We start from the raw sequence: 107719 nt of genomic DNA, 5'->3' as shown, positions 1-107719 counted from the left end.
TCTTATTACACCTCCGCACAGTTGATAACTGCTCTGGCCATTGCCGTTGTTTCTATAACATGATTGACATGGCACACTAATGCACCTGTTCTGTATCCTGACCCCAAAACATCCACCCGAAAGGCAGGAACAGACGGTGCGACTTCCTGGTAGCTTGCAAGAGAGTTGGCTAACCTCTCTATTTGGCTTCAAGCAGGCAATAACCAACATTGCTTCACACAACCCCACCACCTAGCCCTGGAAAAACGAGCCAAGGTGTCATGTCAAACCACCAATGTCAATAACAACATGCCACTGTGCGATGTTAAATCCTCTACAGTATGATAACACAAAAATGTTCATATAAACAAATGCAAAAAGAACAGGGAGCCCATGGCAAGAAAAACCAAGCCAGATGTGAGTGATTGCTGGATTACTCACTCACTTTTTTAATATTAGTTGTGTAAATTGTGTACAAAATGGTTGGTTTCTTTAGGTTTATTTTTACTAGTTTTATCAATAAATCTCAGCAACAAGTAAAAAACAAACATGTCGGTGTTGATTTCTCCGAAAGGGAGCAAAGTGAAACACAAGTGTCCTTGAAGTGGCTCACAGGCAGCCAAATGTTTACATAACAAAAGCAACTGTTCACGCTGATTAATGATTTAGCCTAAAGCCTTTCCACCTCTGCGGCCTTCTCCCTGCGGGTTTTATAGGTAGAAAGCCAAATGGCTGCTCTCTGGACGTCTAGTTTTAAGTGGTTAGCTACAATTAATTGTAAACTAGAAATTACCTGCAGATTGGAAATTAATGTAAACTAATAAACGGTTGGCTGATGATGTTTTGTCTCCAACAGGCCTGTAGTTACATTTACAACTTGGTAGCAACCACCTTCTTAACAGAAACTATACAGAAATAAAAAAAACTTACATTCAAAAAACCCCATTGACTCTGGACGATGGAACTCAGAAGTGCTAAAATGGGTTTTTGCCTACAAAGTGACATCATAGTTCCACTACTGTATATGCATTAGGTGATCACTGAAAGAAATGTGAGTGGTTTGGTGAGCAGATGCTCATAGCCTCTCCAGTCTAGTGTTTGTTTAAGTATTGTCAAATTGCACTTTTGCATTTCTTCTCTCATCATCTGTCTTGCCACATGACAAAATTTTATACTTACATGATAATTACTACCTAGTTCCCGCGAGGAACATGACTGTGTGAAAAGATTCAACCTATTAGAATATCACCTCCCTGTTCCCTTTAGGCCTAATAAATATACTTCCTGTTTCTCTCTGTAGTAGGTTGTGGGATTACAGATTTATAAAATGTTAAATCTAGGTTCCAATGTAATAGTATGTACATTGTGTTTTTACATTTTAAGGTTAAGATGATGACATTCTGAGAGATGATCAAGTCAAGCAGCCCAGGTTTCTGAGATATTGACCTTTTGTTTGCTCTTCCTGACCATCTGGCTTCTTAAGATCAAGGCACAGCTGTGCGGCCTGTTTTTCTATGATAATGTGAAGGGATGGGTGATACTGTCAGGCACCTCTGTATTTTAAATGACACTTTAATGCTGATGAGATCAAGGCTTCAAATTCCATTTGCTTGCTTGGTTTAAATTGTCCTCCAACTCCCTAGTATCCCTCTTCCGCCCTATGTACATGTATATACCTCCCAAACTATCACTGCTTTGGTGAGACTTTTGCTGACGGCAGTTCTAAGCAGAGCGTTCTCAATAAAGAAGAAGTCGCTGGAAGATTACCCAAGAGTCTCCTTTTGTTGTCTTTTCGCTTCAGAGTTTCCAACAGTTTTGGTGCCGTGCCCTGGATATAGCTTCGCAACCTGAATCCAGCTATCCCACTGCTTTGCCAGGGAAAGTTAAACAGGTGTTGTTAACAAGTGTCTCCTCTGCGGGCCAGGGAAGTGTTTGAAGTGCTCCTGTGTGTCAGAAAAGGACATTGTAACAAATGTGGATAAGGAATGCTACGCTTATTCCAACACACTAAGAAAGGTTGACTCTAGCTACTTCCTTCCATGGCAGACAGTGAGTTCAAGATCATTTTTAGGACCAGCACATGGACCAATAGTGACAGAGTCAGTCAGAGTGAATTTGATAAAGAAATTTGGGTTGATCCCGAAAAATATGGTCAATTTGAAGAATGGAAACAGGTACTTAGGAATCTGTATTCCGCAAAAACTGGGAAAGGCATTATCTGCTGGGCCACAGAGAATGTTGGTTTAGCTTTAGCCTACGCACCATTCTCATCGGTAACTCAGAGCTAGAGAAACAGAACAAAGAGCTCAAGAGCTACTCGCATATCTGTCCTCTTGACCTAAGGCAATACCACTGCAGCAAAATCTGATGTGGCGTAGAAGTATACAGTTCAGTCACATGAAGTAAGCATCTATTTTCACTGAGCTTAAACAAGCCTTGTCTTTGCAAACATAGTGTTACCATCACATATCAGTACTGTCATCAGCACTGCTAAAATTCAGTCTTGTGAAGTATGTGGAGGCTCTAGGAGACGTTCTCAGGGGAATTGAGGGAACTGAAGGGTTCTCACCAACTCTTCTTGTTGTCCGATCTGTTGCGCAAAGCCGCTAAGACCTACAGATATGAGAGACCTAATCCCATAGTTTACTTGAACGCACCAAATTTTACTGAATTCAGAAGAGCCATTGATCAGCAAAAGGAGGCTCTAATACACCGTCCTTAGCAGAAGTGCCACACAGCTGATTTCACAATTCCTAACTGAATCTGAAGTCATACAGCTTTTGAGTGTGCCTTGTTACGTCTGACCTATAACATGCCGAGGAAAGTATGATATTAAGAGAGGGATTTCTGAGAGAGGTTTACAAGAACATTGTTAGACCAAAAGTGAATTGGTCAAAGGTCACTACTTTTGTTTACAGAAGGAGGCTGAAAGCTGTGATTGAATCACACTGAAAACGCGTTTGAAAGTCACCAGTAACTTACCGTGGAATAGTTGGATGAGCCTGCAAGTGTTGTTTAGATTGGGACCATTAGTCCGCATCTGGTCAGATTTGCCTTGTAGCTGAGTACAGAAAAGCCTTGGCCAGTGCCTAGATCTAGACTTGGTCTAACACAACTCTCAAAAGACATCTAGACAGTTTAGCTACCATGGGAAAAGCGACTCTTGATGTTAAAAGTCAGATTACACATTGCAGCAGCATCCTTTTGCATGTCAACACAGTGAATCCGACACGCAATTGTAGATGTCTATAGTAAGGAAGCGTCAGTTCGTTTCAGTAACGTGGTAAAACCTGGACACTGTCAACTTGAAAAGTTTGGTAGGTAAATAAGCAAAAAGACATTAAGAGAAATGAACCGCCTCTCTTACTCATCTTCCGATTGAGTGTCTACTTACCACTCTAAAGCATCCCCTCCCCACGGTCAGCCTAACTGTTTGAATGCAGCTTTGCTCAGGTGGTAACTGTTTGGTCTGTGAGCTGCTTACGACCTCCCAGTAATGTATATACACAGATGAAAGATTCGCTTGTTGACAACCAGCTAAAACACAACGCGGTCGATGTGATGTGTTTCCTCTCCTTTTCAATCTGTAGAAACCGCGGTAGTCACCCTCTCAGTCCTTCACAAAGCGTAGATGAAACGCTATAGCACACTCCTCACTACTCCTATTTTCCTCCGTTTGGTTCTCGATGTTTTTGTTTGACACAGCGAGGTTGCCATTAGAGCTTGGAAGATGTTGTCTGGCACGGTCCCCAGTGTCGCACCTAGCACTTCTACAAGGACAGTATGAGTGATCACATCCATACCAGATGGGAGATCCGACCAGGAAGAACCAAAGGGCAACGGTGCCTCGGGGCCAACCCTCGTGGGCGTGATAGTACTTCCTCATAGGACTTTCTCTCCCTGACCTATTCCAGTAGTTATTAGCCCCACCTCAACTGGTACCATAGGTGTCAATCTTCTTAAAACTACGGTGGGAACACACTGTTACACGACGTCACCGACTACTTAAACCTCACTTAACGATCACAAGAAGTCCTAAAAAATGTCTATGCATGAAGACTGCGTGGTCTGCTGTTTTCTTTGTTTTCCTGTGTGTGTGTGGGGCAGGTATGATGATGCATGGCCATGTCACAATCATAAGGCGTCACCACATGGTGTAAAGCAGCACCTAAGACATCCATGACCAAGCGTCATGAGGACAAGGCGTCCTCGACTTGGAAAATGACTACAGAAAACAGACTTCCACAGCTATTCAGCTCGCCATGGACGTCAAGCCTTTCCACTCTTATGCTCCAAAATGGTTTTTTTGTCTGCATCATGTAGATTACTTCAATACATATCATGTTACCACATGCCATTAGTTCATGCATGTGTCCACCAGGTATCGGTGTCCGAAAATAACTTATTACACCTATAGCTAACCTAGGACACGACACAGTAATACGATATATGTTGCTCTTTATTCAATTTCCTAGTACTGCCCAGATGGGCGGCGGCTATGTTACCCATAATGTCCATAGAATGGACTTATGACGGTTTAAATTTGTCATTATTGTGAATGGAGTCTCTTAGAACTCGTGCAATGGGTCTGAGCCTGCCTTGTAGGGCATTACGAACAATTTATAGCAATGGTTACGACTCATAGGTTCCAATCGTAATAGATATTGTACCGTTTTGATGTCTTTTTACAGTTTCGAGGTTAAAGTGCTACACTAAACCCCTTACACGGATTCATTCCAACCCAAATCTTCATTCGTAACGTTCTCTTAGCTACCTAGGCTGAGCGTTAGTACTGCACATATCCGGCATATCCTCCAAATAGTCCTTTAGTTTTCTCGATATTTAATAAAAGAAAAATACGCCTTTCGTGCTCCCAGAGTCTCCTCGCTGAAAAAAGTCAGAGCTCCTGGAGGCGTGCCGTTGGGTGGAGCGATAGATTACTCCGATGTGATCGTGTTGTTGTCTCATTAACCAAATACAGTATATTCACTTATGTGCGAATTTTCCTACAAAAGGACAGACATCGCTGCAGTTGTACCTTACAATGCATTGCGTGAAAGAATTCTGATCAAGCCCTGGGTCCGCTCCATTATTGAAGAGCAAACCATGTGAAAATCCAAATCCAGCGGTGCCTAGTCTTTGACTGGGAAAGGACTAGAACACACTGCAACACTCCGTTGCTAGCGCCCGTGAAAAACAAACTGCATCCCTTTTTTCGTGTAACGCTGGGTTTTTTTGGGAACTCTGAACACTGTAACCTGCCTCCCTCACATCCAAAAAACACACACTTATTTAGAGACATTCTTCTTGAACAAAATCCTATGAGAAGGGCTGGCTGGGATTTTGCCGATGAAGATCTTTGATGGGCGCAGGCTTGCCCTCCTCTGTGTCTACGTGTGCAGAGTGCGCTTATTCCGAGAGAATGGCTCATATAAGGAGTGTCCACCACCATTTTTCTTCTATCCTCATTCAATCCACAATCGAAAAAACAAAACAGCATGAACTTGTACCAACCCGGAAATACCTGTCAATTTTTTCAGCAAACAAGATCCCTCATAATTTTCGGCATACAGAATTCTCTCGCCAAAGTGTCACATTATTATTTTTTAGACATTTGGGCCATGTTTAGCATGCTAATATCAGCTCTACTTACCACATGTGAACAACTCATGAATACATGAAACCACCATTGTACCCCGCCCCCTGTAGATTGAATGACCTTCTGAGATGATCAGTCAACAACGCCCAGATTTCTGAGACCGTTGACCTATTGTGTTGCTCCTATGTCCTGACCATCTTGCTTCTTGAGATCAAGACACAAGCTGGTGCCTTTGTTTCCTATGATAATGTGAAGGTATGGGGGATACTGTCCAGGGACCTTGTATTTAAATGACACTGTGGTTAGCTGCTGATGAATCAGGGCTGGAAAATGCCAGTCTGTCTGGCATTTTTCCCTGATCCATTTGCTTGCTTTGTTTAAATTGTCTCCACCTATGTAATCCCTCCCCCCTTGAAATGTATTTCAACTTGCGCAAAAATGAGTCCACGGCTTTTACGTATGATAAAACTTTTCAGACATGACTACGCGCGCCAGCCAGCGCGTTCTCAATAAAGAACTTCTGCCGAAGATGACCAAAGTCTCCTGGTGCTAAAACGTTTTGAGTTCCACACCGGTCGAAGCGCTTTTTTATTTGTGCCATACAAGCTTTCCAAACAACATTTCAAGTGTCTTTTTATTGTTTTTTGACCATTCTGTTCCACTCTTCTAGAGTATATTTACTTCATGAACACTAGGGTCTCACAAACGTGTAGGTTTCAGTTTTAGACTAGCAATTCCAACAGCACCACCCACACGGTATGACATGCACCGTATGCGTGCCAAATTCTGTATAAAACAAGCCTAGTCCCATTCCAATCTGGTTGGCTGTGCTCCCTATGCCAGTAACCAAAGTGTGGGCGAACTCACCTGGAAAACTTAAAGTTGTGTTCATACGAGAGCACATGCGGGCTGATTCACTGGAATTTGACGAAAGTTTGCCAGGTGTAGTGAAATTCAACTCTTTGAAAGACACTCACAGTTGTGTTAGAGACCACGTAGCCGAATAAGTAAGATTACTGAAAAAGCATTGCTAATATGCTTTACTTATGTTCATGAAAATATTCCATAGTTGTCTTTTGTGGCGTAACAGGAAATTATCACAAATTTTCGTGTTCAATCTTCTTTGGTGTTTTCGTGCAAGAAACCAACCCAAGGATTCGTGACCTGATCAGCTTTACTGCTCCATGACATTTTATTACTGGGTGATATTAACTGCTTATGATAAACCTGCAACACCCACTAAGCTGTATAAACATAGGAACAAAACCAACAGATTGGTCGCTTTGTGGTTTTGTCTATCAATCAGACAGACGTTTCCTGTGTAGGTTGGCGGATCTTTCACCAAAGCGCAATCTGCACCACTGTGTGCCATTAGTAAAAGGTACTGGCTTTACTTGCATGTTTTTTTAGCTAATTTTTTTTTAACAATGTTTAAAAATGTTTTAAATAATGCACCTCATAGGGCAGATCACACAATAACAAGCTATTATTGTAAATTATTGTAATCTATCACATCACAATAACAAACAATTATTGTAAATTATAAGAAATTACACTTCATTCCTCCTTAATGAGATGTATAAACGCTTCATTGAACATTTTAATAAAGACAAAAAAATTCACTACCTCAGACATACTAAAAGTTAAAAATGTAAATAGTTTAAATTTTTGTAAAATTCATGAAAATTGCTTGTGGTACACACCTTGTCGTTAGACGTCTAGCTATATGAGGGTCAATTCAAAGGTCTTTGAATCAATCTTATTACTTTATGATGATGACATAAAATCATTCTGTTTTAAAATAGACTTGAAACTGAAAAACAAGTCGAAGTCAAGGAGACAAGTAATAGCAAGATGTCTATTCAGTACAAGCCCATATCTGCATCTAATGTTATGGTGGCTTTATTGGTCTCTGTCTTCTTCAAGGTCTACTTCTATGACACGGAAACCAGTTGGCCAAACACTAAACAAAGGGATCGGTGGAGAACGTTTTCTTTCAGGAACTTTGACCATTAGAATTTATATCACCCACAGTTGCCAGCAGTTCCCTACCAACATGTAAGCACAGCGACAGGGGTGTGGGTTACACATAAGTCTTTTTTGCTATTTTCATTTTTTTCGTCACTTTACTTCTTTTAATTAAATGTGATATTACTAGGTAAACTCACACATACTATGCACACGGACAACACAGCCCATTATACTATGTTGCTAAACAGGAAACATGACTATGAGGAGCTGACAACATTAATATGGTGTAGAGGTGTTGTGTGCCTCAGGGCATCAGCAGAAGAAGTTCAGTCAAACTGGTAGAACACAGTCCCTTATTATGGAAAGGTTTAGTTCAGTTTATAATGAATGCAAAGGGATTTACCTCATTGTAAAAATGAGAGCTTTTGCAAAATAAGCCTAAATAAATAGAAACCGTTGCTTGGGTGTTGACATTGGTCCTTCAAAATTTGTCTTACTCACATCCAGAGGTCCTAGAAAACAGGAAGTGTGTGGGTCATGAGGCGGTCTCACAACTATCAAAGAGGCCATTTTAGTGCACATTACTGAGATCCGTGAGGGTGAATTTTGTAATGAAAATATTAGCCGTGGTCACCAAAAATTTATTAATGAACTGGAATTAATGAAGTGCATCTATTTTGGGGGAATTCCACTTGATAAAGTCCTGGCATAACATGTAGGTTCGAGGCTCGATGGGCTCACTGTTGCAAGGATCATCATTCTATACAAGACCTCAAAACCCAAACCAATTTCGTTCTGGACCAACAAGATAGCACTAAATAATAATCTTTTATATAATATATATCTATTATAAAGATATAGATATATATATAGATCGAGTCTATATATATAAAAATATCCTAATCTATATATAGTCATTGTCTGCATGCTGGTGTAATTGCTAAACGCTAAAATCTAAATGGATTTCAAAAACATTGTATTATTCGATTGGTATCAGTCTGCACAGCTTCCATGATCCGTCATATTTTAAGAAAGTCCACGGGATCTATGTTAATTTTAAAACTTTTCCCAACTTACAGGACTTTAATGTAAAAATGGTGGTAACCTTAAAGAGAAATGTTGGGTCAGTCCACAGGACTTAAATATATTATATTTTATATTTAAATCAATTATCTTACATTTTATATACAACTTGATGTTGACTATTTTTTTTTTTTTTTTTTTTGTCAACGGTAGCATATTTCAAAGAATAATAGAAAACAATACAACAGTCAATGAATATTCTTAGGTTTTTCAAAAAAATAGCAGCTGTTAAAATCTTCTTAAGCTGTTTAGTTCCCACTCTGATCATCGGGAGGTTGTGGTTCTCTGGCGCTCAGTGTTTCTTGGTGTGGCTCATCCCAGCGGCTCCTACACCCGTCCCCGACTTATTGTGTCTGCTGACAATCTCGCATTTCAAATCAGAAAATCTGGGAAATCTGAGAGAGTAAAGGATTTCATTTCCTACCTCTGCCATGAGATTTTTCAAACCAGATCCTGCATCTGTAATTTGTGTGTGATGATTACTTTCTGACCAATGCAGGTATGTTGTTAACGTTGGTTGTCCAACTGTTTGTTTGATTTTTTCGTTTGTATGGCCCCCCCGCTGTGTCTGTTAGTCGTGAATAAGGACCAGAGAAACAAGGGATGTCTACATGAACGTTTTGCATGTTTGTAGTCACATGCATTTTGTTACTGCCTGATGCAGATACTGTAAACCAACAGTGATTGTGATTTTCTGTCTGTTCATCAGATTATTCCAAATCTAATCAAGAGCAAAGGATTGGCAGCGCATCAACAAGACATGTTGAGTGTGCAGGAACAGCGTTACACTTTCACTGCAACAAAGCCGAGTTTGATTTGAAGAAGATGTCACATGGAAAATGAACAACTCTGTTATTTTTTAGTCGCGAGTCTTACAGTAACAGAACAATGAGAAAACTTCCCAGCTCAAACAGAAGTTCACATCGACCCCACAGCGCCAAGAGAATTAACAATACATCAAAATACAAGCATCTGGTGGGAGGAAACTACACCTGTTACCCAGCAGCAATAAGATGGACATTAACAACAACAGGTTATCACATGATTTCATTAACTAAATTTCTTTTTTCAAATAAAAAGTGTATTTATTATAGAGGAAATATAATTGCGTTTTCAGCCAGTGACTAGTATCTAGTTAGTACTGGTGGACTGATGTGTGTTTGACTGCAATGGTATCTGTCAGAAAACCAGATCAGACCAAAGTCACCCCAAGAAATGGCCGGTGCCTATTAGTTATCAGCATCAGTCTCATATTTATTGAGGGCATTCGGTGAATCCTGTCTGATCATCCACCAAAATCAGACATACTGCATTCCACAGGTCAGGAGACTTTAACACACTGCTGGAGCTATTAAGATTGTTTTATTTATTCTAGATTTCATAATGTGAAGTAGGGACGAAAGTGATTCTATTCTTTTTCATAAATGCTAGTACAATATTTTATGACTTAATTTCAATCATAACTTCATATATATTTTCTTCCCCTTGTTTTTATTTCTTTTAGTTTAAGAGATAACAAATATATGAGGAGCAAGTGAGTGCAAAACATCCATCAGTAGTATTTGTTGTTGGCCTTAAACCAAATAAAGACAACAACACATGTGACGTGTGACTATGTGTTTACAGGAGATGGAAAAACAGCCCAGATTCAATTCAAAGATAAGCCAGGACAGGACTTTGTGAGTTTTCTCTTTTCTTTTGCACATAAAAAGCATTTAAGTAGTATAGGATGCGCAGTATGGGTCCTGAAATGTCAGTAAACATCTTATTTAATTTCTCACTTTGCTTCTAAAATCCCAGGCACCAGCCAGAGGAAGGATTCAGACTCACAACAGTCAGTACTTTGAGAGTACAACTCAGTATATGGACAAATGTGATGTAATTTAGTATTAGGCTAATACTTTTCCAATAACAATACATGAATAAGGCATAACTAATAACAATGATAAATGTAACTTTAAAGGGGTCGCTATTTATGGCTATTTCGCTTTTCAACAGTTAGTTAAGTCTGTAATGTGCCTGTCTTTGAGGCATAAAAATATCTCCAAAGTTACAAAGCTCAAAGTCCGACGTTTCAAAAGGAGATATTTTAATTGTAAGAGAAATCACTTTTTCAAAAAACGTACAATGAACTATTTGTTTGGACGACAATGCATATTTTCCAGGAATGTGTGTGATAGCACAAAGATGCGACGAATGGAGAAGAGAGACCTGGTTGAGCCTGCACTAGAACGAAGGCAGCGAGAGTGTTCACTCACTATGTCGCAGAAGCACTAGTCTTCCCAAGGCAGACGAACTTAGGCGGTTGCAATCATCCGGGTTTAAAATCACACTCAAATTGATTTGATTTTGACGCACAATATTTACACTGAAGCTCACAGGTGGCTATGGTAAGGGCATGAAAATTCCCCGACCAGGTGCCGAGTGCTGCCAATCACAACACACACGGGCCCAGCTAACGCAACCACATCACAGACTGGCCCAGCTAACCAATCACAACACAGACTGGCCGCGCTAATCCAATCCACAACACAGACTTGGCCCAGCTAACCATCACAAGCTCATTTAAGTATTTCAAGAAGGCGGGCCTTCATGTGATACATGAAAAAGGGGAACTATCGAGCTGTTTATTACAGACTAGTTTAGAGAGTTAGTTGTAATAATGTAAAAATAATGTGAAAATAATGTGTTTTTTGAACAACCTAGTATGAGACCCTGTTCTAGTACACACCCAAAACACAATCAAGACTTTTTAAAAGAGCAGATAGGGAACGCCCTATATTCATATGAACTACCTAATAGAGGTTAAGGCATGCACGTGTCCCGACCATACTGTAACCTTAACTCTCTGGTATTGTTCAATTGGTAGTAAAAAAAATAAAAAATTTGGATTCCACTTGTGTTGTTCAGGTGTCAAAAGGAACCGAACACCTGGAATTAACTTTTTTTTTTCTCTCAGTATAATCAATGTAATATATTTTTGTTCCATAATATTGGTATTTTTAGTTGATAGAATTTCTTAGTTACTAATTAATATTTATGCGAAATTTTGATAAACTCGTTCCCACTAAATAATAATAAACAAATTATAAATTGTTATATAAAAAACAATATTGTCAATGATGGCAGTATTTAGTTAAAATACAGACAATGTCTGTAATCCAATTTTTAAGGGCAGATCTTGGCCATCGGTGGGAGTAAAGAAGAAAAACATCTGCAATTTTCATGGTTTCGCAACTATAATTCCTATATAGCTTCCATATAAACGGCTGGAAAGTCCTCTACGGTTTTTAGCAAAAGATGAGATTAACATTAGCCTAACATTTATTAAGTTGTGGATTTAGATATATATATTGACATTCTCAAAGAAATTTTTTTTTTTTTAATTCGAGTTTTTGCATTAATTGTACTACAGTCAAACCTGAACACAGGTGTAGCAAATGAGAATCGCTAAAATCAATGCATATACTGTATTTTGAGACAAAGGTCTTCTTTATGATTTTCAGCTTTAAGATAATTAAAGCAACAGAATATGAATAAATAATGAAAGAATATGTAAAAGTATGGTATTTGGGGTAAAAAGTGCTCCTGCTGTGAGGGCTAAAGGCGCACAGTAATTAACATGATAATTAATAGATGGCTGACATTTCCATTTCTTGACAAGACATGGTTAGATTCAGATGGTAAATATCATATATTATGTTGGGTGTCCATAGAGATAATCACCATGTTTAGAATGAACCATCATATTTAAAAACATGATATTAATCATATCAAATAATAAAATATAATTTGTTGTTACTACTGTAAATATGTATTCAATTATAATTGGATCTCCTTCAGTACTTTCAGAATCTTTACTTATTCAAATGATTTTATTTCTGTATTTTAAACTATATTTTTTAATTACCATATTTAATGACAGTATATTTAAAACAAAACAAAAAAATGAATTATTTTATTTTTCAAAATAAGCAGAAAATAGTACAAACTTTGCTAAAGTGATTGTTTTTAACAAGTATTAACTTTGATTTTTTTATTTTTTCAAAATAAGCAGAAAATAGTACAAACTTTGCTAAAGTGATTGTTTTTCACCCATGCTGGTGAGCCTTTTGCCCCCCCTTGCCACCTCATACATTTATAAGATTTTTAAACAAAATAAAGAACTTGAATGATTTTTTCACACAAAATATGTTGCTCCATTAATGTTCAATACAATATATTATTTATTTATTTATTTATTTTCTGCAATTATAGGCCCTACATTTTAGACGCAGTGAATAGCAAATTTTTTAAGGGGAATAGTTAATAGCAGAAGGGGAATATAACATTATTTAGTAAAGTGATTTCCACTTTGATTAAAAAATATATAACAAACATGATTAATGTAACAATTTTAAAGAAAAAAAAGGTTGTTTTATAGCTTTTGAAGCAAGGGCGCCACCATCTTGCAGTACCACCACTGTAACAATCACTGGGTTGGTTCGCTCAGCTGGCCAGTGAAGTAATAGAAGCATTTCTTTACTTTTTGAACACACGCTTGTTTTGAAATGGAGGAAGATGGAGTAATAGACACTGTTAAGTCCATAATAAGTGCAATTGCCTATGCATTTGAGCTGATACGGTGATGGGACAGAGCAGTATTAGGGGTTGAAGAAGTTGTGAACCTGCTGGTTTGGGGTAAAGTGCGGATCGGAAACTACTCGTTTATGTGGATAATCCCCAAGACTGTCATTCCGACGTGCTTTGTGTGCATTTGCTGATGAAGGTGCGAAAGAAAGCTCAATTTGGTAGCCTGCTCATGTGCTATCCGAGCTGTGGCTTTGTGTGTGTGCGGAGCCGCTGGCGCAAACAGAAATGATCACAATGCGTGAGTAACACATTTAAATCTCTTTCAGAAAAGGTCTATCACAGTGTGTAAGTACAGCACTGAAATCTATTCCATGCTGTCTCATGCATGAATGGCTTAAAACACTCTAATATTTAAACTGACAAGGCTTTAAAAACGTGAGAATTATAAACTTTGAGGAAGCAGCACTGGTCAGCTACATACAACTGATGAACCAGTCAGTGTAATGCATGTCTTAATGGTCTGACATAACAATAAAATGCGACATGAATGATATTGTATGAAGCGTTGTTTTTTTTTACATCACGTTGCACCTCACATTATGAAAACAATGTTTGGGATACCATGATCAAAGGCAGTTTGATGTTGAATATTCATCCAAATTATGGTGAAAATCAAAACATTTGTGTTAAAATAACATTTGTGTGTTCAAAATGTAAAGAAATGCTTATAACATTTGTGTGTTCAAAATGTAAAGAAATGCTTATAGTGCAGCCTCCAAGAGGGCATGCTGGTCCGCCTTGTGCAGCACCAGTCATCACTTTTTGGGATCCCCCGGAGGACCAGGCAACCCATTACCTGTATTTTTCCAACTTTATACCCATGAAAATGCACCGGAACGGCAGTCAAACCCATGATTTCCCACCCGTGAACTCGTACTAGATTCAATGTACTCCCAGCTCCGAGCTCTGATGTCACATAGCCCGCAAAACAACAATGGCAGCCCCTACGGATAATATGCAAGTGGTACACGGTGAGAAATAGACTTTAGGACAATATAACGTTGCAATAAATTGTATAATCTAGCTACAATTCCTTGCGCTCCGGAAGTTTGGTGTGACTTGCCTGGAACGCTACAAAGTCATGAGTCGTGGATTGAAGTCGTGATTTACAGGCTCAAAACTCCTGCCTGGAATGCACCCATTAGGCCACGACTTCCCCCCATTGATCATGCTTGTTATATAGTTTTTTTTTTTTATTAAATGGAAGTTATTTTCCCAAAATAATGTAAACTTGACTGACTGCTTCATTTCATCTTTACAGTAGGCCTTTAGCTTACGTTGTAACCCATATTTAAGTCATTCAAAAGGAGAAAACCAAACAATAAATGCAGATATACCTAAAGCGTAAACAAAAAAGCAGCGGCTTGTTTACCATTTCCTTAAATATCCAGTAACATTGATAGCTTTAATCATTTTAAGTGGCTCATGTTGTTATGAAAACATTCATGTATTAGATCATCGAATATTTAAACGGGCGCCTGTCTGTACCGCCTTCATTTGCGTGCTTGTTTTTCATCACTTTTTGCTTAATTTCTCGGGGCAGTGACTTGTTTGCTTAAGCTGAACATCCAATCAGAAAGTTCTCTTTACCCCAAGCAGACTGTCCCGACGCCGGTGCTCGTGATGGCTCTTCAACGGCAACAACATAAACAAAAGCATTACTGCGCGTAAGCACTTTTGTGGCCCTAACTTAACTTCCTCGTGGGCACCAAATAGAATCCAATAACAACAGCTAAAAGTAGTCCACTCTAGAGTTGATTATTTTTGATAACAAACAAAAAATATGTTTGTCGCTGCGAAATAAGACTTCACGAAAAATGCTACTTCATTCTCTGACAGCAGGAGGTGCTTTAAAGTGGGGAGAAACAGAGTTTCTTCTCAGTAACTGCTGTGTACACAAAAAGCGGCACTGAGCTCACAAACACCGCTTTTTATCAGGTGTATAACATGCAAGATGAAATGAAAATGACTATCAAAAATTTAATAGACTAACTAAAGATAGTCTTAATTCAGAAATACAGTGATATAAAAACACCCACACCTCGTTACGTGCTCATGTATATTCAACGAAGCCTTTTGAAAAATCGGTCAGTTTTGATATTGTGAGTGCCACAAATAAATAAATGTATGGGAAACACATCCCACAGCACAAACACCTGAGCCCAACTTCAGTCTATTCATCACCTTAACTTTAACTGCGTTTGTAGACAGCGCTATAGCCAGACAGATAAACAAACACAGACCGGAAGTTAACTTAGGGCCAGGTGCATGCACACGATGAAACCGTCTATAACATGTTTGTGACTAGTGGGGTTGGGGCCGAGAGCCGTGGGAACGGAGCGAGGCCGGTGGAGTGATTGGGAAATGAGCGACACCTGCTCCACTCACCGGTCTCGAGTCCCACGGAGGAGATCGGAAGGATATAAAAGAGGAGCGACGACAGTGAAGGACGAAAGAGGACCAGGCCTGGGCTTTATTTTTTTTATTTTTTTTTAACACTCAAATAAAAGCTTTAATAACAAAATAAACATAAAACAGCGCGACAGCCCCTCACGGGCGACTGCCGCACACAAATAAAAACCAAACCCAAAATAAAGTCCAGGCCTGGTCCTCTCTCGTCCTTCACTGTCGTCGCTCCTCTTTTGTATCCTCCCGATCTCCTCCGTGGGACTCGAGACCGGTGAGTGGAGCAGGTGTCGCTCATTTCCCAATCACTCCACCGGCCTCGCTCCGTTCCCATGGCTCTAGGCCCCGCCCCACTCGTCACATACCCCCATCGCCCCTCGCAGGCCGGGGGGTACGAGACTGTGTGCTGAAAAAAAGTGGGAGCGGCGAAAGTGGAAGAAGTAAGAGCTTGAGATAAAGCAGTTCATGTCACATTTTTACTGGTTGGTCAGTAAACGTGGGTCGTTACTGCAAACACACTGTGCGATGAACATGCTGAATTTCTGACACTGCCAGAAAATTATCATAGGCAGTGGTCGCAAGACTGTGATAATGGCCATCTTTGAACCTCTCTCACTGTATGACATAGGACCACCGATTAGGAGCCACGATCACAGAAATCACCACAATTGATCACGATGCCAATCTTTTGTCTGGCACCAAATTTCCCAGGCAAGTGTGCGGGGTCCCGTACACGACCATACACTTGAGATGCACAGAGATTTCCGGATACAGGATATTTCTGATTGCAAACACTAGACGTGTTCAGAGATTTCCAGTACACCAGCCCTATAGAAGTGTATATACAGTGCCATTTGTATAACGACAGTTTTACTACAAATAGGCTACCACATTAAACTATGGAGTGTACCATGGTTAATTTATGATTACCATGTGAGTACAATAATCATGTTTTTTTGGTTTTATTTGTAGCCTACCATGGTTAATGTCGTAGTTAAGGGAGCAAGTACTGCCATGTTTTTTCGGGGTGTTTCAGTTAAAAATTAATCGTCCAGTCATTTTAAATCTGTAGGCTAGTTTAAAATTGATCCGAACTGAATGAATCTAAAAGAGTCTTTTGAACAGAATCGCAAAATTTGAGACTCGCAATTCTTGATGCCCGTGAATCAAATCTTTTTGGAATCGACTCACTGTCCTTATCCATCCCGCCGCAGCTGTTGTTTGAATTTGCGCTGGCGTGCTGACAGGAGACCTTGTGAGGAGCTACTGGCTGACAGCGTCCGGTAATTTCTGAGAGATTAAACTCAGATGAAGGTAAGTGTGAATATATAAAACCATTTTGAAAAAACATGTTTACATGAACATAACTATAAAAGTTGTTTGATTTTGTAATATTTTTAATCTGTATTTCTAGCATAACTTTGTTTCGAGCCGTTTATTCCCGCTTCAGGTGCTTTGCTGAGATTAACATCTGACGAAGGTTAGTATAAATACATAAAACCTTTTAAATAACATGTTTATCCGAACATAAATATTGCCACAAATTCTACAATGTTGTATAATTTCTTTCAAACTTTAACCCAGATGTTGTTTTGAGCTGTTTTATTTCCCGCTTCAGCGCCCTTCATCAGAAGTAAGTAAGGAAGAATTTACAGAAACATTTTAAGTAAGCTATTTATAAATATCATATAGCTTTTTACCAAAACTTAATGTGTTAAGTGTTATAATGGATATATTGTTGAGTGGGTTTATGTAGTAAAAATTAGTCTAGATATTTTTGGTAAACTGCTACGTTAACTGGTAACTTTCTTAGTTACTGCTACGCACATTTTAAAAAGTTAGCTTTTAGTACAAATATACATGTTTATTAATTAATGTTAGTTTTAGATTAAGCAGTAGATGCTTTTAGTTGTGCTTGTGTTCACATTGGTAAATCTGTAGACACATTCTGCTCATCTGATTTCAGAGTATCCAAACACTTTGTGCTGACTTCTGATTCACTATATATCACCAGCATTTTCTCACACTCCATTCCCAGATCTACAACTGGGCCAGATATGCTTATTCTCTCTATTATATATACACGGACCTTGCGCCATGGTGCTGTATAGTTCAGCTAACAAAATAGCTGCCTGTTTTCATTGTTATTTGTGTTATAATGTTGCGTTTCATCATGTACTAACTTGTGCGTTTAAACAATGAAAAAACTGTAAAATGTATTTAGAGATGTGTATTAATGTAATGTATTAAGTGTTTTATTATATTTTTACAGGATCCTCTGTTCCCAGACCCAACAATTCATCTGAAGGATGAAGGAAAATATAAACCCTTTGAACCACTGGTGACAGTTTCCACATAATAAATAAAAAGGACATGGCAGAGGATGATGGGGTATTGATATTTCAATTGAAATCAAAATATCATTTAATTACATTTAGTCTGCTAGTCAGGAATTATAGCTGATTAAATAAAAAGAAATAGTGGTCTTCATGCTTGTTTCCTTTGGGGATAGTGTTTCTATGAGTCCTTTTGTCTGAACAGTTTGAATGGCCGCTTTTTCTTCGAAGAATCTTCCAGATCCTTCATCCTGGAGGGCCACTACTCCTGCAGAGTTTAGCTTCAGCCCTCATAAAAACTCACCTGCCTGTATCTATCTAGTAATCCCGAAAACACTGATTGCCTTGTTCTGTGTTTAAGAGAAATGAGGGTTGGAGCTAAGCTCTGCAGAACAGTAACCCTCCAGGACTTAATTACTATCCTGATAGAAGACTGGCCCTTAACTTTTATTTAAAACATATTAAATATGGCATGGTCTGATGGTGCCATAAAAATTAGATACTAGAATGTATGTGTGTGACTGTCTGATTGAGAGCAGTAATCACTTTGTCCTGGCTTGAGTGTCATTGCAAGTGTATTCATTATTGTGTTTGTTTTTTTTGGTTAGTATAAATTTTTTTATTGTTTCTTTTCAAATTATATTATTTTAATCAGTTGATTTACAATGATTTACTGTTAGTGTCTGTGTTTGCAAAATGTTTAAAATATTTTCTCAGTCAATGATGTTACAGTCCTTCTGAGTTTGTTTAATAATATTTGCAGTCCTGTTGAATGTTTGAAAAATAAAAATTGGTTTTGTTGATGGCTTGCTGTGTTTGTGGCTTTGTTGACCGTTTTTATAAGCGCAAAATGAAGCTGTTCTTCAGTCTGCTGGTCCTGGCCTGGAGACTCCGCAGTCTCCTCCTCCTGAAGAAGCTGTGTGACAGGTGGGTGGGATCACCTGCAATGCAGAGGGCATTACGGGTGAGACAGGTTCTGGAGGGAGGGGAGGGAGACACCAACGATATTCTCAGCTACTCTCACTATGCATTGAAGTCATTTGCGGCAGGACGCGTTGCGGGAGCGTTGCGGGACAGTGATGCAGCTCCTCAGGATGCTCTCGATGGTGCCTCTGTAGAAGGTGCACATCATGGGGGCCGGGGCTCTGGCTTTTCTCAGTTTGCGGAGTAAAGTAGAAACACTGCTGTGCTTTCTTGGCCAGTGCTGTGTTGTCTTCTGTCCAGAAGGAGGTCCTCTGTGATGTGCACACCCAGGAACTTGATGCTGCTCACTCTCTCCACAGGTGCACTGTTGATGGTCAGAGGAGCATGCTGAGTGTGCATTCTGCTGAAGTCAACAACAATCTCCTTCGTCTTCTCCACATTCAGACAGATTGTTGTCACTGCACCACCCGGCCAGGCAGCTCACCTTGCTCCTGTAGTTTGTCTCATCTCTGTTGCTAATGAGACCCACCAAAGTCGTGTCATCCGCAAACTTATTAAAGAGGTTAGAGTTGTGTGACGGTGTGCAGTCGTGGGTCAGCAGAGTGAAGAGGAGGGGGCTCAGCACACATCCTTGGGGGGTCCCAGTGTTCAATGTGGTGGGTGCTGGATGTGTTGCTGCCGACCTGGTACTGCCTGAGGTCTTCCAGTCAGAAAGTCCAACAGCCAGTTGCACAGCGAAGTGTTGAGTCCCCAGCTGGACCAGTTTGTGTATGAGCTGTTGAGGGATGATTGTGTTGAATGCTGAACTGAAGTCTATGAACAGCTTTCTGACATATGAGTATTTTTTGTCCAGATGTGTGAGTGCTGAGTGAAGGGTAGTGGCGATGGCATCATCGGTCGAGTGGTTGGACCAATATGCAAACTGGAAAGGGTCCAGGGAGGAAGCTGTTCCAAGCACTTCATGAGAATAGGGGTAAGTGCAACTGGACAGTAGTCACTGAAGCAGGATGGAGACAGCTTCTTCGGGACTGGAATGTTGTACACAATATAAATAACCAGTCTTTCCTGGTTTGTGCATGATGTTGAAGTGGATTTTTCTCAAAACTTTGCAAGCTTACAAATGTTTCAGTCTATAGCTGTTGGTGTCTTTAAGAAGTGTGACATGAGAGCAGGTCAAACACAGAAGTCTCAGCTGGGGGTGGGGTGTGTGTGTTTGTGGGAAGTGGGTGGGTGGGTGTGTGTGTGTGTGTGTGTGTATGTGGTTGTGGGAGGAGATAATTTATGAAGAGTTAGATATATTGGGGGGTTGGTGATACTTTGATATTTTTCACACTTTTTACATAAAATATTTATCAGGTGTTTTGTATTTTTTGTTTGTTTTTTTTTTTATAATGAGATTATATGGGGACAAAAGGGGATTTAAGTGACTTTGAACGTGGAATGGTTGTTGGTGCCAGACGGGCTGGTCTGAGTATTTCAAAAACTGCTGATCTACTGAGATTTTCACACACAGCCATCACTAGGGTTTACAGAGAATGGTCCAAAAAAGAGAAAATATCCAGTGAGCAGCAGTTGTGTGGACGAAAATGCCTTGTTGATGTCAGAGGAGAATGGACAGACTGGTTAGAGATGACAGAAAGGCAACAGTAACCCAAATAACCACTCGTTACAACCAAGGTATGCAGAATACCATCTCTCACTACGTCATAGGGATGGGCAACAGCAGCAGAAGACCACACCGGGTGCCGCTCCTGTCAGCTAAGAACAGGAAACAGAGGCTACAATTTGCATGGGCTCATCAAAATTGGACAACAGAAGATTAGAAAAACGTTGCCTGGTCCGATTAGTCTCGATTTCTGCTGCGACATTCATATGGTAGGGTCAGAATTTGGCATAAAGAACATGAAAGCATGGATCCATCCTGCCTTGTCTCAATGGTTCAGGCTGGTGGTGGTGGTGTAGTGGTGTGGGGGATATTTTCTTGGCACACTTTGGGCCCCTTAGTACCAATTGAGCATTATTTAAATGCCACAGCCTACCTGAGTATTGTTTCTGACCATGTCCATCCCTTTATGACTACAGTGTACCCATCTTCTGATGACTACTTCCAGCAGGATAACGCATCATGTCACAGAGCTCAAATCATCTCAGACTGGTTTCTTGGACAGGACAATGAGTTCACTTTACTCAAATGACCTCCACACAGTCACCAGATCTCAATCCAATAGAGCAGCTTTGGGATGTGGTGGAACGGGAGATTTGCATCATGGATGTGCAGCCGACAAATCTGCAGCAACTGCATGATGCTATCATGTCAATATGGACCAAAATCTCTGAGGTATGTTTCTAACACCTTGTTGAATCTATGCCACAAAGAATTAAGGCAGTTATTGAAGGCAAAAGGGGGTCCAGCCCGGTATTAGCAAGGTGTACCTAATAAAGTGGCCAGTGAAAGTATATATACTTTTTGCTAGATTTGACTTAATATAACTATTTGACAGTTCCACTGTTGCCCAGTTCCGAGATGGGCATGGCAACGCGGCACGCACCGGGTCTCGTTTACCCTGTCCTGCCGTCAAACCTTCAGCCCGTGGTCGGACCCTGCTTTTCCCTAGTGCAAGTGTCCAGGCATGTTGTTGTTTCAACACATGCCTCTGCCATCGGCTGGGGTGCCATGTGCAACAGGCATGCAGCTTCAGGCACCTGGACAGGGTCTCATCTGCAGTGGCATATCAATTGCCTAGAGTTGCTGGCAGTATGGCTTGCCCTGCGCTGCTTCAAACCGAGGCTTCGCGACAGGCACGTACTGGTCTGGACTGACAATACTGTGACCATTGTGTACATCAACCACCAGGGCGGTCTACGCCCCCGTTGCATGTCGCAACTCGCCCGCCATCTCCTCCTTTGGAGTCAGAAGCATCTGAGGTCGTTTCGTGCTGTTCACGTCCCAGGCGAGCTCACTCCGTGCAGCCGACGGAGTGAGCTCTGCTCTGTCCTGTCGCACCTTGCGCATTTACGTGGACTGCACGCAGAGCTTCAGGACCTCAGACCAGCTCTTTGTCTGCTTCGGAGGACAGCAGAAGGGAAAGGCTGTCTCCAAACAAAGACTTGCCCACTGGACAGTGGAGGCTATAGTCTTAGCATATCAGGTCGATCGTTAACCGTGCCCCCTTGGAGTGAGAGCACACTCTACAAGAGCTGTGGCTTCCTTCTGGGCTTTGGCACAGGGCGCCTCGATAGCAGACATCTGTAGAGCTGCTGGCTGGGTGACAACTAACACATTTGCGAGATTCTATAATCTCCGTACTGGCCTTAGATGGCTGGTAATGCTGGACCTGCTCGGTGTCAATCACGCTTGCTGCGCCATTCCCCTCGACAGACCAGATATGTGCGCTTAAGTGCTTCTCAGTTCAGTTTCCCTCTTGGCGAACCCTGTTGAAGTCCCTCCCTCACCCTCGCCAGTCAGGCATGGCGGAGCGCCAGACGCCAGGTCCAGCACTCATGTGTATGGCCACCCTTCGGGTGATCACACATGTGTATTCCTCCACGGTATGTCTTCCCTCATGGTAAGCCTGTGTCTTTCCCTGGCAGAGATTTCTCTGCCGTCTCTGTTGCGTAGTGATCTCACCCCAGGCGGGCTCAGTCTACCGCAGGGACTTCCATATGTAGCACTGCCCTATGGCCAGTCCATATGTGTAATTTCCACGTTACCTCCTATGCACACACCGTAAATGCAAACATGGTATTTAATTAAAAATATTATTTTGACCTTAATCAGTTTTTATCAACCTGCTATTAACACTCGCTTTTAGTAAGTTACTTGTACTTTGAGGGTGAAAAATCTTACCAGTTCAGTCTACTTGAGTTGGATTAATTTAGAAAGAGTAAGTTTATGACTTGTGGGCATGCGCAGATCAGTCTACGCTAGACGGCAATATTTTGTTCCCCACTGTGGCCCCGCCCTTCAATAGCTACTATTGGCCAGGCGTCCATGCTTACGCAAGTCAACGTAACCTGATTTGTATAGGTCATATCCATTGACTGTCCTTAACCACTCGAGGTGAAATGCCTAACCCCAACCAATCAAGCTGCTTCGTAGGGCGGGTCTTGGCGTGGCGGGATTCGTAATTTTGCAGACATGTCACATCATGCCCGCAACTGACCAGGTGGATCTGGATCTAAACATCGCTTCAACGGCACTTGTGTTTATCTTCATCATAACAGCGATTCTTGTGCTTGGCACACTCATTTGGTGAGTAAATATTTTACCCTTGTGCAGACCGTTTTGTTTCTGTACGTTAAGTCAGCGCCAGTGTTTTGTGCTTGCTAGTAATGATGTGTGTAGTAATGTCGGCTAACGCTAGCTAACTAACTATATTATGGACATAACGTGGCTATATTTTGAAACTTGGTCAATACTTTATTATTTTTTCAATCCATAACTTCCTCTGTGTTGAAAATAGGTAACTTTAAAGACTTGTCACGTTAAAATTGAGGAAAAACTTTAGTGTAACGGTCGCGCCCACCTACCATGCCAGTAACTTTTGTCGAGTACTGACTAGCATGATGACAGACTGATCCCGGCGGTTTGTGAGTTTCCTGAGCTTTATAACTGTTGTTTATAAACTCAGGCAGAACATCAGAACAAGTCTGGATGTATCATTTTATTTTAAGATAAACTGTAAAGTTAGGATTATGCTAAATTAGCTAACTTTAGCTACCAACAATAACAGTCTGTGTTTATCAAAGACAGGATTACCTGTGTTTCGACATATGATCGGGGATATCACCACAGTCAACTAACTTAATGTTATCTTATTTAACACTCCGCACTTAACACTAGTCGATATTCGTAGCTGTGACGTAATTATAGTATATCATCATTATAGTATATTTCATCATACAGAATATTTTGTGCATATTTTGAATTTCAAATATTTGATGTAATTAAAATATTTGATGTATTTCTGGACTGTCTCTATAGATGCTGTGGGTTCGACTTATAGTCCATCATACCCAGGACTACAGTTCCCTTGATGTCTAACCACATAAGTGAGTCATTTACCATTTACCTTTTGTACTGCTGTGTTCACTTGTCTTGAAGAATTTCAATTATTAAAAGTTTGATAATTATATTTTTGCAAGGATTTAGTTTTTCCTATATCTTTGGTATTTCAAGTCTGATACTGCATGTTAGTGTTTTTGTCTTTTTATGTTGCTAGGCTTGATGCTAAAATGATCTTTTCTTTCTTTTCAGATTTTTCAAAGAGACAAATCGTTTCCTATGCAGTGGACGTGTAAGTACTGCACATTTTGTGCTGAAAAGAGGGGCTACTTACTTAAGCATTACCGCTTAAAACATGGGTGCCACACTCGATTTTCACCACTACCATGCCTTCATAAGGAATGCCTGTGCACATTTAAATCTTTCAATGCACTCAAAGTCCATTTATCAACATGGCACACTCAAAAGGACCTAGGGAACGTGGGTGAAACTGCTTTCCATTGTCAGCTGTGTGACTTCGTGGAGCCTTGCACTGAAGCTGACTTTTTTACCCATTTACGAAGACATTTGAAGCTGAAGCAAAAGGTTTCTTGTCCATATCAAGGCTGTCACTTTCAGAGCAATGTTTATTCAACTTTTAATGCACATAAAAGCAAAGAACATCAAGACCACAATAAGATGGCATTCAAACCTGAAATTGTGTCACATAATGAACTTGAGGAACCTTCACCTCATATAAATATTCAACCCGAGGATAGCGCCCCTGAAACTGATGAGGTTGAGTTTGAGGTTACTGAGCTCAGTGAAGATGTTGAGAACTTGGAGAGTCAGTTGAAACATAATGTAGCTGCTCTTTTTCTGAAAATGTCATCAATTCTTAACATCTCTGAAAATGCCCTGCAAGAAGTTATAGAGCAGATCAACCAAATTTATGTGCTTTCACAGCCATTGTTACATACATCTGTTGGAAAAATACTAAATCAACATTGTGGAGATGTTGAGGATTCTTTAGTGACCCTTACGAAAAAGAAGTTTATTCAAGTGTGCTATTAGTATACTTATTTTAAACTAAAAATAGGGAAAGTATACTTTTAGTTTACTTTTTATGTACTTCTCAGAAATGGGCTTTATGTACTTCTAAGATATATACTTATAATGACAATTAAGTATACTGTCAGGGCTCAGGTTTGATCTGTCTCTTTCTCCTGGAGGAATCCTTTGTTTTTGTTTCTGTTTGCACGTGCTAGCCACGATCAGCTGTTCGCATTTTGCGATCAGCATGGTCGTGCACGTGTTGATTGTTTTGGTTTTCACTTGCGCGTGCCAGCCGCATTCAGCTGATTGCGCTTTGCAATCAGCGCGGTCGTGTATGCATTCACAGCTGTTTGTCATTTCCTCATTTATTTTTTCCTTATTTAAATCTCATGTTTTCTTTTAGTCTTTGCTAGTGTGTTTTGTTGTTAACGCTTTTTATGCGTTTCTTGTTTTGGTTCATCAGTTATAGTTTTGTGTTTTTTTTTTCTTTTTCTTTCAGTTTTTCTTTTTTCTGCCCAGTTATTGCAACTGCTGTCTGGACTGTCAATGCTCCTTGGCCAGTGGTCTGTTCATCGGGACTATTGGATTTTTGCTGGATTATTATCTAGATTTGTGGATCTCTTTGAATCTGCCTGGACTATCATCTTTAATGACCATCGCCTGTTTCTGACTACCGCTCGCCTGGAATGTATCTGTTTGGACTCTGATCTCTTCTGTTGAGTTCTTGGATTGTGGATCTGGAATTCAGCAGTTCGATTTATCACTGAATAAAACTCTTGTTGCATTTCTACTGCATTTGGGTTCTTCATTTCAGTGAAACCTGACATATACTTGACTTATACTTACAAAAACTCAAAATATACTTGAACTTTACTTAATAAAATAAACTTGAAGTATACTACTTTTTGGTAAGGGGAGTGAGATAGCTAAAGTATTTACTGAGAATAATTTATTCCTGAAATTCACTTCTACTGGGGGGTCTTTGTCAACCACTAGCAAGCGAACATCATACATTTCAAAAGAATTCTCAGTGGTAACGCCTGTTGAGTTTGTCCTAAAAAATGACAGGCAGACAGTTGTGTATATCCCCATACTAAAAATGCTGCAGACATTACTAAACAATGGAGACATTTTAGATAAGGCCATGTCACCTGAGTCAAATTTGTCACAAGGATACAGATCTCACAGGGATGGTTCCCGGTTTAAAGACAATTCTATCTTGACAGAGGAAGAATTCAGGATTACTCTTTACTTGTACATAGATGATTTTGAGGTGGCTAACCCCTTGGGAACCTCCAGAAAGAAACACAAGCTATGTGCCATTTACTGGGTACTTGGAAATCTACACCCTAAATATCGCTCCTCTCTTCATACCATCCAGCTTGCTGTACTTTTCAAGGTCAGCAGTCTCAAAGACCATGGTTATGGTGAAATTCTCCGCCCACTCATTCAGGACCTTGTTTTTCTTGAGGGTGTATATGTTGAACAGTTAGGAGCCAGCATAAAAGGCACAGTATTATTTGTTGCAGCAGATAATTTAGCTGCCCATTCTTTGGGAGGGTTCTTTGAAAGCTTCACAGTAAGTAAGATGTACCGATTCTGTATGGCCACACGGGAGGAAATACAACACAAGGAAGTGCGGACAGGCTCATTTCAACCAAGAACAAAAGAAAATCATGATAGACAGGTGCAAGATGTATTGCAGGATCCTACCATGGCTCAACAATATGGCGTGAAAAGAAGCTGCCCACTTAGTGAAAGCTTGGAACATTTTCATGTTGTCAATGGTTATCCTCCAGATCTTTTGCATGATCTTCTGGAGGGTGTTGTTCCGGCTGAACTGGCCTTGTGCTTGAAGGCACTAATATCAAAGGGATACTTCTCACTTGAAATCCGGAATGTGGCTATTAAAAAGTTTCCATATACATTTTCAGACAGAACAAACCAACCCCAGCTCATCGCAAAGAACTTTGCTTCCAAAGCAACAATTGGAGGAAATGGTCATGAAAATTGGACACTCCTTCGCCTTCTGCCACTACTGATAGGTCATCACATTCCTGAGGGGGATGAAACCTGGGAGGTTTTAATGAACTTAAAAGATGTAGTGGAATTGTCAGTGTCTGCAAGCTTCTCAGAGGAGTCATTGTGCTTTCTTGACTGCAAGATTGCAGAACATAGAGATATATTTCAGAAGGTTTTCCCGAACGAGAAGCTACGACCGAAGCACGATTACATTGAGCACTACCCTCAACTAATTCAAACTTTTGGTCCAGTGTGTGATGTGTGGACAATGCGTTTTGAAGGCAAACACAAGTTCTTCAAGAAAGTTGTGCATCACATTCACAACTTCAAGAACATACCCCTTACTTTAGCTGTCAGACACCAGCATATGATAGCCTTCCATTTAGCTGCTAACTCCTTTTTCAAGCCATCTGTTGAAATTAACAAAGTGAAGTCTGTAATTGTTGCTTCATTTCCTGAAAATGTGAAGAACTGTCTCTATCTCATGAATAACTACCAGAACACAGTCCTTGTAGCAGCTTCTGTTTGCATAGATGGCATTAAGTACAGTGCTAATATGGTTATTTCCGTTGGATCGTGCTCAGGGCTCCCAGATTTCAGACAAATAGCAAAGATTGTGGTGATCAATACAGACATAATATATGTCAGCAGACTCATGACATCATGGTACAATGAGCATCTTAGAGCATACGAGCTCTGTAGTAGCCATTTGTTCACGTTCTCTGTCACTCAGTTGTCTGAACTAAATGATGTTTTCCCAATTTCACTTTACAGAGTTGGAGACAAGCAGCTTGTCACACTTAAACGGCACATATTATGCTGAGTGAGTCAACAGTTATCAAAATGGACCAGAGGTTGTTGCTGAGAATCATCATCGCTGAAGATGATATAAGGAAGTTGACTTTAAATAAGAGACCACAGTCCATTGAAGAATTCAAAGTGCAACTGGTGGATAAACTGTCACTGCAGTATGACTTTAAACTGCAGTATGAAGATCAAGACTTCAATAATGCCCTCTGCAATTTGACTGAAATAAGTGATTTACCTGAAAGAGCTACAGTCAAACTCATCCCTCTTGTGAGTCTCCATTTAACAGCATTGTCATCACCCACCACAACATCAGACACTGAGTGCAGCACAGCAGACACTGAGATCCTGTCGACTGTAGGAGCATCACCATCGCTAAGACAAAGGTGGCCAGACTTTTTTGACATACCCAATTTCTCAGTAGATGTTGAGTATAGGCTCAGACAGGCAGATCTTGCATTTATGAAAGATGAAACACGTATGACTCTACCACGAGATATGAAGCATGACATACTAGAAAAGCTTGCTGAGACAATGTACCGTTTCAAGGCTTACCCTGATGATGATAACTTCAGCAGTGTTGCAAAAGCACTGATTAGCAAATACCCCTGCCTCACTGAGCCTGGACCACATGGATGGTATGGCTGGAAAAACAGCCTTAAATTTAAGATGGCCAATTATCGCACAAAGCTTCGAAAAGCTGGATGTGAGGATGTAGCAATCAATGGAGGCAAAAGAAGTAAAGAGGGAGAATCCTCAAGCAAGAATCTCAAACGGCCAAAGAGAGGTGAAGCAAACTACCTGCCTAACTTACCTGAAGGACATGATGAAACAAGGCTTGAAAATGCCAGAATGGTTCTAGTGGAAGAAATGAAGAAAAAACAACCAAATGGCACTCTCATTTCACAAATGATGGACCAATCATTCCCACTACGCAGACAAGAAATTGTAAAAAAGGAGCCTGCTGTACAGACCATGGTTGAACGAGTGCCAGCACTCTTCACAGAGAGACAGGTAAGCTATTTTGATTCTCAACCAATAAAATAATGCAAATCAAAAATAAATTCAAGGTGTGTGGCTAGAAATCCAAACACTTGTTGGACTGTTAATACCTCTGCCACCCCTCTCTCTACTTTTTCAGGTGTTTGCTGAGTTTAATAGAATCGACAGTAAGAATCTTGAGGGAAACTTCTTTGAGGCTCTGGACCAGTACGTCCCACGTTTCATCGAACTTTTCAAAACAAAAAAGGGAACTGTTGGCCAGAAACTCAGGGAGCTGATGCAGCACATGAGCTGGATGGTAAGTAGGTTCATTTTGCTTTTGATCTGTATGATAGTTCATCAATCAAGTTCTAAATGCCAGACCAACCTATTTTATTTCCTGTCTGCTTGTGCCTTGCAAATTACTCTGTTAATTGGTCTTTTCTCTCTCTGTGTATCATTAGACACCAGACGTGACAGTACTTCGCTCTGTTGTCCTCAAAGGCATTCCCATTTTACTCGGTGACGACTCCAGTGAATTCTACAAGACCTGCTCTGTAAGTACTTGCACATAAGAAAAAGTTTGGTCTGCATGAATATAAAACTATACCTGTGTTGACATAGAAGATGTAATTCTATCTGCTCGATATACAATATACATTTTGTACAGTGACTGATGTAGTTTGTATAGCAATACCTCCACAACTAATCTGAGAGATATGTAAACAGCCAGTAAATAAAAATAAAATTTTCCACATAAACGTTATACACATTCATTAATTTCAAATCTAAGGAGTAGGAGTCTAGGTTGAAAAGTCAGTGTCACTGTTCAAGAATGTATAGACCTTGTTGTATCTCCATAGCTTTAGTTTAACCATACCAAATATATTTTGTTTGCTTTATTGTAACAATCCAGTGTGAAAACATATTTAAAGCCATGTTCTCTGATAACATTACAACACTAAAAATAAATGTTTTAGAATAGCATAAATTGCAATGCTGAAGAATGTGTGTCTTTGTAGGATACAGCGAGAGACGAGGCCCTAGAATGCATCACTGTTGGTGTGCTGACAGTTGTCAGTGAAGATAGTCCTCACGAGGGTCAAAGCTCAGTGGACCTCCAGCCCATCTCCACTGCCATCATTCTGGAGGGAGGTATTGTCATGGATCATATTAAAAACTTGCCTCAGGCAGTTTGTCTGTTGTTTGGGCTTACATATGCGTTGCATTTGGATTACCCAAAATGCATGGCAAATACGCTCAACTTCATTCAGACTGTGATGCTTGGACTGAAAGAAAAAACTCCCACCAAAACTGTTAACTCTGAAGAACAGTCTTCTGGGTTAGAACAGTAAAGAGCCGTCAGCTGTCAGATAGCACTTTGTAAGCTTTGCAGCCATTAATTTTCTCCTGTTATCAGAGAAAGTTTGATGCTTTCATGCAACTGTTCTCGCTTATTTACGATCTCAATTAAAAAAAAGAAAAGTTCCATTGAAGTCTGTACCATGTTATGCAGGTATGCTAATGGTGGAAATAGAGTTGTTTGCAAAGAGTTGTTAGTTGTTATTAGATGATAATGTTAGAAAAGAACCTATCAAGGTTGTCCTGTTTACATTTGTGTTTTGGGAAAACTTTTAATAGTTGTAATGTAGTACAAATACAAACCCCAAGGAGTGATGTTTAATCTTTGGACTGTTCAATTTGGGAAACAAAAGCATTTGTTGTACTTTCAGTTTTGATCAGAAATGCACTGATTTTGCATGCACTTAAGTCCTGTAGTTATCAGGTGTTTACCTGTTTAATATTGGGAGACTGTTATTAGCTCACAGAAATGTGGTTTTATTTTTTATATTTTTCCATGTCATTTTCTACAGTTAAATCAAACAAAAACTTTGTTGTTTAGCTGCTGTTTTGTACTTGAATGTGCATTGAATAAATGTTGTAATGGAGCTGAATCAACCCAGTGAGTGTTCTTTTAAAGTATATGTTTGTGGTGTGTTTGCCTTTATTAGATAGTAACAGCAAAAATAGATAAGAAATGGGGGAGAGAAAAGGCCACAGGTTGGACCCAAACCTGGGTAGCTGCAACAAGGACCCATTCAAGGAAATTGGTTTCTTTAATTTAAGTGAACTTGAAAAATGAGTGAGCAGAACTAAAAGTGTTAAGTTGTAGGTATTTAGTAATTCTAAGTGGGGTTAAATTTATATCAAGCAATCCACACAAAATGAAAAAATTAAGTTAACACTAAGCATGTCTATTAAGTTACATGAACATAAAAAAACGTGTTAGTGGTACTACTTGATTTAGTACTGCACACTTAAAATAAACAAGCTTTTCTAACTCACTAATCTTAAGCTTACTTTGCTTAATTTTTTTTGAGGCAACGAGTTTGCATACTTTTTTTAAGTAAGGTCAACTAATTACATTTTACAGTGCAGGATGTGGTTCCGTAGCGTTCCCCTACTTGGGTACGCTTTCCCAGTGTTATCCAATTCCCACAGCAGTGGCGGGTTCCTCTGCCTAAGCCCTGTCCTATCTTCCGCCCCAACTGATGTGGGGGGACTTGCCGGCTTTCGCAGGGCACTGGAGGGGGTCAGCAATAGTGGTGTGCGATGCAAATCTCGCATGCCAACATTCATTGGCTTGTTTTGTTAACACTCGAAGGTGATTCGTCTCTCTACTGAGATACCAATTCGTCAGTCACTGACATAACGTCTCTTTTCCCTTCTTCAGGGAACAAGGGTTACATACGTAACCGAGACGTTTTATGGGAAGAGCATTGCGAGATGATAAAGTTGGTGCAGTTAATAATTTCAGAATAAAATTTGCACTTTTACTTTGGAAATTGCGGTTTAATTTCATTGACGACCTTCTCCAGTTGGCGTTTTTGCATCCGTTAGCTGCTTGTTAATCAGACAACGCTTCTATGTTCGTTCTTGGTGCCAACTGTGGAAAAAATTATGAATATAAAAGGCTTTAACTGCAAGCGCTGCGTTCAACTGTGTGACGCGCGGGCACGCAAAGGGGAGTGCGATTTGTCCGGGGGGGTCAGATTTCAGTTCAACACCGGACGATCGTTTGAGTGTGCGTGCTGCACCTCCGGACACCAGCTGCAGAGTGAAGCAAGTCTCTCATAATGGAGGAAGAGGACAAGGAAAAGACCCTCAGCAATCTCCTGGAACAATTAACCAGAAGCGTCCAGAGTGCCCTTCATATTTCATCTTATGTTCAGGGGAGTTATTTTTGCAGGATTGTCATAACAAAATGGGCCTAAAATTATATTGTTCATTTGATACATTTTCTTTTGAATTTATGCAAGATTGTCATGTCAAAATGTGCCCACGAGTGAATTGTACGTTTTGTAAATTTTCATGCAGGATTGTCATGACAGAATGGGCTTAATAGTTTAATTATTGTGTACATTTTGATTGTTACTTTTAAAATTATGCTGCTGTTTGTTTGTGTGTGTTTTATTGAAATTTTTAGTTCTCATTTAGGAAAATGTATGATGCACATGTTCTTGACTTTGGAGTAAACATTTATTTTGAATCTTGTGATTTAAAATATATTTCATATAAAAAATTTAAACATTATTTTTAATATCACAAACAGGAAATAACTCGCATAATACAATGAAACGAATAACTGAATACAACTAAATTACACAAGATTAATGTTTTTTAAATGCTTAATATATCATTATAAAATGTATACACACAAACATACAGTATGTCGTATTGTATGTAATAAAAGCAAATTACCCCTTAAAACCGGTGAGTGGCGCTACGGTATTAAGAACGTAAGCTCCTCGCTTCAGGTTCTGAAACTGCTGGTGCTGCGGGTCTGCAGCTGGATACTATTGATTGCGTGTGCGTTATATATCAGGTAACTACAGTCAGATAAAGTGGCGACTCCGTCCATCTTCCTTACTGTACGAAAACTCCGGTTTTACACAGTAAAACTACATGTTGGATGGATTAAAAGAAACCCAGCTTGAAGATGAAATAACAGGGTGGAAGATTACGACAAAATCGAATGAACGGTCTTTGTTGTAGTATAGATGGACTGCGTTAGACTTAACGATGCTTCTCTCCGCGGCATGGTCTGATTTTATTTTCCTTATTCTGCGTAAAAATAGCAGGTGAGTAGTCTAGCTTACATGCAAACAGACACCACAGTGTACCCTTGTGTCCATAGCTCTATGATGGCAGCGAATCTACGACATTTTCTCTAGGCTGCTTCAATGACCGCATTTGATAGTCTGTTGTTTGTAACGGTGCTACAGAGCCCTTGATATTGTGAAACCTGCTTTGATTAAATATACTGTAGGCTATATAGAAAAAACGAGGTTGCAAACATTAGTCTTTTATAATTGGGTGCTTTATATGTATAATTCTATTGTGTGTGTGTGTGTGTGTGTGTGTGTGTGTGTGTGTGTGTGTGTGTGTGTGTGCGAGTGAGTGTTTCTGTGGTTAACCTAATTTTACCCTACCTTTAACTTTCTCACACATAGATAAACAAATCATCAAACTCATTACATTAGTACTAATTATTATTTTATAATTTATTGAATAATATACTCTTATTTATCTCAACATTTGTGAGACTTACACCAAAGAGTTACATTTACAGTTACAACCTTAAATGAGGGGTTATTTTTAGATCCAGTGAACATTCAGAATGTCAGTGTTGACTAAAAACAAATCCAGCCAATAGAGAATGGGAATTTATGTCACTGCTCCATGTTTAGAGACACGCTAAGTAGCGTACAATGACGACAAATACAAATCACCAGAGGAAAAAAATGGTTTAATTTGCGTTAATATTTTTAAGAGCTGCTTTAGAATAAATGGACTAATATTTGAATCCATTACGTTCATTCAAGCGATTAGTCATGTGGACAGGACACGACACATAATACACACTTATTGAAGTATAGTTAACTGATTTATGAATAAGACCGGGAAGATAGCGCACCACCTCACATTGACCAATGAAATATGAGCTTAAGATGCACATAATCTGCAGTAACGCAAAGTGAAAATACACTAAATGAAAATAGCTGTTTTACTATGATTAGAGCAGCAGCAAGCATGTGAGGTTGCCATTAGTGATGGGAAGTTCGGATCATTTTACCGACTCGGACCTTTGAGTCTCGTTCAGCAAAATGAACGAATCTTTTTAAGAGTCATTTCGTTCATTTTGGCAAAATGTAATTAAAATGTTACGTGTTACTTCCCCAACACATCTACTACTTACGCAAACGTTGATCATACTACAAACAATACAAAACTATAATGCTATAAGAAACAAAGAAGAGTAATTCATTGTTTACCTGGGTCTTCAGTCTATGATTAACTCACCACCTCTTACACTAAACCTATGCTGTCTGAGCCGGAAAAAGAATCGATTAGTTAATCTCTCGAGTGCTCGGGTTTGAGTCATTCCTTTATCACGTGACAACCCCATACGCTATTTCTGACATTTGGCACTATGTTTTTGTTACTGTTTCTTGGGGATCTGTGGTGTGTTATTTTATAAATAAATAAAATATGGATTAATTTGTCTTTTTGACTGTCTATCAGTAACCAAACACTAGGCTATATAACAATATAATAATCCGAGCCTACAATTACAAAGTACATATAGCCTACTGTAGTTTGTTCATTTTTACTCCAATTTTGAGTTTACTGGTATAATAATTGCTTTTCCAAGGCAGACTTGACATATTGGTCTAATATATGAAGACTGGTCAAAAAGGACATAATGACAAAGTAAAAGCAAATAACATTTTGAATTTAAATGATTAATGTTAGTTTAAAACATTAAGGTTATGACAACTTCAGCTTCAACATTGTAACTCAAACTGAAATAAAACTGGAGAGTTAAAGTGATTTACTTGGAAATATAATGTGCTTGGGTCACAAAACAGTTTAACCAGTGGTTCAGCTGAAGGACAACTGATGCTACGTATGTACAGCCAAGTATGGTGACCCATACTCAGAATTCGTGCTCTGCATTTAACCCATCCAAAGCGCACACACACAGCAGTGAAAACACACACACACACACACACACACGGAGCAGTGGGCAGCCATTTATTACCGGACTTGCATCGTCCCGTTGAATAGCTGAATGAAAGAATCCCGGTCAAATAGAAACATCTGAATTACACCATATAATGCCATATAAATAATATACGGGTGTATACTTTTGAGGCTTCTAATTATTATTTAGAAACTAGTTCCACAAAATTTTTATGTTCTGTCAAATTTCTCTCTTCAAAGTGTTATCTGAATGGTTATTTTTCAGTTGGCTCAACCTTTACTGAACTAGTTTTACAGTCCATTCAGCTAAAATGTTTTAATTGGCCAAAAAATGTAGAAAAGTACAGCAAGTTTAACCATTTACTCCATGTGTTTTATATGTTTATAATTGGGCATCATAAGAAATTGTTGTGGAACTAGTTATTTCATTTTATATATTTTGATAGTTTAACAAGATTAAAATGATTAATTGGTGTCTAGCAATCACTAAAAACACACATTACAACACGTAATAGCCTTTATTTAATAACAATCTGCATTTATAAAATTTTTCATACAGACTAAACATAGAGGTCACCTACATATTGAATGGCCTGAGGGTCAGTAAATTAACAGCACATTATCATTTTTGGGTGAACTATCCCTTTAAAGCTCCAGAAGACAAACATTACATTTGTAATACAACTGCAAAATTCAGTTTAAACTTTAGTTAACTAAACAAGTTAAACAAAGTGTTTGCAAACAAACATTTACAAATATTTCTACTGTTCACAACTGCATCTTTAAAATGAAGCAAAATGTTTAAAAAGATAATTAACCAGGTGTATATAAAACAGTATAAAAAATCAAGTCAAGTGACTTATATAGTGCTTTATACAGTACTGATTGTGTCAAAGCAGCTTTACAGTGTCAACAGGAAAATAGTTTTTCAATAATTCAAGAGAACAATAACAAGTTATTTTTCCAACTAAAGTCCTTTCATTGATGATTCAGTGATGTCATCATCCAGTTCATCTCTCTTCCAATAGTGTCTGTGCAATCAGTCAAACATGCAAGCCAAAGGCGACAGCGGCAAGCAACCAAAACTCCATCTGTTACAGAATGGAGAAAAAACCTTGGGAGAAACCAGGTTTCTCCTCTGGCCAGACGAAACCAGCATTTCGTAGTTTAATTCCAGGCTGCAACCCAGGTCAGATTGAGCAGAGGATGTTGTTTCTCATGAGCCGTGTTTCCACTGTCGGGCCAAAAGCGGGCGTGCTAGTGCGTGCCAGGGCCAGTTGCGTTTCCACTGTCACTTCCGGGGCTTGATCGTGCCTCGTCGGGGCTTCCTCGGGGCCAACGGCCAGGGTTTTCTGGCCCGACGAAAACCTTGGGCCAAAGCGGGCCAGCTGGGGCTAGAGGAGTGGTTATGAAAGAAGGCGGAGTTTCTCTGCGTCTGGAGCGCATCAGCGCCGCGGATCATTTTATAAAGCTACAGATATAACACCTGCATTAAAAACTTTTTAAAATAAGTTGAGCTCAAAACTCATTTTCAGTCAGAAGCGAGTGTTTGAAATAACTTGATCCGATGTGGATTATAATCACCATACAACAGAAATATTTATAAGCGATGCAAAAGAATATGCACGCTAGGTATTAACATTACCATAATAAACATGGTAAATGTGACCGCCTGAAGAAATAAGGAGTTCAGCTTCTTATTCTCTATCAATATTGTGTTGTAATTTTTTTTATGTGTTGTGTGTCTTGTTTTGTTTTTATCTGTGTGTAGTATGTGTTAAAAATATAATAATTTTTTTTGTTCGGGAGCTTTTATAAAAATAGAGAAATTATAATTCTTTAAATGTGATGTATGTGACTACAAATAAACAGAAACAGTCTCGACTGAATAAGCAGGCTATTTTCATAACGCTTCAGCGTTAAAAATAAATAAATAAAATAGAAATACATTTATTTCTGAGACAAATTTTCAAGCTTGATAAATTAATTCATTATGCTCAATGTAGGCTATCACTTATTATAGTAAAACATCGATGCTTTTGAATTTAAATATTTAACAAAGCATGCAAACAAAAGGCTGCTGTTATCGTGTTCGTTTTGTGATCGCGCATGTTCCAGTGATTTATTTCTTATTAGTTTTCTGATAACTTCTCTTTGTTGGTGAAATAATTGGATTGCATGACGTTGTTCCTGAGAGGCGTGTAAAGGGCGGGTTTTAGTGAAGCGCAGCGGAGCTTCAGGCCCGACTGTGGAAACGCAGCGCTATTTTGGCCTCGTCTACTGGCCCGAGGCTATTAGCCCCGCCCGGCCCGTTTTAAGCCCTGGCTCGCACTGGCCCGACAGTGGAAAAGCGGCTATGGTCTTGTCCTGATGACCTTCTAGGTGATGAGATCTTCGCAGGAGATCTGTCTCTGGAGCTCAACTAGTTGACATGGTCTCCGCTGACATTCAGGGCTGTAGAGGTGCTGATCCACCATCTGATCTAGATATGGACTGGATCCAGGTGACTGCAGTGACCTCAGAATAAGAATAAAACAGTCTAATATTAGCGTAGATGCCACTGAAAACAATAAAGCACATTATAATTACAGTAAAAACTCTAAAACTCTAGTTGCAGTGGAGCAGTCAGGTCATGTGCCAGTGTTTGGTGTATTGGAAGAACTCACTGGCCAGCATCTGAAAACTTGCAATGATGACAAAGCACCAATGAAACCTTTGGCTACACCCTGATGGAGAAAGAAAAGTACAATTAATCTAAAACAATGAAACGATGCCTTTTAAATAATTTTAAAGCAACCATATCAGTTAATTAAAATTATGATGAAATAGAAGTTGCAACCATTTTTGGAACACATAAACAATCGCATAATCCATCGCACAGCACAGGGAGCATTGATGTTGACTGTTCATTTGTTGCAAGGATTTAACAGGACATGTACATTTCATATTATAGGGCTACCCTGAAACAGCATAAAAATAAAAACATAATATAACGATCCCGTCTTTTGTTGATAAATACTAATGGTAACGTTTTACAAATTGATTGATCAGTTGTCCCAGTGTTTACTGAGCCAAGGTCTTTCCCAGACCCAGTGCACAAACTCGTGTGCACAACATACTGACTCACTACCTAGGTAACTGACTGAGATGCACCCTGGATTGATAATGGCCTTTTGTGAAAGGATTCAGTTCATTTTCATCAAACAATGAACTCCCCTTTCTGGAGCGCCATTCACGAGACCACGCATACAATTCGCCCTGGCTGGTTGTTAGTCTCCAGTAAACGTTTACACCTTTTTTGATAAATTAAGTCTAACTTACTTAATATGTATTCATGTATTCCCTGATAGCCAGTGTCTGTTTTATGTTTATTTTATTTTTTTAAATAAATCTGAAATGGCTAAAGTAGAAGATGCTCCATTAATTGTCAGTAGTGTTTATGTAATGCATGTTGATATATCGTTTAGCGTTTGATGCAACTATCATTGTTTGTTAAATGAAGCCCAAGTGCCACCAACAGGCTCATTATGTGAACAGTTCAAGTTCAAGAACAAGCAAAGTACATTATTTTTTATAACTATGCTATATATAATTTTACTTTAGTAATTGTTCAAATGGAATTAATATGTACATAAATGGCCCCCCTGCACTGAACCACTATTTCACAATTCTTGATTTATCCATTTATAGACAAGTTGACACATGTATTTGATTTATTAATTGATTATTGACTGATCAGTTGATCTAATGTATAGTGGCAAATTTTACTTTTGGCAGTTAGTGGAGACTTGGTAAGCCATCTGAATTTGTTTATATGGATTGTGATTTGCATGTAAGTGATATATTTGCAGTCATATGTTTGTAATTTTGTGTTTTAAAGATCCACCTAAGCTGGTCTTTATGAAAGCTTTCAAGAATCGCTCTATTGCTGAGGTGTATCAGTGTGAGGCAGATGCCAATCCTGCAGCTACACACTTCAGCTGGCACAGGTACGAAACGTCAATCAATCAATAACCAAATAAATAAATAAAATAAGAAAAGAAAGGAAATGCTACTATTATTCTCATCCTAATGGAAAGCATCACATCTACTATCTAGGCATAATTTGCTTCCTCAAAACAGTGCTGAGAGTGACGTATCAACGGTGCACTGAGGTTCATTTGCATGTATTTGATTTGCAGATGCATTCTTCACAAACTGACAGAATATGTGCATTATGTAAGTCAGCTTGTGAAAAATGCATCTGCAAAAATAAATAAATGACTGTTGTGAAATTAACATTTATGTACAAAGCATTTTGAAAAAAGTTTGCGAAACATATTGGGTTTTGTTTTCTAATTTAGGGCCTAGTATTTCAGTCTTTTGCCAGTCTGAGCTTGTATTCTTTTCTCTTATTTGTGGAGTAGCACGCACCAGACTATCCCTAATGATGCCATAAAAACACAAGGAAATAAACTCTACTTCTTGAAACTGACCCTCTGACCTCAATGGCCTGTATACCTGTGAGGCTTCAAATGAGTACGGAACAGGAATCGGCTCACTCTACTGGAAAAAAGGTGAAAGGTTTTTTTTTTTTTTTTTTTTTGAGTGTGCATGTTTTTGATGAAGGAAGACACAGCGGTTTGTTTAGACTACAGTATTTACCACGTGTTATCTGTTTTCTAGGAGAAAAGACAGAAGACGACCATTCTGAGTTCTTTATGCCTGATGTAATTTCATATTTTCTCAGTTTCATCAAACTCCCTTTAGGCAAACTCAGGAATTAAAGCTGGCAAAAATTATTTTATGCTTCTTAAATTAAAACCGCACTAAAATCTGTATGAAGAGTTTAGATGCAAAAAAGTGCCATTTTAAATTTTTGAAGGTAGCATAGATGTATCCTTCGCTGGGGTACTTGTAACACTAGCCACGTTCACATGTACATGTATTACATTACATGTATTTTTCCAATTGAAAGATTCGGTGGACTGTTTACATGAGACGTTATCTAATCCGATATGGTGTTCACATGTGCCGGTGCTTTGGATTTTGGGACATGCTAAGTAGCCTACAGTGACGTCAAATACAAATCACCAGAGGAAAAAAATTGCCGTATTTGCCTTAATATTTTTGATAACTACTTGCACTTGCTTAGAATAAATGTTTCTAGTGTAACCGGAAATAACCGTAGCCTACGACCCTTTGTAATGCAGCTCTGAAATATTTTGTATTCTGATACTAAAAAGTTTTACTGTACTTAAATAGAACAAATACACAATTTCTCACAAAGTGTTGCTGAACAATGAATCAAAGGAGCATTGCTTTATGAACACGGACAGTGCTCACAACGAGCTATCACACATAACATAACATTTCCAAATGTGTTTTTTATTATGACTCTGTAATAAATAATAAATACAAATGACAAAAGCATTGCTCATTGTTTATTTCCATTAAGCTATTCACTATCATCGTGTTGTTTCTAAGCTGAAAAGCAGTAAATTGTGCTTAATTTCCTTTCCGCTCCGGCCATGAGAGCAGATTTGGCAGTTCATAACACAGCAAGTGTTTTCCATTCTAATGTGTTTTTAACTGTATAATTGAAATTTTAACTTCTACGTCTACTATTACCCAGTCTCTACTGTAGTGTCGGTGTCCACAAATCACAGAATGTACTGCGATGCCGACATCACGTTCCCATTCTGACGACCAGGACCTCTTGATGTGATGATGTAGATGCAAAGTATTCGGTTTAATGTGCTTACATGGCAGGATTTTAATTTTGTTCGGTTTATAGAAAGGTTTATCCCACCCCTCTCAAACTGATTACAATTTCATTCTGTTTACGCATTTTTATTCCGAATGAGGAGTTTATATGGAGCATTTTTATTCAGATTGGATTTTTAAACCGATTATAACGTTCCTTGTAAACGCATCTACTGATTCCAGCTATCCTCAAACTCTCATTAAGTTACAATTTTCATCTGCTCAAGCAGAACGTAAATGTCATCTTCTGCTTCAGCAAGGTATCTCTGGCTAAAACTAGCTAACGTTAAAGTAACTGAGTCAATGCTAACGTATAAAGCTAAATAACAAATTGTTCTCATGTCATGTACAGTGTAGGACAAAACACATAAATGAATGTCTGTATTTCACTGTCTCTTCATATTAGTTAAATGTACATTCATTTAAACTTACCCTGTGAACAGTGTTGGTCCGAGATTTTTTCATCTGCAATCATGATCTGTAAACTCTTGCTTCCAAATTAATACCCACAATATTTATTTTAAAATGTTTTATATATCCCTCTGTGGCATATTTAAGTTCCACTTGAATGGTTGTCCTTCTGTGTCCAAAATTTATCAAAAACATATTGTGACAAGGTTTTCACACTGAACAGCTGTTATTGTAAGACAGTTATCAACTCAGTTTGTCCGAGTTCGCAACAGTAACTAAGGGGGGCGGGGCTTACCGATAGGTCAGTTGCAATGATAATACAACAGGCACTTCAGGCTGATGAAAACTTGGAAGCTTTAGGGTGAACTATTTCAATCTCACACAAGTAAGTTTCACTATCCAACTCACTTAAATCCACTGCAATTTTACACCAGGGACCAGCAGGCAAAGGGTTAGTGATTAGGACACTAGTGCCAACTACCAAACTGACGTCTTTGCCCTCTGACTACCTTGGGAAGACCCAGATGCCCTTTATGAATTTGGCTTAACACATTCCCTCTTATTGACATTGAATAACAATTGTATCCACATACATGTTTTTTCAGAGGAAGTGTGTCTGTCACGCAATCCTTTTTTTAAATTTTGGAGTAACTGCACTGTTTCAGTCAAAGTTCTGGAAAAGAATATGGCTGCATCCCCATGGACTTGAAGCAAAGCAGCTCCTAACCCGAAACTGCTTGTGTCTGCACTAACCATAGTGGGTTTCTCAGGACTGTAATATGCAAGAGCTGTGCCCTTTGCTCAGTGCCTGCTCATGGACCTCCATTCAAATCCAGACTGCATCCTTCTTGTGACTCTTCAACACATAGTGAGAGCAGCTGAGAAGATCACTGGTGTCTCTCTCCCCTCCAGGACATTTACGGAACCCGTCTCACTCGCAAAGCCCTCTGTATTGCAGGTGATCCCACTCACCAGTCACACAGCTTCTTCAGTCTGCTAACTGAACTGATGAGGGGGTGGGTGAGATAACAAAAGGGGGCAATGACGTGGCAAAAAGTACCTTTTGTGGCCCATTCACGTATTTGTCAGACTGTAAACAAGCCTGCCCGCTACTACTACAACGATTGGAACACAGGGTTCACACAGATTGCATTTTGGTTGCGAGACAGGTCAGTGGAAGTTTTTTTTTTTTTTTAAACCACAAGGTCTAAAATAACCAACTAACTACGACCATCTAGCCCTCTATTAAACATTAGGGAATTATTTCATCATACCTTTAGCTTACTCAGTAGTGCTGCATTCTTAGCTGAACCGCTTGCACAAAAAGTTTTTGTCAGATGTAACAATTAAAATTCGACTTTGTGAAATGGACTGTCCTAAATTGTTGCTATAGTAGCATCATAACAATGCTAGAAAGCCTATGCATTTGGCAACTGTACAAGCATCAGTGAAACTGCTACCTCAGAGGCACATTCTTCCTTTTTCTTTCAAGTTTTATTTCCTTGTCATTGTTGGACTACAAAATCGGTGGAAAGACTATAGTATATATTTTCTACTAATACTAATGAAGGAGATCCCAGTATTCCCAGACAGAAGTTGTGAAATGGCTCCATTACAACAGACATCAGCTCAGGGGATCAGTGGAAGAGCCTCTTTTTCTCATAATGGAGGAAGAGGACAAGGAAAAGACCCTCAACAATCTCCTGGAACAACCAGAAGCTTCCAGAGTGCCCTTCATATTTCTTCTTGTGTTCAGGAGAGTTATTTTTGCAAGATTGTCATTACAACATGTGCCCAAGAGTGAATTGTACATTTTGTTAATTTTCATGCAGGATTGTCATGACAGAATGGGCTTAATAGTGAATTGTTCATTTTATAAAGTTCAGTTTAATTATTGTGTACATTTTGATTGTTACTTTTAAAATTATGCTACCGTTTGTTTGTGTGTGTTTTATTGAAATGTTTTAGTTCTCATTTAGAAAAATGTATGATGCACATGTTCTTGACTTTGGAGTAAACATTTATTTTGAATCTTGTGATTTAAAGTACATTTCATATAAAAATTTCAAACATTATTTTTAATATCACAAACAGGAAATAACTCGCATAATACAATGAAACGAATAACTGCATACAACTAAATTACACAAGATTAATTTTTTTAAAATGCTTAATATGTCATTATAAAATGTAAACATCATACAGTATGTCGTATTGTGTGTAATAAAAGCAAATTACCCCTTAAAACAGAAAGGTGGAGCTACGGTATTAAGAATGTAAGCTCCTCGCTTATATATACAGTGTATATATGTTATATATCAGATAACTAGTCAGATAAAGTGGCGATCCGTCCATCTTCCTTACTGTACGAAAACTCCGGTTTTACACAGTAAAACTACATGTTGGATGGATTAAAAGAACCCCAGCTTGAAGATGAAATAACAGGGTGAAAGATTACGACAAAATCGAATGAACGGTCTTTGTTGTAGTATGGATGGATGGACTGCGTTAGACTGAACGATATGCTTCTCTCCGTGACACCGCTGCATGGTCTGATTTTATTTTCCTTATTCTGCGTAAAAATAGCAGGTGAGTAGGCTAGCTAACATGCAAACAGACACCACAGTGTACCCTAGTGTCCATAGCTCTATGATGGCAGCGAATCTACGACATTTTCTCTAGGCACCACAGCTTGATAGTCTGTTGTTTGTAAAGGTGTTAAAAGTGCTACAGAGCCCTTGATATTGTGAAACCTGCGTTGATTAAATATACTGTAGGCTATATAGAACAAACGACGTTGCAAACATTATTCTTTTATAACTGGGTGCTTTATATGTATAATTCTATTGTGTGTGTGTGTGTGTGTGTGTGTGTGTGTGCGCGCGCGCGCGCGCAATAACAGTCCTCTGCATGTTTCATACGCTTCTCTTATCACGTCAGACATTTAGTAAACATCACAGGATATTCCACCATGATTCCAGTTCAAAACGGGCAATAAAGGGTGCGAGACGTGAATTTAAATTGTATTTCTGAGATCATTCCGCACGTGCACGAGCCTGAGTGACTGTCGGAGAAACAGCAGCGCCATCTTCTCAAGTTCAAGCATCAGGTAAGGTGCACTAAATAAATGTTCCTTTTTAGACTAAATTTATAGACAAAATCATATAACATATTTAGTGTTTTTGAGTGGATATTTAGAAGTGTTTTGTAAGTTAATTGGATTTTTAAGTGCTACTGAATACATATTTGTAAGTTACTTAGACTGAATTTATTAAAACATTAAAAAGGTGTAAACTTTTACTGGAGACTAACAACCAGCCAGGGCGAATTGTATGTGTGGTCTCGTGAATGGTGCTTTGGAAAGGGGAGTTCATAGCTGGATGAAAATGAACTGAATCCTTTCACATAAGGCCATTATCAAGGCAAGGTGCATCTCAGTCAGTTACCTAGGTAGTGAGTCGGTATGTTGTGCACACGAGTTCGTGCACTGGGTCTGGGAAAGACCTTGGCTCAGTAAACACTGGGACAACTGCTCAATCAATTTGTAAAACGTTACCACTAGTATTTATCAACAAAAGACAGGATCGTTATATTATGTTATTATTTTTATGCTGTTTAAGGTAGCCCTATAATATGAAATGTAGATGTTCTGTTAAATCCTTGCAACAAATGAACAGTCAACATCAATGCTCCCTGTGCTGTGCGATGGATTATGCCATTTTTTTTGTGTTCCAAAAATGGTTGCAACTTATGTTTCATCACAAATTTAATTAACTGATATTGTTACATTGCAAATTATTTATTTTTTTAAAAAATTTTTTCATTTTTTTTTTTTAGATAAATTGTACTTTTCTTTCTCCATCAGGGTGTGGCCAAAAGTTTTATTAGTGCTTTGTCATCATTGCAATTTTTCAGAAGCTGGCCAGCGAGTTCTTCCAATACACCAAACACTGGCACATGACCTGACTGCTCCACTGCAACTAGAGTTTTAGAGTTTTTACTGTAATTATAATGTGCTTTATTGTTCTCAGTGGTATCTACTCTAATATTACTACTCTGTTTTATTCTTATTCTGAGGTCACTGCAGTCACCTGGATCCAGTCCATATCTAGATCACCTAGAAGGTCATCAGGACAAGACCACGAGTACCAGCCTCCTGTGCTCAATCTGACCTGTGTTGCAGCCTGGAATTAAACAAAATGCTGGTTTCGTCTGGCCAGAGGAGAAACCTGGTTTCTTCCAAGGTTTTTTCTCCATTCTGTAACAGATGGAGTTTTGGTTGCTTGCCACTGTCTCCTTTGGCTTGCATGTTTGACTGATTGCACAGATACTATTGGAAGAGAGATGAACTGGATGATGACATCACCAAATCATCAATGAAAGGACTTGGTTGGAAAAATAACTTGTTATTGTTCTCTTGCATTATTGAAAAACTATTTTCCTGTTGACACTGTAAAGCTGCTTTGACACAATCAGTACTGTATAGCACTATATAAATATAATGTGAACAGTAGAAATTTTTGTAAATGTTTGTTTGCAAACACTTTGTTTAACTTGTTTAGTTACTTAAAGTTTAAACTGAATTTTGCAGTTGTATTACAGATGTAATGTTTGTCCCCTGGAGCTTTAAAGGGATAGTTCACCCAAAAATGATAATGTGCTGTTAATTTACTGACCCTCAGGCCATTCAGTATGTAAGTGATATTTTTTTTCTTTGAGCCTCTATGTTTAGTCTGTATGAAAAATGTTATAAATGCAGATTGTTATTAAATAAAGGCTATTAGTTGTTGTAATGTGTGTTTTTAGTGAATGAAAGACACCAATTAATCATTTTAATCTTGTTAAACTATCAAAATATATAAAATGAAATAACTAGTTCCACAGCAATTTCTTATGATGCCCAATTATAAACATATAAAACACATGGAGTAAATGGTTAAACTTGCTGTAGTTTTCTAAATGTTTGACCAATTAAAACATTTTAGCTGAATGGACTGTAAAACTAGTTCAGTAAAGGTTGAGCCAACTGAAAAATAATCATTCAGATAACACTCTGAAGAGAGAAATTGACTGAACGTAAAAATTTTGTGGAACTAGTTTCTAAATAATAATTAGTTGAAGCAGCTTGAATTTTTTTTTTTTTTTTTTTTTTTTTCAGTGTTGGGTAATATACTAATAGTTATCTACAAATTATTTTTGGATATTAAAATGATTTATTTTAAGGGAAGACTTGATTACAAGAATAGATTTTAGAGATTTGTACAGTAATATTTATCCTGACTTTCTCATCATGTTAACAAAATGCTAGTAACATGCTAATCATGCTAGAAACATGCCAGCAAACATTGCAAGCTTTAAAACTACTTCAAACTTTCTGGCTAGGCTTTTTCAAGCCAACTTTGACTTTGTCTTCCAACTTTACTCATCTAGTTCATATTTATGATGGTTCATTCCAACATTTTCCATTTTCATACATATTTATTATACATCACAACCTATGCCAGATAAGTGGAAATATTTAATCAGAATTCATTATATATTGCAATTATGATTTCCCTTCAATGTAAAGTATACACCCGTATATTATATGGCATTATATGGTGTAATTCAGATGTATCTATTTGACCGGGATTCTTTCATTCATCTATTCAACGGGACGATGCAAGTCTGGTCATAAATACCTCCCCACTGCTCCGGGTGTGTGTTCAGGGTGTGTGTGTGTTCACTGCTGTGTGTGTGCACTTTGGATGGGTTAAATTCAGAGCACGAATTCTGAGTACAGGTCACCATACTTGGCTGTATGTCACTTCACTTTGTCACTTCGTCACACTTTGTCACTTTGGCCCCATTTACACTGCATGTTTCAAGTGACCCAATTACGATTTTTTCCTCTCATGTGGCACAGATCGAATATGACCGGTGAACGTGTAAGCAGGAAAAAACTGCATGGATTCTGATTTTCTCAGATCGGATTCAGGCATCATTCATATGTGGTAATAAATCGGATATGAATTGGATACGTGCATTTGCGTGTGCCATGTAAGCAGACAAAACGGATATTCCCCAGTAAATGCGAGTCGTACGTCATTTAAAAAAGTGACGTCAACTCAGGTGGACACCACCAACTGAGATCACATGACTTATCAAGTCAAGTCAAGTAAACATCTGATACATATGGGCGGGCCTTGGCCAATGAATGCTGTCATGGATTCCAGACCTTCAGCCTGCGGCTAGGCGAGACTACCATCGAAGTGCACACCACAGTTGCCAAGCCCGCTTATTATATGCGACTATGGGCTTCTTTTTTTGTAAAGTTCCGTTTCACGGGTTGTGGTTTTTTTTTTTTTAAATATGGTTGCTTGTTAGGAAAATCTGACAAGCAACTTTGTTTCTTTACATTTATGTTCACCGTATTCTCCAATACATTGATTGACACTCTGTCTGCTCACATGTAAAAGCCAATTAGTGCAATAATATAAGTGCTGTAGCGTATTTCATCCAATATTCCGCCCATCATGTTCAAAAAGAAGGAGCGTGACGCTGTAATCCAAGTGATGATAGTAGATGTAATAGAGGAGTGGGATGACTTTCTTTTATAAGGTAATTTTTAATTTTTACAATGTTTTTATGTATTATCACGGGCTGTAATAATAAAACAAAAATACAAGTAGGCTTATAGTAATATATACAGTATATACTTTTGGTTTGAATATATTTTATTAGGCTATTAATATGTGACTATGTTAAAGCTTCCCTTTGAAGCTCTTGTGTTCTTCTCCTTTTCCATCTCTCTAATCCAGGTGATTAGAGATGAGTATTGTTCCCACTTTGATTTTTGTAAAATAACTTTTTACTTTTTAGATAAAAGAGTAGTTTCAGTTTAATATGTTGCAGGCTCATTTATTGGTAATAAATAATTGGTAATAAAAAATATTGATGATAATAAATCAGCAAAAAATATTGGGCTTGTTTTTGAAGCTTTGGTTGCTTATTTGTCTCGCAAGAGTTGGCAACAGTGGTGCACACACATAGCAGTGAACTCTGCACAGGGTACAGTTGGGGGTACAGTGCCTTGCTCAAGGGTCTTACGTAACTAACTGTTTTTATATGTAAACCTTGTGTGTTTTGACAGTATAAGCGCAATCAGATGATAATTAAGATAACTAACTAATCAGGTGCTGTTTGACTGGCCTTTTTACTGTACGCATGTTTCGATCGGGTGTACATGCTCTTAATAAGCACATGTCAGAACAGCACGCAAATTAAATGTTTAACTGGCAAGGCTTTAAAGCACACGCAAATAATGTACTTTTGTGATTGCGAATAAGTCTCGTGAGTGTAACTCTACCGCTAAATTAACATTTGATGTGAATGTGTCTCGCGAGTTTCAGTTGGAGCTGGAGGTGGGAGACATAGTACAGCGCATTGCTTGAGGTAGATGCCGTTTTGTTAGTAAATGTTTCATTTTAATACTAGTGTTGCCTCCTTTGTACACTACTGCATATTGCATCTGACACTGGTGTCACTTAGTTTTGTAATGTGAGCCCACACTTTCAAATGTTTCACTCTTTCCGTGATGACTGATTGCATGCAAACGTCGGCCATATCATTCAGTGAAGGAAAATGAAAAGCAGCAGCTTCTAATTCGCCATTAACATTGAAATATACATAGATAAAACAATGCAAGTATCGATAACAGTATCGTTTGTCCTGAAGCTTATCGGTAGTCCGATATTGTAATTATCGTAATTGACCCAATTACGTACCGGTTCTCGGTACCCATCCCTAGTTACCACATAGTGCTATGTTCCTCTTTGATTATAACATCCTGAATGGAAAGGAGAACTTTGTGATTCACACTGACCTTCTCTGCCTATGCACAGCTTAGAACAGAATTTATGCTTTTCTGATACCCTTGTGCAACTGACAGAAAATTCTCAGCAAACCCAGAAGCCTTTAGGTGCCCTAGACTACAACTGTGGTTTGAAATGATTCCCATCTTCTCTCCGATTTTCCAGTCACAAAGTCCTTCATTTATGAAAATCTCGTTTGTAATTATTTTTTTTTTTTATGGCTAATTGACATACAAATAGCACAGTAGGTGGAATCTTCTGAAACTGAATATCTAAGCCAAGGATATTTCTCCTCCCACTTCATGTTACAGCATAATTGCTTTTCACCAAACTTTGTTTTAGAGTAATTATTGTTATCTTTGAACCACTTGATTTTTAGAAGGCAGTACTTATCTTTATCTGTTAGCTGTTTCTTTTTAAACTTGGCTGGATCAAATTAATTTAGAAATGTGTTTTTCTGATTGCCATCAGCTCTTTTCCCTCTCATCTCTCTCTCTTCTCTCCTCCTGTCACCTCTTTTGTAGCCTGGTCTCTTCTTGTGCGATCTCTCCAAGTCTTTTCCCTTTATATCTCCTTTGCTCTTTCTCTCAGCCTCTTTTTCTGTCTCTCTCTGCTTTCCATAGCCTGCTCCCTCTCTCTCATCTCCCTTTGTCTTGCTGTCTTCAAAATTACATTCTTTCTGTTCATTTCTCTCTCCATCATCTTATACTACTCTTTGTTGTTTTTCTTCCTCTGTATTCATTGTCCCTTCCTCTGTGACTCCTCACTTGTCTCTCCTGTCAGAATGTATTTAAATTTAGTACATTATATATTTAATTTTATATTAATATTGGTGTTTACATCATTTTATATTTAGATGATAGAAATCTCTTAAACAGTACATAAACGTGTTTTAAACAAATAAAAAAGTGTTTTATATGAGCAGTGTCTATAAGCTTCAAAAATCAAACAATTTTAGCAACTTTTTTCCTTTAGTTAGTCAACGTTTTTGTACAATGACAGGTTTAGTTACTCACACATAAAAAGGTCATTTATCGCCAACTACTGGCTTAACTATGGAAGTTACGCTAATTTATTCAATAATAGTAATATGACAAATTACATATAGTGTTTGTGGTGTTGTTAAATTGAGCCTACAGTTTCCACTGCAATTAACAAAGATCATAAATGTCTGTGGTAATTAGGAATAACATGATTGTAATAATGCTAATCCCATCCTGGGCACAGTGGGCAGTAGGCCTACCTGCACTTCTTCTCTCATCACTATCTATCTTTCTCTTTATCGCAGTGTAAAGGAAACAGGTAAATTTAGCTCAAAGGCAATTATTTATGATTTAATAGGGAATTTGGACAGAATCACTGTTTTACGGCTGATCATTGAGTCGGCCAGCGATTCACTGAACAAGCCATATAACATGAACTCTGCAATGGATATTAATATCCAAAATATAGTGAAAATTATTAATTAGCACAGTAACAAGATCAGCAGTTTAAGACATTAACTTGTAATATAAATAAGAATATTTTGGATAAATCTAAGACAATATAAACTAATCTAACACATAGACATACATTCAAACAAGTTGCAGGAAGAGAGAAAGTGAGGAAAGAATGAGTTTAAAGAGAATGAAAATGTGAAACCCCAAGTTTATAGCAATATGTGCAATTGCATAGATCTGAACAACCATCAATCACTGAATTAACCCTAGCATTGAGTTCCTCAATGAGGTTAAAATTTATATTAAATGCACCAGTTCAGCTAGAATCTGGAGGTACTTACGTTGCTTGATTAGGGGATTCCCTTGTTGTCATCAGTGCAGAAAGGGGTTTCCAAAGTTTGTTGATTGGCTGGAAGTGCAGTACTCTTTCAGAGTGACATCTTGGGAAGCCAATGTTTGGACGTTGGCTGAAGATGCAGAGTTGTGGGCTAGTTGAAGTTTTGAGGCACACACAGACACGAGGTCGGACTTGGAGACAAAGCGTTGCGGCAAAACTTGACTCATAACACAAAACTCTCCACGGAAAAGAAAATAAACTGAAGTAAAGAAAGAGAATATGAGTGTGATGAGACTAGATGGATTTTCTCCTCATGATGTACGGAACAGCTGTCATGTAAGCCAGAGCATGCTCAAAGAGCGCTAAAAAGCGGCGGCAAAAGGCAGTGGCAAAACCCCTAAGGCAAACAGCGATGGTGAAAAAAAGCATACTTTGGTATGTTTTAGCTTGGGGTGTTACTATGTTTCTCCTCCTAATTAGTCACATGGTCCGAATTTGCCCGCTCTTGCAGAGCATAATTTGGACATGATTTCTATAACAAGAATATAATACATTTTACAAAGAATTGATTGATAAAAAAATGTTTAAAGCATGAATATAAATTAAAGCATATATACCCAAAATAAATATATACCTGTAAACTATTCAGTAGTTATTCAAAGACATACAAATTGAGTGAATAGGACATGATAGTCAAAGGTGTGGGTTACATACGTCACATGGAGTTATGCGTAGAAATGATTAGTTGCTCATAATTCCTTTTAGCATCATTTTGGTGCATATATACATGTAAAGAAGTCTTTATGCCTTTCTATGAACATGAGGACGTGTTCTTGAGGAACAAAGAGGTTAAAAGGTCTCATAAGGAATCTCAGTCTGGGTCTTGTCTTTTAGGTGGGGGTAGTCAATCCGAGGAAGTTTTTAGCTCATGATTTCTGTCATGGATTTACATGTGATGATCATGCTGTGTGTCTCTTTGACCATTAATCTTGGTCAAGATGGATTTTTTTTTCACTCAGCGCTGTGAACATAAACCCGCCTACTTTGATTTGATTGGCCATCACAAACACTTTGACACTGATGAGCGCTATAAGACCGCTGAGGCATCTCAGATGAGAAAATCTGTTACCTTGGCTTTTAATCCTTGCTGCACCAAAGCAGAATTAATATAAGATTATTATTTTACAACTTTTGTTATTGGAAAAATACAGAGGTCCGGTCCTCGGGGATCCTCAATGGTGCGTACGGCCCTGCATGAGGGGTATGCGAAGTGCAGTTGGTATGTAGATTTCCCCCTCAGGACCTCCTGGCAGAACAGGCTCTGAGCAGGCAGCCTCAGTGTTCTGACTGTCCAACGATCGGTTTGGTGTAGATCTCTCTGGTATGTACTGTAGAAGGGAGAGTGCATCTGCCTTCTGGTTCTTGTGTCTGGGTCAATATGTTAGTGAAAAGTTGAAGAAGAGTGCCCAGTGTTCTTGATGAGGGTTCAGTGTGTGTGCTTCACAGATTTACTCCAGCTTTCAATGGTCAGTTTGACTTGAAATGGATGTTTAGCTCCCTCCAGTTAGTGTCTCCACTCCCCCAGGGCCAGTTTGATGGCTAAAAGCCTCCGGTTGCCAATGCCATAGTTGTGCTCCACCGGGGACAGTTTCTTAGAGAAGTAGGCACATGGATGGATACGAAGAGGCTTACCATGCCACTGTGAGAGGACAGCGGTGCAGAAAACTTCTTTTAGCTGATGGAATACTTTGGTAACAAATGTACTGTAGCAAATTAGCTCAAAAGGGAAATATTTATGATTAATTATAACTAGTTATAATTAATAATGAATATTTAGATTAGATCTTAGAATTAATTGTAGCAGAATTGATATTACAATTATTTGATCTGTTCGTCCACCGAGCAGACAATATATTAATTTATCAAGTCTAGGAAAGATTATCTTCCTGGCCAACGAAGAATAACTTTCCTACTTTATGCAGTACTAGCAGTAGTTTAGCATGTAGCAACAATCAACATTCAGTGACTCCGAATTGTGAGCAGCACACAGAGACAATCAATTGTGATTATAAGGGATTTAATAAATGAAACTATAGCTAACATACAACTAAACTAAGCAAAACACATATATACAGAATTAAGGAAAGTAAGGAATGAGAGAGAGAAGAACAAAAGAATGGCAGTATTTCATATCAGTTAATCACAACCTAATGAGAATCATCAGAGAATCCAAAATCAACTTAAAAATGGGCTCAAACTTAAACACACATCTAAATAGCTGTAAACGGTTACTTGCATTGGCTTTTTTGTTGAACAAGAGTCCCGATGCGGTAGACAACGGAGGTTCTTGATGAGTTCTTTAGGAGTGAGCTGGAGGTTTTCCTCTGGTTCTCCTGAAGATAGGAAAGTCCACAGGGAACTGACAAAGTTACTTGAAGATAAAAACTACTGAAAAATCAAACTCAAGGGGAGAGTTTTGAAGAGTCTTGGAGATTGTCTGTCTCAAGAAGGTTTTTTTGAGCAAAGATTAGTCTGAGTTAGGGACTTTTAAAGGGGTGATTAATTGCGATTTCACTTTTTTAACATTAGTTAGTGTGAAATGTTACTGTAAACTATATCTGCAAAGTTGCAGTGCTGAAAGTTTAATGCAAACGGAGATATTGTCCTTTAAAATTCCGGCAGTTTAACCCTCTGGAGTCTAAGGGTATTTTTGGGGCCTGGAGAAGTTTTGTCATGCCCTGACATTTGTGCTTTTTTCAGTTTCTTATAAATATCTAAATGGCTAAAGTCTAATCTCACTGTAATCAGCACAAACTGGGCTATAATAATATGTAAGCAGCATGTATGTACATGATTGTGTTTTTGAGAAAAAAAAGTTGTGAGTGGTTAGTGAAAAACTAAAAATGTTAAATCACTTGAATAAGGCAATAAAACACATACAGAAAATTGGTTCCCGGGACTTTTGAGAACTGGAGCTTGTAGCCTAGAATTTTTTTTCTAAATGATGTGAAAATATCTTGTTTACTCACTTACAGAAAACAATATATTGATTTAAATTTTCTAAGACACTTTTTGTTGGTAAAAGTCATATGCGAGTAGGCGTCAACTATCATGAATTCACACCTGAGAAGACAAAGGCCTGCATAATGAGCTGCATAATGAGCCATTCAGTCAGCTGTGTGACTGAGAGGCTAAGAGTTACAAGAAAGAATGTGAGGACAAAATAAATGTATATAATTTTATGTTTGTAGTTTATTTAGAATATATTTAATTATCCCACAACATAATTTAATACTCACTTGTGAGTGCAGTTTAAACAGTTTATTAGGAACAATCAAAGCTGACTTTCAAACTGAATTTTTTGCATCATTACTCCAGTCTCACAATCCTTCAGAAATCCTTTTAACAATCTTATTTTCTACAAAAAATTTTTTATTGTTATTATTATCATTATTATTATTATTAATGTTGAAAAGAGCTGAGAATATTTTTTTCAGGTTTTTTAGGGGGGATAAATTGAAAGAACAGCATTGTTTATTACATTTGTTACAGTTACATTTATTGGTACATTTATATTATTTATATCAAGCTTTTGAATGGTATAGTAGTGTATATTGTTATTGAAACTTCATGATTTTTCACTTGATTGTACATTTAGTCAGGAATTATAGTTTGGAAAAAGTCTTTGGAAAAAGTCTAACTAGTGAAATGTCTACACGTTATGTGAAAACTAGTACAAGTATATAAATAAATAAAAAGAGACTTACTCATTTTTATGATCTCTGCTGAATAAAGTGCTTCATTCTTTTTTTCTGAGGAAATCCAAATCTCAAATCCTCAACCACGTCACATCTTTTTGGGGTGAATTATGTCTTATTCCTCTCATCGCGAAGCAAACAGTAAAATAAAAAAAACTTGAAGAACAATCTCGCTACGTTGTCTTCTGTTGTGTGGGCGTATTCAAGCCGCGCGCTTCAGTGAAACATTATAATTTGAATAGCGCGCTCGGCGCGGGGGCGTGGTCGCATTAGAAGATAATGAAGGGAGACGTGAAAAACGGACATCGCGTTGTTTTCATATGGATTACTTTATCACAGAATATTTGTTTTCGGCAGCAATTTATTTAGTTTAAAAGTAGACATGTCAGGCTTTCTATAGATATCTCTCTCATGTCTCTTCGTTGAGTATTCACTGAGTTACAGTTTATTTTAATGACGCGTTTGTAACTGAAGATCAGCGCAGACAAAGGCTGCAGACAGCACTCCTGGTTTGTTATCTTTATTTTATAATTGCACAAAGTTTTGTTGTTATTATGTCTATATACAAAAAAAAGTAGACCCTTTACAGATTCAATTGATGTATTGCTCTTATCTGTTCGATCAAAACTGAAAGTGTAATTTAAGTTCTTTTCGGGGTTATCAGGAGAAAATACCCCAAAACGCGTATACGCGTTAATCGACTTCAAAAGGGTTAATGCCTACAAAAACGGCTCGTAGGGATTAAAACGAGTGACTTCCTGGGTTTGTGACATCACAAACCCAGACAAACCCCGCACACGGGAACACGCAACAAAGGGGGCGAGGCCATGCTGCACTGCTTTAGAGAAGGGGAAGAGAAATAGGGGTGCACATAAAAATCTATTCATATATGAATCATGATTCTTTCTAACGATTCTAATGGATTCACAAGTTTCAAATTCAGTGTTCTAAAGCAGCAGTTCTCAGTCCTGTTCCTCACATCGCCCTGCTCTGCATCTCTCTTTCTCTCTTAATCTCTCATTCAGATCACCAGCTCAGCTCCAACAATGAACTGTTCCAATTATACACTTATTTTCACATAGCTATGAAAAGCGTTATGTATGTACAAGATTGTGTTTTTGAGAAAACAACGTTTATGCATGGTTAGTGAAAAACTAAAATTTTGAAGTCACTGAAATAAGGTCATAAAACAAATACATAACATTTGTTAACAAGACTGTCAAACCTGGAGCTTGTAGCCTAGAATTTTTACTTCAAAATGATGTGAAAATCATCTTGTTTACTCACTCACAGAAAAAAATAGGTTGATTTAAATTTTCTAAGACACTTTTTGTTTGTAAAGGGCATATGCGAGTAGGCGTCAACTATCATGAATATTTGTGTGATTCACACCTGAGAAGACAAAGGCCCGCATAATGAGCTGCATGGGGCATTCGGATCCATTTGCAATGTTTATTAGAATACGTAGTACAACCATGCAGAGGTCTAACAACAGCGTCAAGGATATCACAGATAATCTGAATCGAGGTCAGTTACCAGGCTTGGATCAGGGCAGTCGGCAGGCAAGTAACAGGTCAGAATTAAAGCAGAGGGTCAGAAGGGCAGGCGGCAGAGAATCAATAGAAGAGGGGCACTCCAAGATAATGCACAGGTAAACAATCAGAAGTAAATGCTCAGAAATGCTAGACGGGGCTAAACAAGACTTCGCGTTGAGTGAGAGTCTGGAACCAGCTTATATGGGGAGTGAGATTGAGAACACCTGGTGGTGATTAGTCCGAGGTACATTGGTCTTATAGATGCTTATAAATTGGTCTTATAGATGCCAAGGTCTTCCACGGGGTCTGGGGGCTGGTTGGTCGGGGTGGTCTCTGTGAAACTCGGTGGTGAGATTGGGATCCAAGATGTCCTAAAAATTTGCCAAGGACTGTTCCCCCGGACCATACCCCTCCCAGTCAATGAGATACTGAAGGACCCTGCCTTAGCGTCGGGAGTTTAGGATTGCTCGCACCTGATAGACCTCCTCACCGTCGATGCTCATGGGAGGGGTGCTCTCCTCGGCGGCCTCATCCTGGTCCCTCTCTCCTCCAGGTCCACCGGCAGGCTTGAGCAGGGAGATATGAAAGGTGGCGGGCAATGCTAAACGATATGAGACTGGTGTTATTTATCTGATAATTTTGAAAGGACCCATGTACCTCGGATAGAGTTTTCTGCAAGGACGACAAGGCGGAGATCTGTGGTTGAAAGCCACACCCATTGACCAGGAGCGAAACTTGGACCAGCTCTGCGGCGTCGATCAACCTGTCCCTTCACTCGGCGAGCCACTAGTTGAAGGTGCACATGAGCGGTGTTTAAGTCTCCTCACTCCTTCTTAGCCAATCATCTACGGCAGGGAGGTGCGAATGTTCTCCAGACCAAGGAAACAGGGGTGGCTGGAATCCGAGAACACATTGGAAAGGGGTGAGTCGGGTGGCTGGCTTTTTGAGGGAGTTTTGGGCATATTCTGTCCATGGGCTATAACGACTCCAGTCGGTCTGGTTGTTGTGACAATAGGTGCGAAGGAAACGGGTGAGTTCTTGATTCAGTCGTTCTACCTGGCCGTTGGATTCGGGGTGGTAGCCTGAGGTGAGGTTTTATCAATGCACAAAGTTTTGTTGTTATTATGTGTGAATACAAATAAAAGTAGACCCTTTACAGATTCAATTGATGTATTGCTCTTATCTTTACGATCAAAACTGAAAGTGTAATTTAAGTTCTTTTCGGGGTTATCAGGAGAAAATGCCTCAACACGCATATACACGGGGATCGACTCCAGAGAGTTAATGGGGCACTGAGTTTACTGAAGTTGGCAGTGAAATCGGCAAATCCAAAGGATCTCTGTAACTCACGGACTGCAGATGGTTGTGGCCAGTCCTTAATGGTTTCCACCTTTCTCTGGTCCATTTGTATTCCATCCTTCTTGATGATGTAACATAGGAAATTGAGAACAGTGTAATAACTGCAGGGCTGCAAGATTCCGTACTTCTTAGCCATAAAGAAAAACGTGGACAAGGCAGGGGATGTAGATGGTCTGATAAATTCTTGTCAAAGAGCCTCCTATGGCCCTTTGCTCTGGGATATCTTTCTTTTAGGTAGTAATACCCTAGACATCAGGTTAATGCCACAGTCCCATGGCCAATGTGGTGGTAGCTTGATTGCCAGCTGCTTACTGAAGACATCCTGAAATGCCTGCTATTTAACTAGGATCCCTTGCTATCTGTAGGAGTCTAGGCTTTCAGTTTTTGGTGTGAGTGTGTCGGATGACTGAATCTTGCTGGGTCTTTCCCGTACTGGTTTCTTTAAGGAGGGCTGGAAGCATTCCTCTTCCCATTGTAGGATATTGCCACTGATCCTGGAGATCCTTGGAGAATGTTGGAGTAGCCATGGGTGCCCCAACAGTAGATCTCTCCAGCACCAAAATTGAAATCTTTTCCTCATGAAGGTAGCCGACTCACAGTGTTACAGTGCGTGACGTGAATAATCTGACCTTGACCCAGTGGTTCTCCCAGGATTGAGTGGAGTGTTAGGATCTGTAGGCATTGCTTCCTCCTGAGTTAGAGCTGGAAGAGCAGGTCTGTAGAGATGAAGCTTCCCGGGGAACCAGCACCAAAGCGTGCCGTAGCTGAAACAGGTAGACAGGTAGTAGATACCATTATAGGGATATGGTTCAAATTGGTTATTTCAGGTGAAATATGAATAAAGTGGTCATATGGGACAGGCAGGCAGAAGATGACCCTTTCTACCAGAGTAAAGATGTAGGCGATTCATGTGACACAGGCGATTCTATTGGAAGATGGAAGGACTCAAGCTGTATTGGTTCTGTGGTAGGTTATGGAGGTTCAGCCGGCAAATAGACAGGGGGAGGATGCAGTGGTTATGATGTTAGCTGGCAGGCATTGTGCAACCTGGATTGAGTGCTGAATGGTATTCTCTAGGCCCATTGAATCATCATAAAAAGCTATTCATAGGCATAATTCTGGAGCTTGTCCCTGTCGATAACCAGCAGCAGTCAAGGTTCTAAATTGCAGAGCATAGTCTGTTACAGTAGAGCCTCTTTGGCGTAAGTGGTAGAACTGATCATGTACTGATAGAGAAGTAGCATTTTGACTGAAGAAGTCTTGTAGCATTTGAGAATACCTCTCAGAAGTGGTTGGTGAAAGCATCTAAAGAGCGGGTGAGTGGGCCATTAGCCTCCCAGATGGTTTTGGCCCATTGTAGTGCTCAACCGGTGAGTAGAGAAATAATGTAGGTGATCTTGGCTCTATCTGAAGGAAAGTGTTGAGGCTGCATCTCAAAGTAGAGTATTTTAACAGGAAACCACAGCAGTCCTCGGCCATTCCACTAAAAGTGATGGTGTGGCTTGACGGATGGATTGGAATAATTCAGCAAACGATCTGATGATGGGTTGAAAAAAGCTCCAGAATCCATGTTAGAGCTTTGTCTTGGTCTGGTCATTTGTCAGCAAACAGATAAGGAGACAAGGGAAGTAGCTGTAATGGTTGTAAGCAAAAACTGGACTCCTTACCTCATATCTACCTGTTTCCAGTCTGATGCCTCAAGTCCTTACATAAGTCTGTTCCACTCTGGATTCGTCAACCACCTGCAAGATTTACTTATTAAATCTTATTCAGATTTACTTCCTGGCTGTCTCTATTCTGCAAATGCAAGTTACTCACCTGTGCATCTTGACAACTCTTAATAAACTACCATTACCACTTCTTCCCTTATTTTGTCATCTGTTGGAAACATTCCAAAAATACCTTGAAGATTCCAAAAAAAATTCTGGAAAGTTTCCAAAATTTCTGGAATGTTTCTGAAATTTACAATAAATTTTCCAACTTTTTGCAACCCTAGTTGTGTCATTGTTTTCAATCATATGTAATGCAGATACATATGTAAATTATCTCAAATGTTTTAGGTATTTTTTTTTTTCAGCAGGAACATGAGCTGGAAGTCAAGTGACTGTGACTCAATGAGAGACATGGTTGCATACATGCATTTTATTTTTTGAAAGATTAATGGTTTAGTTCATCAACAAATTAAAATTATGTCATTTACTCACCCTCATGTCATTCCAATCCTATATGACTTTCTTTTTTTGTGGAGCATAGTAGAGAGACAGAGATGTCTCTGTCAAAGCTTCGTTTAATGCTGCTGGTCCAACTGAAAATCTACATGTAAAATGTTTGTTAATTCTTGTATTGTATGCATTTTTCTGTAAAGGTGTAAAAGTTATTGGCCATGACACAGCAGTCATATATGGAGAAAATGCCACATTGTTGTGTCAGCTGACTGAGTTTGCTGAAGATGCTGATGTAACTCGTATCATATGGAAGAAGAAGACACAAGAAACTGCTGAAGAGAAGACCTTCTTTTCCATTCGCCCAGGTCACAAAACTGAACACTCAAATGGATTGGGGGACAGAGTACAATTCATTGGGAACTTTACCGAGAAAAATGGATCAATTCAGCTACTTAGAATGAGGCTTCTGGATGATGGGATCTATACATGCATCTTCAACTTATTTGCTGTTGGGACATTTGAGACTAACATCAATGTCACAGTTTTTGGTATGATGGCTTGTAAATTTTTTCAGTGATTTACAGCAATTACATAATGCCTAAATATATGCATATCGCTGTAATTTAATTCCTAACCAATTATTTAAAAGGGTCATATGATGCATTTTCATGTGTTTCTTATTCTTTTGTGCATGTATAATATCTGCAAAGTTACAAAGCTCATGTGAGTGAGTGCTGTCCGCCATGTTTGTGCGGTTTGGACATAAACAAAACAATGGATTATTTACCAAAAGATATGGATGTATGGACTAATTTCGATAAAACACTTCTGGTAAGCATCGTTGAGCAATTATTTGTAGTATTTTACTAGCGTAGGCCCTTTATGGCTCATAAAAGAACAATAAGGTAAGCTTTTTACAAACACATATACTATTTATCAAATCTTCCCCCTTTTTGGTAAAGTATGTCACTTTTAAACAAACAAAATTAAATCAAAATTTAAATTTCACTGCTGATAACATCACAAATGTAAAACATTATCCAAAATGAATCTTTCCACAAATAAAGTGTTATGCATTAATTAGTGTTTTGAAGTGTGTTTTGAATCTGTATTATGACTAGTAGCGCAATGGCTTTCTTATCACTTGCCCACACCATGTGGTCTTGGGTGACACTACATGTTATGGAGTATGAAGCACAACTGCCGTGGGTTCTAAGGAAGGAACAGACATTCCTTGATTCGCCTCAGGTAATTGCTCACTTGGAACCCCAGGTAGGTGACTTTCCTCAACATCTGTTGTGCAGCTGGGTAGATCTTGTTCATGTTGAATAGCAGTATCCCCTGGAGTGGCTTGGAGATGTTTACGATTCCTGCAAAATTCTCATTGGTCAGTTGACACATAATATGACCTTGGCTGTTCAGCTTGATGACTTACGACCCCTTTCGTCTAGCCTTTCTTCTAGGATCTAGCACCATGCCGTTGATTGAAGAAGTATCTGTAAGAATCCTTGGCTTTGCGATCCTTAATTTCCACTCTTTTCAAGTCAGGCCATTCAGGGACCAAGTTACTTGCCATCACTAGAACTGTAGTCTGGAGGTGCCTTCCCATGAGAAGCTGCGATGGACTACACCCTGTAGCTGCTATTGGAGTTGCTCTATACGCAAGAAGGGCCAAGAAAGGTTCATCTTGCTTTAGTATCTTCTTTGCTGTCTGAACGGCCCTCTCAGATTCTCCGTTCGATTGTGGCAAGTGTGGACTGGATGTCACATGGGCATTTTTTTATTGTTCATGGGTTGTAGCACCAGCGTCTGATGTAAACTGTCGAGCATTGTCAGAGCACAGCCTTTCCGGGACGCCAAAACATGCAAACATGCTCTTTAGTTTGCCAATCACTCTTCTGTTTGTCATGTCCACCAAGTGGACTATTTCAATAAATCTTGAATAATAATCCACTACAACAAAGTATTGAAGGCCACCTGCTTTGCAGAGATCTACCCCAAGGTGCTTCCATGGGCCTGGGGATAACTTTGTCACTAGCAATGACTCCTTGCGTTGAGTGGGCTTATTAATCTGGCACAACTGGCACTGGTTCACTTTACGTTTTAGATCAGAGCTGATGCCTGGCCACCACACTGACAGGCATGCCTGGTCACAACACTTACTAAGTCCTTGGTGGCCTTTATGAATGCGAGCAAGAACTTCATCCCTCATTTTGATTGGGATTACGATTCTTGACCCATGCAGGAGAAGCCCTGCAGACTCACTCAGAAACCCTTGTTGGCTAAAGTAGGCTCACAGATTGACAGGCACCACTTTTATATGTTTAGGCCACCCTTGCTGGACGTTCTTAAGCATGCTTTGCATCTCTTCATCTGCTTTTGTAGCTTCAGCTATCTGATGTAGCTTCTGGGTTGAAGCTGGCAAGTGCTCCTCAACTCCAGCTACATAGGCCTCGACTTCCTCTTCGAGGTCTGACTGTTCTGAGTTGGCCAGGGGGTGTCTGGACAGTGTGTCCGCTATAAGCAGAGACTTTCCTGGGGTATACACTGCCACTGGGTTGAAGCACATCATCCTTATTAGGAGCTGCGAATGGGGACCTTGTCAAGGTTTTTCTGGTTTATCAAAGGGACTAAAGGTTTATGATCTGTGAGTACTTTGAAGGACTCTAAACCGCAGAGATATCGTGACAGCTTTCCGCAAGTCCAAACTGAAGCCAAATACTCTTTTTCAATTTGAGCGTAGCGGTTCTCTGCGGCTGTGAGAGTACAGGAACAGAAGGCCACTAGAAGCATCTTCCCATCATGCTCTTGAAGTAATGCCCCCCCTATTCTGTAACTGCTGGTATCGGCTGTGACGACTGTTGGCTTGTTCACGTCATAATATACCAGCACTGGGGCCGCTACTAACATTTATTTCACTTTTGTGAATGCCTCCTTTTGAGTCTTGTCCCACCTCCATACTGTGTCAGGTCTTAGTAGCTTATTCAATGGCTGTAACAGGGTAGTGCTGTGTGGGAGGTAACGGAAAAGGTAATTTATCATACCCAGCATCTGTTTTAACTCAGTCAGATTTTGGGGTTTGCTGAGGTCCCGGGTAGCACGGACCTTTTCTGGGACGGGTCTAATGCCCTCTTGACTGAGACGGTGTCCCACAAAACCCAATTCCTTCTGACCAAAAATGCATTTTTCCTACTTCAGCTTCAGTCCTGAGGCATGGATAGCCTTCAGTACTTCAAGTCTATTGTCATGTTCTTCATGAGTACGACTATATACTAAGATGTCGTCCATATAGCAGCATACTCCCTTGACTTTCCGAAGTAGCTCACTCATGCGTTTCTGAAATATCTCTGGAGCACTAGTTATGCCTAATGGCAAGTGACGGAAACAGTATCTCTTGAAGGGGGTTATAAAAGTAGTAGTCAACCTCTTGCTAGCGTCATCTATCGGTATCTCCAAGAAACTTCTGGCAGCCTCAAGACTAGAAAATACTGTCGCCCCAGCCAGTTTAGAAGTGATGTCATCCAAGGTTGGCAAAACATACTTTTCACGAATGACGGCTTCGTTTAGTCGTTTGAGGTTGACACATATTCTAATGTCTCTATTCCTTTTGGTGACTGCCATCATTAGGGTACAGCATGGAGTGGCCTCAGAAACCTCTTCAATCATGCCCAGCCACTCCATTCTGTCCAGTTCTTGTCTTACCTTCGTAAACATTGGGATTGGTACTCTACGAGCTACATGAACGCTGTATGGCTCCAAGCATGGCTGCATGGACAGGCGTGTGGAATCTTGCCCAGAACATAACCATACCGCCAACACTAACTGTATGCAATATAATTGTCATAAATATACTTGACGGAAGTGGTTCTGATTGAAATTCAGCATCGCGTTAGTTCAGTCAGGCCACGTTAGTCACGCTTGCATCAGCCGACAGTCAGCTGTTCCTGATGTGTACCAATCCAGTCTTGACACCTATCACATGCGGTCTATTTAAATTCCCATTCTTTAGCGTCTCTTCCGTCGCATCGCTGCTTGCAATTAACTCCCTCCTCCAACCCCAACTCCACCAACTGAACCTGTAATCCAATCTAACTTTGTTCTTTCTTTACAGTCTCTTCATTGGAAGCAGTCTCTATCACATTTCGTTTACAACTCATGTAATTGTGAATTGTAATTATGTATGCATATAATGGTTCTGTTCTGTACCCCAGGGGGGTTTGTCTTGCTGCTCCCCCTGCTCTGTCCAAGCATGGCTGCATGGACAGGTGTGTGGAGTCTTGCCCAGAACATAACCATACCGCCAACACTAACTGTATGCAATATAATTGTCATAAATATACTTGACGGAAGTGGTCCTGATTGAATTATAGTTATCTCTGTCATCGTCATTATCAAATGTGAACGATTTGAATATATTCTCTGCATCCTTCCCCATGTAATAAATGAGAGCACTGATCTGCACATCGCCATCTTCCAGTGATAATTTGGTGGCTCTTCTGTAACGCATAAATCTCTGTTTCCACTCCGGCCATTCGCTCGGCCTTTCAAACGGGAAACTTTCTGGCTGTGAAAATTTGAGCATATTCTCGACTGTGCAGCTCTTCACTTATAAGGGCAATATAGCAACAGTCTGTCAGAATCCATTGAGCTAAAATCCCGCTTCTGACACCATATCAGAAACCACACTAGACTTGCACTCTGTTCTTAGATATGTTTACTGAACACTTCCGTATACTTACATACACATATGCAATAACTAATAAGCTTGTTACAAACGCATACATGTATACTATATATATATATATGTTCTGTTTCAAATTGGATGCTCAAGCAGAGCTGAAGCAGCATGCAACCATTGTGCTTTCAAATTGCCAGCGTAACATGCAGCTTACCACTCTAAAATGTTCTGCTCGAGTTGTGCAAAGTTTGTTCTGATCGATTGGCTTGGTCTTGGTCATCTGCATTTTCAGAATGTAACTCGGGCTCGAACTTATATGGTAAAACTGATGACATTATTAACTGTGTTTAAAATTAGAAGCGCGGGAGCTGATATGCTTTTATCAGCTCAGCTCAAAAGAAAACAGAGCACAGTGTGAGCTAACGCGAATGTATTTACTACACTGACCAGTCTCGATCACGAGACCACTAAACAGCGCTGTGAGATCTGATCATGCTAGAGTTCAGAGCGGAGTTCTCCAGTACAAATCACATAGATAAGGAATTTAAACTAGTTTAAAGCCAAATAAATAAGAGCTGGATCATTCTCAATAACTGATGCGGAAACACCTGTGCAATAACGATCCAGTTAGAAGGTGTTTCAATTTACAAATCACCTACATTTACCATGGTTTTACTGTAGTAACATTGACAGTATCCATGGTATTGTGGCAGAAAAGTAGAATATTCATATTGAATTTTATCATATTAATAATGTTCTAAATATATTAAAGGAGTGATGGAATATAGTCACAGTATTTTTTGTTAAGACATATCAGTTGTTTGTTGTGCATTTGTACTTACAATGCCTTGCGAAAGTATTCATACCCCTTCATTTGTTTCACGATTTGTTATGTTGCTGCCTTATGTTAAACTGCTAAATTACTTTTTCCCCCACATCATTCTACACTCCATACACCATAATGGCAAAGTAAAAAAAAAACAGGTTTTTAACATATTTGCAAATTTATTAAAAGTAAAAAACTTAAATTATTCCATATTGCATAAGTTTTCATACCCTAATCTGGTACAGTTGGAATTTAGCTTAGGAGCATTCATATTGCTTCTAAAACAGACTGAAGCCTCCGCGTGAATTCAGCGAGACTTACATTCAGCTAATAAAAGAAATAAAAAGCTGCAATTTCATTTATTTCATGATTGTTTGGGCAGTCGCAAGCTATCTATGCTCAAAAAAATTAAGTAATTAATTAATTAATGTAATCTTTATCTAATTCTGATTGGGTGGGCAAGACAGTCATTTGGATTGGCTTAGCCCACCCCTGCCTATGCTTGGAGCCGGCCCTGTATCAGAGCAAAAGCCAAGCCCTGAGATCAAAAGAACTACAATTAGAGCTCTGAAGGTTCGTTGAAAATTTACAGAAGCATGTAGTCTCTGTTACTCTTAATAGAAGAAGTTTGAAACAACCAGGACTCTTCCTCGAGCTTGCCTCCTAGCCAAACTATTAATGGAGAAGGGCTTTGGTTTGAGTTGTGACCAAGAACCTGATGGTCACTCTAGTTGAGCTCCATGATCATATGTGGAGATAGGAGAAACCTACAGATGGACAAACATCACTTTAACACTCCACTGATCTGGGCTTTATGCCGGTGTGGCAAGACTTTATCCTCTCTTCAGTGAAGACACATGAAAACACACTTAGAATTTGTAAGAATTTGTAAAGAAAAGCTAAATATGCACTAAAATACAGAGATAGCCTTACCAGTCCAGAGCATTCAGAACATCAGACTGGCCAGAAGGTTCAACTTCTAACAGGACAATGAACCTAAACACACAGTAAGAGTGGCTTATAGACAACTCTGTAAATGTCCTTGAGTGGCCCAGCCACAGCCTGGGATTGAACCCAACCAAATATTTCTGGAAAAACCTGAAAATGTGTGTCTGTGCCCATCCAACCCGACAGAGATTGAGAAGTGAAGAGAAGAGAAGAATGGCAGATAATTGCCAAACCCAGATGAACAAAGCTTGTTGCATCAAACAAAAAAGACATGAGGCTGTAAAGGTGCTTCAGCAAAATATTTACTTAAGGGTATGAATACTTATGCAATATACTTATTTCAGTTTTTTATTTTTAAGAAATTTGAGAAATTCTGTTTTTTCTTTGTCAATATGTTGTTTATGTTGTTTCGGTGCTCTATTACAGTATGTTGTTTGTGTTTATATTGTTATCTGTCCTGAGGTTTTCATGTCGAGCAAAGAACATGTACAGTCGACACAATATTTTGGAAATAGGATCACACAGTGAGCAAGCAATTACAGCCGAGTTTCCCCGCTCTCACGATATCCTGGTGGATATCGCTAGGCGCCCGGGCTCTCCGTGGATTACCATCCCTGTGGGGAGGCGGCGAAGGTGGCGCAGGGTGAGGAGGCAAAAGCGAGACTGCAGAGCCGGTGTGCTAGTGAGACTACGGAAGCGGCCACACAAACTGCTGCCTCCAAGTATTTTCCTTAGTAATGCGAGATCCCTTGCTAACAAGATGGATGAACTGAAACTACTGGTTGCATCGTTCAACATTGTTAAGGATTGCTGCATTCTGCTCTTTGCAGAGACCTGGCTTCATTCATCTATTCCAGATACAGTTATCGAGCTAGCAGGTCACACAGTGCATCGCTATGACAGCACCAGGGACTCTGCAATTATGTGAACAACAATTGGTGCACTAACACCACAAATGTACATAGTCAATGCTCCCCAGACTTGGAGTTTATGACAATTAAATGCAGGCCCATATATCTTCCTCGTGAATTTACTGTTGTTTTGATAACTGCTGTGTATATACGACCAGATGCTAATGCTAGCTTGGCTCTTGGACTTTTACATGATAATATTAGCAGTCAGCAGAGGATGTATCCTGAGGCTATTCACATTGTTGCAGGGGACTTTAATCATGCAGATTTAAAGTTAGTGCTCCCTAAATTCCATTAGTACATTAAATGTGCTACTAGAGGAGCAAATATACTGGATAAGGCCTATTCAAACATTAAGCGAGGCTTCAAGGCTAAGCAATTACCACATCTGGGCCAGTCAGACCACATGTCCCTGCTTTTAATTCCAGCTTACACCCCCCTAAGAAAGAGTGTTTCTATCACATTCAGAACTGTCAGAACTTGGCCTGAAGGTGCCTCTCTTGAGCTGCAGGACTGTTTCGTCAACAAACTGGGATGTTTTAAAACATCAGGATTTGGAGCAGTATACAACAGCTGTCCTGACCTACATTAGGTACTGCATGGATTCTGTTATAGTGGAAAAACGCATCCGGGTTTATCCTAACAAGAAGCCTTGGATGACCAAAGAAGTGCAGTGCCTGCTCAGGGAGAGGAATGCTGCATTCAGGGCTGATAACAAGGAGAAGTATAGTGTGGCCAGAGCCAAACTAAAGAGAGGAATCAGAGTGGCTAAGGCTGCACACAGGAGGAAGATCGAGGATTGCTTCCAGAACAACAACTATAGGGAGGTGTGGAAAGGGGTACAGTATATTACCAACTACAAACCCAGCAACCTCTTGGCTGATGGTGGTGACGCATCGCTGGCAAAGCTGAACCACTTCTTCGCCCGCTTTGAGGTAGTGTCACCGGAGGAAACAACACTACATCCATTAACACACAGCAGCCATATCCTCACAGTGCAGGAGCATGAGGCGAGGCGCACATTGAGGGTAATTTACCTGAGAAAAGCTGCGGGACCTGATGGCATCCCCGGACGAGTGTTGAGGGAATGCGCGGATCAGCTGGCTATGGTCTTTACCATGATTTTCAACCAGTCCCTGTCCCAGGCCGCTGTACCACTCTGCCTGAAGTCTGCTACAATAGTCCCACTTCAAAAGAAGACTGTCATCAGTAACCTGAACAATTATCGCCCGATAGCACTGACACATGTTATAATGAAGTGCTTTGAGAGACTGGTTCAGACTCACATCATCTCACATCTCTCACCCAGGTTTGACCCATACCAGTTTGCCTACAGAGTCAATAGGTACACAGAGGACACCATAGCAACAGCCCTCCACTCTGCTCTGTCCCATCTGGAGCTGCAGGGGAACTATGCTCGGCTGTTATTCATAGATTTTAGCTCAGCGTTTAACACCATCCTTCCCAACATGCTAACATGTCTAAACTGTCAGATCTGGGAATATCTCACTCCGTTTGTCTTTGGATCAAGGACTTCCTTACTGATCACTCACAGAGGGTAAGAGTAGGCTCTCGCATCTCCTCACCTCTCAGACTTAACACCAGCTCTCCTCAGGGCTGTGTGCTGAGCCCCCTACTGTACACCCTCTACACACATGATTGCACACCTGTCCATGCCAGTAACACTATAATTAAGTTTGTTGATGATACCACCGTGGTGGGGCTCATCTCTGGGGGGGATGAGTCCACCTACCGGGATGAAGTGGAGCAGTTGACTGTGTGGTGTACAAAAAACAGCCTGATCTTGAATACCACCAAGTCCAAGGAGCTGATAATGGACTTCAAAATGAAGAAATCAGAAATACAGCCTATTTTCATCAGCAGTGACTGTTTTGAAAGGGTCTCTGACTTCCAGTTTCTGGGCATTCTCATAGAGGACAATCTGACCTGGACTGTCAACACCACTACTGTCATCAAGAAGGCACAGCAGAGACTGCATTTCCTGAGAATACTCAGGAATTACCAGCTCACACAAAACCTCTTGGTGTCCTTTTACCGTTGCTCTGTTGAGAGCATTCTGACATACTGCATTTGTGTGTGGTTTTCTAGCTGCACTACTGCAGAAAGGAAGGCTCTCCAGAGGATCATTACCACAGCCCAGAAGGTAGTCGGCTGTCCGTTCCCCTCTATGGAAGAGCTACACAGTTCCCGTTGCCTCTTGAATGCTCAAAAAATTCTCAAGGATCCATCTCACCCAGGACTTTTTCTTTTTGAACTGCTACCTTCGGGCAGACGGTACAGGGTTCTACAAAGCCGAACAAACAGATTAAGGAATAGTTTTTATGCCAAAGCTATTTCTGTTTTGAATACTGTAAAAATGTATTATGTAACTAAACATACTACATTTGTGCAAGTAACTAAACAACACCATGTGTTGAATGTGACTGTTGAATGTGACACGTCTTCTGTGTGTAATGTTGTGTCACAGATCCAGTCAACTGTGTACTATTTATTAGATTATTGATTTTTATGCACCCAAAGGATTGCACTCAATTTCGTTGTACTTGTACAATGACAATAAAGTCATTCATTCATGTTGTATAGAGTGTAGATTGATGGGGGGGGAAGTAATTTAAAGCAGTTTAACAAAAGGCAGCAACATAACAAAACATGAAAAAAATGGAGTATGAATACTTTTCGCAAGGCACTGTATACTGAATGTTTTCAGGTTACTGTTTTTTTATAGCAAATATTATAGAAACCATAAAGTTAGGCTACTTTTTACCATGTTAGTGAGGTTCTGTACCTGTGGTTATCATGATCTACAAATGTATGAAAGATGAAGCTTGTTATTTTCACAGATACTCACGGAAAAAGGTACTATTTTTGTTAATGAAAATAAATGTAGGCCTACATCTGCATCCCAACTCAAGCTCCTACTACTGTCAACTCAGAAAGCTACTATCAAATGTGCATTTCTAAAACTTGTAATAGTATTAGTATAACATGTGCGCACATATATATATATATATATATATATATATATATATATATATATATATATATATATATATATATATATATATATATATATATATATATATATATGCACAGTACACACACACACAGGTGCATCTCAATAAATTAGAATGTCGTGGAAAAGTTCATTTATTTCAGTAATTCAACTCAAATTGTGAAACTCGTGTATTCAATAAATTCAATGCACACAGACTGAAGTAGTTTAAGTCTTTGGTTATTTTAATTGTGATGATTTTGGCTCACATTTAACAAAAACCCACCAATTCAATCTCAACAAATTAGAATACTTCATAAGACCAATAAAAGAAACATTTTTAGTGAATTGTTGGCCTTCTGGAAAGTATGTTCATTTACTGTACATGTACTCAACACTTGGTAGGGGCTCCTTTTTCTTTAATTACTGCTTCAATTCGGCGTGGCATGGAGGTGATCAGTTTGTGGCACTGCTGAGGTGGTATGGAAGACCAGGTTTCTTTGACAGTGGCCTTCAGCTCATCTGCATTTTTTGGTCTCTTGTTTCTCATTTTCCTCTTGACAATACCCCATAGATTCTCTCTGAGGTTCAGGTCTGGTGAGTTTGCTGGCCAGTCAAGCACACCAACACCATGGTCATTTAACTAACTTTTGGTGATTTTGGCAGTGTGGGCAGGTGCCAAATCCTGCAGGAAAATGAAATCAGCATCTTCAAAAAGCTAGTCTCAAGAAGGAAGCATGAAGTGCTCCTAAATTCCTTGGTAAACGGGTGCAGTGACTTTGGTTTTCAACAAACACAATGGACCAAGACCAGCAGATGACATTGCACCCCAAATCATCACAGACTGTGGAAACTTAACACTGGACTTCAAGCAACTTGGGCTGTGAGCTTCTCCACCCTTCCTCCAGACTCTAGTACCTTGGTTTCCAAATGAAATACAAAACTTGCTCTCATCTGAAAAGAGGACTTTGGACCACTGGGCAACAGTCCAGTTCTTTTTCTCCTTAGCCCAGGTAAGGCGCCTCTGAAGTTGTCTGTGGTTCAGCAAATTCCTTGACACGTCTGTGTGTGGTGGCTCTTGATGCCTTGACCCCAGCCTCAGTCCATTCCTTGTGAAGTTAACTCAAATTCTTGAATCAATTTTGCTTGACAATCCTCATAAGGCTGCGGTTCTCTCGGTTGGTTGTGCATCTTTTTCTTCCACACTTTTTCCTTCCACTCAACTTACTGTTAACATGCTTGGATACAGCACTCTGTGAACAGCCAGCTTCTTTGGCAATGAATGTTTGTGGCTTACCCTCCTTGTGAAGGGTGTCAATGATTGTCTTCTGGACAACTGTCAGATCAGCAGTCTTTCCCATGATTGTGTAGCCTAGTGAACCAAACTGAGAGACCAAAATTTGGGAACCACTGATGTACAGTATGTGAAAAATAATGTGTTTTGAAGATTAAAGCTTGCTTTAATTCTATTACACCCAGTACACAAAATAATGATCGTTGAATAAAGCATCATATGACCCCTTTAAAATTGTGCATGTTTACAAACCAAACTCAAAAAAACTATGAAACATCCTATGAAAATGCTATGTGCTAGCAAAATTTGTAAATGTAATGTCACATGCTTTTAGTAGTCATGAGAAGATAGTGAACTTACTAAGCTATTTTAGTTTTCACAGTCCACATTAATTTTTTTCCATTTCCAATTTAGCTCGTCCTGCAATCAATGTAAGAGGAGAGGTGCCTGTTGCTGGTTTTACAGTGGCCACCTTGGTGTCATGCTTTGCCTCTAATGCGTGGCCTGCAGCAAAAGTGATATGGAGATTAGGAGATCTAGAAAACTCTCTGACGCCTGAAATCAACTCTACAGTGAACTCAGATGGGACTTTTACTGTTGTGTCCTACCTACTTGGTGTCCCATTCAAACATTTAAACAAGAAGAATGTCCAGTGTGTGGTGAAACACAACACCCTGAGAGATGAAATTGTGCTGAACTATGCAATAAACATCCACTGTAAGTACACATGCTCTGTCAACCAACAACTTGCATACAAATAAGGATTATGTGCATATACAGATAAAGAAAGAACATGTTTTTGCTAGAGAGTAGTTCAATAAGTGAGTTATATGGTGATTTAGTCGCCGCTCTGACAGAAACGGTTTATTTAGAAAAGCATTCATCAGACTGATTCAGATAATGTGTACTATTCAACCTTATGTGTAGTGAGTGACAAGTTTCTGTAAATAATTGTCAGACTCTGTTCCTCTCGTGTGTTGTGTTTTCCTTCCCCACATGCTCCAGGTTATCCTTATGCCTTTATTTGGTCCTTCCTGTTCCCATTATGTTCCCTGATTAGTTCTTCATTTGTACCCAGCAGTGTTTAGTTAAAGGAGACATATTATGCCCCTTTTTACAATATGTAATATAAGTCTCTGGTGTCCCCAGAATGTGAAGTTTCAGCTCAAAATACTCCACACATCATTTATAATATAATTTTGAAAATGCCTATTTTGAGTGGAAGCAGAAACACGCTGTTTTTCGGGCCTGTTTCTTTAAATGCAAATGAGCTGCTGCTCTCTGTCCCCTTCTCCAGAATAGAGCCGCGCCATTATAGATCGCACCTGCTAAAAACATCTGTTTTGGTTCTGATTATCATGTTTTTCGCGCTGAAATCATGCATTTTAAACCATAGGAGTTTAAACTTCTGATATAAGTTTTTCTGAGAGCATATATCTGAAGCACACGGACAGAAAATGGCTTAAGTTTTCTAACTAAGTTTTCATACACACTTAAGTTTACGTGAAAAACACACGAGTTACAAAAACAGTAGGTTATGTCTGTGAATGTAAACTGCCGGGACACAGATATGTTTATTTTAGATCTGTGTGGCAGCAGCAATATACAGTAAATAAATCAATAAATCCTCTCCTCTGTTGTCTCCTCTGAGGCTGGGACTCTAAACGGTGTTCTGTGCTCGTCTGTGCAGCCAAAGACAGAACAGTTAGTATGTTTTGCTCAAACATTCACCATGGCATTAGAGCTAGTACACCCTTGTCACTTGTGAAATCAAAATGACGGTACCATGTGTATAAACTTACAGATTAAGGGGCGGTAATATTATAATGAGATCCCTTTACCACGTCACCAAGGGAGCAAAATCTGACACGCTGGTTTTTAGACACTTGCAGAAAAAGGCTTACCAAAACAAAGTTACTGGAATAATGTTTTTCACGTTTTCTTGGTTGGTAGATGCACCGGGGATCTAATTATTGCACTTAAAACCTGGAAAAGTCATGATTTTCATGATATGTCACCTTTAATTATCCTCATTCCCCTGTGTACTTAAGTTCTAGTCATTTCAGTCTGTCTTCGTTTGGTATTTTTGCTGTCTACCTCTCCTGCTACATGTGTTTCTTGGTTCCCTCGATGTCATTAAAAACTTTCTTGTTGATGTACTCCTCGCTCCATGCTCCCTCACTGTAGCGATCGTGACAATAATGTTTGTAAAGTTTTTTTTTCTTCTTTAACCTAGATCCACCAGAATCAGTTGTTATCATTCCTGACAGTCCAACAAACATTAAAGAATTCCAGTGTAAAGTGGATAGTAACCCAGAACCAACCAACTACAATTGGACTAGGTAATGGAAACATGATTTGTAAATGCTTCATATACATCACGTCCTAGTGCACACTTTAAGTGCGAATGCAACCCTTTAAATGGTACTGGGAAACAGTCTGTGCAAAATCGTCCCAGTATTTTAGTACTGTACAGTCGTGGCCAAAAGTTTTGAGAATTACATAAATATTGGAAATTGGAAAAGTTGCTACTTAAGTTTTTATAATAGCAATTTGCATATACTCCAGAATGTTATGAAGAGTGATCAGATGAATTACATAGTCCTTCTTTGCCATGAAAATTAACTTAATCCCAAAAAAACCTTTCCACTGCATTTCATTGCTGTCATTAAAGGACCTGCTGAGATCATTTCAGTAATCATCTTGTTAACTCAGGTGAGAATGTTGAGGAGCACAAGGCTGGAGATCATTATGTCAGGCTGATTGGGTTAGAATGGCAGACTTGACATGTTAAAAGGAGGGTGATGCTTGAAATCATTGTTCTTCCATTGTTAACCATGGTGACCTGCAAAGAAACGCGTGCAGCCATCATTGCGTTGCATAAAAATGGCTTCACAGGCAAGGATATTGTGGCTACTAAGATTGCACCTAAATCAACAATTTATAGGTTCAAGGAAAGAGGTTCAATTCTTGTAAAGAAGGCTTCAGGGCGTCCAAGAAAGTCCAGCAAGCGCCAGGATCGTCTCCTAAAGAGGATTCAGCTGCGGGATCGGAGTGCCACCAGTGCAGAGCTTGCTCAGGAATGGCAGCAGGCAGGTGTGAGCGCATCTGCACGCACAGTGAGGCGAAGACTTTTGGGAGATGGCCTGGTGTCAAGAAGGGCAGCAAAGAAGCCACTTCTCTCCAAAAAAACATCAGGGACAGATTGATCTTCTGCAGAAAGTATAGTGAATGGACTTCTGAGGACTGGGGCAAAGTCACATTCTCCGATGAAGCCCCTTTCCGATTGTTTGGGGCATCTGGAAAAAGGCTTGTCCAGAGAAGAAAAGGTGAGCGCTACCATCAGTCCTGTGTCATGCCAACAGTAAAGCATCCTGACACCATTCATGTGTGGGGTTGCTTCTCATCCAAGGGAGTGGGCTCACTCACAATTCTGCCCAAAAACACAGCCATGAATAAAGAATGGTACCAAAACACCCTCCAACAGCAACTTCTTCCAACAACCCAACAACAGTTTGGTGAAGAACAATGCATTTTCCAGCTCGATGGAGCACCGTGCCATAAGGCAAAAGTGATAACTAAGTGGCTCGGGGACCAGAATGTTGAAATTTTGGGTCCATGGCCTGGAAACTACCCAGATCTTAATCCCATTGAGAACTTGTGGTCAATCCTCAAGAGGCGGGTGGACAAACAAAAACGCACTAATTCTGACAAACTCCAAGAAGTTATTATGAAAGAATGGGTTGCTATCAGTCAGGATTTGGCCCAGAAGTTGATTGAGAGCATTCCCAGTCGAATTGCAGAGGTCCTGAAAAAGAAGGGCCAACACTGCAAATACTGACTCTTTGCATAAATGTCATGTAATTGTCAATAAAAGCCTTTGAAACATATGAAGTGCTTGTAATTATATTTCAGTACATCACAGAAACAACTGAAACAAAGATCTAAAAGCAGTTTAGCAGCAAACTTTTTGAAAACTAATATTTATGTAATTCTCAAAACTTTTGGCCACGACTGTACATTTAGTTCTGGAACTAAAGTGGTGCGAAAGGCACTAATTTAAGATATTTTGGATGAAAACCTGTAGTCTTGAGACTGTCCCATAGACTGCCAAGTAAATAGCAGTGTCAAGGTCCATTAAAGGTATGAAAGTCATTGTCAGAATACTCCATCTGCCATCAGACGTGCAATCTGGGTTATATGAAGTGACGGGAACATATAAACCGAACCGTCGCTTCATAATACCCAGATTGCATGTCTGATGGCAGATGGAGTATTCTGACGACGACTTTCATACCTTTTATGGACCTTGACACTGCTATTTACTTGGCAGTCTATGGGACAGTCTCAATCCTCCTGGTTTCCATCCAAAATATCTTAAATTGTGTTCCGAAGACGAACTGAGCTTTTATGGGTTTGGAACAACATGGGGGTAAGTGATTAAGTGACAAAATTTTCATTTTGGGGTGGAGTATTCCTTTAAAGTCAGCATGAAGTGGCAGTTTCAGTTGAATTTGCTACTGGGTACTGGGTTGTATTTCAACAAGAAACATTTAAAGTGGCCATTGCATTCCAGAATGGAGGCAGATCTGAATGTGATTGACTGCAGCATGGATATGTTACAGATGTCAAGTAAATCATATCACTTTAAGAGCAATTTATGTCATTTTGATCATGAAAAAATAAAATGCACAGTAACATGCTAGGTTGTTGGTGGGAGGTTGCTAAAGGCTTTCTGTGCAGTTGCTAATCTTCCAGATTTTACAGATATCTTACCCTTGTACATCCTGAGTACTGTCACATTCTACCAGCACTCACCAGATCCTGCTTATTAATCCTTTGTATCTCTGTTTCAACAGAGTGAATAAAAGTGATCCGTATTATGAAGGTAAAAAGCTTCCTGTACTAAATCTGACCCCTGACTTTAATGGCTTGTACATCTGTCATGCTTCAAACCAGTACGGAAGTTCAATAGGATCTCTCTATGTGAATGTTCATACAGGTGAGTATATATTTGCTTTTATATGTTTTTTTGTTTGTTTGTTTGTTTGTTTTTAATTATGTTTTATTTTTATTAATCTGTCCTGAAACTTTGAATTTTTCAATCGAGGTAGCAGACAGGACATTTACATTTAAGCATTTAGCAGTAAAATACAAGTATGCATGCAAAACTTTAGCAGATAAAATTAATTCTTAAAAAAAGACGTCTATGTGGAGATTCAAAACTGTGATACTATGATGTGTCAATCCATGAATAATCTAGGATAAATACTGTAAATCTGTAATAACCAGTTTCTGTATTAACTGTTATTGTCAGCCATTTCAAATAACATTTTAGAAGTGTAAACTTGACAACTTTCCTTCTTTCCTAGAATCCAACGCCACCTGTTGGAGTCTGTTGGGTGTTTTCATCTGTGCTTTTCTTGTTGCTGTATTCATATTCATATTCATATGGAAACATAAACAGTGAGTTTGAACAATTGATTCTTCACAGTGTGTTAGAGTTTTTAATATTGCACCTCAAAGTTAAATAATGTGAAAAGCAATGTGTTTGACAGTCGCAGTCAATCAGAATATATTTGATGTTTGATGTGCAGTTAAGAGGAGTGGATTATCTATGCCTGGGTTGTCCAAACATGTCCCTGGAGGGCCACTGTCCTGGAGAGTTTAGCTCCAGCCTTAATTAAACACATATAAACTAAAGTTATCAAGAGCTACATTGAAAATCACTCCCTATACCCTCATTTACTATTCCTTACATTAGTCCACTGTAGAGGTCTGCTACTACCTGACCCGAGTCCGACGGGTCCCGAAAAACTCTCGGGCATCGGGTCGGGTTCATGCAGACCTCTATTCCACTAATATATAGGGCTGTGATGGTGGCAGATTTTTACCACCGCAGTGGGTAATGGACTAACTACCGCCGGTGACGCAGTGTTGATATAAATATATATATATGTATATATATTAGTGGTGTCAAAATTAGTGTGTTAACACAGGCGATTTTTTTCTTTCTTTTCAGTGTAACGTGTTAAAAATTTCTAGTCGTGTCCTCTTTTGGAAGGCCAAACAAAGTAGTTTCGCTTTCACAACGAAACACACAGCGACTCCACGACATGGCAGCAGCGGCAACAGCGAGAATAAAAGTTTACGTCTTCTTTCTTTGCATGAACATTTGGGCGGCGTTATGCAAATCTTCCCACATAGTGACGTAGAGATGTGGGGCGTGTTAGAATGAGCATTTTTTGGGGGGGGGTTGACTCTTAACTTTTATAAAGAATATCTCTTTTGAGACTTTGGATCTTTGCAACTTTACAGGTCTTCTTTATGCACCAAGAGCTTGTAACACTCCAAAGAGAAAGAAAAACTTGAAATCGCATCATATGACCCCTTTAAACTATGTCATGGAAACTAGCATGTATGAATCCTAGGTAAATAATTTAAAGTCTGCATGAAATGGAAGTTGCGAGTATTCTAAAATCCTTTCAACTTTTAAGGGTAGTGTACTCCCCCATGGCTTGCGTCAGCACTGGTCAATGCATTGATTTGGTGACTTTAATACAAAATTTATACCTGTATGACATTATGCTCAACCCACATTGGACCAGCAGTATGGAAAATGGATGGATGGATGATTCAGCAGCAGATGCTGCCATCTCGTGTGATATGGGAATTCATTCAGCATGACCTTCACAGTGCATTATGGGTATCCTCTAACTGTTGAGTGTACATCGATTGTACTTATACTGTACTGTACTCTAATCGTTATTGTGGTGCATTATGGTATTAAATGAGTGCACTCAATAACGTCTACTATGGTTTTGGACACTACTACAAATGGCTGTTCCTTCAAATAGTGCCCTATTTAAGGATATAAAGGGTGATTTCAGACACAGCCAAGGTCTTCAGACTCAACAGGAACTTCTAGGCAGGAGTGTTGGAGTAAAATTCTGCAAAACATTGTGCCCTCCAGGAATGGGATTGGACAACCCTGATCTTTGGTGATGAGCCATACATTACAGCACTAAACAGCAGTCTTGGTGAATCTATTGCCGCCTCTTTATCTTAATTTTAGGGAACGGATTCCAGTAGCACAGGGTCCCGATGATGAAGAAGTACAGGTGCGTCTTGTTTTTGTTCTTGTTTTACAATACTATGTTCAAGTGTTTAAATTGTATTCATTATCATACAGGCTAATTTTGCATAAACCTTTCCTACAGGCTGGTGAAGAACTCCAAACCAGATGATCAGACTAGGGTTTAATTGTGATTTGTCATTACTGCTCACCAGTAAGGTCGAATGCTCCTCACCATCTGTGCCTATGACCAAACAAACAACCGGCTTATTGACACAATGTGTTATTCAGTTGTGTACAAAAAAAAGGGTAGGAAAGTACCTTCATTTAAAAAAAATTATAAAAGTGATGACATATAACATTTCAAGTCCCTACTAGAATCAATGCCTGAGGACTCTCTACCCAAAAACGAAAGTTCTCTCATTATTTACTCAACCTCATGCTGTTCCAGGAAAAAAATATGACCTTCTTTCCTTTGTAGAACACAGACAGAGATTTTTAGAAATATAAGCCATCGCACTGAGTCAAAATGATCAAAGTAATGCACATGATTGCAGTTATGAATCAATGTCTTCGTAGGGGTAAGATTTAAAATTACTTTATTAATTTTATCTGTGTTGTTTTTAATGTCAAGTAGCCTACTTAAATTTAACCAAATACTTAAACCAGTCAGAATACTTTAAACTGTTACCAAAAACAACAAACAGTTTAAAAATATATATAAATTATAAATTAAAAAAAAGGATAGGTCCGCAATATTATGACAAAGTCATTATTGTCCATTATTGCTCTTATATTAATGATGGTTAATAGAATATATATGTAAAAGCATTTTTGTGTTTAGGGAAATGTCACACCATATTCCTGCCACACTGACAAATGTTTTGGTCCATGACATTAATCTAATCTAGCTCAAGTTATACAAAATCTTCCGTTATAATTAGTGAAGCTGCTAAATTAATGTCTTAATTATCATTTCTGCACTTAATTGTTTATGATGGGAGTTTTACAAAACACCGGCATTTTCAGCTAAATGCCTCTGATTGGCTATTGTGTTCATAAACTCAACAGATCGGTGTATGATTGGTTATAGCGCTCAATGCTGCAAAAAAATAACGCTTAAAAATCTGAAGCAAAATGTGCATATATAAATGTAATTTTGTGAATTAACAGTTTCATTATTTTAACATTTCATTTTAATCGCGACAGTCGTAGACCTAGTTTAATTGTCCAGAGACCATTTTGTTGACCCTTTATCTTAAATTTGTTGGGCTTTTTTGTTCATTTTGGTGGCATTTATGCCACAAGCCATCATTAATTTCTGACCCTGATGAATTTGCAGATCTCAATAAATGATTAATAAATAAAATCAAATAAAATCTCAGTTTGTGTTCCACCGAAGCAGTGTTGCCAAGTTTCCCACAAAATTCTGCATTTTTTTTTAGCTAGTTTTGCTGTGATTATGCTAGATTTAAGTAGCAATTAGCCTGGTTTTCCCTTCACAGAAAAAAAAATAAAGTCATATACATCTGGAATGGCATGACGTTGAGTAAATGAGAGAATTCAAAGAAGGGATCTGGCTAAGAATGATACCAAGAATGATATTTTAATGGCAAACACTGTCTGCATTGATCACTCAGTTCACTAAATGAAACATCCAAATGTTTCATTAAAAAAAATTATTTGAATAAAAACACAATTTGCATGACAAGCTAGCATCTAGCAGGCCTGAGTGCTTGGCTGTGGAGGATACAGCAGCTCTTTAAAATGCTGAAAATACACTCCTCAAAATGCTGATAGCGCATGAAAAATACAGGTGCAAACAGTTCAGTGGAGTCAAACCATTCCACACCACAGACAGTCTTGCATCAGCAGCACTACAGCCAGATACACATATCCTTCTGTTTGAGTAAGGAGCATTGACAGGAAGTGGAACTTAACTGTCTTAACTGTTAAACGGTTTAAGGAACAGGTGGGGACTAGCGTAGTAACACACAAAGATTACCCAAAATAGAACAGTGTGTAGGCTACAGTAGTCAAAACAACATCATGTTTTGTACAAAACAGCTTTAATGTGTAACAGGTAAATGCAGGGTTAAACACTCCTCATCTAAAAGTGATGTGTTAGCTGCTGAAATTAGTGTTACTGAGATCAGTCTTCTAAGATAACCAGCCAGAATGTTTCACTATGTATTCACTAGAATGGTTCTACTGTATAAAAACATTTTGTATTTACAGTGCTGTGTAAAGTACAAATTATCAGGAAATACAGAGTGAACAGGTATTTTATCATTGTTTATAGATAAAACCAATAGAATTTAACAAACAACATCTGGAATATGCAGTTTATAATGGTCCTACATACTAAACAAAAATGCCTTGTGTGAAAAAAGTACAACAGGTGCAAATTAGCAGAACATGGTTAAAGAGGAAGATATAACTGTTTACTCATAAGCATTCAAGTAAGTGATAATATTGAGCTGCCTGAGGCCCACAGAAGAAATCTTATTGAAGATCAGTTTGGAAAGGAATTCAAGACTGCTAGCAATCTATCCGTCTCACAAAATTCACCTAGAAAGCAAAGGGTAAGATGCTTCAGTCAGTGTAAATGTGGACTAGTCAACCATTGGAATTGGATGGCAAAAGTCTGATCTACATAGAATAAGGCAGTACTGAAGATTGACATTCTACAGACACATGAAGAACAGTTTGTCTGGCCATTAGGAGCAAAGAAACTTACAGTACTGTGAAGCATTGATGTGAATCATGATGATTGGATTGTTTTACTGGTTCAGAGCCCAACAAAACTTTCATCATGATGTCAACTAATCCAAATTTCACAGAAGAATGCCTGAGGAGAACATGTGAAACAGATGAAGCTGAACTTCAAAAGTCCATAAAGGATTGGCTCAGAAGAAAGATAAGGAGTTTGCAAAAATCAAGTCAAAGTTCAGATTTCAATGTAGTGAGGAACTTCAGTGGGAAATTTTGCATGGAAGAATGGGCAAAATTTTGAAAGAAAGATAATATAGTTAAAATGGTGTAGGATTTACTTTGAAGCAGTTTTTACTAGAAATTGTAAATTTCACAAATAATTACAAAAGACACCGAAAGTAATCCACTGAATTAAAGTACATTTTTGAAGTAGACAGTTTGAAATGTACAAAAAATTCCAATAATCTTTTATTTACAACTTATTTTAAAGGTGCAGTGAGTAATATATGCAATATAATATACACAACTATGTTTTCAGAGGTGTATAAAGACCTTACATAATGAAACATTATGAATTATAACCTCAGAATGAGCTACTGTATGTCTATCTACATACACCGCAGGTCCCCTTACATGGAAGTCGCTATTTTGTGCCGCAATGTTTCTAAAGCAGCCCTAAACAGACAAATTACTCTACAGAGCATGTTTCGTCCCTATGTTGTTCTTGCTATGAAGCACTGACACAATGCAAGACAATTTTTATAACATTTTCATTGTTATTTGTTGTATTATCTTCATCAATCAATACTGTTCAAATCATCAGTGTCAATATAGGTAGACAATGAACACATTTCATTATGGAGAGTACATACCTATTCACAGCACTGTAAGGCAAATGTGTGTCAGTTTGATAAGGTTTGTTATATATATGCCCAGCAAAGGCATCTAACCACCAGCTTTGAATGCAGTCGTATGTGCTTATCCACAAGGCAGGAAGCAACTGCTTATCAACAGCCATGTAAGATAATTCACAGAAAGAGTCACTTTCACTGACTTTTAAATTAAATGTTGCCTCCTGGTGGAATGACCTGCCCATCTCAATCCGAGCAGCTTAGTCCTTAGCCATCTTTAAGAAATGACTAAAAACACATCTTTTCCATCTTTATTTGACCCTCTAACTCTAGCACTCTCTGTTCTAATTCTATTCTTAAAAATAATAATAATGAAAAAAATTGTCCCTTTAGACTTGCTTACTGCTTGTTTTCTTAAATAATAATAATAAAAAATAACTCTAGCTTTTCTAATCTTTTTGTATTCTATTTGTTTTATTGTATATACAATTAACAAAAGCAAAAAAGGCCTGATGTATTCTTTTTCTATTCTGTTTTCTTTTTATTTATGTAAAAAAAGTGTCTGCTAAATGACTAAATGTAAATGTAATGTAATTTTGTGTTTTAAAATAGTGTAACTACCATCTGTTTATTCTTTTACTTTACCAAATATGCTTGACTGTTTGAAGATTTTTTTTTTCTTTGTTGGTTCACTCATTCATGCAAAGCATTAAAACTCACAAAGAGGATTGTGTTGGTGCACATAGTGTGGTTTATGTGGTGTATATATGCACACACACACACACACACACTATACATTTATTTATATATATATATATATATATATATATATATATATATATATATATATATGTATGTATGTATATTAGTGGTGGGCCGTTATCGGCGTTAACGTGAGACTCTTATCGGGCGATAAAAGAAATATCGCCGTTAATCTATTCTCAAAGTTGGGTTTGGAGCTGGGTCTATACTATGATGACTTTCACCGTGATAGTTTAGCGCGGATGTATACCTAGACGAATTGCACTGTAGGAGGCGAGAACGAGTCTTTGAACCTGTGTGTATGCCTACTGTGAAATTACCAAGCTTCCCAAAAAAACCTCGACAAGGCTCACGCCTGTTTCACACATACTCCGTCTGCAGTGCGTATGCAGTTCGTGTGTATGTGGTGCAGAAGCAGCACGGACTCATTGTGCTTTCACACAGGACGCGTTTGCAGTCCGCTACTGATCTGCGGCTGTTTAATCCACAAACACAACATTTGTTCATTATTCTATATTTCAAACCATGTAAAAAAATAAAAATAAATAAATAAAAAATGTGACTCTTATCACAGAACAGTAACAATCTTTCATAATCATAGACATTAGTTTAAACTTAATAAATATAAACAACATATTATTCATGCATTTGTCTTCTAGGTTTGTATAATAAGCTGCTCACGCAAGCGGCAAAACATTTAAACACAACAATTAGCCTACTTTTCTTGTTGGGATATCGCAAATATTTAAAATTAAAGCACCACTGACAGAAACAGTCGACTCTCGTGCCTTTTGGATTTAAATCTTTATTACAAGCAATCGCACGGTTCTTAATGAACTTTGTTTTTCTGCTTCCATAAAAGTGAATAGGCCTATATCATGTTGCCTCGTTTATTTAAAGGTGCTCTTTTTCTTGTTTTAAACCTAGCCAAAAACCCATGTGTTGCGTGTGAAACACAGTAGGCTTTAATTAGTATACATTTATTGTACAATTACTGCATTTCCGTGTCAATCCATGTTAATTATTACCGCGAACAATGCGCTGTCATTTTAATTCAGCGCCTGCAGACCCACCGCTCCTGGAACGCACTGACGGACCACAACCGCGTGAACGCTGGAATCCGTTAACATGGGTGCGTAAAAAAAAAAAAAAAAATGCAACGCATACGCACTGCAGACGGAGTATGTGTGAAACAGGCGGAAGGTTGTTCGCAACTTGTGCAATGCGGAATTAGTTTACTGTAGGAGTTCTTCCAGTCTCAAGTACCACCTAAACGCAAAGCATCCCTTAGCTAATGCGGAAGATGCGGGCCAAGCAATGTAGCGCAGTGGAAGAGTCGTCGTCTAACTACTATGTTTGCGTGCAGCACAGCTCTATCAGTACTAACAAGTACATCTTATTGAACATAATTTGAATGCCTTCAGAAGAATTCAAATGAGCCATTTTAATCTAGATTAATCTAGATTAATTCCAAGATTACAGTGAGATTAATCTAGATTAAAAATATTTAATCTATGCCCACCACTAATATATATATATATATATATATATATATATATATATATATATATATATATATATATATATATATATATATATATATATATATATAAAACGCATCGATTTTTACAAAGCTCATCATTCTGAAAAGCGAGGTGTGTTTTGATTGGCCAGCTATCCAGTGTGTTGTGATTGGCCGAATACCTCAAGCGTGTGACGGAAATGTTATGCTCCTTACTATACTGTGATGGTGTGGGTCCTGGAGCGCAGAGACAAAAACATTAAAACCTATTATAAACGAGCCATTTGTTGCATCCAGTGGGGACATAATTAGGGATTATAATGACAATACCAGCGGTTCTCAATTTCATTCCTCACGCCCCCCAGCTCTGCATATTTTGGACGTCTCTCTTTGTTAACACTCCTAATTCAGAAAATCAGCTTGTTAGAAGTGAGCTCCGTGCATGAACTGTGTTCCCATTGACATGGTCCCTACACAGTGTTCATTGCTCCATACTCCCTGAGCAGGGGAAATCTGTTGAAGTTTACTTCACTTCGGGACATTCATTCAGGTATTTGCACTGTGCAATGTCTTCACACAAAGCCAAGTGTGACATCATATACCTCTATAAATAAATACAATTTAAATTCACATCTCGCACACTTCAGTGCACTTTGAATGGAACATATACGTTCGCTTCGAATGTCCACTTCGCAGGGCACTTACGTTCAAATAGAACAAACGTCTGAAGCGATAATACAACTTAACCACTGATTTTTAGTTGTGTCCTCTTTTGGAAGACCAAACAAAGTACTTTCGCTTTCACAAGGGAAACACACAGTGACTCCGTTATGCAAATCTTCCTACATAGAATTAGCCATTTTAGGGGGGCGTGCTTTACAGATCTTCTTTATGCAACAAGAGCTTGTAACACTCCAAAGAGAAAGGAAAGATTGAAATCGCATCATATGACACCTTTAAATTTCTATTGAAATGTTGTTTTTATATGAATGCGTTATAATATATTTATTTTGATTATTGTTAAAGCTGAATTTTCAGGATCATTACTCCTGTATTATTTGTAAATTTATTTTTTTGATGTTATTTTAATTTGTTGGTTTATTATTTGTGATTGTAATTTTTTTGTTGTTTGGTATTTTTTTTTTTTTTTTTTTTTTTGGAACCTGTGATACTTTTTTTCAGGATTCTTAATAAAAAGTTAAAAAGAAGAGCATTTATTTAAAATAGTTGAATTTTTCCCCATTCAAAACTATACGAGTGACATGTCTTGGGTGTTCTATAGTCTTTGTTATTACTTAATACTGTTTTTATTTTCTTATTTACTGCAGCAGTATTTTAAAGGCACTTTCTTAGTAGAGATAATTCATTATTATTATTTAATATACTTTTTTTTCTCAAACAACATCTTCCTGTTTTTAATAAATTGTTAATGCTTAACTCAGACATGCTTATCAATGCATAAAATACTAATAATGGGCAAATATTCACATTCAAATTATGGCTGGAATGTGAACATAAGGTACCATGGTAGTTTTTGGACACAGTACCTGCACTAATGCACTATGAATACCAGAAGTCACAGTTTCAACGCTAAGATTGTTGTTGTTAGAAAATAATTTATAACACTACAGCATAAAATGAGTACCATCTAGTATCCACAGTGTGTTTGTAAACTCTGTGTGACATACATATTGTCTAGTACAGAGATTGTCTCTAGTACTAAGATTGAGGCACTACAGAACAACAGCATTCAAAACTATGGCAGGATCCTCAGTGTCTGCTGTACTCTGAACCATCTGCAGCTCGAGCTGAGCAGGACTGGGCTTTTGATTCAGACTGGCCACCTCTTGAGATGAGCCAAGGTAAGAGATGAGTTTCATTGTCATCATATAGTACGAAACAAATGACTCTTAATGACATGGTGTGAAAGTGAAAGTGACATGACATACAGCCAAGTATGGTGACCCATACTTAGAATTCATTCTCTGCATTTAACCCATCCAAAGAGCACACACAGTGAAAACACACCCGGAGCAGTGGCAGCCATTTATGCTGCGGCGCCCGGGGAGCAGTTGGGGATTTGGTGCCTTGCTCAAGGGAACCTCAGTCTTGGTATTGCCGGCCTGAGACTCGAACCCACAACCTTAGGGTTAGGAGTCAAACCATTAGGCCACAACTTCCCCTGAATGACTGAAACCATCTTTTCGACTTTCCCTTCAGTGTAAGACTAAAACCATCTTTTCACAGGCTATCTTTTTTTATTCATAAATTACATGTGCTTTTGTTTAGTTGTCTAATGTTTTTTTCTTCAGAATCGTGAGAATACCACAATCTCCATTAAAATAACAACAACAACAACTCAATTTATCCACAATCATGCAGCTCCTTTTTGCACACAAACAGCTCTTAGATTAGTTCAGTTTTTATGTAGCCTGCTGATTTTTGTTCATGGTATTCAGCTGCAACTTAAGTTGCTTTTTTGCATAAAAGAGACACAGAATAAATATGTTTGTTATGTTTTTTTGTTGTTGTTGTTTTTTTAAATCACATTGGAATCGAAAAGAATCAGAATCGGAATTGATAAAATTCAAACAATAATCAACCCTATCCATCAATAACAAAAATTAAACACAAATGTGTCATTTTTACTTACTAGTACGGTTGAACTGGATTATCAAAGGTCAGTAGCAAAGACATGGTTAATAAAAGTGATTAAATACATAAATTATATTTGTCTTATTTAACATACAGTGCCTTGCGAAAGTATTCATACCTCTTTATTTTTATTTTTTCACGTTTTGTCATGTTGTAGCCTTATGTTAAACTGCTTTTAATTACTTTTTTCCCACATCAATTTACACTCCATACACCATAATGACAAAGCAAAAAAAGGATTTGTGACGACTTTGCAAATGTATTCAAAATAAAAAACTGAAATAAGCATATTGCTTAAGTGTTAATACCCTTAACTCAGTACTTAGCCTAACCACCTTAACAGCCTCAAGTCTTTTTGGTGCAACAGGTTTTGCACATCAGCATTTGGCAATTATCAGCCATTATTCTCCTCGCCTCTTCACCTCTCAAGCTCTGTCAGGTTGGATGGGGGCTGACAGACATTTTCAGGTCTCTCCAGAAATATTGGTTTGGGTTCAAGGCCAGGCTGTGGCTGGGCCACTCAAAGACATTCACAGAGTTGTCTATAAGCCACTCTTGTCCTGTGTTTATGGTCATTGTCCTGTTGGAAGATGAACCTTCTGCCCTGTCTGAGGTTCTGAATGCTCTGGACTGGGATTTCATTAAGGTTATCTCTGTATTTTAGAGCTTTTCTTCTACTCTGATGACTCTCTCAGTCCCTGCTGCTGAAAAACACCCCCACAGCATGAGGCTGCTACCAGCACACTTTACTTTTGGGATGGTACTCTGCAGGTGATGAGCAGTGCCTGGTTTCTTTCAAACATGATGCTTAGAATTGAGGTTCATCAGACCAGAGAATCTTGTTTCTGACAGTGTCAGGGTCTTTAGGTGATTTTTTTTTTTTTTTCACATATTCCAAGTGGGTTTTCATGTGTCTTCACTGAGGAAAGGATTGAGTTTGCCTACACCGCCATAAAAAGCCCAGATTGGTGGAGTGTTGCAGTAGTTTTCTCCCATCTGCATATATGATCATGGAGCTCAACTAGAGTGACCATTAGATTCTTGGTCACCAGTATAACCAAGCTCCTTCTCCATCAATTGCTCATTTTGGCCAGGAGGCCAGCTCTAGGAAGAGTCCTAGTTGTTCCAAGCATCTTCCATTAGAGATAATTGAGGCTTCATGATTCTGTGAACCTTCAATGCAGCAGGTTTTTTCTGAACTCTTCCCCAGATGTGTGGCTTGATGCATGCCTGTTTCTGAGCTCTACAGGCAGTTCTTTTGACGTCAGGGCTTGGTTTTTGATCTGATATGCATTATCAGCTGTTAGACCTTTATTAAAATGTGTGTGCCTTTCCAAATCATACTCATTCAAATGAATTTGCAACAGTTTAACACCACTCAAAGTGTAGTAACATCTACATATGAGTGCTCCTGAGCTACATTTCAAGTGTCCCAGAAAAGGGAATGAATACTTATTTCAGGTTTTTATTTCTAATAAATTAGCAAAGATTTTACAAACCTGTTTTTTTTTTTTTTTTTTTTTTTTTTTGCTTTGTAATTATGTTATGTGGAGTGTAGATTGATGTAGAAAAAAAAGTAATTTAAAGCAGTTTAACATAAGGCTGCAACATAACAAAACGTGAAAAAAATGAATACTTTCGCAAGGCACTGTATTTAAAGGAACACTCCGACTTTTTGGGACTTTAGCTTATTCACAGTATCCCCCAGAGTTAGATAAGTCCATACATACCTTTTTCATTTCTGTGCGTTCTGTAAGTGTTATTTGACGCACCCACCGCTAGCCTAGCTTAGCACAAAGACTGGATGTGAATGGATAATGCTAGCATAGTAATCCCAATAAGTGACAAAATAATGCAAACATTTTCCTATTTACATGTTGTGATCTGTATAGTCACAGCGTGTACAAATAACAAGGCTATATGAGACAGAGACCATTTCTACTTGGGCGGAGTGATTAGCGCAGCACACGAGATGCCCTGTTGATGGTTCCGTAAACAAAACAAACGTGACTAACTAGCTAGACGTGACTCGTGATCATGGCTGACTTTGAGGAATTGTCAGACTCAGAGTAATTTTACTGTGTATCAAACCAAGATCCAGAACCATTTAGTTTTGAGCCAGGATACACAGACGAGGAGTTACAAAGTGCTGTAGGAACACTCATCTCATCCTGATTAATAATTATCACAGAAAATGTATAAAGAATTATTACAGGAATTGATATATTTGAAATGCAATTTATTACAGCTGACCAAATACATTCAACAGCATATAATACAGTAATGTTAGATAATTGCATTACAATAGCCAAGACTATGGGGAAAGTAATAGCAAAAGGCAAATATTTTTTTGCACAATGAACCCACAGACAGTAACGTTAGCCTACTATTTCACAAACATTTTCTCAAAAAAGAAAACTGCCCATCCCCCTCCAATTCATTAGCAAGTTGAATGTATTAGTCCTGAGAGTTACATTTAGCGCCGCTCATTTGTTATTGAGCGATACAGTGTGTTCATGACAACACAATAATAACAATAAAGGGGATACACGGATCCCCTATTCACGTAATAGTGTCACTACTAAGGTTATATTACATTAGCATGGCACTGTTACAGTACGGCTAATGTTAGTCATCTCAAAACATAACGGAACACTTACCGCAGCAACAGGTGATCCAATTTGTCCTGTCTTTATTGGGATGGCTGTATCCTTTAGCACACGTTTCATGGTCCGTGTGGCAACTTGCATTTTTTCAAAATAGTCGTCTAACGTTACAGTAAAATGTTCAGAGCAAACGAAATACTTCGTGATGGTGTTTACAGGTGTGTTTGGAACTATACCCAGAACAAGTAGCCATCGATTCATCAGGTCAGCGTTTTTGGTTGGAATTCTATGAAACATCATAGTATTACCTGGTCTCCCCTGTTTATTGTCGCAGCTCTTTACAATACAGCGAACACCCATGACTGTACACTATAAATGTACCATCTAGTAATTGCTGACTCTATTACTCCAACTCTGAGCGAACTCTCTGCTCCTCACCACGGCGCGTCTCGGGTGCTGCGCTAATCACTCCGACCAAGTAGCAATTTATCCCAAGTAACGTTAGCTGTGCTCCTACGCCTAGTGAGAATATAAGTTCCCAGTATTTATACGATTAAAAATAGTCTCTGTCTCATATAGCCTTGTTATTTGTACACGCTGTGACTATACAGATCACAGCATGTAAATAGGAAAATGTTTGCATTATTTTGTCACTTATTGGGATTACTATGCTAGCATTATCCATTCACATCCAGTCTTTGTGCTAAGCTAGGCTAGCGGTGGGTGCGTCAAATAACACTTACAGAACGCACAGAAATTAAAAAGGTATGTATTGACTTATCTAACTCTGGGAGATACTGTGAATAAGCTAAAGTCCCAAAAAGTCGGAGTGTTCCTTTAATTATTGCTGGTTTGTATAATATTTTGAGTTTTCATTTGACTGTTTTTATTCATTTTGAGGAATACTGAATCTGTTTTTGTGCAGTGAGATTTGTAAGTGCATGTTCACAGTTAATGATGTTTTATTATAGGGGTCATCGGATGCCCATTTTCCACAAGCTGATATGATTCTTTAAGGTCTTAATGAAAGTATATAACATACTTTGGTTAAAAATTGTCAATGGTAGTGTAAAAAACACCCTTTTTACCCTGTCAAAATCAGCTCTGTTTTCAGCACGCTGTTCTAGTCCATGTTGCTTTAAATGCTAATGTGCTCTGCTGACCCCGCCCCTCTCTTCCGTGGGTGATGAGCCATTCCACTGAACTTGCTAACTAGCACCTTATTAGGAAAGACGAGATGCAAAGATTCATGAAAAACCCTTATACCCACTTCTTCTGTAGATGAAGCTGGATAACGAATGATTTGTGCGAACATAGACACATTTAGGCAGATTGGGGATCGGCTTCAGCTTCAACATCAATACTGTCAGGAACAAGGTCAAGTGAGTGTTCAGGACAATGTTCTGGAGAACTTTCATCAGAGTGTCGATTCAAAGGTTCATTTGAATAGTATGTATCAACCCTTTGGTCAGCATTAACAGATTCCTCTCTTTCTGTCTGGGAATCAAAGTCCACATCCAAAGGTAACAACATCACCATAGGAAGTCAAATTCTCGATTACCTCAACGAACCACAATCCTACATGCAAATTAAATCCATGAAAATGTGTCGAAATATCCGCTGCGTCAGCCACTCAAATCACACATACAATGCAAATCAACAGTTCAACCGGGAGCGAGCAGCTCTTAAAGGTGCCATGTGTAAAAATTGAGGTAAAAATATCCAAAAAATGACCTACACGCATCAAAAGAATGAGAAGAAACAAGGGCGATGATGTCATTAAAAAAATGTCAAGTTATAGTGCTGCAGAGATATCAACCTAATTAGCATTAGCATTACTAGCCACGGCCCGACAGGTGTCGTAATACCAGTTTCGGCCATGGGAGGCGGTATGCGGGCAACATAACCACCAGCCAACCTGCAATACACGAATAACTCACACGGCTTGTGGGCGTACTTGAACCTGATGTCAATCGTGTGGAAAGTACAGCCTACTACTTCATTTCAGTTCAGGGGGAAGAGAGCGGAAGGATGGCTGAAGCCCTTGGCAAGAGACACCTACCACCACCACCCGCTACAGGGAGACAACCGCGCTCGGAATCACAAATCAAATCCGATAAGAAAAGGAGCCGAAACAGAGTAAACATCGGCACTCCTTTCCATCGCTGGAGACAACTGATGGACTTGAAAGAAATGAGGTTCGACTCCGAACTTGCAACATTTCTTTTGGATTGGTAAGTAAGATGCTGTTAGTATTTCGCTAGAAGTTTGTTTTATATGTTTGCGTATTTTTTTCGGGAAGTTATAACATAGAAATGCATCGAAGGCTGTTTGATAAACGTGCTAATGTTAGCAATGGCTAACCGTAGCTGCGTTTGATAATTAGCTAGCTATAACTTACCCACAGATCCGATCCGGTTTTCACCTGTTATCTACCAAAGCCCGTCTCTACCAAGCTGATGCTAAAATGTAACATTACCTAAGAAGCTTGAAATGTCTTCGATGATAATGAACCCGAGAGAGAGAGAGAGAGAGCGCCCCAGCTGTCTGATGTTGATCAATGATGTTGACAGAATGCTGTCTGTCAAATTAATTTAATTCAAATAATGTGTATATACAACTCAAAATGTAATATGAACAAAACAAATATGAACATATACACTGGTAAAGGTGAAGGGGAGTAGCTTGAAGATGTCATGTTTCAAAATCACTTGACATCATCCAACGTTCCTCTGGAGGCAAAACGTCCTCTTAGGCTTCGGATATGGCACTAGGGTTGTTGTGAAGGTAGGGGCGGAGCATAGAGACTATGCCGTTTCTCGTTTGTTACTCTAGAGTAGACCAATTCACTTTATTGAGGCATACTGCCCCCATCTGGTATGGAATGTGGAGTATGACTTGATTTTTTTGCCAGACATGACACATGGCACCTTTAAAGGGGCCACACCATATTTCTACTCATTACACTGGGGAAGAAAGAGAAGGGTTTTTAGGGATAACACAAAATGCTTCATATAGGAAATAAAGTGTGTGAATTGTGCGAAGGGCGAAGGAGGACATAAACAACACTGTGAGAAAGACCCAGAACAGCAGGAGTATTGTTCTTCTCACAAGCCAAGTAAAATGAAAGTGGTGGATGGAATGGGATGGGAAGTGAACAGCATGAGCCGCAGAGCGAGGACAAACAGCCCTTAGAAACCCATTGGAGCCCTAAGCAACCCGGCCTGAAAGAAGTAGTTAATCAGTGTAATGATTAACCCATTCAATGCAAACACGTTCAAATGTCAACAAGATTCCAGGAACATGAGAATCGACCATGAGCAATACAAAGTTAAGTCCTCTGAAACTAGTCACAGTACATTTATTTGTTGACCACGTTTAACTATTTTAAGCCATCCAACAACCTCTTTCCTGTATTCTCTAAATGAATAATGCTAAAAAAAAAAACAATCCACCATTTCATGTGATGTGTATAAAGCCTGAAAATGCAAATTCTATGCAAAGACTTGGTGCTATAAAAACTTATTTACAGTGTTGTGAATGACATATTAACATGTTAGGACATAAAGATATATAATTTAGAAAATAGCATGTGGAATGTACATTTTGTAATCACTTCTACAGCCTAGACAAAAAAGACTTATAGTTTCTTGTGTGGAAAAGTTAGTACACCCCTACATCTATCACTACATCAAGTGTAGAACAATAAAGAAGAAAAACACAACTTAATGTTTATGAACACCAGCAAACCATAGGGATCAAGGCATCTACAGACAACTCTGGAAAGGAATGGTAGGAGACCTACAACACACACAAAAAAGGTAAAAAAGATGTGTGTGGGTTGGTATATTTTTATGGGGTACAATTTTGTACCGTTTAGTGACGTGAAGTGAAGTGACGTGACATACAGCCAAGTATGGTGACCCATACTCAGAATTCGTGCTCTGCATTTAACCCATCCAAAGTGCACACACACAGCAGTGAAAACACACCCAGAGCAGTGGGCAGCCATTTATGCTGCGGCGACCGGGAAGCAGTTGGGGGTTCGGTGCCTTGCTCAAGGGTCGTGGTATTGCTGGCCAGAGACTCGAACCCACAACCTTAAGGTTAGGAGTCAAACTCTCTAACCACTAGGCCACGACTTCCCCCATGCCTTTTAGGTACTAATATGCACACTTTAGGTAATAATATGTACCTTTAAAGTACCAATAGGGACTCTTTAGGTACAAAAGTGTGCCTTTTGAAAAGGTTCCACCCCGGTGACAACTTTTGAACCTTTTTTTCTGAGAGTGTACAATGAATGTTAAGACAGTGCCGAGGAGTGTCATTCAACTGATATGTGAAGAATGGTTGTTTGGCCACAGTTCCAAACATGTTAGAAAGAAATAACCACACAGCAACTGTGAATCATGATGGTTGGAGCGTTGTAGTTTTGGGGTGTCTTTCTGGCTCGGAGCCCAACAAACTTCCATCATGATGTCAAAAATACCCAAAGACTGCTTGAGGACAACACGAGGCCTTCTGTACAGATGAAGCTGAATTAGAAAAGGAAATCCAAAAATGACGGGCTCAGAAGAAAGACAAGGAGATTGGAACAACCATTTCAAAGATCAGATTTCAATGAACGTAGTGAGGAACATTAATGGGCCCATACAGGAAACCCATCTAATAACACAATTGAAGGAATGAGCTAAAAGACGAACACAGTTATACTGGCTACTAAATGTATGGGTATACCTATTTTTTCCACACAATACAGCTGAATTTCTGTAGATATTTTTATTTAACAAAATATTTCTCTGATAGATTTTCATTGTTATTTGTTATGTCAACATTAATACTGTTCAAATTGAAGTATCAGTGTCCACATATGCTGAAAAAGGACACATTTCATGAGGTACTTATTCACAGCACTGTGAGTCAAATTTGTGTTAGTTTTATAAACTTTTCTTACATGCGGCACCAAGTAAAGGCAGCTACCTACTGCAAGCAAAAACAGTTAAATGGGCTTATTCACAAGGCAGCAACTGCTTATCAGCAGGCGTTGTAAGATAAGACAGAAGCACACGCAGAGAGAAACACTCCTTCATACCAGTAAAAGAATGTGTCCTCACATCAAGGTCATGTTTAAAGGAGTACCAGCAACACTTTTGAAGTCAAAATAATTAGAAAATGGAACTAAAAAGAATAAGGAAGTTTTATTTGCCAACACATCTTGGCACACTACCTTCATCAGGACTAAAAGTTTGCATATAATACAAAAAAACTCAAATACAAAAAAAAAAAAAATGAATTTAAATACAAGTAAAGATATGATTCTTTTCTAGTCAATTCACCTTTATTTTTATAGTGCTTATAACAATACAGATTGTGTCAAAGTAGCTTTACAGTATTACATAGTAAAATAGTGTGTCAATAATGCAGAAGGACAATAGCAAACACTCAATTTTTAGTTAAAGGCAGTTTATCATTGAATTTAGTGATGTCATCATCCAGCTCAGTTCAGTTTAAATAGTATCTGTGCAATCAAGTCGACAATATTGCTGGAAATTAAGTGTCCCCAACTAAGCAAGCCAGAGGCAACAGCAGCAAGGAACCAAAACTCCATTGGTGACAAAATGGAGAAAAAAACCTTGGGATTAACCAGACCCAGTTGGGGGGCCAGTTCTCCTCTGGCCAGACGAACCAGCAGTTTGTGCAGAGGACTCATCTGGTTCCCGTGGTCTTGTCCCGATGGCCGTCTGGGTGATGGGGTCTTCACTGGGGATCTGACTCTGGGGCTCATCTAGTTTTCCTGGTCTCCGCTGACATTTGTTGTGGAGCAAGCAATGGTCTTCTCAAAGTCGTAAAATAAAACTCAAGAAAGGGAGTTCCAGATGTCAAAATAAGACTTTATTGAACACAACAATATGGCCGAGATGACGGCCGCCGCATCTGAATCCTCTGTCTGTCCATGCACTCCTTTTATACCCCTTTCTCTTACCAAAGTTTGTGGTTCCGGTTTATAATTGGCACTGCCTGCCCGGTTTGCCACACTTTATCACTAGTCAACTTAGTCCATTTTTTAATGGTGGAATTTGGCCAAATCAACAATTTTTTCATAAAACTTCTATTTTGCCTGTTCCTATTTTTGGCTGTGGTCACATGAGACATTCATCATATTTGTTTACCACTGCTGTCAGCCTCTGGAAATCACCCAAAGTTCACAGGGGCAATACACACGGGTTATTTTAGTACATAGGTGCAATTCAATGGAAGACTACCGGCACCTCCCAGTGGGAGGTCCTTTATACATCCAACCCTCTTTAAGACATCCAGTATTTGGGAATAACTCAGCATATTGATCAGTATATTGATTACTTTCATAGTCATTTATACTATATATTAAGTAAGATAATACCATATTGAGTAAATAACATAGAATAACACAATATATTCCCCCCTCCGAGACTTTACCAAGTCTCACCACTATGCCCTTTGCCTAGAGTGCAACATCACAAGTCCACCTCTCTTTCTGTCTGTCTATGAACTATTAATGGTCCTTCATTGCCTCTTAACAAATGTTTTCTTTACGTTGCTGCACTCCAGAGGAAGTCAGATCCAAACATCTCTCCCCACAATTGACTAGAAAAGAGTAAAATAATCTGCTTCCCTACCTATACATTCTTGGGGGTCAAATGAGTCAAAACAAATCAACAATGTGTATTAAAGCATGTGCATGAGATGTCTTAGCCTTGCCCATGGTTGTCATGGTTATGCAGAGTATATGAATGATTAGTCAAATGATCAAAAAGAGTAAAAACAAAGTAATGTAATGCAATAAATGATACACTGGTTTATCCCCCGCTGCCAGAGGAACTCCAAGCATTTCCGGTAGCCTGGAGCGCTATCTGATGATGCTGTCCTTCGTTGCCAGAGGAGCTCTCAGGCAACTCTCATTGCCTTTCAGCGCTATCTGGTGTTGGAGTAGATAGTGGGTTTTTAAACCTCCAGTTTGCTAAGCACTGAGGTGCTCATCGATCCTTTCTTCTTTTCATACTTTGATGCCTTTATCAATGTTGAAAAAAGACAAACTATATACTGATAAATGAAGGTTAAATGATGAATTCTTTCAAATAATAAGAAAATATGCAGTCTTTCTTTATCGTCCCCTTTTCTGGTTGCATTGGCTCGTAACATGGACAACGACTTGCTTAAGACCTTTAGCATCCCCTTTCTTTCCAAAAATAATCACATTTTACATTTGATTTAAATGAACTTCATCCAGTTCATCCAGTCCAGGTCTCACTGTATGCATGTTGGTACATCCAATGTCCACTCCAGTTGGCCTCACTGACACATTAATTATCTGTTTGGCTGCAGCACTGGCCATCATTGATCTGATGAAAGGCACAATACAACAGAACAACAAAAGAAACACAAAAATAACAATGCCTATTATGATGCCCACTTTAGTTAACCATTGTCCCCAAGACCCCAAAAAATTAATTCAACCAATCCCAAGTATGTATGTCTGCTCCAGCGTTCTTGGTCACTTCCTCTCTCAGGTTTTTCAGTTTCTCCATAGCTTTGGTGAATGATCCAGCTGGGGCTGTACTATTTGAAATATAAGTATTACAGTCAGTTCCAAACATGACACATACATCTGTTTTGGACAAAAGCTAGTTCAGTGCTTGTCTGTTTTGCCATACCATTTTACTTGTAGGACCCAGTTGTTCTCACAGGGCAATGCAATTAATGAATCTCTGCTGATTGTAGTAAATATAATTTATCCACTCTGTGTTCTTATTTGGGGCTATTCATTCAAATATAGACTCAAATCCAGACTTTTTTTCCTTTCTAGCTTTATATTGCTCTGGTATTTCTCTTGGCTAGCCAATTAAATCTATGTACAGATTTGGATGTATTTCATAGGCTCTTTTAACTCTGTGTCTCTTTGGTGAGGGCTACTCAGTTTCATTTAAGTCCCCTTTAATTATTGTTACCACTTGTAACAATCTTGCTCTGGTGCAAATTCCTTTTGATTCTTTTGGTAGTGTTCCCCTTAATCCTTTCCCCCACATACCTAATAATAATCTGCCATTGCTTCTAATTGATCTTCCATGGTGCAAATTTGGGGAAAACTTATAGTTCTGTGTCTTTGACCTTTACGATTGTCATGTTCATCTTTACAGTGGCTGTGGCATATATCAGACTGAATGATTTGAGCACTTCTAAATTATAATACATATCTTTGTCCAGATGCCAGATTATTGCACAATCCCTTTTTAATTATCCCATGTTATGCTTCCCTTTTGATTTGTTCAAACACTCATACTCCAATGTGCGGTTGATTACATAAGCTATGGGGGTCTTTCTTTTCTTGATGTCTGGTTGCAGTTTTTTTTTTTTTTTTTAAAGAAACTCCTGTAGTGTAAGCCTGGCTTAGACAGACACTGTTAGACAACACAGATATGTTAGACATTTTCTTAATGTTAATAAATCATTATAAATACTTAATCCGAATAAACACATGCATAAATCATAATAAAATACTAATATTGGCTAGATAGTCACATGCACATTTTAGCTGGAATGTGAACATAATAACATAAGGTACCATCTTAGTTTCTGAATTCAGTACCTGCACTAATGCACTATGGAGTACCAGGAGTCACAGTTTCAGTTCTAAGAACATTAGTGTCCAGCATCCAAAGTACTGTGATTGTAAACTCTTGCTGTTAAATGTATGACATTCATATTGTCTAGTACAGAGTCTAAGATTAAAGCACTACAGAACAACAGCATTCAAAACTATGGCAGGATCCTCAGTGTCTGCTTTACTCTAAACCATCCGCGGCTCGAGCTGAGCAGGACTGGGCTTTCGATTCAGATCAGCCACCTCTGAGATGAGCCAAGGTAAAGCCAAGGTAAATCTACAGGATTTTTAAAATCCTAATTATGAAATCTGGCTGCAGCACACACATAAGGAGAATCTTTGCAGATTATCGTCCCTCAAATCTTAAACGTGCACACGCTACACGATTTGAACATCGTGGCACATCAAACTACAAGATATCATTAAGATTATCATGCCAGAGGGAGCGCCTCACATTATCTCACGCACCAGATCGTCACTGATATTTATGTTTACATATGTTAGCTAGCGTGCTAGCAGCTTTCTGCACTCACCCGGTGCATTCAAATCTGTGGCGATTTCACTACAGCGCTTCTCTTTCTCCTTACGGTTGTGATGCGTTTTTGACACATTATACAGACAGCTGTGTTACTACAAAATGTCAAGAAACAGTTTCCTCTATCTCCACTATCCAACGGAGCCGTACATCAGCTGTTTTGCAGCTGATTGACGTAATCTTATAGCCATCATCATCCCGATTTAAATCCTAAATATCAAACGATTTTGATATTAATTGGGGCTTCCCCGATTTGTGTGCAAGCAGATTGGGAGGTGCAAGATTCGATCAGTGAATGCCTCACATTACCAGATAATCCACGCCAATCATCGGGACCGATAGAGGTGCTCTACAAGATATTTACTCTGATTCTTGGGAGGGGAAAATCAGGGCTAAATCGGGCTAAAAATCCTGTAGTTTGAGCCAGGTTTAAGGGATGAGTTTCATTGTTATCATATAATACAAAACTAAAAAATATGGCTGCCAAAAAGGGACACTAATAAATTATGTCACTCACACTGTAAAAGGGACTTATATAGGGAATATTTGGTTTGATATTTGGTTGCTTACGTTTTGCATAAGTAATAGTCCTCTTAATGACATGGTGTATGACTGAAACCGTCTTTTCACAGGGCATCTGTCAAAAACACATAAATTCAGCATATCTTAGTTTTTATTTTGGACCTTTGTTAAGTGTCCCCAAACTTTTTGTACATTTAAGCTTGTATTTTTATAGGTTGCTTAAATGACCAAATGTAGCCACTGCATATTGCTGATGCAAAAGCAAACTGCTATTCTTACACTTGAGAATGGAGCTATATGTTACCATGATATGTTGTTGACCTTCAGATCATTTATGTGGAGGTGCGTCCACACCAGCAGCATCACAGCAAAAAGGTCCCCTGTTCCCACAAACACAGCAACCACCCTGCATGGGGATGTCCGTTCTGATCTGCTGAGTCACCATGGTACCACCTGTTCTCACCGGAAATCCCCACCAGTATATCATGAAACTGGAAACTGGAATGAAACCCTAGACAGAAACCATGAGTCAGTTTGAAATATTATTTCAAAAATAAGTTGGAATAATGAAATAACCATTGATTAAGCAGCCTTGTAGCTCACAGTAGGCCAATCTTTAACAGTTCATAAGTTATTCCCCTAAGAAGAAAATGAATGGGATTTTACTTCCAGTATTTATATAACAGCAGACATAGACAGGAAAGTATGTGTGAGATCAGAACATGACCTCTAAAAAACACTGGGTTAAAAACAACCCAATTTGGGTTGTTATTAACCCAAGGGCTGGGTAAATATAGGACAGAACCCATCTTGGGTTAATTTTATCCAGCAAATTAGGTTGTTTATTTAACCCAGCAAAGGGGTTGATTTAACCCAGATAAAGTTTATTAATTTTTACTATATTACTATCTTATTTTTTACTTCATACATTAAATAATGTTTACAGATTAACTTAAATCCTCTAAACTTTTCTAAAATAATCCACACAATCACTGTTTTGCATGTTAACTTCCTTTATTTTCCTTTAATTATCATTTACAGCATCGTTTAACGCGCCTGTATGTTGCTCTGCATAAAATTGAATGATATTCAGCACAGTAATGAATTTATAGATAAAATAAAATGTATACAAACCTGTATTTTACCGACGAATGCGTCAATTCGATGGTGAAGAACTGCTCTCTCCAGAAGAGAAGCAGATCCCGCGATAAATAACTCAACCGCTGGGTTAAGTCTGACCCAGGATCTGAGTAATACAAAAACTACCCAAACACTGGGTTGTTACATTTGACCTAGGAGCTGCAAAACAACCCAAACACTGGATTGTTACGTTTGACCCAGGAGCTGGTTAACACAAAAACTACCCAAACACTGAAAAAATTACCCAAAAAAATTATCCAAAAGGCTCCACCCAGCATTTGGGTTAAAAAAATAACCCCGGATATTTTTAGAGTGTAGGCCCGGACACCATGAGCCATCAGCAACCTTGTCCTAAGCATGTGTATCTTTGACACAACCACAGATTTCATCCCTTAGATACTCTGTTTGCATTTGGCATGAACAACTGTTCTGGATGAAGCCATCACAAATGGTCACAGGAGACACACTTGACGCATACTAATATTGAATCATCGGACCACATGAGCTAGGAGTACAAAGGGCTTTAGATTAAAGGACACAGACTAGCATAAAAGGACACTTACTCAGCCTAAAACTGATTGGGATTGATTATGTTTGCGGATGGAACAACTTTGCCCCTGTAGATGGGCAGCAGGTTCTCAAGAACATACTAAAAACAAAACACGAAAGTGTTTAGTTCCTTAAACTATTTTAACCACATCTTACTCACAAAGTGTTTCTGTTGAATAATGGATTACATTTTTTAATAGAAAAATAAGTCTCACTGAGTCACACTGAGTGAACTCCAGATACATCTTTAAGGTTAAAACTTTGTAATAAGGTCTCATTTGTCAAAATTAAGTAATGTAAAGTTTTAGCATGTTAATGGATATGACAATGTTAACGTATTTGGTCTCGGCAGACTAGATCTGCTATGCTGTTGCTCCAGCTGTATGCTCTTGCTATAGTCAATACACAGACATCCTGCTTTGAGCATCAGAGATATACTGCTGCTGTGTGAATTGGCATAAATCCAGTAGGATACATATCTAGACAGGTGGAGCTGGAGGAAGTGGAGGGATTCAAAGGAACCAGCTTACAGCAAACACTGAAATATAATATTTAAATGTTGAACAAACAATCTTATTGACTGTAGAGCCAACAGAGACCAATCAACTTGTGCCATGTGGTTAATGGTGTGATAGCTAGCAGACTGCATGTAAATGACTTGCGTCAGTTTTATAAATGAACTACAAATTCAATGCATTAGCTAAAATGAAATAATATGTGGGGAATATTTATTTATTAATCTTTGTTTTGTTTGCTAATAAAACCATACAGATGTTCATTGTTTTTTTTGTTTTTTTTTTATATGTTAGCTAATATTAACAAAATGAGACCATGATATTGTAATATGTTACTGCTTTATTATATACACACCATACACCAGGCTCGGGTTAGCCCTCTTCAGCTCCTGCACAATGTCCACCACTTTATCCAAAAAAGAATCAACTCTAGTGTACCCTGAAACAAAGAAATCATCTGGATCATCAACTGACCATTATTCTAAGCAGTGTTGGAGGACATAGCTTTGAAAGGCAGAGTTTTATTAATAATCATGCCTAATGTAATCATCATGTCACTTTTAATAATTTTGGACATACATAATCCTATTTAGACCACTCTGGGCTTGTGCTTGACTTCATTCAAGTCTGCATCATATGTATCTTAAATCCATGTAATTAGGTAGGAGAAAGGGTGTTGTTGAAAAGACACACTGCCTATTCATAATTCAGACCACTCTACTAGCCTTATAAAACAGCTACTACATATTAAAAAAATATTAAGCACTCACATTTTAATTAAAATTGTATTCCTTAAAAAACATAAATAACTTTCAGCTGCCTATCTGTTTAAGTAAATGCTGATGAAAAAACCTACAAAAGCAAAACCATGCAAAAAAGTTGACATGTTTCTCTACTAGCACTTTAAAGAGGTGTAAAAGATGTGCTGCAAACACATACACACACTGAAGAGCACAAGTATAGTACAGTATAGACTTTTACAGATTAATTGGACAGCAGTCGCATACAGTATTAAACTCTTTAATTACACCTATAGGGGAGAAATATGAAAGTTCAGACGGTTCACACAGCCGGAACACCTGCCACTATACAAACATTAGATCATGTTACAGCAAACAATGTTAGATGGTTTAAATGTAAGCAGTATTTTCTCACTAAGAACAGTATAATAAATGTATCGGGCAGTACTTCTCATTCATTACAAGTTGGATTCAAACAAAGCTTAGTGAAAGATGACAAAACATATTTAAATAACTGCAATTAAAAATACTGCTGTGCATCATTTAAACCAAAAATTAAACCTTGATGCAAAGGAACTGATGTGGTACTTCCATTGTCAGTTACAAAACAGGATGTTGACACAAGAGCATGTGATGATTTAAAAAAAGACAAATAAAGACTGGAGACTTATATTTGCTGCAACATGGACATTACTATAGGGATGCATTTGATCATAATCAAATATTACTACAGTATCCATATGGAAATATTGAACATTATATTTTGCATTTTATCCCTTATTAAATTTACAAAAAAAAAATGTAAACAAGTAATTGAATGCCTTAATTTGAAAAAAAAAAATCTAAAATTTTTCTAATCAAATAAGTTTATCTAGCCTTATGTTCAAATGTTTCATCAATGACTGTTTAACCATTTTGATTTATCAATTTCTAAATAGTTTTATTTATTTCTCACTGATATGTCTGAATTCTCGAATGTGTTTCATGTCTCTTCAGAATTAATTCTTCTGGCTGGTTTCAGGAAGGTTTCAGGATGGAATAGTTTAGGACAATGTACAGTGCATCTGTACTTCTTTAAACTGTAAGACAGGAATAAATGTGATTTAAGTGATGGAGGTATCAGTGCCAAATTATATTATTATCTGTACAATAATGTCTTTTTCACTTCTCTTACATTTACTGAATGACCCATTAGTAAATGATTTCCGTTTGGATTAGTAAACATGTAGCATTATTTAGCTCTGATCTCACATCATTTCACTCTAAAGACAAAAATTAACAAATAAAGGTCCTGTTACATCTTGCTGGGGAAGAAGAGTTTTTAAGAGGATAACATAAAATGCTTTGTTTGAAAAATAAGGTGTGTGAACTGTGCGGAGGAGGACATTAATAACATTGTGAGAACAGCAAGAGTATTGTTTCAAATTACTTCTCACAAACCAATTAAAATGAAAGTGGTGGATGGAATGGGAAGTGAACAGCATGAGCAGCAGAGTGAGGACAAACAGCCCTCAGAAACCCATTAAGGCTTTTATAAAGTTACATACTTCAAACGAAATCGAAGAACGAACTGATATGAGGTAATTTCGAACAAAATCAGGCCAAAACGAAGATCGTTTTGGCAGTTCGAAACGGCTCACCAAAGCAAACTTTCTGGGGGAGTTCATTTCGACTCCTAAACACCTTTGAGTTTCTAATGGTCCATGGCGGTTACGCAATCGGTGGGTGTGTTTGAAACTCCACCTTCGTTTCTCATTCAATGGAGGTCATTAAGGAGAGCAACATCTCCTGAATACACTGGAGTGTCAAATAGCTGAGCTGCACAAATATATCCGCACCTGTAAGATCACTTGCGGATAGTCTTTAAAGATGTAGAGACAGTATTTCATTCCTCAAAGGTAATAGCAACGAAGCTTGGTGTCAAAGTAGAGCTGTAGTCAAGTCCAGCTTTGTCGAGTCCAAGTCAAGTCCAAGACCAGGACTAGTCGAGACCGAGTCAATACCGAGTCCAAATGAGAAAAAAAAAAGGATCCTCTTCAAGACCACATAGTTAACTAATGTATGTGATGCGAGAGACAGCATATTTCCTATTCTGAGAAAATAATCTTATTTGTAATGATCAAAAAGCATGTGCAAAGTAACAACTCTGTAGGACAGGGGTCTCCAAACTAGATCCTGGAGGGCCAGTGCCCTGCAGAGTTTAGCTCCAACTGGCCTTAACATTATCTGGAAGTTTCTAGTGTGTCTAGTTAGAGCTTGATTACCTGGTTCAAGTGTGTTTAATTAGGGTTGGAGCTAAACTCTAAAGGACACCGGCCCTCTAGGACCGAGTTTGGAGCTGTAGGGTCAAATTATTTTTATGTACTTCTTTCTATGACCTCATCTATGTTGCATGTAAAAATTAAATAGGTTATGCAAGAATTGAACAAACTCAACAAATCACAAGCAACAGGGAAAGTCATGGAGCCTTTGAAGAAAGTCATTGGGCCTTGCAGTCAAAAAGGCTGGTAATGACTGCAATGGATTCTGTGTGTCACATGACACTGTATTTTGTGTCATAAATAATGTGTGTAAGTGGATTTGGCAAACATCCCAGTACTTGATGAATTTTTAATACTATTAGCAGACTAATAGTAAGCCATCATTATCATACCTTTTGTCATAATAACCTTTAACACAGAGCTGCAGAGGAGACATATGTGGTTTGACAACTGAACGAATGACAGCTGTCTGTAGACTGTCTATATATAACTTGTTGCTTAAAAACAAAATGAATGCATCAGGTCCTGTCAGTAATCAAAGATACAAGGACAGATCTGTGATGAATATTAATAACTTTTCACTGATAAACTGATGAACTGCAAAACCATGATGCGAGCTGTTTATGTTGGCAGGGCAGAGTTATTTGTACAAAAAAAAAACATAATCATTACCAGTTTGTTAGTAATCATTGATTATAAATATATTTAACTCAATACAGTATTTATTTATTTATTTCATTTTTATTCAATATTTTTCTTCATTCTCTTTTTGTCTTTAAGGCTTGCTGAGGGTGTTTGCTGTCAGGCTGGAAGGAATTGCACATGGAATGGTGAGAAAGGTCATCCGTTACATAAGACATATGAAACTCATTCAAACTCATCAAAACATTACATTTCTCAAAATCACGTTTAACTCTTCAAAGCCTTATATACGAAAACAGTAAAAAATCTAATGATTTGTAATGTATTGAACCTTTAGACAAAACATAAAAGAACACTTTCTGAATATGAGGCGCAAACTTAGATTTTATATATATATATATATATATATATATATATATATATATATATATATATATATATATATATATATATATATATATATGTCATAATGACCTCATTATCAAATGGCGCAGCTGATTGGTTCTTTTAGTATCAGTATCCAATGAGCTCACTGCTCAAAATTTAAATACTTGGCTAGTGTTTGCTGTAGCAGTTGCATTGCACTTCAGAGACCCTCAACCTTCTCCAGCTCCACCTGTATCTGCTACAGGGTGATTCATGTATGCTATGGGGGTTATTTATTATGAGCAGCAGCAGTATTTCTTACATGCTCGCAGCATCATGTTGTGGATGTCTTGGCAGTAGCAAGTCTCAGTACTTGCTCTGCTGCAGCAGCAGCGTATCAGATCTATATTTCATCAAGACCTAACACATTAACATTGACATGTACGTTGGCATGCTAATCCCTCAGAGAGCTGTCATGACAGAAATATTTTGGTGCAGATATTATTTATATAGCCAAAAAGGTAAGATGAAATTATGATAGCTTGTAATGTAAATCAAATAGATATTTATAATAGTATAGCAGACTACTGACAGCACACAAAATGTATATAATATAGTTGTCACTCTGCATCTCCCAATGATATGTCTTAGTAAGATAATATTTCAGGGCAAAACATATAATGCAATGCAATGCAATACAATGATGACTGAGAAATGAACAAAAAACATTCCTCAAAAGCTTGCTGTTTCATACCAGATACATTTAATATATATTTTATCTCTGCCAGTTCGATTATAAGCATGAATCCTTCATTGGACATTGATGAACAGGGCACTGATGAATTTAATAAAACAGACTTATTTTCTTTTACCCCTATACTGTCCACTCATGTTGTTAATTATTATTTCCAGAAGTCAGAAGTATTTAGATTGTAAGAAGTCAGCTGGGTCTGATAAAATTGATCCATTATTTTAAAAGCAGACATTATTGCTGAACCTACTATTTTTAATTTGAGTTTATCAACTAATGTTATTCTGTCGTCTTGGAAATAAGCTATGGTTATGCCTCAATTAAAGGGAGGAGATTCCTCTGATTTGAATAATTATCGACCTATTTCCAGACTATCAGTTCTAGCAAAAGTATTTGAATCTTTGATAAGTGAACAAATAAAAGAATACTTAGTTAGTCATAATATTTTAAATGTATTTCACTCAGGGTTTAGAGCAGGCCATAGTACGATAACGGCTGCTACCCTAGTTTCTAATGATTTAATTTCCACCTTGGATAAGAGACAGCATTGTGCTGCTTTATTCAGCGATTTGACAAAAGCGTTTGATTTGGTGGATCATGCTTTATTGATACAGAGGCTAAAGAGTACAGGCCTCGGTAATATGTTCTTAGGGTGGTTTAAAAATTATTTATCAGATAGAACTCAATGTGTTTCTGTAGATAACTATACTTCATCAATGTTAACAATCAAAAGGGTGTCCCACAAGGCTCTTTACTGGTACCACTTCTTTTTCTATTTTTATTAACGATTTTAATAAGGAAATAACTTCTGCAAAGTTTAATTTTTAGTTTCAGTTTATTAAAACAGACATTTTTAAATGCAAATAAAACTAATTATTTTATTAACTTATTTTTACATGTAGACGTTCTATGACTACTGTACCGTCTATTCTTACAATTGATGGTTTACACATTGAAAGAGTAACTGCTTATAAATATTTAGGAATATGGCTTGAGAGAAGTTGCCATTTTATGTTCATATTGATTGCTTTGTCAATAAACCAAGATAAACCCAGGTTTTTTTTGTTTTTTTTTTAAATGCTTTTTCCTTAGGCGTTAGAATAATATATATATATATATATATATATATATATATATTCTAACGCCTAAGGAAAAGCATTTAAAAAAAAAAAAAAAAAAAACCTGGGTTTATCTTGGTTTATTGACAAAGCAATCAATATGAACATAAATAACAAAAAAAAAATATATATATATATATATATATATATATATATATATTTTTTTTTTTTTTTTTTTTTTTAAATCCATCTTAACAATAGAACGGGACTCTCAAAGCCTTTGAGATCCGGGTATCCGGGAGATAAGTCAGTAAATTCGAGTAAAATCACAGGCTTCGCTTATCCTGTGCGAATGCACCACACGAAATCAGATGTGGGTGGTTAATTTCAAAATCACACAAGGTCCACAGATAATACTTATCCCGTGCGAATAGGGCTTTACTTGCTGTCACGCACATGTGCTCTCCAGCTGCCAAGACCGAAAGTGTGGGTATTTGGACAAGGTGACAGTTTTATATTTTACACAGAGACAAAAAAAAACAACTTTTTGAAAAAGTTTTCAAGAACTTGCTCTTTTGAAACCCATTTTTAAAAGTTTGTGTTTTAATGCACCCAAAATGTCACTGTCATGTAAATCAACTACCAAAATGCATTAATCATCTTCCAATTTTAGTTGAAAATGTTGTTGTGTAAATGTTCCCTTGTTATGCTGACTC

General features: G+C 38.6%; 2 protein-coding genes and 2 long non-coding RNA genes across 5 annotated transcripts; 3 read left to right on the top strand and 1 right to left on the bottom strand.

The window, feature by feature from the left end:
• Positions 1–27758: 27758 nt before the first annotated feature.
• On the top strand, positions 27759–30937 carry LOC109096253. Its single transcript, XM_042730847.1, has 4 exons — positions 27759–28813; positions 28941–29099; positions 29245–29337; positions 29803–30937. Exons 1-4 carry the CDS (start codon positions 27809–27811, stop codon positions 30133–30135), a joined length of 1590 nt encoding a protein of 529 aa, XP_042586781.1. The 5' UTR covers positions 27759–27808; the 3' UTR covers positions 30136–30937.
• A 1643-nt stretch (positions 30938–32580) lies between these two features.
• LOC109074504 lies at positions 32581–41061 on the top strand. Its single transcript, XR_006155563.1, has 4 exons — positions 32581–32922; positions 38709–38817; positions 39235–39384; positions 39494–41061. It is a non-coding gene; the product is annotated as an uncharacterized LOC109074504 (long non-coding RNA).
• A 2169-nt stretch (positions 41062–43230) lies between these two features.
• LOC109082459 (nectin-1-like) lies at positions 43231–82057 on the top strand. 2 transcript variants are annotated; one of them, XM_042730845.1, is made up of 8 exons: positions 43233–43573; positions 59631–59978; positions 71515–71817; positions 73337–73442; positions 75960–76102; positions 76473–76566; positions 78176–78221; positions 78321–82057. In XM_042730845.1, exons 1-8 carry the CDS (start codon positions 43483–43485, stop codon positions 78345–78347), a joined length of 1158 nt encoding a protein of 385 aa, XP_042586779.1. In that variant the 5' UTR covers positions 43233–43482; the 3' UTR covers positions 78348–82057. The 2 variants fall into 2 exon arrangements, with proteins under 2 accessions (XP_042586780.1, XP_042586779.1); XM_042730846.1 differs by lacking the exon at positions 59631–59978 and having other exon boundaries at positions 43231–43573.
• Positions 82058–95156: 13099 nt separating this feature from the next.
• LOC122138438 lies at positions 95157–99677 on the bottom strand. The gene is made up of 3 exons (XR_006155562.1): positions 99286–99677; positions 99030–99096; positions 95157–96882 (listed from the first exon to the last, which is right to left on the bottom strand). It is a non-coding gene; the product is annotated as an uncharacterized LOC122138438 (long non-coding RNA).
• Positions 99678–107719: the final 8042 nt, after the last annotated feature.

The sequence above is a fragment of the Cyprinus carpio genome, chromosome B9 (assembly GCF_018340385.1).
Source record: "Cyprinus carpio isolate SPL01 chromosome B9, ASM1834038v1, whole genome shotgun sequence".
Classification (NCBI taxonomy): Eukaryota; Metazoa; Chordata; class Actinopteri; order Cypriniformes; family Cyprinidae; genus Cyprinus; species Cyprinus carpio.
Note: the sequence above shows the minus strand (reverse complement) of the source record. Positions and strands in the feature narration are given on the sequence as shown.

Bases quoted from the DNA above. Each gene is read 5' to 3' on its own strand.
- LOC109096253 (XM_042730847.1), top strand. From the start codon at position 27,809: ATGCTGAGTGAGTCAACAGTTATCAAAATGGACCAGAGGTTGTTGCTG. The intron at 28,814-28,940 runs GTAAGCTATTTT...CTACTTTTTCAG, and splicing joins CACTCTTCACAGAGAGACAG to GTGTTTGCTGAGTTTAATAG. The intron at 29,100-29,244 runs GTAAGTAGGTTC...GTGTATCATTAG, and splicing joins TGCAGCACATGAGCTGGATG to ACACCAGACGTGACAGTACT.
- LOC109082459 (XM_042730845.1), top strand. From the start codon at position 43,483: ATGGACTGCGTTAGACTGAACGATATGCTTCTCTCCGTGACACCGCTG. The intron at 71,818-73,336 runs GTAAGTACACAT...TCTTTAACCTAG, and splicing joins CTATGCAATAAACATCCACT to ATCCACCAGAATCAGTTGTT. The intron at 76,103-76,472 runs GTGAGTATATAT...CTTCTTTCCTAG, and splicing joins CTATGTGAATGTTCATACAG to AATCCAACGCCACCTGTTGG.